Raw genomic sequence first — 111507 nt, forward strand, 5'->3', positions numbered from 1 at the left:
TTAATCTTTGTGGGTATTTTATTCTAGGTTCGATTTTCTAATGACTGATCATCTTTAGGAATTTTGCATATAGAGATTTAGATAAATCTATGAGGATGAACAATATCAATTAGGTTTATTGGAACTAAGATTAAGAAGAGTAGAAAAAGTAGTGAGGATGACCAATATCAAGCTAGTCCTATTTGGTTGACATGATTCTTCTACGCTTAATGGTTTTTTATGTGTTTAATTGTATGTCTAACCAATAGAATATAATTATCATGTAGAGATATAAGAGTTGATGCCTGAACACGGATTAATTCATACCTTAAAAAGAACAACCTTTAACATTGGCATGGTAATTGGATTGTAATTGGCTCTAAGAAAAGTAAATAGCATTGTTATTGGTGGATTCATAACCTTAGGCTTTCTTGTGTCCTATGTTTATTTTAATTAATTATCTTTTCTTTTTCTTGTTAATTATAGTTTTAATCAATTATTCGATTCAATCTATTCTTTGTTTGTTTAATTAAGTCTAGTGTGATTATCGACCTTGTATTTGCATATATTACTACAATTGATTAGTACGCTTGCGAATTTAATTTAGTTTAAATTAATCTATTATTTAGGTTAGTTTAAATACACATCACATTACTCTTATGCAAAGTTCTACAACGATTTCTCTAGTTCCAAAAGTAGTCCATCTAGGGTTTTGGGCACACCTCTGCCTTCATATGAAGAGTTGTGTGACCTTAGCAACACAGAACTCATACTAGCCTTACTGTGAGGAAGCAGAACCCAGTTAGAAGTGAAAACCTCACATACACCCAACCACAGTGCTCCAAGGTTACACTGCCAAATGGATGCACTGTATGCCCCTTATGAAGGCTTGGGGGACCCAACCATGTTGTGTGAGAAAACCATTAGTAGGGATGAGCTGTATATGTTGTTGACCAGACACTCTCCAAAAAATCATGCTAGCTAACACAAAATCCCACACACACCTCATCCTCACTAACGCATGAACCACTCATCTCTTTGTGAATTAGAGAGAAGTGCAAATGGTTTTCATGAGTTGAATACATAGAGAGATTTTCTAGAGAGAAACCACAAAAAGAGAAGATATAAACCATCTTCCTCACCCTCTCCTTCTCTTCTCGTCCCTCCCTAAGGTGGGCAAGTCTTGTACTGGTCTCTCAAGCTTGCTCATCCATCACCATACTCTCTTAGTCGATGAGGTGTCAAGAGTTAAAAGATCTCTTCCTTGAGGTCTTCTCAATGAGCTTATCGAGGTGGATAGAAACAATTTTTCTCGAATAATGGTAAAGAGGCAAAATTTGTAGACAAATTTTGCAAACCAAATGATGTGTCACAAATAAGAAATAAACACATGTATCAATGTTGAAGTAATAATTCAATCATCAACTTCCATATGATTTAGTTTACAAAATTTTGTCTATAAATTTAATCTCCCTAACATTACTCATCTTTCGCCAAGTAGAAGGAAGGAGATTCTCATAAGCCATAGAGTGAAAAAGGGTGAGAATTATTTATGAGTCAAAGAAGTAAAGAATAGTTTATGGCTAAGGCTTGCTAGAATTCTTGAAGGAGAATTCTAGAGCTCCAAAAGTTTTGAAAGAGTGAAGAAGGTTTCTCGAAACCTTGTTCAAATGTGAAATTTCCTCTGGTGAAGTTTTAATTCTGCAAGGGAAGATGTACAGAATTTTGGTTCAGGGTCTTTGTATTACCACTTTCCACCACAAATTTCCAATGGGATTGTTCTCCTTGGTGACTAAGTTTTGATTTGGAAGCTCCTTGGGTGATGATGTTTTGACTTTGTGTGGAGTTTATCAAGATGACTCAAATTGTGCACAATTGTGGCGATTTTGACAACCATGGGTTTGGATGACTGATTGCCATGGGATTCCGACAACTGTTGCATATGGTTTTCTAATTGGGATTTTTTTTTTGTTTTTATGGCTTTGTGTTAGGGTTTGTATGGGCCGGGGCTTATGCCTTTTGTTTGGGTCTTTAGGGGAGGGATTTGTGTATATTTTAGTTTTTTGGATAAACTTTGCTTTACCCAAAAAAAAAAAAATCAAAGTAGTGTTTCCTTTGCTTTCATAGAGCGCCCAAATGATGACACATACTTAATATGCACTAAGACACGACTCCCAATGTATGGAACTCGAGAATTTGAAACGTTTTCATCGACTGACCGCGATGTCAGATTCGAAGTGTGTGACAAAAATATTATACTCCCTATTAAGCCCTGAACCCGGGATCGATAGAAAAATTTTAAACCGAATATGAAACGTGAGTTAAAAACTAAATAAATAAAAGGAAATTGAAACCAGTTGGAAAATAAATTTCTTCTTATAAAATAACTTATGATTCATAAACAAATCAAGAACTCTTTACAATTCTAAAGTAAAAAAAGATGAATAAACATTCTATTCTCACATCTAATCCAATCTCATCTTGCCTACCCTTTTGAATGTCTAGTTCGTAAACCTACATAACAATAGAGGGATGAGCTTCAACAGCTCAATAGGAACATAACCTTGCCACAGCAACTTGACAATACTAAATCAAGTGCCATGAAATCATATATCAAAATATCAAATCATTATTGATAACAATCCATGAATACAATGCAACCTCTTCGGCTACCCCCGTTAAATTATATAATAAAACACGCAGACCTATACGTCCCATATCATGCATTTTACCATTGTAGTGGTGGTTCGAATGTTCTATTATAGAAACTAACCCTCATACAATATCCCAAATTCATAAACCCCTTTTGCTAGTCATCTTATCTAATTCAATGATCTCCAACCCAAATCACCCACATCGACAATGTATCCCACCGATATCCTATTCTAATGATCTTTTCCAACTACCCTCATTTCCTGAATTCCAATCTCAACACTGAGGTTCTAACCACATCTCACAACGTGAGTGATGCACAAATAATGTCATTTCATCTTTCGCATGTATCACAGTATATTCTCAAGAATAGCATTCCAACAATAATTCCATAACCAATAACAAGTAAACACTTAACTGATGCAATTAGCCAATTAATATCCAACCACATTAATCAACCAAAAAGATCAAGAATATTTTAACACTTCACGAAATTTAATAAAATAAATTTCCGTAAAGGTCTACCTTATTTCCCCTACATGGATTCCAAAGCTAAACTGAAGATGCACGTCACTACCATAATAACGAAGCTCCATGTACTTGAGCAAGCTTCTTGATCACTCCTAACGCCATGCATTTCTTTCACTCTCCTTTCTTTCCTAATTTCTCTCTATTTATACATAGATATTATATAATATATTATACAAACCAACGTACTCTACATGGAAACTACATGCAATGAACAAGATATAAAGATTTGGAGGAATTGTATGAATAAAAGTGAAAGGTGGGGTGATATTATGTAGAAAGTTGTCAAGTATAGCAGGAGGTGTCCAATATCATTGGATTGTAAGGTATGAGAGATTGACACTTGTTAGGGTAGTAGAGTTGACTGCCAAGTGGATAAATCGGTGTCACTTTAAAGAGGATGAATGGTACACACGGAGCAACCTCAAGCTCCAATGTAATGACTATGCAAATAAGATTGGAATGAATGATTGGATGGTGTTATCTTTAACTTGCCAAAGACATTTGTTGCACTTGTGTCCACCTAATATGAAAGCCACCAAGATAGGATATGTATGCCTATATCAACTATTCTAAATTTGACAACAATGGTAAGGTAAAATATGGGGCCGGGTAATCTCACTAGAATTAATGCATGTAAATTTAAAAAATATACATTGGAAATACTATATGAAACAAAATAACTATCTTAATACCAAATAAATAAAGTACATAATATATATAGGGAATTGTTATTAGCAATCCAAAAATCTCATTCTACACTCCAAACTTTCTATATTAGGAAAGAAAAATACACTTATGAGAAGTGTAGAATGAGATTTTTAGAGTGCCAATAACACTTCCCATATATATATATATATTATATTCTAAAATATGGGTTCTCACACTACCTTTCTTCAATGGAATGCCTTTTAGAGAGGATAGTTAGGGCAATTGTGGGAATGTGATTTTTGGCCATACAGCTTCAAATGAGTGGCTTGGAGTTTATCATAGCTCTCGGACTTAGTCACTCGGGTTGAGGTTAATATCCTCGGAATGATAGGCTGGGTTCATTCCCGTTGAGAATGATTGACTTGTTCCTTAAGAAAAGGAAACCTAATTGGAACTCAATTACGAATGTATTCAGTATATCTTGGAAATCCATGTATACACTGGATTTGGCTTGCACCACAAGTAATCACAATCCTAAAAGGCCTAAGAAGAAATAAACTACTTCCAAAATTCCCTCTTGGATTCTCCCGGGTTTACAAGGACTCCTATCCTTATTGACATGATCGTCAGAGAGTTCTTGACCAGTACAACATCGGTGCCTAGGTTCTTTTGCGGTCTCTCTATTTTGTAGGTTTTCAACAATTGTTAAACTATGCAAGGAGGTGCAAAATTTTGATTTCAACAATGAGCGCCAATAAACCATAAGTACCAATCTGGAAGCACAAGTATGACATCTTATTCACATGCATGGATAAGGATGGGTTTCTTAGTTAGTACGTAATAATATTTTAACACATGTTTTATTGTTCTAAAAAATAATGAATATGTTATTTAATTTTTCTTCTAAGTGTCATTTTTTGATCGGGCCAAATCAGAAACTGAGCATATAAAGTACTCACTAGTGAATACCCAAACACACTCATAATTTTTTAAAGCAATAAAACTAGTGTTAAAATATCATTTAACAAAATCAAAAGATGAGTACTCACTAATGAGTACCCAAGCATTATCCTTTCCAAAAATACACTACTGCAATTGGGTTGAAATCTACTTTTCTATAATATTATTTACTCATATTTCTTCAAGAACAAATACAAGAGCATATAAAGTAAAGCTAAACTAAAACTTGATTAAATTTGATCAAATTTTGATAATGCTACTCTAAGTTTTCACTAACAATGAATATTTGATTACGTTTTTTTTTTAATAAATGATATTATCTACATTAAAGGTACTGGGAGTGGGTTAAACTTCACAATGAACTAAAAATAATGTGATTGAAATTCGCATTTGACAAAAATTGGACCTAAAACCTCTTAACAAAATGGCAAAATAGAGAAAATTTAACTAGAATCATTTTTTTCTTTTGAGAGTTTTAATAAACTAAATTCGACTCATTGAGGGCAATGTCAGGTGTAAGTACTTAGTTACCTTTTCCTCACAGGTTTGCAAAATCAAACAAGGAGGAACATGAGAAGTTCATTTTGGATACATTTCGCAATGTTCAAGTGAACATCCCTCTCCTTCAAAGTAGGGCCCAAAAAAAAATTAAATAGTAAAAAATCTAAACCTTGAAAGTAGGGCCCAAAAAAGAAAAAAAGTTTATAGATAGATATGCAAATTATGCATGGGAATTACTTACTATAGTCAAATTATCCACCTCATCTGCACGTTATGAACAGATAGTGGCATATACTTTGAATGGTAAAGATGACAAATGTGCAAAGACTTCGTGTTTAATTTGCTGTAAATTGGAAATTTACTTCGAATGGACATTTGAACTACTACTCTCAAATAACACCAAAAAGGTTTTTTATTTTTATCTCCTATATATGGAAGTTTATTAGTCATAAATCTCAAAATAATTAAGGGGGTGTATTCAATTGGGATTTTGTTCGATTTTAATTCTTTTAATGAATATAGAGGTATTCAATCAGGATTTTAAGTGATTCTCTGAAATTCAAGGTGTACTCAATTAGAATTTTAAGATAGTTTATTAAAATCCTTAGAAATCCGGGTGTATTCAATTAGGATTTTAAAGAAGTTTGTAGCATTCCAGGTGTATTCAATTAGAAATTGATTTTAAAGAATTTGATAAAGTTGAGGAATTAGAGGGAATTGGAGAGATTTCGTAGTGTATTTTAAGCATCCACAAATTTCATCTCTTCCTATAAGATTTCGAGGGAATTGAATCAAAATGTTATATGAAATCTCTACAAATCAATTAAGGGGGATGTATTCAATTGGGAATTTGAGAGATTTAATGGATTTATAAATCCATGAATTTTTACAAAGTTTAACTGATTTGTGGAGATTCTATGTAAAATTTTGATTTAAATTACACTACAAAATCTCTCCAATTCCCTATAATTCCTCAACTTTTCCAAACTCTCTAAATTCTAATTCTAATTAAATACACCTGGAATGTTTTAAATTTCTTTAAAATTCTAATTGAATACACCTTGATTTCTAAAGATTTTAATAAATTATCTTAAAATCCTGATTAAATACACATTGAATTTCAGAGAATCACTTAAAATCCTGATTAAATAAAAGTATTATAAATAAAGTGCCTAACCGTATATAATGGAACAACAACCACTTAATCCTCTGTAGAATTGTAAAAGAGATTAAGAAGCAGACAAAAATGATTAGGGATTGTCGGATTGATCGAAAGGGTATTAGCCCTTGAAGTTTGGTCAGAAAAATACATTTAATTAAAACAAACAAAACTTGGACTAATTTGCTTGTAAGTTGTATTATTATTGTTGATGAGTTGTCATGGTATTATTCTTTGGATAGTTTTATACTATGTTTGAATGAGGGAAATAAATTTGAAATTTGAATAAAAATATAAATTTATAAATTAACATGTATCAATTCATTTGTTTGGATTCATAAACATAGAAATTTAGAATTTCCGCGTGGAAAAGAAACTTGAAATTTGGGATTTCAAATTTCCAAATTTAAATTCCATGTAAATAGGTGTCATTTTCCAATTTCTATGATTGAGAGTTTAAAAATAACAAATTATGTATCCAATTTCATTGTTCTTTTTAGGTTAACCAAACAAGAAAATTTACAAATTCTAAAAAATAAAATCTCATTATTTCAATTTCCGTCATTCTAAAATTCCTTAGTAATCTTAAATTTATTTATCCAAACATAATGTTAGAGAAGAAATGAGTAAGAGCAGCATATATCCAAGCTTTAAATGATATGTATAATAAGGCAAGGACTAAGAACTCATGAAGAACAAACCAAATGCTTCCCTATAAATGGGTTACATCAAGGTTCATTTTAAATCCTTACCTTTTTGCATTAGCGATGGATGAGTTAACGGACATATTCAATATGATATTCCTTAGTGTATGCTTTCCGTAAATGATATAGTGTTGATAGATGAAACTCAGGAAGGAGTAAATGCGAAGCTTAACCCTTGGAGAGAAGTGTTGGAATCTAAAGGTTTTCACCTAAATCAGTCAAAGGCAAAGTATATGGAGTGCAAGTTTAGTGCGAACGAAGGCTCAAACGAGTTAGGGGTGAGGATTAAAGATCAGGAAGTACTAAAGAGTGACCGCTTTCGCTATCTAGGATTCATACAACTGACCCTACTTAGGGGCAAAAGACTTTTTTGTTGTTGTTGTTGTTGTATGAGTTGTCATTTTGTCAAAAGGTACAAAATTACTATTTTGCCCTCCTTTTGTCAATAATGTGTATCAAAAGTGAGGGCAAAATAGGAAAAAAAAGTTGTCAAGGAGAGTTTTCTTAATAATAGTATAGATAATATTCTCTTTTTTTCAAAGGGTGGGAAGAGTTGGACTTATATCTCTTTTATCATTAAAAACACAAATGTCACTATACTAATAGCTAATTGATATGTTACACAAATGTTCATATTTTTTTTTCCTTATGAATAATGATATTCATTCTTAATATACTCTAAATTCGTCTAGTTAGTGGTGAATCAAATGAAGGGAAGGGGGGCACGTGCCCCCTTTCAATATTTGTAAGTAATTTGACAAAATTACCACCAAAACCTGAACAACAACATCTCTTCAGTAACTCTATCATTCGATCCTTGTCCAAGATCACCAAGACACAAATTTCATAGTTGGTTATGGCTACTCATGGCACTGTTTTTGGAAAAAGTTTAAAATTAATCATTTTTAGTTAAAATAATAAAAGGCTCTTTAACTCTTCCTCCTCTCGGCTCTATACATATTTGACTTATAGATACAAATAAAAAAGCATTAAAGGGAGGGACGTACGCTAAAAATACAACGCTTAAATGCTCAACGAAATGCCTCACCAAAAAAAAAAAATTGAAATTTGTTTTTGGTGCTACGCACATTACTGTTGGAATGCAATGAGTATAGAGTCTTGCATCTGTTGTGACCCCGTGAACTAACTTTCTAACTTGACCCCTCCGTTTAATCTACTTGCACTCCAAAACAATTGATGGATGTGGTTTTTTTAAATCTAAGGTTCAAGCACTCTCTTAATGTAACTTAGAATAGTAAAAAATTATAATAAAAAAATTATTCTTCTAAAGTTATTCCCATTTCACCAATTAGCTTTGTTCACTTTTATCTTCAACAAACTTCGAATATCTAATTTAAGGGATCGAAAATAGTTTTTGGTCTAATATTGTTCCTTTTAATATTCTCATTTCTTCTTAGTACTAATTCTCACCACAAGTTTAAAACTCAAATTCTAAATAAGAAGGGATGTTATTTGAACACACAAAACAACATGTTTTGCTGATAAACTGACACACCCTGACTGGAGTCGAGGTGTGCTAGCCTGTCACGTGATAGTGACGTAGCCAAGAGTGCAAAATAAGTAATTAAAATGCGGACAAATTAAAACCAACTAAAACTTATTTAAGCTAGAGATAAGTAAGCATGCGGAAGTGGTCAAACCCAAAATACAAACATCCTGAGCATAAGTAATATAAAGTTGCAAACGAATTGAACAGGTACTAAATACACAACCATAGAGAAAATATCCCTACATTATTTGATGGAGTGTCAGAACCACTGATTAGTCCTCATGTGCCACAAAAGGGAACAACTATCTAGAACCCGGAGGGGCAAAAAACAGAAGGGTGAGTGGGCAGAAACAAAACTTTAGAAAACACATTTATCTTTTCTAAAAATAATAAACCCTCTCTGTAAAACCTGTATAGTTTTCAAAAAATAATACTACGTTGGTGCAAAAATGAATGCATGAGTGCATTGTAAATAGAAGCATGCCATACCACAATATCTCAGTGATAATAAATGTAAGCCAAGTGTGAAATCAATCTAAACTAGCATGCCAGTCGGAGTCACCTAATGTGACCTGTACGACTAGACCTATTGCTCATCAATCTATGCTTACACACGAGTCGGAGTCAACTAGTGTGACCTGTACGACAAAGTTGGGTGTAAATATGTACGTTATAGTGCTACGATCATGTGATGGCTAGCTATAAATCGCGGGTCACCTACGAGTCAGAATTGCATAATGTAGTATGTACAACAAGGCTGGCACCAAACTTGGATCCAAGGCGAGCGTGCGGTGCGAGAGGTGAACATTACATGAAGGACTGTGCCTTGGCCCGGGGCTGGAGCACTAACACCGGGGTGCAGCAATGATGAGCTCTAAATGAATATATGCATGCTCAATCAATACAATCATTTCAATCACATAATAACTCACCTGAACTTACATGTGCCTCTGTAAGATCATTTAGCATAAACACAATTCATAACAATGCAACATTTATTAATATAACATTTTCTAGACATGGCATGAAATGCAATATTCACTTTAAAACATTTTTGGAAACCATAAAGTGTGTGTGTGTGTGTGTGTGTGTATAACAAATGCTCACTCACTGATATGTCGAAGGATCGTAGCCCCTAGCCTCACTTGTCTGCGCTCGTCCTCAGGGTAAGTCTCCCCTATATGTGAAACAACTATTTTTAGTTAATTAAATAGCACATACACAAGAATCTAGGAATAACTTCTCATAGTTTGCTCAAACAGAAGGTTTAAATATACGAAAATGTTCTACTCGAAGTCACAGACCCGCACGTAAAAACCACTCACCGGCTGGAGGCCGGACACGCCCTCACGTGTCGTCCAACCCACCGCCATATGCTCGGCCATGTGCAAGCATGTGCACTGCATGCGCGATGGAAACCCTAACGGATGTTAGGAATATTCCGTTAGAATCGACGTCTTCTTTGGAATATTTCGTCAACTTTGACGGACTATACCTTGTCTTCTTTGGTGAGCTTTGCTGTTTGCCGTCTGGTTCGCCGGAGACTGGAAATTTTCGCCAGATTTTGGGAAATTTTTCAAATCTTAATATCTAGCTCATTTCTCAACCAAAATTCATGAAATTTATATGGATTTGAAGCTCTTAAGGAGTATAACAAGTTCGTACCTCTTAAGCATCCAAAATCAAATGGAAAATGGCCTGAGAATCCCATGAAAGTTATGGCCAAAACTGGAACTTTTCAAACTCGCGTGATCCGACGTTCACTCCTTCCCAAGCTTAGTCTAAGGTCCCTATGAAGTTGAGTAGATGTTCCCTCACGTCCTAAAACCTTGTAATCTCGCCAAGATCATGACGATACCAACTCCACCAAGTTGGAGCTTCCGAGTTGGAGAGTTAAAACTTGTCCGTTCGATGATCGAATGGTATGACTGTGTTCGTGAGGTCGAGAGGAGTGTGATGGTGGTGATTTCCAACTTGATCTATGAAGATTTGGTGTACGTTCAAAGGTGTAGGTGTCTCGGGTGCAAGAAGGAAGAATAAGGTGCGAGAAGGAGAAAGAGAGAGTACCTGATTGGGCAAAGGAGAGAGATATAATCTGATTGGACTAGGGAAAATAGGAACTAAAATAATTGGTGAATAAGGATAGGTACGTCACGATGACGCACTCGTGACGTCGAGGCCAGTTTAATTAAGACAGCGAGAAAATAATTTAAAAATTGCATATATATATATATATCCACGTCACTTAGTTGACCAGACATAATAGCCACTTTACACACTCATGGAGAAATTATATACAAAATAGGGACATGTCGTCACATAAACTCTCTAATACATGTGCATCCCATTATTGTTTATTTGGAGAGTTAAAATCTAATTAAAATTGTCCCCTACAGTTTGTCCTCAAACTGCAAATACTTTAGGTAAAGAACACATAAAATTTAACAACAATTGGCATCTGCATTATTCTAATCTAATGTATTAGTTGTAGACTTGTAGGAAGTTCATTTTCTTATTGCTTCTCTTTTTCTTTAAAAAAAATAAAAAAAAAATGGTTAGCCAAAAATAAAAATGCAATTTCCATTTATGTTTTGACCCACCCCCTCAAGAAATCGGAAATTGACAACAGTGGCGTGTCGTGGCAGTTGAATTTCCAAAGCCCAGAAATCCAAACACACATCTTCTTCTCTCAGACTCCGATATACATCAAACCAAACAGCAGAATGTGACACAAACACGAGATAAAAAAAAAAAAAAAAACCCACGCAAGCAGAAGCGGCAGAAGCAAACGGCGAACATCCATACCTAACGGTCCTCGCGTTGAACCCAAGCACCGCCTTACCCCAATCCTCTCGTTTTCCTTGCAACTAAACAGACAACAATTCCTCACTCATCGATCACGGCGTCGTCGCTATGCAGTTCGCTCGATTCGATTCGTTCTGGGCGTTGGAGACGATTTTCGGTGTGATCCGCCGGACCAGGATTGGTTAATCGCGGGATTGGTTTTGTGTATTCGGGGTTTGGTTGGAAATGAGCACACAGAGGCAGCAGGTGGCCGTCCGGGACCTCGTTGAGGAAGCCAAGAAGCGGATTGTCTTTCTCGCCATTTGCGTCGTTGGCTTGTCGTACCTTATGTCCTGTAAGCTCTTCTTCTTTGGGGTTACTTTTTTCTTTTGTTGGGGATTTTCAAATTTTGGTATTTGGCTTTTGATTTAATTTCATTTCTGATCAAATTTGGATTGATTTGTATTGTTGAATTGCTGTCGGTGTGATGATTACTGTGTGAATGTGCATTGCAAGGAATCTAATTTCTTGCTCCTCCTTTTAATTTTGTGGGAAATGTTATGAGTACAAAAAGAAACTTCAATTCGAATAAGAAAGTGATCGCCTTTTCCTTGTTCCATTTCTTGAGCTAATTAGTTAATTCTATTCATCTCCCAGTATTACCCATTTAATGATTTATCCTGTTTTTTCGGTTGGAGGTTACATTATCGGTACCGGAAATCTTCGGTTCTGGTTCATTATAGTTGTAGATTGCATGCTTTAGCTTCATATTGTCCGACTGTTTAAGGGCATGCTTTGAAATTTTGATTACTTGTGTTAGAAGCCAGCATTTTGATTACTTGAGGTGTGGCTTATTGTTATTTTAATTTCAGTGACAAGCTCCTCTGTCTGGGTGAACTTGCCTGCTGCTGCCTCGTTGATTGTCATCGTTCGTTATTTGTCACTAGATTATGACATGCGAAGAAAAGCTGCAGCATACAACAGCAAGCCTCCCTCGGCAAATACTACTTCTCAAAACAAACCTATTCAGTGGCCTAAAACTAGTCAAAAGTCTGAGTGGAGAAGGAAAGTTAATTCTCCTGTTGTCGAAGAAGCTATTGATCACTTCACCCGGCATCTAGTTTCTGAGTTTGTGACCGATCTCTGGTATTCTCGTCTAACACCGGATAGACAAGGTCCAGAAGAAATGGCGTGCATTGTGAATGGTGTTCTTGGGGAAATTTCAGCACGCATGAGGAATATAAATCTAATTGATCTTCTCACAAGGTTCTTTTTATTAACCATGTACAACGGGGTGCTATATAAGACTAACTAAATGGTTACTGAAGATCTAATGTTTATATGATGGTGCAGGGATCTTATTAATCTCATATGCTCTCACTTGGAGCTTTTCCGCGTAGCTCAAGCAAAGGTTCAAAAGCAACATTCGGGATTCCTTACAGTTGAAAAACGAGATATGGAAATAAGACTCATCTTGGCTGCTGAAAACAAATTGCACCCTGCTTTATTTTCTGCAGAAGCTGAGCACAAGGTTATTTTATTTTATTATTTTTATTTTTATTTTCTTTCTCTCTGATACTTTGCTTTGTCAATCTGTAAATTTGACCTGAAGGACTGAGGTATGGTCGTGTATAATCTGCTTTCTCAATTGTGATGACCATGTTTTCTTTACTATTCATCTGCAGGTTTTGCAGCATCTGATGGATGGCCTCATTTCTTTCTCGCTCAGGCCTGAAGATCTGCAATGTGCTCTATTCCGTTATATTATCAGAGAACTACTTGCTTGTGCAGTAATGCGACCTGTCCTAAACTTGGCTAGTCCCAGGTATTCATTGGTTTCGTTTGAGTTATTTTTATTTACAAACTGCTGTCATTAACTCTCAACTTTTTGGTGATAGGTTTATTAATGAAAGAATTGAATTGTTGGTCATTAAAATGACCGAGGCTAAAGGTGTTACTGTGGAACAAGAGGCATCTCGATCCAAACAAGAGGGGCCCTCAAAAATATCATCTGATCACTTTTCTAGGTTCTTAGATCCTTCTGTTACTGGTGTTGAACTTGTGCAACTCAAAAATGGCCAGTCCAGAACTGCTACGGAGACACCTGCAACAGAAAATGTAAATGGATCAAAAGATCCATTGCTCTCGGTTGATACTCAATCTTCCCGTTCGTGGAGCACATTGCGAATGAACTCCCTCACTAGCAATGAAAGAGTTATAGAACATAACCAATCAGAGGAGAATGGGGAGATATGTTAGATCTGATGTCTCGCAGAAAGACTGAAGCCCTTGCTCCTGAAAATTTTGAAAACATGTGGGCAAAAGGGAGAAATTTCAGAAAGAAGGAAGGTGAAATAATTGAGCATTCTTCTGGTGGGAAGTCAGTTACAGTAGATCATTTTATAGAAAAATCTAGGCCCAAAGATAAGGAAAATGTTTCGAAGTTCAATCTTTCTGACAGAGGCACTTGTCAAAACAATTTCCGCCCTGGAGATCAAAACATACCGAATCGCTATCGAGGTTCTTCATATCAGGATGATGATGAAGACGACCACATGCGGTTGGACGAGTTTGATGCAGGAAGCAGTACTTCTTATACTTCTGAAGGTGAAGAAACAGACAGTGTTACAGGTCTTGATTCTCCTGGAACTAAAGTTTGGGATGGTAGAAGTAATAGAAATATGGCAATGTCTCACATTCATCACCCACTTGAAAATTCTGGACGCCATATCAGGAAACGGACTGTTAAAGGGAATCTTCACCTTAACAGATTGTCTAAAACCCAGTCTTTCCACAAAAGATCTAGACCAAGCAACAAGAAAGTGCCGGTTTGGCAAGAGGTAGAGAGAACAAGCTTCTTGTCTGGAGATGGACAGGACATACTTAATTCTCCAAATCGAGATGCAAATATTGACTCTAGCGATGATTCTGACATTGAAAGTTTGGGTAGAATTAACAGTGGGGCAGCCACTTCTTCATCTGCAACTTTACCTTTCGCGGATGGTCATAGCCTGAATTTTAATTCCCTGAAAAATTCTACAGTAGTGGATTCTTTTTTCAAGTTGAATTGTGAGGTACTTACTTAAATCTTAATACTTTGGCTTGTCTGCAGGCTGAATGTTGATAAATAAAACATAAAAATAAAAAATTTAACCCGTTTTTGGTTGCAGGTATTGGGTGCAAATATTGTGAAGAGTGACTCAAAAACATTTGCCGTTTACTCCATAGCTGTTACGGATGTAAATAATAATAGTTGGTCAATCAAAAGAAGGTGCTAAGATTTTTCTCTAATTTTTTTATAATGTTAGAAGAAGATAATGTATACTTCTCCCTTGTATCTTTGCCTTGGTAACTCATCATTATTGTGTTTCTCCCTACAGGTTTCGTCATTTTGAGGAGCTACATCGGCGTCTAAAAGAGTTTCCCGAGTACAACCTACACTTGCCACCAAAGCATTTTCTTTCAACTGGTTTGGATTTAGCTGTCATTCAAGAACGATGTAAATCACTTGACCAGTATGTAAAGGTTAACAGCTCAATCCCACTCTTCTTGCTCATTATTGCTTTTCATAAATTATTTGAATGTTAATTAAAATTTGGATATCCAACCCTACTCTAATTAAGATTCTCTCTGGCCCCTCTATATTCCTATTTTGTTGTCAATGTTCTTTTGGTGCTTGGCCCCGAACTTCTAGGTCACCTTTGGCTGATTAAAACGCATTCAGCTGTACGTTGAGTGGATTGAGAACGTGCACATATACGTGAGTATTTAGTGATTGGAACATTAATTTGGGTTCTGGATGGTAGGATCAACATAGAAGCTTTTGGGGAAGTATAATTCCCAGAAGTTTTGGAATTTCAAAAGACATTTAAATTCCAATTTCAAAGTTAACATTCCATTTCCAGAATTTTGGAAAATTCTTTAGGATCATGATATTTTTTTTTTTTTTTTTTTTTTCTGGGAGTGTTGGAATGTATGAAAACTCTATGGAAAATTCGTGGAATTGTTGTAAGTTGAAACCACTTTGACAAAGACATTAAACAATTCTCAACAGTACTAAAACAAAATTATTACAAAATGGAAAAAAAACAACTCAATTATAACAAAAAATACGACTCATAATTGTAGACTAGAGAAAGTGATGTAATTCACGCAAGATAGTGAGAGAAAGGACTGGTAAGTAGCCAAAACATTAATTCATCCTAATTACTGGAAAAAAAAGCCATTAGAAGAATAGAAACTCAAACACAGGCAGGCACAAAGTTGAGAAATTGAGAATTGGACGAGATAGAAAGAATCCCTGCACTTCTCAGTAATTAAAATCAGGGATGATCGGGTGTATAAAAGTTGTTAAAACATGCACATGAAATTAAGACATGTAGAGTAAACATGTTACACATGAAGAATGTTTGAAGTACTCAGATCGAGGGTGTTTGGAATTCAGATTTTGAGTTTCATTTTGGAATTTTAAGACTGATTGCGGATGGAATCAAAACGTTCAATCCGGCTTGGAGCTTTAAACATGACCGTTAAATATGAGAGTTTAAGGCAACTAAATTATGTGGAATAATTCCACTCTATTTAACAATTTTTGCTCTGGATAAAAATATTCATGCCTTAAGCTTTTAATTGCTCATAAACTCTCATCTGTTGTTTTCAGAAACTTATGCAGCTTCCAAGAGTTTCAGGATCCATTGAAGTTTGGGACTTTCTAAGTGTTGACTCCCAGGTTCAGTAATCTCTTACTGATTTTGATAACAGGTGAGGCAGTTGATCTTTGAAAAGTTATGAGAAAAGCTTACCCTGTTTTATCTTTCAAATGCAGACTTATCTATTTACAAATTCCTTTTCTATAATCGAAACACTGTCAGGTAAATCAGTTACATGCATAATTTTGAATTCATTAGTCTTGTTTCCTCATTCTTTTTGACTCTGATATTCCTTATTCATTTGGGAATTTTCTAGTTGACCTAGATGAGAAGCCATCTGAAAAAGCAAAAAGGTTTCAAATTTTGGTGGGCCGGTGACTGATCTGTATTCCTTGAAGAGGGAACAGGGTACTGGAGTTAAGGGTTCTGCTTTACAACTGAAGAACAACGCTGTGGCAGATGGGTTAAGAGTGAACACAAAAGTTTCTGATTCTCAGGTAAAAAGTCCCAGTAAAGAATTTGGAAAGTCACTCATTAATTCTGGCACCGATTCAAATGCTAGAGCAAAAAAAGATTTATCTTCTGTCACAAACTTGGGTAAGACCATAAAAGGAAGAGAGGAACAAGAATCTGAATTGTTTCTTGATGCTGATAGAGACCCTACACTTCCTACAGAGGTAAAACTTTAAGTGCTATTTGTTTTATTATGTTTTCCTTTACTCCCATATGTAGCTGTACTTTTAGAATAATTCTACTGAGTCATGATAAGATGTGTCTTTTTGGATGTAGTGGGTACCTCCAAATTTAAGTGCTCCCATATTAGATTTGGTAGATGTCATTTTTCAGCTCCAAGATGGTGGATGGATCAGGTATTTTGTGTATATGGTTTCAGAATCATGCCCTCTTGTCTTATTATGGTATTAATTGGACAAGTTGAATGGTAATATCATTTCTATCTTATGAAATGATAGGCGGAAAGCTTTTTGGGTGGCCAAACAAATACTACAGCTAGGGATGGGTGATGCCTTCGATGACTGGTTAATAGAGAAAATACAGCTTCTGCGCAAGGGATTGGTGGTTGCTTCTGGGATCAAGCGTGTTGAGCAGGTACTTTTTGATGCCATTTGCTTCGCAGGTGTCAATGAGTATCGAAAGCTCACATCAGAGTTCTATTAAATTCACTCTAATTTCTTCATCTTGTATGTTTGATAGATTGAGTCTTTGAAATTTGGTGCTTTGGATGGTTTACAATATTTTTGCATATTATGACTTTATTCAGTTTGCAGTTATTCTCATGGTGACCGTTAAAATTTTTTTCTTAGGACCTACATAGTTCAAAGGGAAAGCAATTGGTGACAGCATTTGTTGCATGGCCAACTTTGCATAATTTGTCACTTGCTTTAGGAGTGAGATAAGATTTGCTGAATATACGATGCTAACTGATTATTTAGGCTCACATGAAATCTCGAGGGTTCTATCAATAACATTCTTGCTTTTTATATTCAGTTAAAGAAAGAGAGGGGAAAGATATTGAGGAAGGGAAAAATAAAGAGGAGAGGTGAGGTGAGAAAGATGAATAAGAAAACAAGCATAGTACATAAAACTAAAAGTGGAAAATTATTTAAAACTATTTTGAGTTTTATTTTACAAACCACTGTATATGTATTTACACCTTTCTTCCTCATTCACCTTGTCTTTGTTTTTCCTTTTTCTTCTATGTTTTTTTTTTTAAATTTAAAAGTGTTACTAAAAGGACCCGTAACAAGCTGATTTTTAATTATTTATGATTCAATAAGGGCCCATGTGATAAGTTTGTGTTTTCAGTTTTTAGTTATTTTTAAGTTAATGAGATAGAGGGCAAAATATATGGGACAAAAGAGGGAGGTGAGGTATGAGAGTTGTGAAGAAGAAATGAGGGAAAATACATGAAACTAAAGCCGTAACGTCAAATGGTTTTTGCTTATGATTTTATAGAATGATCCATATCCATTTTTCCTAATCCCCTCCTCACATTGTCATCTTTTATTATTATTATTATTATTCTTGATTTTTCTTTATCTCTCTAACCGAAAATAAAATCCCAAAACCAGAATATTACCATGTGCGATATTTCTTCATGCATCTTCAGGATTTGGGTTGATGTACTTTAGTGTTCCTTTCTCTATAGGTTAAAGGCTAATGCATCTTTATTGCGTTCTCTTTAAGGCTTATTACTAGTGGTAATCTAAATTGTCCCTACTATCAAGAGTAGCAAGGGAAAAAATGAAACAACCTAACTGATGCAGGAGCCAAGTCCAAAGAATATAAGTAACCCCATCCAGGTATCAAGCATCACATGATTGAGTCTCTATAGTTTTCGTGTAGTTAATGCAATTTTTGTTTGGTGAACGGAAACTATAGTAATGCAATTTAACCTTGTATTTTAAGTCTAGGAGCCTTATCCTCATTGTCTTTGGATCTTTTTCTGTCACCTGTTCCATGTCAAGTTTTTACTTTTAGAATCTTTCAACTGTTAGTTTGTCTTTTGATGTTGCATATATGTACGAGCCCTATAAAAAGGGTACCTTGTGCACTTTATAGTAGTGAACAGTAGAAGACGTTAAAAGTTCTTGTGAGTCCAAGACACCTTTGGTGCAAGGCTGTAGTTTGTCCACCTTCTGTCCTGGACTGGTTCCAAGAACCCATGATGCGATGTCTGAGATCGCAGCAAGTCAGATCTCTTCTTTTCTTCTATTGCTTACTCTTTGCCCTGAGCTTTTGAAAGTGTTTGCAGCTTCAGTTAGTTCTTGTTTTGATGATAATTTTTAATATGGAGGACTTCGATGCTGGTGTTAATTCACTGTTAACTTGATTTTAACAGATACTGTGGCCTGATGGAATATTTATAACCAAGCATCCAAAGCGAAAACCACCACCACCTACCAACTTATCGCAAAATTCACCTCAGGGTCAGAAGCCTTCTGCAATTTCATCACCTAGACTTGACGAGCAGCAGCAACAGGAGGCAGATCGACGCGCAAAGTTTGTATATGAACTAATGATTGGTATTGTTTTGTTCTGAAAACCCTCTAATTATTTTCTGCACTTGCCCTTAGTATATTACATCTCGTGTCTCATAAAGGAAATGTGGGTGGCGTAGTATAATTTTCTGGTTATAAATGTAGATCATGCACCTGCCGCTATTGTCGGTCTTGTTGGTAGTAAGGAATATGACAAATGTGCCAAGGATCTCTATTACTTTCTCCAGGTAATTATTGTTTTAAACAAAGCAAACAACGCTGGCGTGTTCTTTCCAACCTTTCTGTCATGTTTGGATTCATTTAGACAGTTTTAACACTTCTTTTTCCTTGCATAGTCATCTGTTTGTTTGAAGCAACTGGGTTTTGACATTCTGGAGCTGCTGCTTCTGTCGACATTTCCGGAGATGGATTATGTTTTTAAGCAGTTGCATGAAGAAAAACATCGATTTGGCGAGTTTAGAGCACAATAGTCGGTCCTAATATTAGAAGGTAAATTTTCTGAGGATGATACACAGGAACATGATTGTGTTGCCTGCTTTGGCTTTTTTGTAACCGATATTCATTTGTATTGGCGTCAAGGGTATCAAGTCATTCTTTACCTGAATTTTGTAAAGTAGCATTTTAGCTAGAAACTTGAGGAAACTCAATGTAAAGCTTGAGATTAGTGCATATATACAACACACCTTATTCAGAGAAACTACTCATTTGCTCTATGTCCCTTGACTTTAACCCAATTGGATAATGGTTCCTCAGCTAAAAATTTGTAACCATTGGTTCCTTAACTCATTAAAAAGTGCAGTTATGGTCATTTTCGTTTTTTTTTTTGTTAAAATTTTCGTCAAAATGATTCACAGGCAGCACACGTGAGGTTGAAATATGGAAAAATGAGAAATGTAGTAATGGTCACTCAACTTTAACCAAATTAGAGAAATGATTCATCAACTTTAATCCAATTGGAGCAATGATCTCTCAATTTTAATACAATTGTAGTAATTATTCTTTTAACATGACTCATTCCAACGGAATTCTAATGAAGTTGACAAAACTGATCATAGCAATTTTGATGAGTTAAGAGGCCAAAGGTCATGAATTTTAATTGAGAGATTATGACTTCAATTAAGTTAAGGAATCATTTCTATAATTTTCTCACATGAAATTTATTTACGAATAAATCAACGATTAACCACTAACAAGGGCGAAGCACCACTTCGGTTCTTGTATTTTGCAATTTTGACGAGATAGTTTGCTCGATGTTGCAATATAAAAACAATGCACTAATTTTTCAAAATTCGAATAATGAGTTAATTTGTCAATTTTCAACGAACATATAAAATTGGTAAAAAGATGCTTTAATCATTTCCACAGGCCCAAAGGTGGCAATTAAGATGCTTAATCATCATTTACATGTTGGAGAAAATGTGGTTTACCAATGGTCAGACAGACTAATACTTGTCAGAACAATTCTTTTTCTTAGATTTTACAAAAACTAGAAGCTCGTTTAGATGTACTTTTAAAATGACTAAAAACGCTTTTGATGAAAACATTTTTAAAACCAATATTTAGTAAAGATGCAAGTGAATTCTAAAAAAGCACTTAAAGTACTTCTTGGAAAAAACACATAATTCATACTTCTTGCAAAAAGCACTTCAAGAACTTTTGGAATCCAAAAACATTTTCTCTAAAAACACTTTCAGTTATTTTAAGATCACATCCAAACAAACCCTAAAATACCGATAAAACTCAAAAGCACTTGCATAAATTCTCGTACAACTTGAAAGACAAATCACACTACAGTCCCCAAACAACCTATTGGTTTAGGATGTTGATCTTCCTAGCAAGTGCAAGGACATGCAGTTTAACCATGAGCATCCGCATCCTGAAAAAAGATAAGAATAATGGAGAGAGGGGGGAAGGGGGGTGGGCGTGTGTTTACAGTTCAAGACGCTGGTTGAGACTCAACCCTAGTCTAGTACTAAGTGATTCTGAAAAAAATGATTATCAAAAAATGCTGGAAGCTTTTTTATGTTTGGTAAACATTCAGCTTCAACTTTTTTTCACAGTTTCGGGTGAAAAAAAGCCAAAAACACAAAGCTGCAAAACCCAACTTTGAAAAACAGGTTTTTTTGCACATCTGTTTTACATAAAAGTTTATCAAACACTATAATATTGCATATTTTTTTTTTCAAAAGCACTTTAAAAAAAAAAAAATTTACTGAATACTCTGCTGCTTTATTTCACAACTACGTATTCTCACAGCACAGAAGCAGTTTTTTTTTTTCAAAGCATAGCAATACCAAACCAGCCCTAACTAAAACCCTTCGATGGAATTCTAATAGAAACATTAGACAAACTACATATGGAAAAAGATGGGCCCAAAACCTACATTACATCAGCCTATTATCCTGTCAACACAATTTCCCAATCTCAATAGCATTTCAGGCTCACTAGACGACTGGAAACAAAAGACCAGCACAATGTTGCTCAAACGTATACCAAAAAGCACCAAAACGCAAACGCAAAAAACAAAAAGACACCGCACAACATCAAAACATTAGACAACTCTGAAAGGCAAGTGACATTAGTCTCATCCATTCTTGTCCAACGCGGAAAGAAAGATCAAAACTAAAGCAATAAAAGTTACAACATCCATCAAAAACAATAACAGCATTCATATAGAACTTATCCAGAGTCGTAATCGCTTTCTAAAGCTGTAGTTGAGTATCCCAAATCGCAATCAAAACGAGCACTGGGAAGGCTTAAGCAGTTGCAGCTGCTCCCTTCTTCCTTGGTGCAGCTTCGGTACCTGTTCAAAACAAAATACCCAATACAAATATCGATATAAGCACAAAACTCAAACCAAGGAACCAAATAGAGAACAAAAAACAGTGACAACCTAAAAATCCCACAAAATGATCTGATTAATACCTTCTCTGAAGCCGCTCTTGAATCTGCGTGGCACATTGCGAAGATACCTCATCCTTCCAGTTCCAGTGGTCTTCCTTCGGATCGCCTTTTCACTCCAGTTGTCTATTTTGAAACATACAAAAACCATAGCAATTAAACCCTAAAACAAATAATCCTAAACAAACACCTGTCTGCTGAACTGACCATCAAAATCAATAATTCATTTTCTGGGTAATCATGTATCTTAGCAAAAATGCAAACTATAACTTCAAATCATCGACCCAGATTCATGGGAAGACCAACAGAGATCCATACATACATACATACATACATATATATATATAAATGTATACGTATAAAGAGAGAGAGAGAGAATGGTGGGAATACATACACTTCCTCTTGCGGGCAGCAGGAAAGGCACAAGCAGAGCACCTACTCTTCTGAAGATGGAAGCTGCGACGGCCACACCTGACGCAGAGGGTGTGGGTCTTGTTCCTCCTCTTACCGAAACTCCCTGTTCCCTTCCCCTGTTTTCGAATTACGCATACAGATAAACAAACGCAATCAGTTCACTACAAGATCTACCATAACCGAGTACAACGGAATACACAGGGACAATGAGAGAGAGATAGAGAGGTACCATGGCTGTGCGCAGAGAGAGAAACCCTAGCTCGTGCGATGGAGGTCTTCAGGCTAAAGATGCGAGCGGCGGGATGAGGAAGCTTTATATGTGGTGTGAAAGATGACGAGGGTTTTAGGGTAGTCGATGGCGTGCTCAGCCTGGGCCGCTGTGTGCCTCTAGCCTGAGGCCCGTTTGTGTGGTTTCGGCTATTTTGGGCTTTGCTTTCCCTTGGACACCCAAAATTAGGGGTGGACGCTTGAAAATGAAAACTGAAATCGAAAGATGAATCAAATAGGATCGCTTTGAATGGTTTGGTTTTCATGATTTTGAAATATTTTTGGTTTCAAAACTAAATTGCAGTCTTAAAAAAAAACAACTTGGTTTCGGTTTTGAACATTTGGAGCTGAACCAGAATCGAAGCGCACCGCAAAAATTAACAAAAAATTACAAGTAATCGTGTTATGTCATAGTGTCTAATCTCTTTTGGGGTAAATTTGCAACAGTTAGATGTAAATGTATGGTCTGTATGGTTAAATATTAGTCTCCAGATTAATTGAATTGTCTATTTTAAGTAACACCATTTTGATGCATTAATAGTAACATATATAGTTGTTGCCTTCCCAGGTCCTTATCATATAGAGTTGTGTTTAGGTTCTGGATTTCTAGCAAGCACATATAAATAATTATATAGAGAGGTTGATATATTCCTTTCAGTAGGGTAATGAATTTTTTTTTCAATTGGGCTTGTATTAATGGCATAGAGCATTTAGCAAGTTTGCAAATGGTTTGAAACCGAAATCAAAACCGTTCTAATGATCTAATTTGGTTGTCATAGAAATCAAAACCATAAGATGACTCAAATGGCACAGATATATCTAATGATCTAGTTTCTGTGACAATCCTTCTCCCAGCAAGGATCTAAAATATGGCACTAAACATATTTGATAAAATAAATTATGGCTGTTTGTTAAGAGTATTTATCTTTGTTCCCAAATCCTAAGGTCGATACTCTCCGAATAAACCCTGAAAGGTCGGCGCGGTTTAGTTTAAATCAAGTTCGGACCAAATATATAACCAAACAGATTAGCATTCAATGATTTGGTTTGACTTCGACCAATATTACCATTGAAACCGAACCAAACCAAACCATAGTTAATTGGTTTGGTTCGGGTTGTTTAAGCCTATTCCCCACACATCAATATAAAAATGTCCAATATTTCAAGAGTTGAATTTTCTAAACCTCTATAAATCTCACACATTCCAATTCGATTAAAATATTAAGTTTTTGGAACATAAAATGTCATTTTGTGAACAAGGACTAAATTTCAATTAAAATAAATCTCATGTTAGCAAATTTTATTATTACAATCTCACATAAGCCTAAAATACAAAACAAATCTCCTAATTGTTAATAGTCATTACAACTTATAATATGTTAACACTTCTAATATATGTATGGTTAGACATCCAAATAACCTATAATATGTTGACATGTGTAAAATAATTAAAATTAAAAAATAGTTGATTTGGTTTAGTATAGTCGGTTTTAAAAGGATCAAAACCGAACCAAACCAACATAAAATCAGTTATGTTCTGTTTTTAAATTCCTTAACTTTTTTCTTAGTCAAAATCTAACCAAACCAACCAAAACGGTTTGAATTGACCGGTTTGGACAGTTCAGTAGGTTTGATGCACACCCCTACTAAACATATACAATCGCATGCTTTTGGGACTTAGCAACCATATTTTGTGTCATTCCAAAGTCACAATCTTGTGCGTTTAGCTTCTAAAGAAGGACAACACCATTTACCATTTCCTCTGCAAACTGCAACAGATTTTGAAGTGTGGGGGTGGAAAGGTTTTGGTTTTAAAGCATGGCAACCATGAGAAAATGACCTGAGTCTGCATAATTCCAAATGACATCTTATCTTCATATCACCACATCATGATACCAACTTGCAAAGGGGACCATGCACCACCTCATGCTTATATAATTGGAACAAGGATTACTCCAAATTGTGGTGCTAATTGGTTGTTAAGGGGCACCGAATCCCGGATTAATTTGCTAATTAGAACTAATCGATTATTGATCTAGGAGAAATGTTAGGATCAGTTGTGCATGTGCGCATGAGTTGATCTTAATCTTTCATACTTGTGTACCACAAAATATGAATGGCCATGAGTTGCATGTGTGCACGTGCGACTGATCCTAACACTCCTCTATATAGAAAGACTTTGTGCAAAAATATAAATCAAAGAATTTTAGTGAATAAACAGGTGAATCTGAACCACTTGAATTGCAAATTAGCAATCAAATGTAAAAGTGTTTTGGGAGCAATGTTATATATGTTATGAGTGTGGGACAAACCTCTGTGATGATGAACAAAGACCACGTAGGTAAAAAAGAAATCTCCTAAATTTGTGTAACAAACAAAGAATAATTAAATAACAGTTTTAACTTTAGGCTTTAGGCTTTAGCTTTGCATCTTAATCAATGCCACTAGACTTTGCATCTTAATCAATGCCACTGCACTTTATACAACAAGGAGTTAAAACCAACAAAAATCAAGACCTCCATTCCGGTAAATCCCACTTTTTGTTATCTTTTGAATTAACCTATTTTTCCATCACCAAATAAAATGCCAAACTTGAATTTTTCAATCTCTAAGAAAGCAAGACCTTCTCATCTCTCATCTTATATCTTCATTTAGTCAATAGTTTTAGTCTTTTAGAGAGAGAAAGAGAGAGAGAGAGAGAGAGAGAGAGATGAGGGCAAATGAGATTAGAGTTTTGTCTTTCTTTGTAGATTTGAGAGAGTGAGGCAAAAGAGAGGAATAAGCATTTATGTACCTCAGTAGAGCCAGAAATGGTGCTACAGAAAACCATTGACAGAAGCAAAAAATTCTTTCAAAAAACTCTAGCAAACCTCAAGTCCTTCTTCTTTAGAGGGTACAAGAAACTGCCCAAAACCATTTCCTTCAATCCCTTCCACTGTGGGAGAGACCTCAAATATCAGCAAACAGATCACTTCTATCCCGATTTTTATGAGGAGTGGGAGTCCACTCTAGATAAGGTGGCGAAGATAGATAGTGCGGCGAAAGAACCAACAAAGGAAGAAGATCAATGTAGTCCTAAGAAGATTAAACAAGAAGGGGGGTTAAAGCAGAAAAAGCAGGCTGGGAGTTCTCATCTACGAAAAGGAGACGCTAGGGCATCTTCGCAGAACGCAAATGCAAAAAGCTATACTTTAGCAAGGAGGATGAAGGAATTTGAAATGGTGGATTCAAGTGATATGGAACAAGTGCTGGATGTAGAAGAGGCGTTTCACTACTACTTCTGTCTCAAAAGTCCAGCCTACCTTGATATCGTGGACAAGTTCTTCTTGGATATGTACACAGACTTCTCCATTCCACCAACGTCTATCAGCGTGAATAATTCAAAGTAGAAACTGGGATCAAAGAGACTTGGCTCGATTAGGTTGTAGACAAATCTGTTGTGAGTTTTTCCATTGTGCAAATAGATCTATTGTTCATTCCCACATTATGTTTCCATTTCCGCTTTGTGATTACTGTGTGTATTCGGTTTTGGTTTTCACTTTTTTAGCCTTCCAACACTTTTTTAAATCCAATATTGTTTGTTTGATGAATTCTTATCAATGAAAACCTGCATTAATAAGATTTACTGCAGAACAATATGAATTACGACTTAGTTAATCTGTTTCAGGTATTAAACAAACTTTTTACATAATTCAGAACAATTTCTGGAGCCTGAACAAGTATCCATGCTTCATAACTCCTATCATACCACTTTTGAACAATTGAGCCAGATCTGACCCATTGGTGTTATCAACACTTGGAGGTCTAAGAGCTTTATCATTGCCATGGCAAAGTCACAACAAAACAAGTAGGCATCAAAAGCCATGCTCTAACCCAGTTCCAAGTTTTTTCCCTAATCGTTAACTGTTGATCAGCATAGAGGATTCCTTTGCCTTGCATAAGATTCCAGTAGCTGATCTAGGTCCCTCACTGTCCATTGCCAATTATGCCTCCTCGAATGAGGATCGCTGTAGGTCTTTATGGAACCGAAATGGTGTTTTTCGTGATGACACAAAGTCACAAGAATGAGGTTTTTATGCTGAAGCAGGTGTTGAGTGACTGTAGTTGCATCTTGATCTCATAAGGTGAAGGAACTCAACATCCAAAGATGGGTCAGGCTTATGAGTACCACTGAAGTTGCAGATATGGTTTTCAAAGAATTTGCAGTGGATCACTCCAATGCTGTGATTGTGAGCACTTGAAAACAAATAGATGAAACAAAGACTTGATATCTCATACTTAGAGATGCAGCTATTCCTTTCAAAAACAAAGAAGGGAAACGACCACACTATGACAAGAAAATACCATTTCCTAAGCAGACGTACGTCTTACAAAGCAAAGAAAATTTAGCTAAGGCAAATATATGAAAACATAAAACCGAGCCACCGAAACAGTCATAACCAATACAGAAGAGCACAAGAAGGATGAATACGAAGAGGCTAACAGTTTCTATTTCATCAAATGCCCTTGCTGCAAAGGATGCAATCGTCTGCCGTAAGTTATCTTCTGGAGAAGGAAGTTCATAAGTTGCAAGTTCACAGAAAGAAAGGGTGATGTCTCTCTTTCCAGTACAAATGATAGAAGGGGCCACCAGTCTGAAATTCACGAACTCAGTAAACTACATTTAACCCATTTCTCTGTGGTTATTAAGGTTGAAAGTAGAAGGGGTAGTCTTCTACTTTCAGCAAGCGGAAGTGTTCCAGCGATAATACGGGTTACTCAGAATGAAACGTATAGTCTATAAAAGTAGGGACTGCCTACATAGGGGTTACTTGGAATTGAACGTATAGTCTATGAAAGTAGAGACTACCTACATATAGTGATAAGACTCCCATTAATCCAAGCTATTACTAATTAGTAGGGATTTGTCAAATCATATTATGATAACATCATAGTTCTAATTGATATTGATTTCTTGTCTAACCACATAATGTCTCTTGATTAGTTGCACAGAATAAGGACTCTAAATCTTAATTAACACGAGACTCTATAATTTCCTCAACACCAATTAACTCGTTGACCAAGTTAATTAATTGACAAGAAATCAATAAATCATATTCATTGGCACTCACATGCTTACATTCTCCCACTTAAGTATCAAAGAACATAGTACCCATTTTAATTAGGAAAGGTGAGCACTGAGTCTTATAAGATTTGCAACTGTGCCCTTAAACTTGTCATTGTTAAGATAAATGTTGAACTATAGAAAATGAAGCATTTGCACTCTATAATCACAAATACTTAATTTGCAAGCACCATGTTGTAGACAATATTTCAATGTATTTCAAGTTGATGAAACCACCCATCAACTTGTTTCAAGAAACTTATCCTCATGAAAATTCATGGCTCATAGATTTTTGTCAATTAAAAAACTGATACAAATTTTGTCTCGTATCAAAACTTATGAACAAAGGGTTACTTTCAATTATTTACCACTAACACTTTAATTTAATAATACATAAGCAATTTCAAACTCTCACTGATTAAAAGTGATAAAACTACATAAACAGTGTTGGGGGACTTTTAGGTCGAGGTGGGCTTTGAGAACGTCATCATGTCTCCCTTGGTGCGGGTTCGCAACAAGTCCCGAGATATCTCGAAAGAGAGAGCTTTTCTTAGAAGATACCCCGGTAACATCAACGGCTCGAAAAGAGCATAAAGATCAAGATAATGACTTGCTCAAGTGAAGCATGGTGTGGAAGCTAGAAGATTATCAATTTACATGAGAGAGAAGGTTGGCATGGTTGCATGGCATTCTTAGCTGCATGTTTTGGGCTTTCCTAAGGTGATAGCAAGGCTTCTAATGGTTGAGAGGTTTGATAGAAGGCTATGGAAATTGCTAAAGTTGTATGAATGGTTATGCTTGAGGCTTAGAGTATGCTCTTGGACAAAATGGAACTTTATGGGCTTCTTCCTGGGTGATTTTATTTTACTGCGTTTTCTCCATTTCTCTTTTTGTGTTACTCTGAAATCCCCTCCTATAATAGCTTGTCCCTCTCCTTATGTAGGTGAAGGGTTCTTTTTCTAGATTTCAAGGGAATATCCCTTTATGGCTTGGTCTTCCCTCCCTTTCTCCCTAGTTATCCTATTATTTCCCTTTTGGGATAAACTAAACGCACTGTTGAGACCTGCATATTGTTTATTCCTAAGATGCGGCTTTCATAAGCACTAAAACTAGTAGCGCATTTCACGGCTTTTGCTCACTGGCTGTCTGTGCAGCCTGGGAAGGGAAAGTCAGCATTAAATGCCTGACTTGCTAGGCTTAACATGCATTTAATGCAAGAATCTAGTTTAATCCTAACTACGGGGGTTAGCTTGCTAGGGAAAGGGATAAACTAGGTTAGTTCTCTCTCAATGATGCCTGCGTGGAATACAAAGGGTATGAGCTTGGATCTTTAGGCTCCCAAGCAACCCAAAGTCTTCCATGACCCCGATTTCACATAGGCCCACTAACCTTCCATAACCATCCACACCACAATCCACTTGGTAAGCCCCGATTATGTGACTTGGCTTTAGCATGATTTGTGGATAAGGAAGCATGGCATGATGAATAGGCATGAGCATGGCGTGAACATCCGGCTTAATCACCACAGCATGGCATGCTTGTAAATATATTATTTGTCTATCATGTGCCTTGGCATGTGCTTAAGCTTGAATGTAGGCTTTGCATGACAATTGGGCCTTAAGACTTGATTGGATTGGTGTGTGACATTTATGGGCCACAACATTAGCCCCCTTGATTATTTGGGCTATGAGATACTTTGAGTGGGCTAAATAATCAACCCCAGGCCCAAGGGATTTTCTTTTTGAACTTGGGCTTCCTAATGGGACTCTTCCTCTTCCAGTGTGACAGCTTATCACTCCATGTCGTTATGCTCCCTCGTTTCCCGTGCACGTCCAATCATACAAAGAAACTCTAGGCATTCCCCCGCCTCCACTTAGTAACCATTACAAATTGCTCTTCTCCATAGAATGTATTTAATTTGTCTTTGCTCTGCCTCTCTTCCTTTAATTCTTATTCCTTCTTCAAATTTTCATAACTGCTTTTTTTTTTCTCCAAATTCTTCTCTGCTTTCTACGCTGGTTTATGTCCTCTCGTTCATATTCCTTCGAGTTATGTGACAAGGTTTTATCCAGGTAAGGAAATTCTTCCCTTGAACCCCTTTCAGATTTTTCTTCTCATTTTTGTCTTCTACATTTGCCATGTGATGAAATTAGGCGTACATCTTTCCTCTTTTGATTGTGTATTTCAAAGATTCTGGGGTTTCACCATGGACGCGCAAGGGTTGTTGATCTTTCCTTCGGGAAATCGAACTCCACTTCTTGGGTAACCTTACTGCTTCAAGATAATGTGTGTTTTCCATTTGTGATCTCTCTCTTGCTTTCCATGTATGTTGTGCGATTGTCATTTAGCCTTGCTTTTTTGCATGTTGGTGCACGCTTGAGCGGGATTGACTGACCAATTGCATTAATCAGCTTGGTCATGATTAGCTTGACTGCATGTATAACTTGTATTTTGCTTGGGTGCACTATGGAACATTTTCCCTGACTAGATCTTTTAGGACTTTGATAGTATGGCATGTGTAGGGAAAGATGCATGTGCTTTGCATGATACCATGTAGGGAAAATAGTGCCATATTAAAGTCCTAGAATTTTGCATTAAGGGCTTTGAATTTATGCACGTACCCTTTTGCTTTCTCAAGGCACATTTGTTTTATTTTCCGAGGTAGATTCGTTATCGTGTTTCGCCTTGTATACTTGCACGTTTCCTCTTGCATGCTGCACTGCCTTGTGATATCTATGGTTTAATGCTTGTTTTCCATATGTGCATTATGGTTGCGAAGTCACCAAAGTGCCTAACTGCGGTTGATGGGTCCTTCACTACTGATGTCACATCCCGGCCCGAGACGGATCACTTCCCGGGCCCGCTCCACCACCTAGCACGATATTGTCCGCTTTGGGCTTACCATTCCCTCACGGTTTTGTTTTTGGGAACTCACGAGCAACTTCCCAGTGGGTCACCCATCATGGGATTGCTCTAGCCCCTTCTCGCTTAACTTCGGAGTTCCGATAGAACCCGAAGCCAGTGAGCTCCCAAAAGGCCTCGTGCTAGGTAGGGATGTGAATATGCATTTAAGGATCACTCCCCTGGGCAATGTGGGATGTCACAATCCACCCCCCTTAGGGGCCCGACGTCCTCGTCAGCACACACGCGACCAGGGTTAGGCTCTGATACCAATTGTCACATCCCGGCCCGAGACGGATCACTTACCGGGCCCGCTCCACCACCTAGCACGATATTGTCCGCTTTGGGCTTACCATTCCCTCACGGTTTTGTTTTTGGGAACTCACGAGCAACTTCCCAGTGGGTCACCCATCATGGGATTGCTCTCGCGCGCTACTCACTTAACTTCGGAGTTCCCATGGAACCCGAAGCCGGTGAGCTCCCAAAAGGCCTTGTGCTAGGTAGAGATGGGAATATACATTTAAGGATCACTCCCCTGGGTGATGTGGGATGTCACAATCCACCCCCCTTAGGGGCCCGACGTCCTCGTCGGCACATCACGGCCAGGGTTAGGCTCTGATACCAAATTGTCACATCCCAGCCCGGGGGGGGACCACTTCCCGGGCCCGACTCCACCACTGTAGCACGATATTGTTCGTTTTGGGCTTACCATTCCCTCACGGTTTTGTTTTTGGGAACTCACGAGCAACTTCCCAATGGGTCACTCATCATGGGATTGCTCTAGCCCCTTCTCGCTTAACTTCGGAGTTCCGATAGAACCCGAAGCCAGTGAGCTCCCAAAAGGCCTCGTGCTAGGTAGGGATGTGAATATACATTTAAGGATCACTCCCCTGGGCGATGTGGGATGTCACAACTGAGAACTGACTTCGACGAGGCAAGCCACCGCTTCCTCTTGGTTATTGATAAGCTTATATTTATATATATTTTATATCAAATTCACTTGTCTTTTCTTAGTTAGTTCCTTATATTTTTGAGTAATTTACTTTGTTTTTGTGTTTTGTAGGATTTGTCAAGTAAAGAAAAAAAAATAACACAAGTGGAATTTTAAGTAATAAATTCGTCAAAATTGCCTGTGTATGTCAGCTGACTTTGGAAGCAAGTTGCGGGCAGCTCAGAATGAATTAGAGAATGACCCTTATATGCTTGGAAAGCTACGGATGTCTATTTTCTGGAGCATTTCGCGGATTGTTAATATCATATGCTACAATTGACATATATTATTGTTAATAAGGAAAATTAATAGGACATTTGTGTGCTACTTTGTGGTGTGCATTTAATCCTATCAGTTATTAAATCAAAGCTTTCAATGGGGAAAAGCCTTCCTTATATTCGATTTCTCCTATTGATCCCAGACTTATTTCTCGGTGATGCATTGAGAGTGGGTTGTTTCCCGCTATGTCGATCCACTTTGAGTTCTCTTGTGGTGAGGCCACTGGTTGGGTAGATTGGGTGGATATCGAGCTTAGCTTTGCAAACCAGTGCACAACCTTAATAAGGGCCAAGGTTTTGGACGCTGCCTTCATGACCAAGAAGCAGGTTGTTCGTCTCGAGCCTGAATTTCTTCGCCATGTGGTTAGGCAATGGAGTACAGAGACCCATACTTTTGTTTATGCTTGGGGAGAATTTACCCCCACTCTAGAAGATGTTGCCATTATTATGCATGTTCCAATTGCAAGTAACGTGGATCCCTTCCGTTACATCATTCCTTCTACAAACACCAACATTTTTAATGTTTTGAAGAAGGGTGTTCATACCTCTCCAAGCAAGGTTTTTCACTTCAATGAATGGATCAAACACTTTTGGCAAAACAAACAAGAGTCGAATTGTAGGTTTAAGGCCATGTTGTGCTTGTGGCTAGGCCGCTTTGTCTTCTATAATAGCAAGGATACCTTCTGTTGTCAAGTGATTCATTGGGCCATGGCAATCGTATGCAGCCAAGTTGTTATGTTGGCTTCATTGTTTCTCGGGCTCCTTTACCACAAACTGGACCAGCTTCACACTCAAAAAGAGTAGGTCACGAGTAGTGCCCCGTTGAAAAGTTTTCTCTGCGCTAACTTCTTGCAAATTTTCTTGTAGAAGCGCATCAAAGATTTGAAGATAACTATTTACCCCTCTGGTGCAATGAAGAATTGTCATGCTATTGACTCATCATCTTATTTACCTGAAAAACTTCTTCTAGCTTGTCGCTGGTTTGGGAAAATTCCAGCAAAGAAGCATGACTTCCTAGAGCATCTAGATGACTTGAACAGGTTTTTATTTGTCTATACATGTCACTCATTGAAGGTTTTTCCTTCGTGATGTTCTTTACTGATGTTGCATGTGATGACGATCCAAGTGTGACGTTGATTCCTCTATCCGAGAATCTGGATTTTTCTTTGTTTACTGAAAATCGTTGATTGTGTTGGCTCATTCTGTTCCTTTCCAAGGGAACATAGTGAGGAAATGAGTGCAGTTTACTCTTATTTCTGGGTGCGACGACAACTAGGTTTTGACCAAGGTATGCCAATGTCTTTCCCCGCTGAAGTTGAGACCTCTTTCAATAATCTATTTAGGAATTCTGTATACGCGTCTCCAGAATGTTTTCGCCCTTTTTTTAGTATATTACCAACCAGACTAGGTAGGTGGCATCTCTAAAAGCTATGCTGCTTATTGGTTGAAGTGTTTCTCTGTTATCGCCAAGTTTCATGGCGACAAGCAGCCGCAGTTGTCTCCCAACGTTGTCAGCCATTCCAGGCTAGTGTTAGAGCCTATAACTGTTGCTTCCGGTTTGAAACGCCAATGCCCTACTACAATAGAGGAAAGCAATGTTTTGGGTGACTCTTCCTGGAGCACTAAGAAGAGTAGGTCATCCGATGTTGGCAAAAGAAAGTCTACAGGTCAAGGGAAGAAATCGACTTCGGGTATATTTCTTGGCTTGACTTCTTTTGCTAATCTTCATCTTGCATGTTTTTCCTAAGTGCTTTATATGTTATGCCTCAGATGATGCAGTAAAACACTTTAGGCCTCGCGTGGTAAAGGACAGTCTTCCCAACAGTAAGCTTGACGCTTCCCTTACTTTAAAGAAATCGAAGAGCAAAAGTTCCTCCAGAAAACCAAAGCTTGGTAAGGAGTTATATTCCCTTGTTTCTTGCTTTCATTGCTTTGTGGTTGTGTGTTGATTATAAATTTTGTTATAGTCAAAACTTTTGCCAAGGAAGTAGCCCCTGCTGGCCCTACACGTATAACCAGGAGTGCTCGAGCGTCTACCTCTTTCGACACTCTCAAGCTTCATGAGTTCCTTGATAATACTAAGGCACGCAAGGAAGAGTGGAGCGTCGGCGAAACTGAAGACGATGAGGCAGCTGGAGAAGGTTTGGCTGCCAAAGAAAGTAATAATACAACTGTTGAGTCCGACCCTAGGAGTAGGGAACATCCTCAGGCTTCCCTACAGAAGAACGAAAACAGCAGCAGAAAACTAAGCAGCAAGGATGACAGCAAAGCAGCAGAAGATACAAAGGTATGCCTCCCTATTCTCCGTTGATGCTTGCCCTTGCATGAATTTTCTATTGTCTTTTTTCCTTTTAAGCCTTTGAATATTTTGCTTAAGCTTGTATGTGCTTGTAGAAAGTAACTAAACTTCTTATAGCATGTTTGCTTCGTGTTTTTGCATGTGCATGTATAAGCATGTTGATCTGTTTGAAGTCTACCTTGGATACCTCATGTGAGCCTTGCTACTTTGCATCTTTACTTGTTGATATGTTTCCTTACTTGTGCGTGTTTTCTTTGATTTCCTTGTAGGTGAAAAATGGTGTTGCAGAAGCTACAGAAGATGTTTAAACCCCCAATTGCGTTCTTCTCGAGCCTACAGTTTTTCCTGAATAGGTTCTTTCCCCTGAGGATCAGACTTCGGTTAAAGAATGGGCATCGTGGCATAAAGCCTTCAAGAAGCTCAAGCATAGTATTCCCAATTAAGCCAGGGTATTAAGTTCGATTGAGGAATTGATTCCTTTCAGTGAGGTTTTCTCTTCCCTAATCGACTTTAGACTGAATGTTCGTTCTGGACTAGCTGAGGTGTTGGGCAAGTTCTTTGAGTGTGATGGCGATGCAAATGTGAGCTTGGTAGGCTTATCTCCCTTTATGCGTGGGATGATCTTCGAAGAACTCGAGCTCCTGCTTTATTTATGGAGCACACTTCCCTATTAGAACTCACCAAGCACATATTGTTATGTTAGCGAGATATAATCAGCAATATAGCTGCTTTGGGTGTGCTAGTAGGTTCTCTAGTCGAGAAGCTGGGAGAGTGACGTGATACCATGTTTGGTCTTCAGCTTGAAAAGGAGAAGAGTGTCTTGGACCAATTCATCAAAGTTAACAAGTCAGTAAGTCCATGAGATTTGCATCCTCATCTCTTCATCTTTCAGCTTGAGGCCATGCTGTATCATAGCTCTGCAACTTGGAGTATTTGCACCAATAAGACTTCTCCATGTTCCTGGACGATTCCCAAATAGCTTCTGATGGCTTAGAATCGTAGATTTATGAATGGTAATCATCATCATCTCCAGAGCAAATGATGACAACAGCCATTTTCTTCCCTCAGTGTTTCTGCAGAGTGTCAATGTCTATGGCTTACGTCTTGCATAGAAGCTCTAGCGCTCCTTCACGGATTTTTGCATGGAGAATTTTTTGCAAAGTTTGGCATACAATAGAAGGATGTCCCATATACTGATGGTAGCGATAATATTTGGGATCCTTTCTGTCTTCCCTGAAAGAGGGTTTATACGGCCAAGGCAGCTTGGTGGCCCCATCTGCGAGCATGGTATCAAGGATGGCTTGGAAATCCTCATTGTTGCATACTAGTGCTGGATAGGTTTTCCTATCGCTCTCCGTTTCTTTCCTTTTTTGCGAGTTGTAGTCAGATCTGTCATCCACGGCTAAGGCATGATGAGCTTCCTTCTTGTCAGTTTTCCAGGATCTTCTCGTAGAAAGCTTGACTGACAAGCTAGTCTTCTCAATGCCTTCAAGAACCTCGAGAACTAGCTAATACCGTTGTTCTCCAAGTACACCCTGTAATCAGCTACAATGTTGCTGATGTAGATCTCCACAAGAGCTTCCTCGTTCTTCTCGTCATAGCAGTCAAGGGCGAAGTCTCGGAAACGTTTGACAAAAGTCACTGGATCTTCCCTTTGCTTTTGGCGTGTATTGTTGAGCTGAGTTGTTGTGACCTTTTCCTCAAGCTGAAAGTATTTTTTACAAAACTTGCCTACTAACTCTTCCTGGGTCTAGATGGAACCTGGTGCGAGGATGGTGCACCAAGTATAGGCACAATCAATTAGGCTTTTCGAGAACTCCCTGAGACGTAGGTTGCAGTTGCCAACATGAGGACCAAAAGCGTCAATGAAACAGTTTATATGTTCCTTAGAGCTACCTTTCTCCCCGTCAAAGAGAATAAGGTTAGGAGTCTCGTATCTTTTAGGATATGGCATATGGAGAACGCTATTTGGATATGGTGGCTCAGGAACGTATTTCCAGTCATTCGAGCTCCTGTGCAACTCATTTTCAAGCATGGTTATGATGTCTTCTTGAGTGACAAAAAGGTGGTGCTTTCTCATGACCCTTGCCTGCAGCAATAGTTGACTCATCCTGAGAAACATTTTCCCTGGGTATGCAATCTTTGTCACTAGCTTTCTCACTTGGCCTCGGGATTAGTTTTTCAACTCTTTTACGGACACGACAATTTCTTTTTAGGCTTCACCCAATGCATGAATGGTTGCAATGATGTCATGTATGTTGTATTCATCCAGGTTCTCCTAGCTCTCCTAGTGTTAGCCTTCATGTTGAGACTCGTCAAGTCAGGAAGCAGCCTCACCTGCGTTTGAGGCATTGCCGCTCCTGGCAGTGTTTTTTCTGGACCTGGGAGCCACTGAATAAAGATTCCGACCTATCCCTAGCAGAGTCGCCAATTTATGTTAGGGGCCTTTTAAGTTAAGGTGGACTTGGGCTTTGAGAACGTCCTCTTGTTTCCCTTGGTGCTGGTTCGCAACAAGTCGTGGGATATCTCGAAAGAGATAGCTTGTCTGAGGAAATATCTCGGTAACATCAATGGCTCGAAAATAGCATGAAAGATCAAGATAATGACTTTCACAAGTGAAGTGTGGTGTGGAAGCTAGAAGATTATCAATTTACATGAGAAAGAAGGTTGGCATGGTTGCATGGCATTCTTAGCTGCATGTTTTAGGCTTTCCTAGGGTGATAGTGTTGGAAATGTGCCCTAAAACCAATCATATGATGATACTTTACGGACATTTCAAACTAATGTAGATCATTTCAAACTAATGTAGTTTAAATGTAAAGGGCAAAGATTATTGTTTGAGCCGTCTAATATAAATGTTATATGCTTAAACGATAAGTCCAAGGAATATGTGATTGGAAGAATGCGATCTAAAGAAGTTAGATTCATGAGACCATTCTTTCGTTGACACATCCTAAACGTTCCTGATCATAGGATTGTCAATTGGGCATTGACAGTCCGTTAAGATCAGTACGTGCTATGTCTTCTCTCAGGGAGAGTGACTAGTCTCGAGTCATTGGTGTGTGTGACATCAAGACAAGTACGTAGGTGCTCAATAGAGAATGAGTTCACTGAACACGATCAACGAAGAGTTCTCATATTCATGTCACATGAGAACTCATGGTTGGGATAATGCAAATTAGTCTTTTGACCTGAGGCATCACAGTTGTCTTATGGTTAGGTCCTTAATCTTTGATTATGTCAACGTCACTCTATCAGGGTGTCCACGGCATCGTTGGGGTTAAGCCACTTAGCCATGGAGGCAAGTGAATGCGCAACAAGGGATCTCTAACCTTCAAACTGTTTGAGGGAGAATACTCTATGATATGATTTAGAATCTCTGGCCAGAGTATGAATGAGATGTTGGAATGCGTTCCAGATCACATTCAAGGTAATCATATAAGTACAAGATTCACATTGGATAGTAGACATGAATAAACTATCAAACCAAACAATGTGGTCAAGAATATTGTATTAGAGAAAGACCGTATTGCATTTGTAATCCTAAACTGAATAGGTTCTCCACCTCTTCTGATTAGCTTGGGTAACCATGATATGCTGCTAGGTGTCACTCATGGTTTGTGGAAGCCCTAAAAGTGTATTATCACTAACGGGAGAATTGAAAGTAAGTTTCAATTCACAATCGATTTGAAAGAGTTTGAATCGCCCACTGCCTCGCTAAAAGGAACCTAATGGATCGTACACCGTGTAAGGTAGAGTTTGAAGATTCAACGGAGATGAGTAAGAATAATTAAATGGTTTAATTATTTATGGCAAGGATTAATTAATATGTTAATTAATCAAACGAATAAGTTCGTTAAAAACCTCGGGTTAGTTTTGGGCCGTAAGGCCCAATGGGATTTGAATGTCAAGCCCATTAACTCAAGTTGTATGACAACTTGAATAAAATAAAGGCCTTGAAAGCCCAATAAACCTATAGGCTAGCCATGTGTAAAAGAATAGGGCTTTTGGTCCATTAGGTCACTTATTTTGAAGGGACTATATAAAGGACTTTATAGCCTAAAATTTACTAAAGGGTTATTTTTGGGGGAAAGGATGAGAACACAAGCTCTCCTTTCTCTCTAAAATTTCGGCCAATCTAGAGGGGAATAGCTAGCAATCTTACTTCCTCTAGGTCACTCATTTCTTCTACAATATACCTTGGTGTGGAGACTTAGAGGTTCTCAATTTTGGGAACTTGGAGAAACCTTTTCATCCATCCAAATCCATGGATCCAAGATGCAAGGAATGAAGGCCCTCTCTTTGGGTGATTAGCCTTTGCTTATGCAAAGAGGAATCTACAAAGGTATTGATTTCTCAACTCACTTTGTTTTGAGTTGAGTCTTGGTTCACCTATCTACTAGGCTTTGAATTTCATGGGTAAATGTTTTGTTTTAAGTGCATACAAGCATGATTCCGCCTTTAATTGTTAATTGCATGCTATTGATGTTGCTTAAATGAACATGTTTTTCACAAATTTTCCTTCAGATAGCAATGCTTCAAATGGTTGAGATGTTTGATAGAAGGCTATGGAAATTGTTATGGCTGCATGAATGGTAATGCTTAAGGATTAAAGTATGCACCTAGACTAAATGGAACTATCTGGGCTTCTTCTTGGGTGGTTCTATCTTACTGCGTTTTCTCCATTTCTTTCTCTGTGTTACTCTGAAATCCCACTGTAATGGCTTTTCCCCCTCATTCTCTCCGTGTTACTCTGAAATCCCCCTGTAATGGCTTCTCCCCCTCCTAACGCAGGTGAAGGGTTATTTCCAAGATTTCAAAGGAATATCCCTTTGTGGCATGATCTTCCCTCCATTTCTCTCTAGCTATCATATTATTCCCGTTTTGGTGTAAACTAGATGCACTGTTGGGACCTGCATATTGTTTTTTCCCAAGACGCGGCTTTCCCGGGTTGATTTCCACAGGTGCTAAAACTGGTAACGCGCTTCACAACTTTTGCAACAACTCAGTAAACTAAGACACATGTTGATGAATACAAAGAGCTTCCTTTTAGTTAAAACCATGAATACGACTCTCACACTTCTTCTACTATATATAAACATGATTAGATTTCCAACTTTTCTTCTCTAACAACTCAAATCTATCCATGCTTCATAACTCATATCATACCACTTTTGAACAATTGAGCCGGATTTGACCCATTGGTTTTATCAACACTTGGAGTTCTAAGAACTTCATCATTGCCATGGCAAAGTCACAATAAAACAAGTAGGCATCAAAAGCATATACTCTAACCCAATTCCATGTTTTTTCCTTAACCGTCAGTTGCTGATCAGCATAGAGGATTTCTTTGCCTTGCATAAGATTCCGATAGTACAGGGTGCGTAAAGCTGATCTAGGTCCCTCATTGTCCATTACTAATCATGCTTCCTCGAATGAGGATCGCTGTAGATCTTTGTGGAATTGAAATGGTGCTCTTCGTGATGACACAATGCCATAAAAATGAGGGTTTTATGCTGAAGCAGATGTTGAGTGACTATAGTTGCATCTTGATCTCATGAGGTGAAGGAATTCAACATCCAAAGATGGGTCAGGCTTACAAGTACCACTGAAGTTGTAGTTGCATCTTGATCTCATGAGGTGAAGGAATTTCACATAGGCCCAATAACCTTCCATAACCATCCACACCACATTCCACTTGGCAAGCCCCCATTATGTGACTTAGGCTTAACATGATTTGTCGCTAAGGAAGCATGGCATGATGAATAGGCATGAGCATGGCATGAACATCCGGCAATCACCACGGCATTGCATGCTTGTAAATATATTCTTCATCGATCCCATGCCTTGGCATGTTCTTCGGCTTAAATGTAGGCTTTGCATGACAATTAGGCCTTGAGACTTGATTGGATTGGTGTGTGACATTATTGCGCCCCAATAGACAAACTATTACTCCCACTGATTAAAAATAGTAAAAAACTCATAAACGCACATACCTCTTAAACACTCCCACTGATCAAGCATTAGTAAAAGGATTTATAATTACAAAACTTGAGGATTCAACATCAACTACTAATTTTTCTGACTTCATCTCTATGCCAAATGTTGCAAATAAGTGCGTGACTGAAAAGCTAAACAAAAAATCATATGGTCAATTTTATTCTTCTAAAATTTGGCAGAGACATACACTTTAACTAGATGTTTTCTGATTGCAGCAAAAGCATATAATTCCATAATCATCTTTGGACATAATCCAATTATATTAGTTTTTCACAGTTAAAACATAAAATACAAGCTCAAAGTATATAGTTGAACTTCAACACTTTTAAGCAGATGAAGTATATACAATCTTGTCAATTCATGTTTAACTGTACATTAATTTATAGTTGAACTGATTATGAAAACACTTTTGAACAGATTAGTTATCCATCAATAACATATAAATCATAAATTCAGTTTCTTGAACAATAAGAAAAAATTAATAAGCAAACACATTTGAGCAGAATATAAATTGTTAATAAGGGGTTGTTAGTTGCTTGCAGCCTTCACAACCTTGCAGGGTTTTAAAATAGAATAAAGTGGCGGGTAAAAAGAAGGCAAAATGACAAGAATACCCTCATGACTTCAAAGTTTGCTAAATGTTTGTTAGAAAAATGGCATAACACCTTTTATCCATAGGTAGTTAAACAATAAATCGAAGTGCCATGAGCATTCTCCCTTACACCCAAGGTCTCAAGTTCGAATTTCTTTCACCCTCAATATCGCTTTTTATGGAAAATGCAAAGCCCCATGACCTCATTAGAATCAAAGTCAACAAGAACAATAACAACAAAAAGCCTTATCCCACTAAGTGGGGTTGGCTATATAAATCCTAAAACATCACTGTGCTCGGTTTTGCTTCAAGTATTCCGTTAGCTCCAAGTACTCATGTCTTTTCTTAAAGTCTCTTTCCAAATCCTCCTAGGTCTTCTTCTACCCATTTTGCTCTGAGCCTCTGTCTCATAATCACACTTTCTAACCGGAGCATCTATAAGTCTTCGTTTCACATGTCCAAACCATCTAAATCAATTTTCTCTTATCTTATATTTAATTGCGGTCACTCCTACCTTACCTAGATATCATGTTCTTAATCATGTCCCTTCTCATGTGCCCACACATTTAACAAAGCATTCACATCTCTGCTATATACATTTTTGCACGCGTTGATGCTTGACTGGCCAACATTATGTGGCTACAGCATTGCTAGCCTTATTGTCATCCTACAAAATTTTCCCTTTAGCTTTAGTGCCATTTGTCGATCGCATAACACTCCCAATGCACTCTTTCACTTCATCTATCCAACTTGTATTTTATGGGTGAGATCTCCCTACAATTCTCCCTTCTTTTGCAATAAAGATCCAATAGAAGGTTTTGGTTTTAAAGCATTGCAACTGTGAGAAAGTGACTTGAGTCTTGATATTTCCAAATGCCATCTTATCTTCATATCACCACAACATGATACCAACTTGCAAAGGGGACCATGCACCACCTCATTTGAATTCTTAAGGGGCACCTACTCCCGGATTAACTTGCTAAAATGTTAGGATCAGTTAAGCATGAGTTAATCTTATCACTGATACTTGCCATCCAAATTGTAATACTTCCTACTCTCCAATCCTCAATCTTATCTCATTGGGACTCCTATTCCCAATGCACTTGTACTTCATATACACTGTCTTTGACCAACCTAAGCAAAGACATTCAGTTTCCAACACTTCCGACCAAAGATTAAGCTTCACATTTACTCTCATGCATTTCATCTATCAGGACTATATAATCTGCGAAAAAAACATACACTTGAGGATATCAATCATATCATTTTAAATATGTCCCGTTAACTCATCAATTACCAACGCATCGTGAATGTGATATTGTATGCATCGTGCACCAATGCAGTTCCTCTTTAATGGATATCCATCTTCCTATGGAATTACATAAAAACAAAAAATGTGCAGAAATCTTTTATGCATAAAAATCTGCCGAAGAAGACAGGTACAACGACTAAACAGTCTCCAACAACTAAAAAATGTAATGAAATTACAGCACAATCCAGAACTTTACAGAAGCATGCTCATGTGGCATGTAAATGGGAATCCATGCAATGGCTGGTAAATAAAAAGATATCGAATTGCTGTAAAAATGGTATATATTTAAAGGAAAATTGGACGGTAAATCCAAGGAAAACTCCAAGTCCCCTGAGGGCTGGTAGAGTTTATCAAAGATTACATGAAGAATTAACCAATCCATAATGCTATTTCGAACACCCTTTTGCAATCATACTTTGTTGAGCAGCAGCACGTGTTCTAACTATAGTCTGCAGTTCCGCACGAAATCAGTAACCCGAAGAGGATACTAAGACATTGTGTTCCTTTAAACGCTTCTGGAAATGAGCTAAACGATTTTGTAATTGCAGGATGCCTGCAGCCTTCTGAGATAGAATGGCATTCAGTCTAGAAACATAATCGTCCAGCTGATTCCCAGGTTGATCTGCTTCTACCAAGAGATTCATCTCCTGCAAATGCATTACACAAGTCAAAACATCATACGTGCAGACAAAATAAGGTCTTCCAAAGCATATCCACATGGTTGGAAAAACTAACAAAATGTTGTGCATCAGGTTCTGTGGAAGCGTAAACACAAAAACACGACATAAGATGGCATTTAAAAACTCTAGAAACCTCATCCAAGTTGTAGGCTCTTGCATGCTAAAACATGACCCAGCGAATTTTATTCAATCGCAACCACATACCTCTTTCACAATATTCATAGTGTCCTCAACTTGTTTCCGGTGAGCACTTACAAGATCTTCCTCCTCCTGGAAAATGCAACATAGGCTTGCACATTAACTCTAGGTTATGTAGTGGTTAATCCTATCTGTAGAAATTATAGGTTGTCTCACAAATATTTCTGGTGCCTGTTACACCACACCATCAAATTATTGCTCATCTCACAAATTTATCCACCACACAATTTCTAAAATATTTCTACTAAGTCTTTGTACTCAAGTCTCTTGTTGTTACCTGTAACAGGGCATTCAAATCGTCATCTGAGTTTGAGTTCCTTGAATGAAACTTTGGCAGTTCTGATTTTGTCTGACCATTGGGCTTACGTACTTTGTCCTCTGTAGCTGATACATTGTACTGCTCTAGCTTCCCATTTCTCTTCCATGATGTTTTGGCCTCATAATAAGACTCTTCTGATGCATCAAATTCCTCCTTTTCAATTTGTTCAGTCCATGTATCATTTGTGTCAACTTCGTAGGCAGAAGCAGTGGGCAAAGCTGAAGATAGAGGTATATTTGTTGATTCCTTGAGGTTTAGTGTTGAAGGTAACATATCCTTCTTAGGGTTGTTCCCTTTCGAAAGGCTTTTGACCCTAGAATGTGATTTTAATAGCAAGAAACATTAGCAGGTGAACAAACAAGCAACATATATACCAGAAAGTTTACTGGTACAAGAATGCATCTCACCTGTCAGCGTATCTTAAAGTATTGAGAGTATGTTCACAGGATCCTGAGCTTGGTGATATGCACGATATCATCACAGTACGGGAGTCACCAACAAATGAATCCCTAAGAACTTCCGTTAGTTTACTTCCTCGGAAAGGAATATGACCCTGGTCATTGTCAAGAGCTCTAATGCATTCCTTTAATGCCAGTAAGCTCTTATTAATCTCAGCCCCTTCCATTCTGCATTGATTTTTTCAAAACAGCAACTTTAGCTAGAAGTCCACAATTATCGAGAAAAGAACATCTACATCTTATGTGTGACTTATTGATAATGATACTAAATAATAATAAAAATAAAATTGAAAATCTTAGATGTGACTTGAGCTATGGTCCTTTTCAATGTTTTCATCCACTGATGTGAATCGTGACAAACTAAAAATCTCTACTACCCCATAATCATAGAAAAATAGGTGATTTCAGATACTTGTCTAATATATTAAACGGTGACTTCTAGTGCTGTATGCTACCATGTGACATGCATAAAAGCAATATTTTGGTTTTCGTTTGGGATAAAATAGATTGAAGATGGAATGGAGTATACCTTGTCTGTTTATCATTATCTGTAGTATCTGCACCCCGTTCACTTCCAGCAAGATCTATAAAGGACAGCTTTCCAACAAGACGAGGAGGTTTCTTTTCATTGCCATCAACTGACCTCTTTATAGCAAGCTGAAGTATTGCATGTGAACGAGATGATTCTTCATTTGCACCAGTTGTACCAGTACTTCTTGTGGCACTTCCTCTCTCAATGAGCTCCTTAATGGTCTCCACATCTGACACTCTATATTCTTGCAAACCCACGATACAAACCTGTTGTTTACCATCTTCTCTCATGCAAAGCTTTCTGTAGAATTCAAATTGTAAGTTTCAAGTTTCAAGATGTCATAAACCTCTAAATACTAACTAAAGAAGAAGGCTAGAATGGCTTACTTTCGATCACTGAGGAGATCAAAAAGTTTCCCCCCATATATTTCGAAGAAGCTCACAAACAGCTGAAATCCCTGGCTCCGATAAGTATGGTGCATCAACCTCAAGATGTCTCGGGATGCCTTAAGAGGCAATGGTTTCATCGTATAAGTTTTTCCACTCCCTGATTGGGCAACCAAAAGGTAAGCACATGTTTACCATACTAATAACATATATCAAAACAAGAGTGAAAAGTTATAAAATGGAATTAATTGACCCTTTCTCTAATGCTACAGATATTCGGTCAATTCACTCTTGACAGTTTGAGGTGTGTGTGTGTGCGCACTTTACAGTCTTTACTTAGAGAGAGAGAGAGAGAGAGAGAGAGAGAGAGAGAGAGAGAGAGAGAGAGAGGGAGAGAGAGAATTGCATAGTTTTTAAGCATGTGAGTTTGTTTGGGTCTGTAATGACTAATGATGAAAGGAAAAGAATACACAGTGGTGTTAGAAATTTACACCATTCCACAGTTAACATAGGATAATATGCTCAAAGTAGGATCTATCAGCAGGTGTCCTCACGAATGATTCATTGTTTATCAAAATAAAACCATGATTTGGGAGGGCTACTAACCAGTTTGTCCATATGCAAAACAGGTCGCCTTTGTGCGTTGGAAAATTATTGGAACTATGGGCTCCACAGTCTCATGATAAACCTAAAAGTACAGGATAAAAACCGTATGATAAGCCTAAAACATATTGAGAGCCATGTTTAGTTTATAATCTTATTGATTAGAATCCAATCATTCTAGATTTTTACGTTTTTGTAATTTTTGTTTTATGAGATCCATTTAATAGCACTATACATACTTCATCATTGGACACTTCCTCATTCAACACTGCATCAAACACGAATTCATGCTTTTCCATGTATTCTGTTAGGTCAACCTGCAGAACATCAAAAGCTAAGTCAGAGATATAAAGGCATGGGTACAGGTAGAATGATGAGCTAAGTATCAGGTTCACAATGGAGAAAGGGAATGTAAGAAACATCCTAAAAGATTATAGTGAAATGCATAACAAGACATACAAATAAAACACAAATCTTAAATATTTCCACACTACAACCACAAGTAGCAACAAGTTTGTGTACTTAGCAATATTTTTCTAACTCTCTTCTAAGCTTGACGCATTTGGAGTTTATTCAAGCTCGTTCATTCTAACTTTAAGCAATGCAGAATTTTCATCATTATGCGTATACAATTACTTCATCATTCTCTTGGGCACAAAAAGAGACACCTTCATTCCAGCAAGCTTAAGTGGCATTTACCTTGAGCTTTGTCTCATGAACTGTGACAGAGTTTGAGAGTGTATCTATGATATCTTCCTCATTCTTAGCTAACTCCTTTTTATTAAGTGGTCTCTTGCGTACCTGCATTCATGCCATCACAAAACAAATTTTAGAAATAAAATAAAAGACAAATATAACAGGCCTGGTGCTGCATGAAGTTCAAATAATTTCTTCTTAACCAATGAGGGCACTTCATATGTACGGGAATTACAACTTGTGAATCGGCAAATGCCTGGTGGTTTTATGGGTATTGCAATATGGATAGTGCTATTCACGCACCCATTTTTACCTCCCACACATGGCCGGAAGTTGAGAGGGGTGTGTGAGAAGTAAAAATGGGTGTGTGGATAGCACTACACTTGCAATATTTCAGGTAAAAAGTATAAATCACAAGCACTAATTATGATGATATGACTGGACATACCACAACTTTGATCTTTGCTACAGAACTAGCTTTCTCTTTGTCTGCAGCAAAACTTTTCTGGAGGTTGTTTTCTGGTACCCGAGCCCTTTCTATTTGTTTGTTATTTGAAATGTAGGGTTCAGAATCATCAAAGCTTCTTCCCCGTGAAGGATAATATAGAGAAGCACCATCGTACAACCCAGAGACTGGCAGCTGTACATGAGATACATAAGAACTTAGAAGGACCATACATCAAAAGTCATTTTTTATTAAATACAAAAAAAATGAAAGAAAAACGAAGAAAAACAAAACATCTATTATCAACAAAACAAAAATGAAACTGAACCTCATGTAAACATTAGTTGTTGGAAATGTAGACAAATTCTAATTCATCAAAAGAAAAAAGGAATGTACATACAAAGAAAAAAAAATTTCTTCCATTAACTCGCAGTCACATTACTGTGAATCCAAGTTTAAGATTTCCGAAGCAATAGGAGAAGTAAATGAAACAATTCATCACAAAGTTTATAATGGGAAGTTTTCATGAAAATAATTACAACATCAAGATGCAATAGCAATATAATGCATGGGCACAGACACATTACCAAATACGGATCATAAAACCCGAACGGAAAAAATCTTTATTGAAATTCAGAAATGGAAAGTAACCCACATCAGGAATGAGCTCAGTATCAAAGGAATGCAGATCCAAGAGTCCAGGACTGAATTCATTGGGCGACTCCTCGTCGCTCTTCCTCCGGGAATTGAAGGGAGGTGTCGACGGAGCCTCCGCATAAAACTCATTGTACCCTCTCTGCGCATTCCGGTACACTCTAGAAGGCGGTCCTCCTCCACCTCCACCATAGAAACCATAGTCCTGCTTTCAATTCAACCAAAGAGCAAAACAATCAAATAGCTTAGATACAAAATTATACCATCAGATCTACAAAGATCAAGGCTTCAACATTTTAGTCAAAATCCCATCTGGGTCCGATCAGAATGTACCCAAAAAAGTTCAAAAAAAAAAAAAAAATTCAAGGGAAAAAACAATAAATGCTGATTACATGTACCCAAATTTCAGATTTGGTACATGTTTTGATTAAATTCGGATAGGTTTGATTGGGAAAGCAAAAAAATACCTGAGGAGGAGGACCAGATGAGTTGGAAGAAGACTGAAGGTGTTGAAGACCAGCAGACTGAAGCCACCTCCCATTGGACGAAGTCTCCAAGAAGTTATCAGAGTATTGCCGCTGGTGGTGCACCCCCGCCGCACCAGATCTTTGCCCTTGCCTCCCAACTCCGTTCATCTCTCTCTCACTCCGACCCGATCCAAATCTCAATCGGACCCTCCAATCAAAAACCCAGATCGGAACCTCAACCTCTCTCTCTCTCTCTCTCTCTCTCTCTCTCTTCAAGCACACAAAAAAATCTCGATCATTTATTACTGCAAGGGAGGCTCCTTTTTCACAGCTCGAAGCTTCTCGCCGAATAGTTTTCCAATTTTTTTTAATTTTTATTTTTTTAAAGTAAAAAATCTGGTGTGCTAAATAAGCTGAACTTTAGCGGACCTCCAGTAAACCCCAAGATATAGGAGGAGGAGGAGAAATGCCTCGAATTTTTGAAAAAAAACAGTGCGGCACGTGCGGCTGAAGATTTACACGTGACACGGGATTTTGGCTCGGGTGGGACCCGGCATTCTGCATTCGAATGCCTCGGGCCTGTTATCACGTGGTGGGGCCGACTTGTTTTGTTGCGCGCTTGACGATCCTCATTCAAATTCTGTGACTCGCGGTGCCACGTGGCGAGGAATTGCCGGGGTTTTGGCTAGTGGGTCATCCGACGGCCGAATTTGAATAGTACGGATATCAAACCGGCGGTAAATGCTTGTATGGCGTTGGATTTTGGGACCCGCTTGGGCTGTTCGGCGCGATTATTCCCTTCTCGAACTTTTACTTTCGGCTTTTGGGTTTGGACTCTTCAAAGCTCTTGTTTTATATAAATTGGTTCAAGTCCGGCCCAAAAAATCAAGAGTACAGGTGGATTTTTTAATTTAACGGAGATTTTTCACAAAATAAGTAAAATGATTGATAGTGGATAATTTGAGGGATTTCTTCTACCAATTTTAAATATCAAGAATCAAAATGAGAAGTTATGGCAATTTCAGATATTATTTTAACTAAAAATACTTAAGAAGTTCTACTATAAATATTGGCATTTAAAATTGTCAAGCGGGTCGAATCGAGTTGAAAAAAATTGTTTTGGTTTTGGCTAATTTGGTTTGCGATTTTCTCACTTAAAATATCAAATTGAATACATTATTTTATTAGTTTTTGCATGTGTCTCTTTGTTATTGAACATCCTAACAACCATCTTCATTATGAGAAGCCTTCTCTCATCTTTTCTCTCCTCTTGTTTCTCCATTCTATCTATATTCACGACTTTCTCTTTTCTCTTTGCGTCTTCTACTCTTATCATTTTCCTCTCTTCCAATATTCTAAAAATCGGCTTTAGCAGCGTTTAAGCTCTAGGCGGTTGATTACTGCCGCGATTAACCCCTAATCGATCACAAAATCGAAAAAGTATAAAAGGCGACCGTCTGGGCAAGACTAAGAGCTGGTTTGGTATTACTGTGCTTTGAAAAAAAATTGTTTCTGCTATGCTGTGAGCATAAGCAGTTGTGAAATAAAGCAGCAGAGTGTTCGGTAACTTTTATGTAAAACAAATGTGAAAAAAGCCGGTTTTTCAAAGCTGGGTTTTGCAGCTTCTTGTTTTTGGCTTTTTTAACCCAAAACTGTGAAAAAAAAAGCTAAAGCTGAATGTTTACCAAACATAAAAATAGCTCCCAACTTTTTTCAAAATCACATCAGTATCAAACCAGACCTAAGTGGGACCATGTGAGGATGGGCTAGATGGGCTTATATGAAGAACTATGCTAAAACATGAGAAAAAAATTTGTTGCAGAATCGGCTGTGCAAATCACAAAGAAGAAGATACTGTTTAATCTTTACCCAGACAAGATGGCGTCGTTTTTTAAAGTTGCAAGTGGTTTTGACAACATAATTATCCCATTTTTTTCTCATTAAAATGACACCACCATCTTCTCTTTTCATGATATTTCATTTTTATTATTCCTTTTTTCTTTTATCTTATCCGGAAAGGGATCATTTCTGAATCCCTTCCTTCTGATCCACCAAATCATAGAATCTGTGCCGTTGAAATTTGATCCAACGGCTACAATATAGGGGTCCACTTTAAAAGTTATAATAACTTTAGCCGTTGGATCAAATTTTAACGGTACAGATTCTCTGATTTGGTGGATCAGGAGGAAGGGATCCGGAGAGGATCCCTTTCCGTTTAACCCATCATCTTCTGACATTTTTTTGGTTTTGGTAGTATTTTATTTTGTTTCTTTTTAAGACCCCACCATATTGTATATCCCACAAATATCAATAAAGCCTTCCTAAAGTAATACTCTATAATAGAATAACTTTATTATAATTATAAAAAAATTCAGGTCCCACCAATTATGTAGTAAAATAAACTCCATATTATTATAATTTATGAAGTTTTCTTGATTTTATCTTAAGGAAACATGCATCTACATAGTTATAATTATAAATCAGTACAAAAATAAGTAAGAAATAAAATACATGGTGCCTAAGGAATCCTATTTAGGAAACGCAACACTCGTTAAGGATAAATAAGTTAATAAATAATATATTTTAACTATACATTTATTCAATAATAACCTACCTAAAGTTATAAAACTGGTTTCGTCCTAACTATGTAACTTCATAGAGGTTTTACTATATTTACATAAAACTCTCACATTACATTTATATTCTTCTATTAAAAAATAACGTATCATACAATGCTTATATATATTATAGTCAATTTAATTAAAGTAGAATAAAACGCCTAGACCCTGTCTAGGCCTTTTTTTGCCGCTCAATTACCGCCTAGCGACTTTTAGAACATTGATTTCTTCCTATCTTTTCTCTCTCTGAATCTTCCCCTTGGAACAATATTACTGAACCAACTGGTTATATCATCAAGTTCTATTTTCTGTATGAGGGTGAAAAGAAAATCAGACTGTTCCCCTTTGACAATGATCATTGGTTTAGTGACATCTTGGTCAGTTTAGGGTTATTACTTGAAGACGCCATGCAAAAAGTGTCATGAAAATGGGAAGAATGTTTGAAATCAGTACGAAAAGAAAGTTGGAGCCCTTTTTTAACAGCAAATAGTTTGAAAGTTTTTGTTAAAGTAAAAGGAAAAGATTCGAGGATTTATATGCGTCATTTCGAAAAATCAATCTAGCCGTCAAATCCAGACTGACTCATTTTGAGATCCTTAAATCTTACGGTTGGAACTAATGAAGATATGGAGAAAAATTTCTCGTTCTTCGTGTACACACCACGAATGTAGAGTCTTATCATTGCAAGCTTTCTGGCACAATATTCAAGATTGCACATCGGATCACATATGCATAAAAAATGTACGTACTTCATCTTACTCCTAAAGGCATGGTCTTTGGGTAATAACCCATCCTCAAGGAGAATAGATTGGCTCTCAGATGGATAGTTATGGGCAATTATGGAATCATGATTTTCCAGAGCTGGAGGAAGGCTAACCACAATACAGTTACCTTAGAAGTCAGATCATGGACTCACCAGCTCTGTGCAGAGCTGTATTAGACAGTGTGGCGGTGACACCATCACCCTATTCTGAGGCAACAGGCAGAGTGATAGCAACGCTACTGGATGACCATACTTGTTCTACAAGACACTTGATTTGATCCAGATATGGACATAATCAGACCTTTTAAGTCTTAGAGTTCCTACAATTTAGGAACTCGTGTACACCACAAGCAGTCACAACTTCTAAGAAGGTGTAATATCTAGTTTTAGATATCCTCTAGGATTCTCTTGGCTTAGAACGAGGATTTTATCCTGAAAATGTCTCTCTCCCACAGTATAAATACACCCATCTAGGGGTTATCTCTGGTAACACAATCTAAATGCTTGAATTCTCTTGCCCATTGCTTGAGTCTAAAATCATTCACTAATTTGATCGTCGAAGAGCCTTTAGCTGCACCCCCCTGTGGATCTAAGGCTTGCTTACAATTGTTTATCGTTTTGCGGGTCTCTCAAGTTTGTGCATAACCACCATTCATGATGGTGCGCGAATTTGGTTCCAACAACTTTGTATGTGTGCAGTGTGTGTAATAAGTGTGTGTGTGTATAAGTACAATGTGTGTGAATATTTAATTAGGTCACATAGTTTGTTCATTCAATCATTGTGAATTTTTATTGTACTAAGCATGTCAAGTTGCTAATGGATTTGCTATATTTGTGTATTTCATAAATTTAGATCGTTGGAGAGAGCACTTGGGCCTTTGGCTTTTTGAGGTATATTCGTTTACAATCATTTTATAACCTTATTATTGAATTTTTAATGTATGCTTGGATTTTAAGATGCACCTTTTTTTTTTGGATTTTCTCTTTTGTAAACAAAGAATTGGGCCTCAAGTTTTGGTGCATTCTTTTTTTTTTTTTTTCTTTTGGTGTATTTTGGTGCATTATCTAATTTTTGTGATGTTAGCTATGTAAAAGTAAATTCAATCTAAATGCAAGCTAAAATACTTATTCAGCCATATTGGTTAACCTTGATATTTGGTTTTAATTTATGTTGAATTATCTATGTTCGCCTGTGTATTTTTGCAATTGGTTGAACTAAGATGTGCATTTTCTTGATTAATGTAATTGAAAATGCATTACGGAATCAGAACCTGCAGTAGCGCGCAGACAAGTTTTCTAATTAACTGACTATAATTGCAATTTGTGTGAAAATATCTAACAAGGTGTTGACCCTAAAAACTTCTTAGCCTACGTGGCGTGCATGCCAAGTAGCTAATGAGCTAACTACGTCCTTTGATTGAATGTGATTGTGCCAACTAGACGACCGAGCTCAGTTGGTGAGTGCATGAATGTGGTGGTGAGGTCGAACACACTGCTGACTTCTGTAGCTCACGACTGCGGGCGAGGAAGGAACTTGTCTTGGCCTCTGGGTTCTAGAGCATAAAGACAAGGTTGTAGTTTCTTCAAAGTTCACGAATTGTTGGTATCAGGCTTAGCTGCTTCAATTATATTTGTGCAAGTAAAAGTGCGCTGATCGGTACCAGACTATATGGACATAAATACTTAAAAGTACAAACTGTAAGGTGTGTTTGATGGAGTTAGGGAGGTCAGTGTTTACTCAAATATGAAAGGGTTTTGCATAGAGCGAGAATTTGCACAGGCATATTTATGTCTTGAGTTGAAGGGCCTTTGAATGTTGAAAACATTTTCTATTTGTAGGAGTGATTTTCACCTGGTGCCGAGGTAGAGTCCTACTCAGACAAAATCTCCTTGGCATATCTTGATCCAATAACGAATTACCTTCTCATTTGGATTGGAGTTGATCACTCCTACCAGGCTTAGGACTCTGAATCTAGTCATCTTTTGGTATACAATTCACTCATTGTTTTAACCAGACCCTTAGAATATTACGAATCTTCCTATGCCATCCTGATCTTTGAAGACTCTTGATTGAATCAGGATTTAACCGAATCCGTCCTTAATTTTCAAGTGTCCATCATTAATTCAAACTCAACTAACTACTTTGGACTGAGCTTCTTATCCAAACAAGTCTGTCTATGGACTGAGCTTATAATCTTACCGAGCCCAAATCCATTAATTTGAGCCCAAACACAAGGCAAAGCGGAAAAGGGCAAAAGGGATTTTATTATTTGGGAGACAAACCTTATAATTAATTCGGAATCACACACAACCGAACAAGGGGAGACAGACACCATGCAAGATACCTTCAATCTTGGCATATGGAACCGAAGTTTCTACATTTTCACAAGCCACCGAACTAACACGCGAGTCAGCGGTCAATCACCAACCAACCAACCAAAACTTCCCCCATACCATCCCAGAAAAATCCACCACCCACACCGAAGCTTCAAGAACTCATCGGCCCCACCCCCACCTCCTTCCACAATCCCCCCATCATCTTCCCTCCAGATTTCTCTAAATTTGCACAATCCCCGCCTCCCAAAACCAACCAAATCTCCAGGTCTTCAATCTCCTCGCGGCATTTAGTTTCGTTCAGGCATTTTCAGAAACACCTCGATGGCGGCAGAGGACGGCGCGGTCACAATCTACAACAGCAGCGCAATCACCGACGCCAACAACAAGAAGAACCCATATTCGATCAAGGTCGGCCTCGCCCAGATGCTCCGCGGCGGCGCCATTGTTGAGGTCAACACCCCCGAGCAAGCAAGGCTCGCCGAAGACGCCGGCGCTTGCTCCGTCATCGTCTCCGACCCGCCCCGCAACCGAGGCATTTCGCGCATGTCCGACCCCTGTCTCATCAAGGACATCAAACGTGCCGTTTCGATCCCCGTCGTGGCCCGATCACGGATCGGGCATTTCGTCGAGGCCCAGATCCTCGAATCAATCGGCGTCGACTACATCGACGAGAGCGAGTATCTAGCGATGGCGGACGAGGAACATTTCATAAACAAGCACAATTTCCAGACCCCTTTCATCTGCGGAGCTCAAACGCTCGGCGACGCGTTGAGGAGAGTGAGAGAAGGCGCGGCGATCATACGAATCCAAGGCGATCTAACCGGGTCCGGCAACGTCGCCATGACTGTAAAAAACGTCAGATCGGTGATGGGTCAGATTAGGCTGCTCAACAACATGGACGACGACGAAGTCTTTGCGTTTTCGAAGACGATTCAAGCACCGTACGACCTGGTTGCGCAATCCAAGCAAATGGGTCGGCTGCCGGTGGTGCTGTTCGCCTCCGGTGGCATCGTGACGCCGGCCGACGTGGCGTTGATGATGCAATTGGGTTGCGACGGAGTGTTTATCGGGTCGGATGTATTCAATTGCTCGGATCCGTATAAGCGGGTGATCGACATTGTTCAGGCGGTTAGGAACTACAATGATCCGCATGTGCTGGTGGAGGTGAGTTCCGGGTTGTCGGATCTGATGGCGGGTTTGGGTTTCGGTGAGGACAGGATCGAACAGTTTGGCAGCGGCCACGGAGGTGTTTGATCAGGCGACTTAATCATGTAACGTAGCTCTAAACTCTTTCTTTGTTTGGTGTTAAAGCATAGAGGAATGTTATTATACATGGATATCTGTGGCTCTCTGTTGTGACTAGTCACTTGTGTCCATTTTTTCATGTTGTATTGAGGCCAATTTTGTGAAAATGCAGGTAGGATTGAGAATAATAATTTCGTTTGTTCGACTCTGTCGAGATGTTTAGGAATAATGCTCTACTTAATTTGAGGTATTAATGAGAATAATTTTGTTCATCGAGACGAGTTGTATTTTGTTTTGTAATTTCGATTGAGTGTTGATTCGTTTATTAGAGATTGAATTGTCGGAGAAGATATTGAATCGAGAGTATTTGGTGGCATGGTCGACATGTTTGCAGAAACTTTTCTTTTCGTGATTTCAACGAGCGATATATGCATATGTGTCAAATTGAATAGTGCGAGTAAGGAAGTATTGCTTGTTACGTGTAAGGAGCCAAGAATGAATGTCACAGCAGCTTTAGGAGGCTTGAGTGAGAATAACAGAATGTGGAACAATGAGATTGATGCATGATTGATTGTTATGGTGATTTTATTTTTCGGGGATTCTAGGGATGGTTGAGAATGCGAGTTCATCAGTATGTACTTAGTCGTGCGCATGAATAGATTAATGAAATTTTCGATGGCTTTTTCTATTATCCAGCGAAACCACGGTCAAGGGCATGGGCTTGACAGAATCAATGGGAAAAGAAAACCCTATTGAGCTCGACCCTAGTTAGTTAAAGAATAGGTCTTTCTGCCCATTGCCAACTGATTTCGGATTTTGGATTTTAGGTCAGATTGTTGAGGCTGTGTCTAGCATTGCAACAAAGTAAAACTACTGTATTGTCAGCTACTAGCATGGGAAATGCTAATGGCAGGGGACACAAGTGAATGGCTGAACCTGAAGAATTCTACCCATTTAAATCTGTTGTCTTTCCTGTTTCTCAGCATGTGGGTCTCCTTTCCTAGGCTATACATAAATGGAGGGTGCATTTTACTTCGCCCTAGGTTGCCTTCTACCGCTACTATAAGGTCATTTAATCATTTCTTGCCCGAGAATCTCTTTTCCTTTGATCTTTTTTCTCGTTCGAGAATCTCTTTTCCTCGCTCTATTGCGAAGATTAACCAGCACCAAGTCAAGAAACATGTATTTTTCTGAACGGAATTGATGCAGGCAGGTCAATGGAATCATCCAGTAGGGTAAGATAGGGCATTCACCGCTAGATCGGTTGCAGCATTGCTATATAGGATTAGGAACCGCAGAAGAATCTCATAAGCAGAAAAAATGGCCGCAATCACCAGAAATCTGGTCGCATTTGCAACAGCCAGAGCACTCAGTATCCTTCCTCTCTTACACTTCCGGAAGGATTCCACAATGTCATTGTATTTCGGCAACGGAGTGAGCCTGCAATCTGGTTTTCACAACTCCTGCCAGCCCAGTGACTAAATCGGAATAACGGAGTTGTAGCTATAAAAAGTGTGTTACTGTGGAAAGGGTATATAGAGGACACATCCCTTTTTACTTTCCACACACACCCTTCACCCTTTTTAGCTTCAAACCAAACTAAATTGTTCTTCAATTGGCTCGGTTTGGTTTGATTGAAAACTCTTATCAAACAAAACTATACCGAACCAAATCAGTTTTATTTCGCAGTTTTGATTTTCATTTTGAAGAGAGAACTACTTGTGTTGTCAGGTAGTAGCATGGGATGGGAAAATGCTAATGGCAGGGGACACTAGTGAATGGCTTGAACCTCGAGTTTTTTCTGCCCATTTAAATCTCCTTTGGTTAAGTGCAGAGGCGGGCCGACAGTTATAGTTTTTCACAACTGTGTTCGAGTCAAGTCACTTGAAAATAAATAAAAGCCCAGTCGTCTTATTAAGCCACACGAGAGAGACCCTTTTTAATTAAAAAAAAAAAAAAGAGTATTCTCTTTTCTCCTACCAAGATCTGCACCCAATCCCAATTCCAAATCCACCTTCTTCCTAGTATAGGCACCTCAGAGCAATCTCATAAGCAGCAAAAACTGCCCCATTCACCAGAAAGGCTCTAGAAACCGCAGTTCCTAGTCCACGCCAGAGCACGCCATAGCCATCCTCTCTAACACTCTTCTGAAAGCAATCAACAATGCCGGAATATCTGGGCGGGTACTGAGACAGAACCTGAGCCTGCAATCTCGTTTTCACAACGTCTAGGGGATAACAACAAATCCAGCTGGCTACTCCCGCAAGCCCTCCTGCCACCAGCATTGTTTGCAAGCTCTCTTCGCCGGTCCTCTGCAGCCGGGTGAAGCTTCTCTCTCATGTACTCATAAGTCCAGAAGTAGAAACCGAACGACGGTGCATCCCTCAGGACAGTAATAGAAAGTCCTCTATATATTCCCCTTACGCCTTCTGCTCTCATAATGCCTTTGGCAACATCTATAGGGCCTTTGGGGGATTGCAGCTGATGAGGTTTCGATTTTGCATCGTTTGGAGTTGAAGCCGGATTTTTACGAGTTCTACAGGGCTGAGTATTAGGCTCTGTATAGCACCTGTGCCAACTCCCCCTAAATAAACACCTTTGTATGAAGGAGGGTCTTTGGCTGAAACGGAAGGATCGCAGGTTCGAGAGAGGATAGAGTATACCTGGAAAACTATGGCATTCTGCAATGAACAAATCATTTGTCAGCATTGATCAATTATTTTGAATGGATGGTTTATGCTTAATTTGGTCACAATTATTATATGTTGCTTTCGATGCAAGCAAAAACTTGTCTGACCAGCTAGCTATATCTCGAGAGTCGTACAAATCTATCGTCACTAGGATGTTTAACTGGTAGACCTTCATCCTTGTATTTTTTACCACGAATCTATCAGTTAAAAACTCTGAAATATAGAATACCTAGAGATAGTTGAAAATCCGCTCTTAAATTGATGTGAAACGTTGAAAGTTATAATTACAGAAACTTGCATTCACAAAGCATGCACAAAATTTGATCTACATTGTTAATCTTACATAGAAATTCTGTTTTGTCTAGGGTTTATGTATGGTCAATGGTTTGAGCATGAGATCATGTAATAGTAATTTTGAAGCACCAACATCATATGTTTCGAGAGATTCTTATAATTTTCGGTTGTGCCAAAATCACATAATAAAATAGACACATGCAAAATGATATATAACGGCCCACAAGACAGATTATCCAGCATTCAAGCAAAAACAATATCAATTTGTGAGTCGATAAGTTTGGTGGATATTATGGCCCATTGCTAGGTAGTGACTTGTAAAGAGAAACAAAACGCAAGTCCCATCATTTCGAAGACGTCTGAAATGCAAATACTATTAACAAAATAAAAAATGACAAAACCTACCATCGCCACCCCACAAAAAAGGCTTAGTCTCTGTTACAAACACGTAATCGCACTAGTGATTTGAGTCATCACTCATAACACTAACAGTCTCTAATGACCAAACCACCAGATTTGTTTTGTTTTCTACTTCTATTATATATTTGGTAACCTCACACCATTCACCACGTCTCTTTTTATAAGAAAATTCTAATTCTCTCTTTTATTTACGTATGAACTTACGAGTCTGTCTTCAATACTACAAATGTTTTAATTGTTGGATTCAATTTTCATAAATATTAGATCTTTTATCTTCAATCTTAATTATTTATTTTATCTATCACTCGATATTATATAACCCTTTGTAATATAGGATCTAATTAGTGTGTGACATCTACATGGAAGTTTATTAAACATTTGTCACCTTAGTATTCCAATTTCCAAGAAATGGTAACACCAAAGGCATTAACTACCCTCACAACCATCTTGTGATCAACATAAACAAACAAAATCAATCAATTTACAACTAAAAGAAAGCAAAATAATATGAGATAATTTTTGTTAGATAAAAAGGAGGAGGAGGAGGAGAAGAACCTGGAAGGTAACGGCTGCCAGGGGAGCAGTCATGCCTCTGTAAAGGGCAACGGGGCCTTCAGCAGAGACAACATTGCGAAGGATGCTGAAGGCCGATGCCGAATGCGAATTCTGTTGCAAGATCCGGAGAGTGTCGAGCGGATAACCAGAAACTACACCAGCCATCCCTCCAACCCCTCCTGCCACAAATTCTTTTCCCCAACTGCTCGCAAGAAACTCGGGCCAGAAATCCATTTTCCCATTCACCAAACACCCCAAATTCCTATTTCCACCGCCTTATCCTCCTCTCTGATCGAAACCCAATTCTTGTTTCCCCTTTTCAGAGTAACCCAAATCAAAATTTCGCCTCAAATTGTAGGATCTGTGTTAAAAGTTCAAATCTTTATCTCTCTCTCCCTCCCTCTGTGTGTTGGATTCTCTGCTTTTCTCTCAAAATTCGGATTCAGCTGGAAAACCCAATTCAGATACAAAAATATATACAATTCTGGAAAGGGTTGTGGGAATTTCCTTTCTGGGTTCTCTGTTTTCTATCAAAATCTCCTGAAAACGATGCAGAAACAACAAAATCAACAAAAAAGGAAAAAGTTATCTTTCTTTTCACTTCAGTCTTTTTTCCTCAATTGCTGCAGAGGCTGTTTACGGATTCCTTCCACACCGTAGAATCCAAATTCTTCTGTTTTCTCACCAATTTCCTCTCTCTCTCTGTCTCTCTCTCTCTCTGTCTCTCTCAACTAGGGACCGAAACAGAAGCCACTGGTTTCTAATTTGTGGGGAGTGTGCCTAAAAGGCTTAGCGCGAAGGCACGGCCAATATTTTCTTTTCAGAGAAGCAATCAGCGAATGCCAAGTGGACCACTAGCAGGCTCACACCTGGCAGCTGAGGATGTCCCAGTGCTTTCATCCTAGTGTACGTTAGTCTGGGATTGTGAACTTGTGAATCACATCCCAATCCAACTAATTTTCAGTGGTTGGCCGATCCAAGCAACAAAATGACGAAACCTGAATGCCTCTGGCTGCTGGCGAAAGAATTACATGACACAAGATACACCGTCATCGTGAGCTTCTCGTTCAAATAATGGACTTATGTAAATTTCTTTTTACGTACTATTGTATTATTAGTAGGAAACATTATGATGATAGTATATAAGTGCTCATGTAAGGCCATTTCTAACTAAGGGTTAGAGGCAACTTTTAGCCCCAATTTGAGCAAAACTTGTCTCCAGTCAAGGGCCAAAGAAATTAGTGCTAAGTTTAGCTAAAGGCAGGTTATACATAGTGAGCCCTCAAGCTCCTCGACGAACCGTAATATGATTATCCTAAGCTAAGATAGAAAGATTTAGCAGTATATGGTTGGAGATGAAAAAATTTAATCCTATATTATACTTTAAAATATTAATTTTTAAAGGTTAAAACATAAATAAGACTCACTTGTGTTGCAGGGTATATATTACGTACTATTATTATAATATTTTCAGAAAACTATATACTTGTTTTACAGTGAGGAGATACACTTTTCAAAAACGAAACTTCAGTTTCAGACTCATTTACACTTGTTTTTCGCCCCTCTAGGATTTTAATGGCAACTGTTTTATGACGACGAGGATTGCTGGTAAAAAAGCTGTCATGTAGGAGACTTCTCCTTTCGGTATAAACGTCGTTACTATTATTTTACTACAATTTACTTATGCTCTGAACATCACTTGTGTAAAATGGGTCGATCTCGCTCACATACGCACTTTAGTATTAGTTACTTTAGGCTTAAATTAGTAGCACTTTCCATATCACCGTCACTTTATAACTTTGTCACCTTCCGAATGTCAAGAAGCACAACTCGTTTTGAATGTCTAAATGAATATAAAGAGCCGAAATGTGTCAATTTGGTATCTAAATTACGTGTCGTAATTCATTTTGTGGGGTAGCTATAATTATCATGTGAAAAGTTGCAGGGATTGCACAAGTGGGTTGGTACAAGGTTTGGCCTTTTGTGCCCCCAATTTATAAACGTGCGATTGATTGTTTGTTGGGCAGAGTGACATCACTTTCGACATTGCTATGGAGGAATTTGGAATTATACGCTCAAATCAATCAATTTGCTTGTTTGAGATTGATGTATTATTTTTTTAAACTGCTTTTTATTGAATGGGCATAACTCTAGTTCTCTCCCAGAAGAGTTCTTCTCTCCAAAGTGAGAGTCTTTCTCCTTGATTCTGTGAGATCTTCAGTTTTAAACACTTTTGGTGGCACCGGCCCTAGCTTCGGCTGAGGTCGGTTGCTGGGTCCTCTTCTCCCTCTTATCTGTCTACTCTCCCTACATTTACAGTTGGTTCTCCAAATTTTAAATTTGGCCTATCGAATTCCCCAAACTCCGTGGGTTTCCTCTTCCTGGTCTTTATTTGCTTCAATTTTCAGCCATGTTCTCTATGGAGTTCATGTGTAGAGTTCCAATGCTCTCACTGGCTTGGGTGTTTCCAACACCATCACGTTCTACTTGATGTCCGTCATTTCCGGCAGTGTTGCTCGGGAATTTTTCTGAGGTTCACATAGGTGGTTGGCCTCTTTCATTTGAGTGTCGATTACCTCTTGCTTATGGATGTGCCCAGGAGGCGTTTGAGAAGAAGATGATCGATGGTGGTCAGAGAATCGGCTGGCTTGAAGCTCCTCGGATCGACTGTGGAGAAAGTGGTGGATGTTTCTCAAATGTTCTTTCATTTTTGGGCCTTTGGGCTTTTTTATGTTTATGTTGCTTTGTTTTGTTTTTTGTTTTTTTTGTTTTTAGGTCCTTTTTTGTTGTTTATAGGTGTTGTTGGGTCTCTGTTCGGTTGTAAGTTTGTGTACTGTGTGTTTATGTGAAATAAATTCTCTTCCTTGACCCAAAAAAAAAAAAAAAAAACTGCTTTTTATTGTGTTTTGAGAATAAACAAATATGAAATAGAATAGTTAAATGTTGGTAATTTATAATTATAAAAGTACTTTTAAATTAGTGTCAATATTCGTTAAATTTTCATGTAAAAGTACCTTAGTTGTTTTTTAATTAAAAAAGACATGAAAAAGAGTGACCACTGGTCGCAACCAATCCTCATACAATCAAAGAAATAAGTTTTGTGCGCAACATTAGGGAAGGTTCTATCCCACACATGAAGGTCATTAATTTATAGCCAATACTAGTAATAGCATCCGTCAAGAAGTTTACTTCTATATAAACGTGCACTCAAGAGACGAAATCAAAAGAGGCTGCTAAACCTTTAATATCTCCAATAATAAACCTTAAACGCCAAGGAACATTGCAGACCCTAAGATTGAATCAATCACAAGCTTAGAGTCTCCTGCACACAGATTTTCTCGAAGCCTCTACTTCTTGCCATCCAAAGTGCATCTCTAAAAGCCAGACTTCCATCAATAGATATTGAATCTCCCCCAAAATATCTAGCACCAGCAGCAATTAGGTCTCCATCCTCATTCCTGATTATGAAGCCAGTTCATGCTTTAGAGTTTACCACAGATCCATCAAAGTTTATTTTTAAAAGAAGCCCCAACTTGGGGGGATTCCATCTAATTTAATGAGTCTTTTACCCATATTCATAGAAAGCATAACAACTATATTGGGAACTGCTTTAACACTTTGGAACACTACTTGAGTCCTTTCGTTCCAACTAAATTTTTTAACCTTGTGAGGAACATTAACTTTCACGTTCTATTTAGCACCTCAGTTTTGAAATTATTTCATGTTACATTACTTTGAATACATATCACAGATTTGATAGTTCATCGACCATTGACATTTATGCCCCAACAAATATAATCATTTCTATCAGAATAGGTTCGAATCTCGTGGATGACGAATTCGATACCAAATTCGATTGCCAATTGTGTGTCATAACCAAACTCCCCCTCCTCTTAGTGTAAAAATATCGATGTATTAAAAAAAAACATTGGTAAAGGAATACTGCAAACTTTATTAGCAATATCTATACTGACATAATTAAGCAAAAGAGATTTATTCCAGCAATTAGTGAAGAACAAAAATGACAAACTTTCAGGTTCCAATCTATACTTGTTGACCCTAAAAATTATAAAGCCTACGCGGCGCGCAGGCCGAGCAACTAATAAGCTAACTAAGTCATTCGGTTGAATGCGGGGCGTGCCAACTCGTCGGCCAAGCTCAGCCGAGGAGTAAAATTTGTTGATGTTACGTTGAGCGCGTTGCTGACTTCTTTACCTTGCTACTGCGACCAAGGAAGGAACACTCTCGATCTTCAGGTTCTAGAGCCTGAAGATAAGGCTGCTAGTTCTGCGAAGTTCACAAATCGTTGGCGCCTGATTCGGTCACCGTGATTATATTCATAAAAGTATAAGCACGTCGAATTGACACCAAATTATACGGACACAAATATTCAAAGGTGATGTATGTCTTAATGGTGAATGTGGTTCGGCCGTCAGAATGTCGAACTATGAAACTCACTTGTGAGTATCCAATCATAAAATCACTCGGCGTCCAGTACGCCGAATGTCGTAGCTAGTAACACCTTACTTTGCCGAAAAGGCTAATAAGATGACCTCTACCAACAAGGATCGAAAACCCTTCTTGGCCGAGACTTGGATAGGTAACTAGTCGACCTCGACATAGTGCTGTTTATCCAAACTGAAGGTGCTCCTCGGTTGGCTGATTCTACAGCAATAGTGTTGTTTATCCAAACTGAAGGTGTTCACCGATTGCCTCCACAGTGCTGTTTATCCAAACTGAAGGTATGTTGGTGAGAAAAAGAAAATGAAAATCTCAAGCTGTTTAAGAGGTTTTGCGCAGCGCAATTGTGTGTAGAATTGAAGGTCCTCAATTGTTGCATGATTTCTTGTATTTATAGCACCAACTCCTTCTTGAGATCGAATTAAACTCCTATCTGGATTGGGAGTTCTTGTTTTGTTCCAACTTTGCTTCGAACAACTCCTATCTGAATTAGGACTTTGAACTCACCCCCTTTCGGGGCTTTATTCATTGTTTGGTCGAGAATCCTAATTGCACCAGGACTTCCTCGACCTTCTTTGCTTATCTGAACTACTCATTCTTACGATAGGACTTGACCATCCTTGCTAAATGGCCCGGAATCATCAGGCAGCCCATAGTATTTTGACATGGCTTTGGGCCGAGCACAAACCTACACTCGGCCCAACAATATTATTTTGGGCCCAAACAATACTACTTAATTGATCTTCCTGTATGAGACAGAAAAGTGAAAAGGAAAATCCAATTATGGGTCCAGAACAGGATGTTGTGACCATTTCCCACAAAAAATGGACCAGCATGTTGTAAGATATTCGAGAGCTAATCTTGAAATCTCATTGATATCTTAGAGAATAACAAATCAAAACAAACAAGGTAACACTGCAAACAACTCAGAAAAGCTTAAGATTGGACAACTCAATTTATTTAGACTGGGTCATAATGTTACACACTGAAGTTCACTCGAGCATCTCATGCACATTAGATGCTCGACCATCACATGAATTGAAAGACGTTAACACAACAAAGTTCATAATTACGGCTCAAGAACAATATATTGTATCCCGGATTTCTTGAGCCCATAACCTCCGAATGACCCTTTTCTTGAGCTAAAAGGATCCACCCAAAACACAAATCATCATCCACCTAAAACATAAACCTAAACATTCCTCCAATTATTTTCCTATTTCATATACCCAGTAAGATCCTGAATAATAATACCACCAAAGCTACCAACTTCAGCATTCAAACATAATCAAACAATTAATCATACCTCGTCGTACACGTTCTTGTCGACCTTGGGTGCCTTCAAGGGATTTGCTTTTCCACCTGAAAAATAAAGCACAATTTCATACTTCTGTGTTCGAAAAGCTTAACAAATTTCTAGGGTTTTTATCGTAAAGGACATACCTTGCTTGGAAGACATGGCTGGGATCTAGGGCAAAAGGCTTGCTCGGTTGGTATTTGAGAGCGACGACAAATCCATGAGAGTCAAGACAACCTTATTTGCAATAACAAGCAGCCCGCACTTGTTCATGAATCGTTCACCAATCAACACTATATATTGGATATTGCACGTGGTCCTCAAGTGCGTGAATCAACCCCTGTTTTTGATCTGGCATGAGTCAATCCTTTTGGTCATCTATCTCAAATTTACTATTTTACAATCTGAGGTTTTCTTTCTATTGTTTGCTCATTAGACCAACAAAATCATGCACGACTCATTAATCCGATATGTTATAAACATATTTAGTTGAAAGATAGCCATACCTTCCATTGTTGATCCATCTTTTTAAACACAAGTTGCTCATTCAATTGCTTGGGTTTGTAAGTGGTAAATTGTTCTGGTAGATAGTTTAGCTTATTGAATTAATACATCTTGGTAGGGACGAAGCTAGAGATTTGTATGAATGGAGACATCCTCAAACAACAAATTTACAATTATAAAGCTAAAATATTTACTAAACAAAACACTTATATATTAATCCATAAAGTTTGTCATACAAAACACTTAGAATCATTGTTGACAAAGTCAGCCATATTGATATTAAGAGAAATGCTAAAGAGACTTTCTCAAAGTGGGACTCTCCATTGACTCTCTGTTACCTCATGTTTTTGGCACAATATTTAATAATGTTGGTACAGGAATTGTGCTAAAAACATTAGGTGGTGAAGAGTCTATGGAGATGTCAACTTTTAGAAGAGTCTCCTTAGCATTTCCCTTGATACCAATTAACATATAGGGTTGGTCATTGGGATGCAAAATTATAAATTTTTTTTGCACCAAAAAAAATAAAAATAGAAATAAAATAAAGAGTAGGGGCATCCGTCCTCTCTAGGCCTATAGTGGCTCCGTCCATGCTTCTTGGATACCACTTACGCTAAGTTTAGATGAAGGAAATAAACTTAGAATTTGGACAAAAGTCAGCCAATTCTCTTGTTTAAATTCATGAACATAAAAATTTACAATTTCCGCATGGAAAAAAATTTTATGATTTGGACCTCCAATTTTCAGGTTTAAATTCCATGTAAATATGTGTTATTTCCAAATTTCTTTGAGTAAGAATTTAAAAATAACAAATTCAGTATTCAAATTCTATTGTTCTTTTAGGTTAACTAAACAAAAAAAATTCACAAATTATAGAAAATAAAGTTTCGCCATTTTAAATTTTTTTCATAATCTTAAATTTCTTTATTCAAACCGAGTGATAGACTTCTAAAATAGAAACTAATTGGGCCACCCCACACTATTCTAATACATTGAAACAAATTATGTTGAAGTCCAAATGGATATTGGGTTGCTAAAAGTAGGCCCAAATATAGTTTGGACTCAAGAATTGAGGAATCCTAACCTGAAAATCCAGTAAGCTTAAAATAGCTGCATCCCATCATTGAGCAACCAATCCCACCTTAATAATGAAATCGCACTAATGTTTCTAGGACAAGGAGTCATGTCAATCTTCAGTTTCATGTTCTTTATCTTACTTTTTTTACACTAAAAGTTAATTCTGGTACTATTCACTTTATCCTTTATTTTGTCCTTATCGTTAAAACTCAAAATTTTCAAACTATTTTCATTAGTTTTCTTTTACAACTTTCAATGTATATATTGTGCAGAGGAGAAGGGAAAACTGGGTTAAGCAAATCTATGGTACAACCAAAATTGAAAGGATGTTCGTCATGCACTTGGTTCAAAAATAAAAAAAATTAGAACTTGTTTGGTAACTATTTTATTTTTTTTAATTTAACTTTTCACTTTTTAGAAAGCATAAAATTTGCTTGGAAACTAAAGGCTAAATTCTGAGTCTAGCGTTCAGTTTTTTATTTTCAATTTTCTTTTTCTTGAAAAATTAAAAACTCCTTTAATAACAATTTTAATGTTTTCAAAAAAAATGAAACAAGAAAACAAAATGGCTATCAATAAATGGCTATACTTTTTTTAAAAAAAAATTCCATGCTTTTGTTGTTATAAAGCGATGTGAAGATGTCTTTGTTTGTTTTTCGTTGACAACAGAGAACAAAGCTTTGAAACAAAACACCTACTTTAAAATTTCGTGAAGTCAAGCGACTTCAACTATATGGTGCTTAAAACATCGAAAAATGAATGAGGAGCATTATATGGTGCTTAAAATTTAAACTGTGTTTGATGACTCCAGTACACAGTGTGTGTATATAAATCCTACGTAGGGGTGGGCAAACAAACCTAAAGTCCAACCAAACCAAATGTTTGGAGTGCTAAATGTCTCATTCTACATTCTTTACAAATGTATTTTTTTCTAATTATAAAAAGTTTAAAGTGTCAAATGAGATTTTTGGAGTGTTAATAACAATTCTCATATATATATATATAATGATGTTAATTAAGCGCTTGATAGCCACCAGCCAATGTTCGAAATCTTATAACAACATATGTTAACAATTACTATGATCTGTGGAGGCGTTTTGAGGATGGTTGTAGGAAACTGTGGAGTAATTTACGCTTGTCAACTGAGGCATTTCATCAAGCACTTGATAAGCACAATAGAGTCACACACAAGAAGAGAGAAAACAAAGACTAGTATGATAGAAGAAAATTAGAGAAATAGTAGAAGGAGGAAGAAATTATAATTTAGTTTGTTCCAACTGTTTATAGAGATCAAATACAATAAACACAAGATTTTAAAATTGTTGAGATCATGAGCGACCAATAATCCCGTATTGACTCTGACACTGCATTTGATAACCATTTCTCGTTTTTTTGCTTCTAGTTTTCGTTGATTTGAAAACTTATTTGTTAACTACTTACAGATTTCAACTTTCAAACTGAAAAGACGTTAGTTCTCGGTTTTCCTTCGAATCAGCATGCACTTAAGGTAAGTTAACCTTCTTTTTTCGTTAAACGAGTAAAGTTAACTGATCCAGCTATCATGTGTTCTACCAAAATGATTGTGCATCGTTTAAGCTTTTTGTAACCCTGAAGTCGTGTGTGCCTACATGTTTAGGGTTTAACCCTAACTTGCCATTATTCAAAACCAAAGTTCTCACACTTTTTTGGTTTTTTGGCTAATGCTAGAGTGACTAAAATTTTAAATCAAATAATCTGTCACCAATAAGAAATAAGCATGTTAATTAATGCTTAAATAATAATCTAATCATCAACAACCACATCATTTAATTTAGAAATTTTAATCTCTCTAATATTAATTTTTTCGAACTAAACATTCAAAAGAACTACTGGCTTGGCCTTCCTTTTTTATTAACTTTTTTTTTTGGCCGGAAAGGTTCACTTTTGCTTTTCTAAACAACTTTCTTGACGAAGACCAACCAATGCAAGCAAAAAGTCATGTTTTCTTGTCAAATATTTTGCATGAATGTTAATTATTTACGTAAGTCAAATTAATTCTTAATCAATCATCCATATTGATATCTTGATATTATAATATGTTATATAATCCTCCTAAGCTATATAATATTTGAATTGCATAATGTACAAATAACAAGAGTTAAGACTCTAGTGGCTCCTACTAGGTCTACTTCGTTGTTTCTAGTGGTTTTGCTAATGGTGTTGAGTACAAAATTTATGTTGGTATGGACTCTAGTTGGTTTTTTGTTAGTTTTTCTTTGGAGTCAGCACTGCTCGTTGTCAAAGAATATCCTCATATTCCATATATTACAGTTTGTGTCCGTAAAATTTTTCAAGTGCCAAATCGCGAAATGTTTGACTTTTTCACTTGGAATGGGGTTCACTTGGTTTTGGAGTCTCATCTCAATCTTCTGAGTTGGGTGTGGATGAATTCAAAACTTGGGATGTTTTTCTTTTCTTTATTCTCAGGCATGTCTCGCCCTCATATCCACCAATACAGTGGCAACTAGTTTAGCCAAATTAGCGTTTTATGTTTTGTTGAAATCTCTTTAAATTGGAGATCCCTTAGATTTTATTTAGAATATCCTTGTTAATGTTTGTATCAATTTTTTAATATTATAATAAAACCGCTATTATTTCGTCTAAAAATATAAAGAGCTAAGACTCAGAGCATAGAAAATAAGAAATCTAACAAATAAGCCTTTTTGTGTGGTTAGTTCAAGTGATGAGAGAAGACGGATTAGGATTAGGATACGTCAAAGTCGAATTCCTCCAATGTAATTTAAAAATACAAAATTTAACAGTTTAATATTAACATGAGCGGTAGGAAAAAAATTTCAAAACTGACGGTCCAAATGTCATGTAATGGTAATGCTATCGGTTCATGCGTAATATCAGCGAAAATTATTAGGACGACACCAAAACAATTTCTAGAGAAAATAAAGTACTAAATGGTTATTCACTATGCCATATAAGAAGTTGAGATCCTCTTCGAATCTCTATGTCTTGAGTAGTTAAATTTAGAAATTCAAACATCTCATTTTAAATTATGCGGTCTTCATTGGGAATTGTTATTAACACTCCAAAAATTTTATTCTACACTCCAAACTTTATATTAGGAAAGTAAAATACAGTTATGAGGAGTGTATAATAAGATTTTTAGAGTACCAATAACAATTCCCTCTTCATTAACCCATTCTATTAGCCCAACCTCACAAAAAATAAAATCTTTGAACGGTCCAAATCTCTATCTTGAACGGTTCAGATTTCTAAATATCACTACTCTAAACATAGAGATCCGAAGAGTATCTGAACTGTAAAATAAGCATGATATAATCATGCCAGCAAAGCATAATTGATGTTGCACACAGCTGGGTCGTAGTAAGCTTAGCTACTTTTCCACCGGATGACAAATAGACCTGGCCTGGTTCAGTTCACTCGCTTTTGCTCGTTTCACGCAACACGCTGGTAGTGACATGTGGATGTATAATACATGATGAATACTTACAGTTAATCAGCTGGCTTAAAGCGGACGCAGACTAATACACTTAATTTATGCCTTTACGATATATTACTTAATCACTTAGGTTTCGTTGGTTGATGAGGATTTTTCTAGTCAAATTAGTGTTTGATGCATGCCCCTACAAATATAAAGCCTATAGCATCATATTTTGACCATTGTTCTAGAGTTTTGAGAGTTCTCTCGTCTATTATAATAGATATTGTACATGAATTTCAATTATTGTCTTTAGAATTTAAAAGCTTGTGAATTCGATTGTTCTGTTTTTTGCTCGTTAGTAAGGTACGTAAATCGACATGACAGATTACATGCACTATCAAAGTTTCATATTCGTGTGTTAGTAACTCTTTTAATCTATTATTCGTTTATTGATTAGTAAGTCGGTTATGCAGTTCAAATATTTTTTTTCTTTGGCTGCTTTGCATTATTGCAGTGATAGCAATTAACGTCTGGTTATCCAACTAAGGGTAAATTTCACTCTCTCACACAAGTCCTGCAGTAGAAGACTGAAAAACCAGTAAACTTGAGTCTTGAGGTTCAAGCAATCTATGGTTCTTTATTTCCCTTTATTTGTGCCAGCCAGCTGATATATACTTGAAAGGCTCCATGTAGGCCCGTTAAGATAGGGACAACTATTTTTGGGTTGCTTTCATTTGTTATTATTATTTTGAACAATCGATATTATATACATTTAGAGCAGTTTCACCGGGGAATCTTTAGGCCGGCACCCAGCCATATTATTGACCCGGTACCTAGCCAATCCACTCCAGTCGAGCAGATAAGCTGGCACCCAACCCAAGCTGGTATCTAGGCCTGCTTAGAATGTGCTGAGCCCACGCCAAGCGATACCGCCATGCCTCCCTGAGCTGAATTCGAAGCTCTCTGCTTTCCTTCCACCACCACCCCAACTCGAGCTTCCATATCCAAAACCCTCCCTCTCTATCGTTATCTCTTTCCGCCCCTAGAAAGCTTCAATCTTTCCCTTGTCTTTGAATTCGGGTTGGGCTGAACTTGGCTGTTTTGGTGGTTTGAAGAGAAGAAAAAAAAGAAGGGAAGAAAAAGTGGTGAAACGACGCTTGACCGCACAGTGGGAAAATCAGGGAAGAAAAAGAAGAAGGGAGTCCGGAGAGACCCTTTTGAGAAAAGTGGGAAGCAGAAGAAGAAAGGATCATGTTAGAAATTAAAAATCAAATTATTATTTTATAATAAAAATTAATAATATTTTAATAAAATTGATTAGGCTATTTTTAGGGGTGGAGATGCATTTGACCTATTATTGTTCATTGGGGTCTATCATTGTTCACTGAGTGGATTAAATGGGCTGGGTGCTGTGCATTTTTTTACTAGGGGGGGCGCATTCCTCTAAAGGGTGGGGAAAGTGGACTAAGCCTCACATTAAGTTATCCATAATAATATAGTTCAAATTTGCCTTTAGTGATAATTAAACCTAACACTTCTCACTTACAAGTAGAGAGAAATACAACTAGACCGTTGTACCAAGTGACATTATTATTATCATTATTATTGCATTGTCTTCCAATCTCATAAATTTAGGAACATTTAACCTAATCTTGTTCATGCCTTATCTGTCTCCCTTCCTACATATCTGGTCCCTTCACTCAAAACCACAAACAATTTCAACAAATAACAATATTTATATGCATTATTTTGATGAATATTTTTATTAGGATTTGAGAATTTGAGCCGTCAAAATTTCAATTCAAAGCAAACCCTTAAATGAAGTAAACTTATATTGTTCAATTCATAAGATTTGAACGTAAAATTTCTTCTGTACAAGATTTTGATTATTTGAATGTCACTGTAAAATCAATTCCAATTATTGATGATTTTAAACAATAATGCGATAGTGCATTTATGAAAACTCACATGATAATCTGATAATGGTAGGCATTTGATCAGAAAAATTAATTACTTTGGCGATTTTTCGGTGGCTAAATTAAAAACCATTAATACTACAAAAATCCATGAAAATCTTTTGAACCGAAGAATTTCGGAGACCAAATCCACAACAATAAAACCGCCTATATTCTCGACGGTTTGGTTTCCCGCGACCTAAACAAATAGGCCTGCAACCTGTACAAACTTTTCTTCCCAAATTACCCCTCTTCGGTTCGTTGTCGATACGAAGGCAATCCAGATAATTTTCGGTTTTTCGGTAGCGACAATCGTAAATGCAGCGCGCTAATTTTTCGCGGCAGGCCACGTGGCAAAAACCCACGACCTTTCAGTATTTCCCAGAGCTTAATCTGCCTAGGACATATAGCTTCTTCATTGACCCTTCGTCTCTATCTGTCGAGCTTCTTCCCAGAAAAAAAAAATATATGCATACACATATATATAAAAATATATATATATGTGTGTGTGTGTATAACAGCTCCGAATTCTTGATCTTCGAGCTCTGTTCTTCGTGGTGATCCCAATTCCAAGGCATTGCTGTGACCAATTTGCCCAACATTCTGAACCCCAGATTGGTCTTTCCTTCCGGGTTTTCTTGAATCCGATCCTTGGCGTGGACCGGTGAGTCGAAATGTTTTAATCCCTCAGTCATTCTTTACCTTGTTGTTGTTACATTCTCAGTCATTGTGAATTTGCAGAGTCCTCAGGGAACGAGATGTTGAGGGGGTTCCGAAAGCCGAGATTCGTCACCAAATGGTTCGTTGCAAAAAACCCAAGTCGCTTTTCAGTTTTTTATTTCTTTATTTTTTCTGTTCATTGATTGTTACTTTTTTTTTCCTTTCTAATTTGGGTGTTTTCTGATGCAGCAAATCGGATATAAAGATGACGAAGATGCGCCTCGAGGCGATAAAGAAGAAGAGGAACGCAGTGCAGAAGTTTTTGAAGAACGATATGGCTGATCTTTTGAGCGGTGGCCTTGGCATCAATGCTTATGGCAGGGTATGTATGTTTCTGCTTAATTAATCTTGTTCTTGGTTTTTGTTTTTGATTAATTAATTAAACATATTTAACGTTAATCTTGTTTATAGTTTTCTCAAGTTTGGTTGATTTTATGGTCTGCCGTGGCCTGAGAAATAGGCTTGTTTCCATGCCCTGCCTTATGACTTTTTCCTTTGCCTTTTTGGTGCATCATTTTCGGCGATGGCTGCATGTTATTGTTGCTTCCATTGAACACACAAATCCCACTTGCACAGAGATTATCTCACGGCTTCTGAAACTTGATACACAAGCTAGAACAACTGGTTGTGGCCCGGTTTTTCGTTACGCCATGGCTTCTTGTTCCTCACATGCTGGTCATCCATTTCATGCCCTCTTTTTACTCATAAATCATTCATTTGAAAGATTTGTTTAGCTTTGTCTCTATTAGTTTGCTTCCAAATGATTAATTGTGATTCTTCCTAATTACCAAGTTAACTAGGTAACTAAGTAGGTTTGCTCTATGTTTTCTTTACCTAGTTTACCCAATTACCAAGTTACCAATTCTGTTGACAAAAACGAGTTACATGGGCAAATGTCAAACATTTTTTACATTAGGCGTAGATGAAATACTTGATTTTGGATGACATTTTCTTCTGCACTGGCGTTTTGGCAAAAACGTCCACGAAAATTTATCTTAGTAGGCCTTGGAGATGTTAATCTTCATCCCCAACCACACTAACAAAAACCTGCTCACAATGTGATGATTGTTGACTGCCTTGCATTTATATTGAATGAAGATTACTCGCATATTGCATCGTTGCAGATGGTCCTTGATTTACATATATGCTTGCGGCAGTAGTTCATTCAGATAGCCTCAATTATTATATCTTGTTCAATGCTCTTAACGCTTCATAATCGGTAACAGGCTGAGGGGCTTCTAGTTGAGCAAAATATGTCCGCCTGTTACGAATCAACTGAAAACTTTCTTGGATGCATCTCGAGTCATCTGTCTCTCATGCAAAGTCAGAGGTATATGTCGCTTCCAGAATAATATGTCCTTAAGTTTTTTAGACTTTTTCTCCTTAGCCTTCATTTGTTCTACAGTGAGTGCCCTGAGGAATGCAAGGAAGCTGTTCCATCTTTGATGTACGCTGCAGCACGATTTTCTGATTTGCCAGAACTGCGTGACCTCCGAACTCTGTTTAGTGAAAAATATGGAAATTCTCTCGAACCCTTTCTGAATAAAGAGGTGATAATTCAAAACTTGCTCTTTAAGTTCTTAGTTATCGAATAATCAGACGATGCATACTTATTCTATAGGTTTGTCTCTCGTCTGACCCAATTTTCATTTGTGCTCAGTTTGTGGAGCGGTTGAAATCAAAGCCTCCAACGAAGGAGATGAAGATCCAGTTAATGCATGACATAGCACGGGAATTCTCAATTGAATGGGATTCAAAGGCCTTGGAACAGAAACTGTATACTCCGCCTGCACCTGACCAAGTAAGTCTATATATATATTGTTATAAATTACTTATGCTTGAAGGAATCATATGGAAATCTGAGGATGTGGCACATATTATGAACCTTTTGGGGATCGAGGAAGGCTGAGTTATGTGTGTCACAATACAAGTCGTCTCAAATCATTATCCCAAATCTGCTTAGATGCCAAACATTTCCCTCCATTTTTTCCCACATTGTGTTATTGTAATGCTTCGTATTGTCTCTTCTCGTTGATAGTAACAGTATGACCTATTTTGCAGGGTCAGCGCAGGTATGGGTCTCCAGTTAAAAGCAATGACGATATGCACAAATCATATCAAGGGCAGGACAATGCTTTCCCGAAGAGAAGAAACCAGGATGCCGGGGACAAATTAAGCCACACAACGGCTTCTACTACATCAGTAGGAAGTGAAATCGACTTGAAACCTCAGGCAAGCAAGGGTGACTCTTATGACAGATACAAGCTGCAGAGCAGCAGTGAAGATGAAACCATAACAGACGCATCCCAATCTGCCCCAAGTATTCTTCAAGCTCAGTAGGAAGCACATCCGCGGATGAAGCAGATAACAACAAGATGCCCTTCCACTCCAAATTTATTCCACCGCCTTACTACAAACCAAGACCTGGAAAAAAGGAAAGCAGTCACGTTGAAAAGGAAACAGATCAGCCTAGCGACGTTTCAGTTAGCGAAGATAACACAAAACCAAGATCAGTAAGGAGGAGAAACTTGAAACCACCACCAGGTCGCGAGAATCTTGACAGGAACGATAAAACTAGACATGGAGATGATAGTGATCCAAGGGATGAAGAGGAGAGGATAATGGACGGGCTTCTGTTGCATTACAGCAAGAAACAGTCACCCTATGAATCAAGCCAGAAGAAGGGAGATGCAGACGATGATGATGGCAGTGAATCCACATGGAAGAGAAGCAGAAGGTGTCAGCGAGAAGCACCGTCAGCCAGAGCATCATCTCTGCCACCAGAGCCAACAAGTACAACTGAGGCACCGAGAAAGCATGGCCGGGCATTGTCCTTGGAACCGGATGCGCATGTGCACCCAAAGCTACCGGAGTACGATGAACTGGCAGCTCGAATTGCCGCTCTTAGGGGAATATAGAAGAAAGAAAGCATTTGAAATTTAAGTGTGTCTATATGTAAAGATTGAGTTGGTGTCGTATCCCCTACCTCCTAAATCCTAATAGGAAAATATTATTAGAGTTGATAAACATCCATTAATCATTAGTTTACTGGTCCTATATCAATGTAAAAATCCCCAAAGTTGCACGGTTGAACTTTTGGGTTCACAATCTAACAATACTTTAGATATAAATTCCGATCATATATTTTTACGTTTGGGAGATATCATTATTGCCGAACCCCATGCTTATATTACATTTGCGAGTGAAAGAGTAATTGAACAAACATTGAATAAGACAGTACACGAGGATTCGAAAGTGGCTGAATATTTATTCCATAAGGGCTTATTCGATCCGATCGTACCACGTAATTCTTAAAGGGTGTGAGATTTTTCGGCTATATGCTTTCTTTCCCTTGTATGCAGTCAAATTAGAATTTGAAACGATTTTAATATACTTTAAAATTCGGGTATGGTCCATTTAAGATTTTGAAAGAGTATTAAAATTTTTAAAATCGAGGCCAGTTAGTAGTACGACCTGGTGATATTCCTCGTCATTTGTAAGCGAGAGGTCTTTCGTTCGAATCTCGTGGATGGGGAATTCGATACCAAATTAGGTTGCTCGTTGTATGATTTAACCAAACTACCATTTCCTCTAGTGTAAAAATATCAATATACTGAAAAAAAACAAAAAATTAAAATCCAGGATAGAAATTCATGGAACAAGTTCATATAAATCTATATAAATCTGCCAAAGTTCATAAAAAATTGGAGTCCGTTAAAATTCTCCAAAATCTATCACTTAAAAAAAATCCATTAGATTCTAGCATGCACAAATCACATAAGGTTAGGCTACACCTTAATAATACGAATTTCATATAAGATGTAATTATTGCAAAGATCAATTAAATCTCTATATTCAAGATCTAACCGTCATTTTTCAAGAAAAAAATTATAAGTTGTAACATTTTTTTTAAGCATTCAACCATACACTCGAGATTATGTGTTTGATTCCGTTCTCCAACATTTTTTACAATGAAAAATATTTAAAACAAATTAATGGTCTTTTTTTACACAGAAAATTATGAGTCTATTTTTCTCCTCGTAGAGATTAGTTTGCTTATGAATTTTCCAGATGGGTTAAGCACTAATTCAGTTTTCTTTCTCGTAAACCAAAAACGGGGCGTTTAGCGCCTAAAATTCGAAATCTTTTCAGGGATACACCGCAATTAGGGTTAGGGTTTGGTTTCTCGGCAAGATTGGTGTCGATGGAAGAAGGTCCGATGGAGATGACGGGGCAAATGAAGCGCAGAGATTCAGAGGAGGAAGAGCAGGTGATGAGTGAAGTGCACTTGGGCTGCCCACCTGGTTTCTGTGGCCCCCACATCTCCCACTTCACCTTCTCCATCCCACCTGGTACTGAATGTAACCTCCATAGCCTCTCCTCTGTTTCATTTTATTTATTTAGGTTTTTATTCAATGGAAAAAAAATGCAAGCTTTAACTAGGCCTCTAACACAGTCAATTACTCATAGGATTTGAACATGCTTCCCCAAATCAATTGATTAGCTTGGATGAGGATGGTGATCTTGTTCTTCCAAGACGCAGCAGTAAGTTTTCAGTTTTCACCTGTGCTTGTTAGTACCAAAGTTTTAAATCGCGTCATGTTGGAGGTACTGCTATAGCCTATACAATATCCGTTATGTAGCGGCGATGCGCGCTAACTTACCCATTAACCAAAATGTGTCATGCATTTGATGGCGTCGTTGATTTTTTTTGTATTTACCCATTAACCAAAACCAGTAATTCTATCGAAAAATGCCGCATTTCATTCTTCAAGTTCGTTTTGTTTTGTTTTCTTTACAAAATTTACATGAAAAATGTGCAGAATTATCAACTTCAAGTTGCAGTGTGAGCATCCAGCATAATATCACATCGTCAATTCCGAGTGTCGGCTTGCAGGTAAATTTTGTTTGTTGTTGTTGCTGCTGTTGGTTTTGAACTTTCATTTTAAGCTTGGTTTGTTTGCTAAGTGTTCATATCGAATCTCATTTCCCCCCTCAGGTGTGGAGGGCAGAACTTGTGTTATCTGATTTTTTGCTGCATAAGATGTTTACATCATCTGAACTCGATGGAGTTGTCTGTTTAGAACTTGGTGCTGGTACAGGTACATTAATAATATATTTCTTAATGTTCACTATTATACTGTATCTGTCAGTCAGTGACTCATAAACACTCATTTCAGATTAAGTCAACTTGTATTCGTGAGTTCTTAGAGATTCTAGATACTTCAAATTGTGGATGGCTGAACTGAATCGTAGGAGTCATGCTAAAAACATAGTTTGCCGGAGGAAAACGCTTTAATTTAGATTTATGTTCATGATTATTTCTCAATATACCACTAAAACATATACAATTTTGTGGAGTCATTCATTACTCATTCAAGATTTCAGTGACTTTAATTTGAGACTTCACTATCTATTGGATGACAGGAATTTGAATTGATTTTTTAATCAGGGTTGGTTGGTGTATTACTTGCACGTGTTGCGAAGACAGTGTTTATAACAGGTACAAGAACCTTGTACATACTGAATTTCGTTTGCCATGTCCTTTCGTCCCTTGAAAGTTTAATTTTTTTTTTTTTTTTTTTTCCCATTGTAGTTTTGGTACAAGTCTCTGAAACAATTTCTTTTAAAGCGGGTGCTTGATCGGTTCAGTGTATATTACTAGGATTTGATGATTGCTATGAATAGTTAGGTCGGATATACTTTATTTGTGTCATCCCATTCAAATTGATAGTGATATAAGGTTGTCCTCTGTGTCAGACCGTGGGAATGAAGTCCTTGACAACTGTGCCAAGAATGTCGACCTTAATTCTGAAATGTTTAGTCAACAAGCTTCTGTTCATGTACGTGAACTTGATTGGATGAATCCATGGCCCCCAAGAATAGCCGTAAAAGAATCCTCCCTGGGTGAAAGGTGAAAATTATGTATCTACTTTGATTGTTTGTTGCAACTAGTTGAATTTTGAAAGATACTAAAACACATTGATTTCGGATAGTGTCTTGTACGCTGCTAATGTACTTGCTTTTCTGGTATTCTCTCGTTCACGTAGCTTAACAACTTACACTATTTGTTCTATCCTAACATCATTTATCGGGAAACACAAATCAAATTCTAATGATGTTACCTAGGTATTCTTGGACCTTTTCAGAAGTTGAAGCTGCCCAGGAAGCTTCTGTGCTTGTAGCTGCAGATGTAATCTACAGCGATGACCTGACAGATGCATTTTTCAGCACTTTAGAGAGATTAATGCCTCTGGGATCAAAAAAGGTACAAGCCAACATGTTAGAATTGTAAAAAATAGCGAGCATAACTGCTGGGCAGAGTTTTGAGTACTTGCCTTTTTTATTTTTTTAAATAGTAATTGCCTTTAATATACCAAAAGTTTAAGATTTGAAGCAACCGTTATATCGAGTGAGCTTGATCATGAAAAGAATAGGTGTCAATCAGAATAATAACTACATTCCCATATTGATTTTTGACAATTCCTCGTCTGTTTCATATTCTTTAAAGTCCATCATTTAACAATAACCGGGGGTTTCTTTCTATATCAGGTGTTATACTTGGCGTTGGAAAAGCGTTACAATTTCAGTCTTGACGATCTCGCCATTGTGGCAAATGGTTACTTGCATTTCCGAAGCTTTTTGCAGTTAGAGGGGGGTAAGCATTGTTCATGTATCAAGATGCACCGATATCATGATCCGTGAGCGTGTTCTATCGTTTATTTGTTCATCCTTTTGGCTTATAGTTAGTTTGGATTTTCAATAGATGGTGCAGATTGCGAAGGCCTCGAATGTGGTTCAGTGCCTTGCTTTGTGGGCAAATGCATAGACATTACACAGGTTCCTCAGTATGTGAAAGAGTATGATCGAGGAAATGATGTTGAGCTTTGGCAAATCAAGTGTAACAAAAGAAAACCGATGTAAAGTGTAAACCGTGTAAAACCTTTTCGATAAATGGGGAGTTTGATACTTGTGTGACTTAGTCGAATCCCCAACTGCCAACCCCTAATATTATTGTTTAGGGAACGCAGTAGCGATATATTGAAAAATCAAGAAGGATTACATTCTTCTGAAATTTGGTCCATAGATTTGCAAAGAACTCTATCATCACCTCTTGCCCTCATTTCTTTTTTCTTTCTGAAAGTTGTCAAAACCATCGCCGCCAATAAAATGGTTGCAGTTCAGTTTATCATCATGCATGCTTGATTTTACCTTTGACTTGAAGGAACCCTTGCTTCTCGGTTTGATATAGGACTGGTAGGTAGATTTTTTTGTACCCAACTACAATGGTTGGAGTTAAATTTAAATCTTTAACACTTAAAATTTAGGTTTTAATTCATAAATATATATTTTTTTTCATATTTCTGGCTTAAAATATTAGACTAAAATTATTAAAGAATGATTTTAGCCTCAAAAGTTATTGTGTCTTACGTTTATGATTTATCACAAAAAAATGTTAAGGAGGTTATTCTAAAGTGAATTTTTTATGAATTTTTCATCATCTCATAGTTTAATGTTAATATGCATGCTACATAAAATTATACTAAAAATATAAGATGGCAAAATTTTTATAAAAAGCTTCATTTTAAAAAAGTCTACTTAACATTTTTTTTGTGATAAATCGTAATTTTAAGTTTGATTCTTCTGACCCATCATTTACGATTTGTTGACTTAGCCGCTAATTTCCAAAACTCATCCCCAAAAGACCAAACTCCAAAATCCCAAACGCATCTTTCCTTGTTTGTCCCTTCTTCTTCCCATCCTTTCTCCCTCTCTCTCTATCCCCACCAAATCCCCTTGTAATTACCAAAATAATACAATTCTTTAAAAAAAAAAAAAGTACAAATACAAATAAAACCGTGTGAAAAGTAACACCGTTTCCGTTGTCACTTGTCATCGAGCTAGATACACACGTCATTATACAGGAATATAATTTTTTTCTTCTTTTTTTCTTTTTATTTCTAATTCTTCTATTCGAACAGTCACGGTTAAACGACGTTAACATCTTTTATTAATTTTATATAAAAAAGAAAGATAAAATAGAAAATATGAAAAGAAAGAAAAGAAGGGGATGAAAAACGAAAAAGAGAGAATCCTGGTTTCATTGTACAGGTGGAAATAAAAATAAATTTCATGTATTTATATAATTAACATATATCATGCAGTAGTTGCTAGAACATTAAAAAATCTGACGTTGTCGTAAGAGCCGAATCCTGCAGCCGTGAAGTGTGGCGTTTTGCCCCTTTCTTTTCCTCACGGAAGTAGACGCTGACTCAAAAGTAACACCTCCAACCTCCTTCAACTCTCTCTCTCTCTCTCTCTCTCTCTCTCTCTCTAAACTCCCAATCAGCATCTTCTTCGATCTTCCTTGCCCGTTTCCCGAATCTCAGCTGAATAGCCAGACATGGGCTGCACCCAGTCCAAGATCGAGAACGAAGAAGCGGTCTCCCGCTGCAAAGATCGCAAGCTCTTCATGAAACAAGCCGTCTCCTTTCGTAACGCCTTCGCCGCCGCCCACTCCTCCTACGCCATCTACTTGAAGAACACCGGCGCCGCCTTAAGCGACTACGCCCAGGGCGAGGTGCTCGGTCCATACCCCCAGCCCAATTTGCCCTCCTCCGCCACCCTCGGCCCCCCCGCCCCGCCTCCTTTTGTCGATAATCTTCCTCCACCTCCGCCGCTTCCTAGCTTCTCCGGCTCCCCTCTACAGCGCGCCGCCAGCATGCCCGAGATCAAACCCGAACCGAAGCCCCTGCCCAAGTCCAAGACCAAGCCCAAGCCCATCATCGAGGAGGACGAGGACGATGAGGTGATTGAGAGCGAGAGCTTGAGGCGGAGGAGCAGGAGCAGCCGGGGTAAAAGAGGGGTTGTGGAGAAAGATCACAATTCGGATGGTCCACCGCCAGTTTCATCTCCGGCGCCGCCGGTTTCGGTGGAGAGCCGGATGGTGCCGCCGTTGCCACAGCATCAGGACAGCCCTTTTGACTACTTTTTCTCAGTGGATAATATGCCGGCGTCGACGTTGGCAGACGCCGAAGAGATTGAGCGAAAGGTGTACGACGAAAGGCCGCCAACGAGAGTAGAGAGTATTGAAGAAGAGGAGGAGTTGGACGAAAGTCCGAAGAGAGTGGAAAAGGATGAAGAGGAAGAGGTGGAGAGGAGTTCGAAAGTCGAGGAGGTGGTAATGGAGCCGCCGCCTGCGGTGGCGGAGGTGGTGCCCGGGGGGTCCACTGGAAATAGCCCGAAGAAGCCGAAGGCGGCGGGATCAAAGGGGACTGTGAATTTGGTGCAGATATTTGGGGAGCTTGATGACCATTTTCTCAAGGCTTCGGAGAGTGCCCATGATGTTTCCAAGATGTTGGAGGCCACGCGGCTCCACTATCACTCCAATTTTGCTGATAATCGAGGTAATCTTATGATTCTGTTGTCGGGTATTGTTATGTTCGTTGGAGTAATCTTATGATGTTTTCAGACCGAAAAAGAGTAATTCTGATGTTTGCTGGCAATTACTGTGATTACAATTGCAGGGCATATTGATCACTCTGCTAGACTGATGCGTGTTATTACATGGAATCGGTCTTTTCGAGGATTGACGAATGTGGATGAGGGCAAGGATGACTTCGACTTGGAAGAGCACGAAACTCACGCTACCATCTTGGATAAATTGTTGGCGTGGGAGAAAAAGCTATACGATGAAGTCAAGGTACTAAAAAACTCCCATCATTTTCCTTTTTGTTTCTTTCACTCATATCAGTATACTGGTTTACATGCTACCTTGTTCCACACAACTTTGTGAATCTGTCCCTGTTGTCGTTTGCTTCGGTTGTGTTGTGGTCCCTTAAACTTTAGTAATGCTCTTCACTGATGTCAATCATTGATTACATGTGTGCTGAAATCGTTTGTGGGATTGGTTGGTGGATAGGCAGGTGAGCTTATGAAATTTGAGTACCAAAAGAAGGTTGCCTCGCTGAACAGGGTGAAGAAACGGGGTACTAACTCCGAAGCATTGGAGAAGGCAAAAGCAGCTGTAAGTCATCTGCATACAAGATACATTGTCGACATGCAGTCCATGGATTCAACAGTAGCAGAGATAAACTCATTACGAGACGAACAGTTGTACCCAAAACTTGTTCAGCTTGTTGAGGGGTGAGTTTTTCTTGAAGACTCCATTTATTTATGAGCAGTTTCTTTGTTTCAGCTTTCTTACTTTTTGACGAGTTCCTGCTTTTCGACATCTTAATTTATTTATTGCATTTGATGATAGATTAGAGAACAATAGTCAACTTGTGCATATTTTTTGGGTTGATTAGGGATTTGATAAGTGGTTAATATGAGGAGAGGAGGAGGAGGAGAGGGGGTGGGGGGGGGGGGGGGGAGGAATAATGAGTTGTAGGTAGATGTTGCAAATAATGAATCATAGCTACATATATTCTCCCGAAAAAGTTCAGTAGTTACTGGATAAGTTTTTCAGAATATAGGGTGCTCAGAATTATCTTTTGAAAGAGCAATGAAGAAAAGAAAAGAACGTTAGAGTTTTGTATCCGCACTGGAATATTTGACTAGCTATGTGTGTTATGTAGAACTAGGGATCTGGACACTGATCAATTGGAATTGATTCATATTTTTTATGCTGGAAAGCATTCAACATAAGCTTTCCTTTCCTCACAACTTACGAGTGGATGGTGCTCCAAGAGATTCTTTTATTTTGTTTTGGTTAATTACCACCAAACTGACCTTATGGGAGTTTAGATCTTTAGTGCTTGAACAGTTATACTGCTTCATCTTCAAACATAAAATTTCAAACCACTAATAAATGACTCTTGGACTGCAGGATGGCAAGTATGTGGGAAACAATGCGAGCTCACCATAAGAGCCAATCGAATATTGCAACAGAACTCAGGTTGTTGGACCTCTCCCAATGTCCCAAGCACACAAGTGAGCATCACCATGAGCGCACGATACAGCTGTTTGGTGTTGTGCAAGTGTGGCACGCTGAGTTTGTGAAGCTTGTGAGTCAACAAAAGGAGTACATAAAGGCCCTCAACAGTTGGTTAAAACTTAATCTCATCCCCATTGAGAGCAGCTTGAAGGAGAAGGTTTCTTCCCCGCCAAGAATTCAACGGCCCCCTATTCAGGGACTCCTCCTTGCATGGCATGATAATCTTGAGAAACTTCCAGACGATGTTGCAAGAACTGCTATACACAACTTTGCTGCTGCAATCAATACTATTATGATTCACCAAGAGGAAGAAATTAAAATGAAGGAGAAGTGTGATGACACCCGGAAAGAACTTTCCCGCAAGATGAGACAGTTCCAAGAATGGTACGATAAAAATAAGCACAAGACCATTCCGGACGAAGGAGATACAGATAGGCCAGAAGGCCACACTCGAAGCGATGTGCTTGCAGAAAAGCAGTTTGCTGTGGAGATGGTGAAGAAGAGGTTAGAGGATGAGGAGGAAACATATGAACGGCTAGGCCTTCAGGTGAGAGAGAAGTCGGTAGTAAGTCTTAAAACTCGCTTGCCAGAACTCTTTAGGGCGTTGTCGGAGTTCGCCTATTCTTGTTCAGAAATGTACAGAGGCTTGAGGTCCTGATCATCCCATAATCCAAGTGAGAGCTCAGCAAGAGAATAGGTTTGTTTAAATGGATTTTTCCTGCTTTTAAGTATATTTGTATCTATTACCAACTTATAAGTTTGTGCAATTTTCTTATGGGACAAAGCCCTCAAAATCATATACATAAAGTTGTTTCAATACGTACTGAGAATTGTCTCTTGGTTTTGGCCATGGGGGGGATTATGTTTATATTTCTTGACTGGTATAGACTTTCTTTGGAATGCTGACGAAGCGTTTCGGACAATGATGTAATATTGAGTCTCAACTTGGTATCGTCGTTCTTTCACATGACATTGTATTATTGATTTGAGACGTCATAACGTTGAAGTTATTATTCATCTAAGTCATTGTCCAACTATAACCTTCCAAGTTGGTGTCAGGTAACCAGTTTTGCATTAAAGAAATTTATGAGACATGGACACTTCTAGGAAGAATGTGGTTGTGTTTCTATGATACCCTTAAACTTGGTACTTTTTCTTTAAAGAATGTGGTTCCTAATAAAGGTGACACAATCTTTTCCACCTAAATTCCTTTTCCTCATGATACAAGCAATTTAACTACTTTAATTTACACTATAGAAGAGGAGAATTTAAACTCGAGACGCAATGGGTTGAAGAAGGAGACTAACCACCAGAATAAATTACATCACGTGCACCCACACACCAATATTCCAAAAATACCCATAACTGTAATGTCATTAGGGGCTGTTCTTGTCTTATGTGGCAGATTGGTTTTTTGTTAATTTTGTTACGGAGGGTTGGAATTGTAAAGTTCTTTTACTAATATCACCAATGGTTTAGATTTGTAGCTTAGATTTAAACGAGTAACTTGCCATTTAGTACTACGGTCTAGCGGTATTCCTCTTTACTTATAAGTAAGAGGTCTTACGTTGATTCTCGTTAAAAGCAAATTTAAACCACATTATTGCTAGCTCATTGTAAGGCTAAAACCACCTCTTTCCCCTTAGTGTAGATAATATCGTTTATTCAAAAAAAAAAAAAAAAAAACGAGTCACTTGTAAAGATAGCATATATATTTCATTAGGGATTGTTATTAGCACTATAAAAATCTCATTTTACATCCCGAATAAATTCACTTGTGAGGAGTGTAGAATAAGATTTTGAAGTGCTAATAAGAGTTTGCTTTTATTAAAGGCAGTGTTTTAGAATTATGGAAGATGTACTCTTTATATATACCTTTCTTCCTTCCAAGGAAAGAATCCAGTGGTCTTAAACTGCAAAAGACAGCCAAACAGACCAGGTTGGCAAATACCTTTAGATTATCCTACTTAATAGCTTAGAACCTTTTAAAATAGTTAAGTGAGCTAGATAACCCCTTGTAGGAAAAAGATGTATAGATGGTTGGAAACCACACACAAGCTGATGAAAAAGAATGAGGACTGCCTTTACAGTTAGTCTACAGATGAGCTGATCCATCCAACCTAAGTTTTTTTTTTTGTAATGGCTACACTCTGCTTCATATGCTTTCGATGAACATCGGCGACATACGAATATGATTGTCAAGGCAACATTGATGTTCTGCAGAACGTATACGAATCTTATGTACAGATGTATCTTTCAATCAGTAACATGTTTGATTTCCTGGGGGCAATTTGTTAAGACTTCGACTTTGCACTTTGAAGAAAACGACGATCTTCGAGCCACAGGCAAAATGAGATTGCTCAAAAAATGTCGTCAAGTCATCCCAAGCAGCAAAATCCCATTCTTCTTCTGTCTCGTGTTTCGCTGTTTAGATTCGCTCTGGCAGGCTTTGCGGGAGCAGCTCTTGCTAGTCTCTTTGCTGCATAGGTGGAAAGGAAAAGAACTGTCTAAGCGTTGTCCGAATTTCAAAAACTAAGCTAGAATGCGAAACTGTAAATGAAATTTTCCGAATGTCAAAAAGCCGTGATCCTGAGTCATTTCGAGTAATACAACCCTACACGAACAAGCAGCTCACGTCTCATATGATATGAGCCTTGGGATCAACCTGCTATCCTAGTTCCTAGGCACTTGATATAACAGAAACATATCTTTCTTCCGGATAATAAACCTAAATTTTACCTATTTCATGGAAAAGCTCGTTAATGTTCTGCGCGGTTTTGGCTGATGTTTCCAAGAAAAACATCCCATTCTCTTGAGCAAATTGCTCCCCTTCCTGCAAAGAAAAATCAGACAGTGACCTGTGATCTGTTTACAACTTTTGATTGAACAAACAGCGAAACATTTAATGTGCATTCCTAAAACAGTCATGCAGAAGGAAAGCGAAAGAGAACGGGAAATTGTGGAGAAGCTGTTGGAAGTACCTCACTCTCGACCTCTCTTTTTGCCTCCAAATCGCACTTATTTGCAACCAATGCCATCACCAAGTTCAAATTCCCTAGAGAATGTGATAAATAATAGATCATCTTTCAAGAACAGCTCGAGATCATTCTAAAACAAGCACACAATACTGATAACGAATCATTTTCGAAGTGCAACCAAAAAAAAGGTCCCAAAACAGACTTACTACTTTAATATCTAACGTAGGATACACAGAGATGTACGCAATACAAGAGCTAAACCAGGTTGTTTCAGAATGTACTAGCTAGCCAGAGAAAAGCAATCAAAATTTTGACAGCAGAGGGCACGCGAAAGAGAGGTATCGAGGCCTGCCACAGATTTAATAATACAAGCAACACAGTTTTAGACCATGGAAGGTGACAAATAGCCCGAAAGATTCGGATGAGAATGGGAACTAAATAGGAGGTTCTGAAAAGCAAGGTTTGTTCCACCCTTTCTGCATAGGGCAACACATACGGAAACAGTATGCAACGGAACATTACTAGTCTAGTAAGTAATGTATATCACATATCTGATGAAATATTTGCAAAATATACAGAATTTTGGATTTAACTAAAGCATATTAGGAAGATTATATAATTATCATTATCTTAAGACAAGAGAAGAGGTAAATCATTCTTAATAATTCGACTATTCGGTTTTTACTTTTGGACACAGAGTATAGGACAGGAAAAACATGATACGAACACTGGTTTACCTTGCCTCTGCAATTCTTGAACCCATTTTTTGGCTCGAGTAAATGTCTCCTGGGGACAACGCAAAATACTAATCAGAGAACCATAGATATTCACAAGCTAATCACAGAGAGACGAGAGAGAGAGGAGAGAGAGAGAGACAGAGAGAGAGCTGCATGCATTCAGTCTTCTAAAATGTGCAACTTTTGGTATCTTGTAAGTGGAAATTAATTCCTAGCTAAGTACCGTGCTTGAGATGTCATACACGACTACAGCCGATGCTGCACCACGATAGTACATAGGAGCCAAGCTATGGTATCGTTCTTGTCCTGCGGTGTCCCATATATCAAACTTCACAGTGGCTTCACTTAAAGACAGTATTTGAGTGAAAAAAGCTGCTCCTATCGTTGGTTCCTGCATCACAGATAAGCACCAAGGTCCTCCCTGTGAAACACATAAATTGGGAGAAGGAAAGATTATGTCGAAAATACAAGAGGTCAACAAAAACCTGGTTATCGAAGAACTGGCCTTTGACAAATCTTAACACCAAGCTGGTTTTCCCAGTTCCCATGTCCCCTAGAAGCACCTGAAACAGAAACATTTAAGAAATTTAGAAATAAGCCGTGTCTTTGTGAGATGATTCCACTAATATTGTTTGCACTACATGTAAATACAACTACAAAGAATGAATTAACATTTTTCTACTTCGTTCGGTGCTAATAATGTGATTACAAATGCAGATAAAAAATCCGATCCTAAAACTAAAAGACGGTCTAGAGTAACAAAATGGCACACCTAGAAATGCTACTCTGCTGGAAATCCTGACAGAGCCAACATAGCTAAATGTTTAGCTAGTAAATGAACCACCGCAAGCGTTCGAACAAGGAAGCTTTATCATTTTTATGGCAGTCTCCATAGTTTTATTGTATCAACTAGGAAATCGAAGCCGTAGAATACAGAATACCTGATATCCCATTACATCAGACCTTACAATTTACATCAAACTTAGGTGGGCTTGAATCTTTCCAGTATGCAGTTGAAGAAAGTGTGTACACATATATATATATATATATATATATATAATTTTGTATTCTGGGTAATATATAAATATATATAATTTTGTATTCTGGGTAATATATAAATTTAGATTCTTGAGCTAAGCAATTGCAAATAGAACCCTTTCAGATTCTCATGAAAATCTCTGCACACATTAGTCTTTTGTAATGATAGATTGTAGCTGTAGGGAACAACAGATGCAAAAGAATATAGAAAAAAATACAGAAGTAAAAGAATTGGAAATAAAAGAGAGGGTAAGACATACCCACCAGTTTGGCTTGTATGATCTTGTTGCCAGGCCTCGCCATTGGAGCACTACCTTGATCAAAATTGTATCGGCCTTTGAGGGGGGGAGAGAGAGAGAAAAGCTGTTGCAATAAAAGTGACAAGAAATTTTGTGTGGATTTGCCAAGAAAATTAATAGATGAAGAAACTACAAAGTGGACAAAGAAGAGAGAGCACTCAGACAATCTCTACAAGTAGTAGACTGGTTGTTGTATTGAGTATTGACTGGTAGTTTTATTGCACCTTGCACTTCGCCAATCTCAAATCTCATTCAATGAGAAGCAGCATTCCTTCTAGTTGACCAAAAAAAAAAAAAAAAAAAAGGGTGGCGCCGGTTAGTTTATCCGAGTCCATCGAATTCAGAGAGTCTCCTTGTTGCCATAGCTGGTTTGATGATGTTATATGACTCAGTTTTATTGATCAAAACCCCAGACTCTGACACAACCACAACCTTCATTTTGCATATCTTCCAACATTTAATATTTGATAGTAATATACTAATCTAACGTTTTTTTCATTAGGTTGTTATTTTGGCATATGTAATATTTGAAAAACAAATATGTTTTTATGTTTTGACATCATATTTATGTGATAATGTGGTATGTAGATACTAATTTAGCATTATATTTTTAATTTGATTATTTATTGATTTAAAATATATTTTTTTAACGGATAACTGATCGGATTATATTACATGTTAATATTCACAAGTAAATTATGGGTTAAGCCATATTACTTGTTTATTTTAACGAGTGTTATAAGACACAACTTGTTAAGATATCGAATATGCCACAAAAATGACACGAACACAAAAAATACGACATGAATCCTTTATGTAAAGAGATCCCCATTTTTTTAGTTGTGGGATCGACTCCACATCGAACTTCAACTATTCGAATCATCTATTATATGTCACGATTAATAGATTATCATTGCAAAAATTCAATTCAATTTGAAACAATTTGTCTATTTAATTATCACGATGAAATTTTATTGTTTCTTATAAAACAAAACATTTCCTAATTTATTGGAACTCAATTAGATGTCTTAAATCATTCCAATTTGACTAATATCTTACAAGATGATTTATGAGATGCAATTTGAAAAAAAAATCGGTTTGAATCATTGAAGTTTGATTTGAAATGAGCCCCACAATTAATTCCCATTAAATAGAAGGTAAATTACATTTCACCCTCTTAAGTTTGCGTCCAATTACAACTTCATACATCTTTAAAATATTTCAATAATATATATTTATTATTATTTTATTTTAATATGAAAGAACCGTTAGTCAATTCGTTAACTTCACTGTTAATTAGTAACGCGGCAAATCTGAAACTTACTTTTTGCGCTGGCATGGAAGGCACATAAGCCAAAAAAACCAAAAACTTAAAACTCCAACAAAAAAAAATAAATCGTTTAAGAGAAAAGTAATTTAAACATTTTATTAAAAACTGTGGGCCCCACCCCTTACCAACTCCATCCCCATTCTTCTTCCCCACTCCATCCGTCTCCTCCCTCACCCATTTTCCTTCCCTCACCGCCAGAACCACAGCCATTCCCCCACCACCTTCTTCTCCGGCCGAATTCGGCAATCTTTGATTTTGATAAATGTAATTTATCCAAAAACATAGAAAGAGACATCTCCATCCAAGAAAATCAACAAGCAAACTAAAACCCCAAACATTAAAGGCAAACAAAAAACCCAGAGGCCCTCGTTCTCTCTAAAAGCCCCATTTTTTCTGCACATTTTTGGGTAAAAACTGTAAAACCAAACATGGAATGGACACAATAAGCAGCATTTCTTGAATTCCAATTCACAATTCAAATTTCTAGCCATATATTCAACGACCCCAAGTAGAGGGATTTTACCAGAGAAAGCAAGAACACTAAGATGGGTGAATCGGCCTGCCTGAAGAGATCGTTCTCCGACCCTTCGGAGTGTTCCACTGAAGTCAAAGAGGTCAGTCGTCCTTCTGCAAAATTTCCCATTTCTTTGACTCTTTAAGCTTTTCGATTCATGGGTTTTTCTTGTTTTCTCGAAATCTATAATGGGTTTTGATCCGCTTGATTTCTTTTCGTCGCACTGGGTTTTGGTCCCGTCTTCTCTCCTTTTCCCGCTGCACCTGCAGCCAAGACACATTACCGAGGAGACCAGATCTGAACCTTTGAATGGCTGATCAATCAATCCGGATTTGATGTAAATCGGGTAGCCCCACAGGACCCGTTTTGCTCGACGACTGATCCACCACATGCGCTGAGCTCGCCATAATCCTCGACCTCTATCTCTGTAATGAACGGTGTGGTGAGAGGCTCGTGGAGGTCGATGTGGGTGTCTTCCGCCAGTGCTCGCGGCCATGGGAGTGGCGGATTAAGGGGCTGGAGAATCTGGGTTGGAGAGAAGGATCTAAGTTTTAAAATAAAATTATTTTTAACGTTAGTTTTTAATTGAGATTTTTTATAATTTCTTTTAATTTAATTCACGTGGCACATATGCGTGGAATCTGCGATGTTCACGTAGGCAGTTAACGAAGACGTTAACAGTTTTTTTAACGGATGTATAAATTAAAATAAATAACAACTAAATGATATGATTGTAATATTTTAAAAATATTATATAAAATTATAATTATATTTAAACTTAAGAAGGTAAAATATAATTTAATCCAAAAACAAATTGAAGATATCTTCTTTTAAGGCCTCCGGACACGACTGCCAAGTTCATCTCACCTAACGGATTGTGGAGCTTAAGTCGTAAGGATCCGAGTTTGTGTCCGTGGGTGGGCTTTTGGGGAAAGCTTGCAACAAGGCCCTGGCCATTGTGTTGGTGGGAAAGGGATCTTTTACAAGTAAGAGGTATTATTTTTAATTTTCATTAAAGATAAATTTAAATTATATTATTACTATTTTATTGTGAATTTAGCCACTTTTTCACTATTTTAATAAAGATAACACGTTTGCTCAAAAAAAAAAAAAAATTCCAATCTTCAGAGATGCTCTAACAAACATAAAATGAAAGGGACGGTTGAGAAATAACTAGGAAGCACCAACTCTACCCCACCTGAGTTTCCCAAACATTCAAACGAAAAGCCTCAAAAGAGCAACCAAACAAACAAACGGTACAAACCCCACAACTCATCTTCCACTTCACGCTCCCCACCACCACCCCCATGCCCATGGCCACCCCCCGCTCAGAACCACCACCACCACCCCAACCATGCACCCCATTACTCGCGGACCAAAACTACGTCGTTCTATCACCACCATCTTGTTCTCACTCCCAACGACGGCGCACAACTATCCTAGCCACTACTCTCATACTTACACTCCTAGCCGCCACCTTCTCCGCCTTCGTTCTCTGGCCGTCCGACCCCTCCCTGAAGATCGTACGGCTTCGGCTTAACAAGGTTCAAGTCCACACGCGGCCACGAGTGACCATCGACGTGTCCATGTCGGTGACGATTAAGGTCCAGAACGTTGACGTTTACGCGATGGACTACGAGGCGCTGGAGGTGGCGGTTGGGTACAGAGGGAGGAGGCTGGGGCAAGCGACGTTCCAGCAGGGTTACGTGCGGGCGCTTGGCTCGTCGTACTTGGACGCGGAGGTGGAGTTTAATGAGGTCGGGGTGTTTTCCGACGTGGTGCTTCTGCTTGAGGACTTGGCTAAGGGAACGGTGCCGTTTGACACCGTCACGGAGGTCCAAGGGCGGCTCGGCTTCTTGTTTTTTCAGTTCCCCTTGCAGGTACGTATGTTAGGTAACGTTAATTAATTAATTTGTGGATTAAGATTTAATCAATTCATGGTTAAGGAAAGAGAGAAGGGCTTGAAGTGATGTTTTGGTTTGCCACAATTGACAGGCAAGAGTTTCGTGTGAAGTTATGGTGAATACAGTAAATCAGACAATTTTTCGTCATAATTGCTATGAGGTGAGCATGCAAATTGATTAATCTTATATAGAGGAGAAATATTTGTGTGTTAATACTTTTGAAGCTGCGCGAAACCGTTACAAGGGTTTATGTACAAAGGACAGGCAAACCCTTATGGGTTGTATCCGAATATATGGAAAGAGATGTTTTTGTGTCAGCAACAGAAGCCCAAGCTCACAGAATTGTTGATCTTGTAGCGACTGGATAAAAAAGAAAAAATAACAAAAATTTCAGACGAATTGGTGATTTGAGATTTTATCTTCTTACCGGATTTAATATTCTATTCATTAATCTGATTTAAGATTCTATTCATTAATCTATTAATATAGAAATAAAATAATTCATAATCATACGGTTAATTTGAACATTTTTTTTAGGCGAAGTTCTTTTGTTACTAATTTACGCTAATTTTATCACATCAATCAATAAATATACACCTGTTATAAAATGAATGAATTGATAAATCAAGTATAGGTAATATTATAATCAGAAGGAAAAAGTTCTCGATAGTTTGCTCAGGTTTGCAACAATTTGGATTAGTGTTAAATCATAAAATGTGTGTTTTTGTGTGTGTGTACATCTTCTAATCTTCAATATTTATTTATTCCCGCAGTGATGAATCGCAAATATGCATTTGCAATCAATGGGTCAGTGTATATATGTTGAATGTACATATGTATAGCTTTAGCTAGAGTTATAATTTTGTGTGTAAAATAAATCTCTATTGCAATTCAAAAGTATAAACCCTTTTTGTTTGCTTCGATTCGTTGGCTACGGACTAACTTGGATTGGTTGACAAATTTTCTGTCTGAAATTCCACTCCAACCACTTAGGAAGAAGAAGATTTCTCCATTTTTACGTCATGCATAATTCTATGAAAATTTGTGGTTGAATTCTTTTGATAAGCAAAGGTAGAGATACCCTAGGTTAAATTGAATTGCATTTCAAAACCTAACTTAAACTCGACACCTTCTCTTTGAGATATGAACTCTCTTACCATTAAAAACATGGTTAGTGATCTTTTTAGCACACACGATTTATTTTTTTTTAAGAAATGATATTATCTACAAAGGCGGAGGGAGAGCTTAGCTTCACAATGGGCTAGCAATAATATAGTTCAAATTCACCTTTAATGAGAATCAAACTTAAAAACTCTCACTTATAAGTGAAGATGAATATCACTACTTTTTTTAGCCTTCTACGCTTTGGAGTGAAAAGAAATCTATCTAACAACCTTCGACAAGATTTCGTAACGGTTATTGGGCGAAGCAACCTACACTGGTGCACAACAAACATGAAAGTCCCAATAGAAGTGCAACTCGTGCCAATTTGGCAAATTTGAAGGTCAACTCAACTCTAACTCATCCTTTGTTTTTTATTTATTTATTTATTTGTTTTTAAGAACTCAAACTCATCCTGTACAATTTCTGTTTGGATTTCATCGACTTGTAAAAAATGTGAATCCAACCCAACCAAAGGCGAGCTGGGGTTAATTATCTGGGTCGTAAAGTACGCATGATCTACTCTATTAGAATAACAAGTAAATTATACTATCAAACTACAAACTTAATGTTGTTATTCAAAAACATTACAGACGTGTGTGTGTGTGTGTGTGTGTGTGTGTGTGTGTGTGTGTGTGTGTATGAACAACCACTTAATACAAATAATGTTACTTCTAGAGTCTAAAGCATCTATAAGCATAATAAAGGCCAAAATTTTACAAATACAATATATATCAGAATTCAAATTACAAATCAGGATGGGTTTAGGTGCCCAAGACCTCAACCTAATTCAACTTAAAAATGATGTAGTTGAGGTCGAGTTAACTAAGATAATGTTTTATCTAATTTCAAGTTTGAACTCGCTTGATCAGTTTAAAAGTAGAATTAAGTTTGGACATGTATCGATTGATCCATCCTATTGCACTTCTATCTCAATATACAAAAGAAGTTGGGTGTCGATTGGGCTGGACCTTCTATTTACCCTTGGTTCTTGGCCAGTGGCTAATCTATTATTCCACTTCAGTACAAAAGGAGCAAATGCAAATGCATGTTTCAATACTCTGAGCAAAGAGGTGCCCTTTTATGTGCCAACACAATAAATACTCGTTCACTACTTCTACTTCTACTTCTACTAATTAATTTTCAGTCCAACCATTTCCAACCGAAATGATTAAATATGGTCATGTCCAGAATTATAACTGTGTAAAATATTATTTTTAAATGAACTGTGTTAAGCACTACTCAGATACCATCTCTAATAGAATAAGCTAAATACCCTCAATAATTTATTAGTTTTAAGTTTATATTTTAAATTTATTAGTTAATTTGATTAAACTATATTTGGATGTTTTCAAATCTAGCCGTTCAATTTGAATTAATTATTGCAACTTAAGAGTTGGGCTCGAAAAAAGGGGCTAAGATGGGAGCTATATTTGGCCAGCCTAATATCCCTGTGGCCAAATAATGGTCTGATGAACTGAACTATAGCCCAACATTCAGTAATGAGTTTTTAAACAAATCAGACCATATTTTGGCTTTTGAACCTTTGGCCGGACACGGCCGCCTAATGGATGCAGGCAAAAAAAACATGATAAATACAAAGCCTCAGACTCAGGGTGTGTTCCCCCTCCACCATAAATAGCACCAGATATCATCATGCGCTTAAACCCTTCTATAAAAAGACCAAGACACCACCAGCTTTAGTTTCAGTTCTTTCTCTCTCTCTCTCTCTCTCTCTCTCTCTCTCTCTCTCTCTCGATGGACCTTCACATTTGGTGCAACTAAGTGATTTCAAACATCCAAACCGTTGCCAAAATTGGGTCTGGGAGCATGGTGTCCCTTAACGAGCTGTCACTTAGTGCAGATCAAACCAAGATTAACATGCCAATTAATATTAGGTGGAGAGTTTTGTGGAAAAGAATAAAGAAGGAGAAGAAAAGGACGTTGCAGCTGTTTGATTGCTCGACTAGCACTCAGGTCGTGCATGTTCCTTACGATCCTTATACGTATTCCAAGAATTTCGATCAGGGTTCGGCGGCTTGGGCAGATCCAGACGTTCTTTCGAGGTCTTTTTCTGCTAGGTTTGCTGTTCCTTGTCAAGTTTTCCATCAGCCTGCTCAGAGCGTTGGCTGATGGAAAATTACAAATTGTGGTTTGGTGTTTGATTTCTTCTAGTTCGGTTCAGCTGGCCTTGCTTCTCTCTCTCTCTCTCTCTCTCAAGTTTTTCCTTCTAATTACTGTATTAGCTTTGGAGTTAAGAAATATATGAAATATGTAGTTATTTTGTTGTTACATCTTACTAAGATTTTCTAGTTTCGTGGTGTCACACACTAGTGCAACAAATCTTCGCGTAAATTTACTCGTCAATGTCGAGCATATCCGAGCTTGATAATTTTTAGCACACATTTAGGCATGATGTTATGATATTTTACTGGGATTGCTTAATCTCGAGAATGTAGTACATTTTCTCTTCACGGTTTATTTATTATTAAGTGAGACTTCATTAAAAGAGGAACACGAGAAGTTGAAGCAATCCATTAAATCAAACTTATTTAAGTTCTTCTTCGCATCGTATAATTCATCAAATCAAACTTGCTAAACTTTAGTTACCCCTTAAAAAGCATGATATACATGCTGTTAATTAATTGGGAATAATATATTTAATCTTCCAGTTTGAATTATTGATGCTCTTGCTTCTAGTACTTTCTTTGTGTTTTTTATTCACGCACCAGTTCCACTTTTCATACCTCTCTAATTAATTTATGCTTTTTAGTTTTTTTTCAATTTATTTAATCCAACAATCGAAATTAAAATAATATGTAAAAAAATAAAAAATAAAAAATAAAAAATGAATATCACGCCCCTCTCATTTCATGAATACTCTGGTTAATTAACCGTCAGGTTTTCAATTAAAAATATAAAAATAAAAATTTAACTGTTAAAAAATCCGGAACACCCCGAGTACGCGAGCACCAAGAATTTTGCGATTGCAAACCTGCTGCTGCTTTTTTGGACTGCTGAGTGCTGACAGAAATACTTTTCACTAGGGAACCAACAAAAGTATTAAATGCCTTCTTACTTTGTGCGGCACCCACCAACATCTGATACATGTAGTTCAAAAAGTAGATAGATATACATATAATATAAACATGCATGTATTTGTTAGAATGATTTATATACAAGGGTTTTATTTTTACTTGATGTTCCGATTAAATAATACATTGTAAAAATTTATTTACATATTAATATATTATTGAACTGAAATGTTAATGTGCGAGTAAATTAATTTCATGTAAGTTTCTCTTTACAGCTGAATTTGACAATGTGGTCACTGTTGAATTGAAAAAAAATGAGTTTCTTCTCTCAAAATTGTTCAAACCAAAAGTACAAGTAGGGAATCCAAGGCATTGATTGCCACAACCACATCTATGCAATTTGGCACATCTGTCATTCTAAAGATTTCGGAATAGTTTCAATTTTACGTATCATTAGATTTAATTATCATAATTGTTAAATCTTTTATTTTTAATTTTATCACTTTTACGTACAATTTAAAAAAAATGGAATTATTGATAAAAACAAAATTAAGGCTTCAAACGGTTAGGCTTGAATAGACAACATAATTTAGAGAAGTTAGCTAGGATGTTCTGCATTAATTGGAAATCATGGTTTCTGAAGTAGCATAGACCAAAACGCTGCCGCCATCACATCCTCAAAACAAGCTAAACTACGAACTGAAAAAGTAGACACCAGATTCAAGTCTCTTTCACGAACCCCTGTAAATATATACAAAGTACCTCATGGATAGAGAGTGAGGTTAAGGGATATGTAAAATACTCTTACTGTAGCGAATGCCGCATAACACTTGGCCTCGATGGGAATCCAACATGCCGGTTGGGGGAGGGGACGTAAGGGAGGGAAGTTGATCTAATATCCAATTTCTGGTCAGAGCCTGCAGATCCGAGCACATGATGGGGAGGAGGGAGGAAAGAAAAGTAAAAGGCAGAAAGCAATAAAAATAGGAGAAAACTTCGAATAAGGGGCATGAAGCCAAATATAAGACAAGCTCAGGGATAGGTGATTTCAACAGTTAAACTACATAGTGGGATAGCCCTAAGACCAATGATTACAATTTATTTTTACAAGAAGAACATCCTTATTGTGGAAAAGCTTAAATTACTAAGAAATGAATTAATAATGTGAATCAAGTTAACACTTTCTTTCACTTACAATTCGATCCTACGAGTGGAGAGACATATTAAATGTCCAATTCGATCCTACGAGTGGAGAGACATATTAAATGTCAAAACTGGTGCAGCATCATCTTGCTAGAAGTAATAAAACCATGTAACGTAGATGTTTTGAATCCAAAACTTGAGTTCGACTTTCATGCTTGGTATCATCAAATGATACAACTTTTAATTTCGATAGGTTAAAATCCTCTAATCAGGTATTACAATGTAGACCATCGACTACCTATATTATTTAATGAAACAGAGTATAAGAAGGAAAAATCCCAAACAATTAAAGCATTAGACAATTTGGCCGGCAGTGTACATAAAAGAAAAACCTCATAATGTCAAACCTCTTTTGATCTCTTCTGTTTTCACTTTCTTGCAACTTTTTTCGGTTGTATGGTTGCCAGTGAGTAGCTGAAAGAGTACGTGTAGATGAACAAGGGAATACAATGCACTCACTCGTATCATTTACAACATCCGTGCTTTATTGGGAATAGTGCACGGCGTAGACTAGACATGAATGGTCCAAAAAGTTTGTTGAGGAGTTGATGCATTGGTCCCCAACAGTCAACACATTTAATGTTTTATCTATAAAACACTACAAGGAAAATTCTATTATGTTCTCAAGTCTTCTATATTTTGGAATTTTTGGCCGAAAAATATTGGTCATTGTATTTGTAAATTTTTAGTTAAAATGATTATTGAGATTTGTATAACTTATTATTTTAATTCTTAGGATTTGAAATTAATAGAAGTGGTCTCTTAATTTGTCGATCATCAATCATTTTAATCATTTAATAAAAAATTATATTAAATAATGAACAAAATAACAAAAAGACCCTTAATTTAATAAACAATTGACCAAATGATTTGACAAAAATTGAGGGTGTTTTTTTGTCATTTTAACCTTATTTAATGATTTTTTATGGAATGACCAAAATGATTGATGGTAGGCAAACTCATAGACTACTTCTATTGAATTCAGATTTCAAGAACCAAAGTGGAGGTGAGGAGTTATGCAAATTTTCGGGATCATTTTGACTAAAAAAACCTATCTATAACCAAGAACTTAACAGCTAAAGATTTTGAAGTATAAAATACCTCGGATGCATACTAAAAAAAATCTCACAAAGGGAAAAAAGACACATTCAAGGTTTTGGAAACTAGGCACCATGAACCAAAATGATTCTCATCTGAAAGGCGTGAAGAAGGGAGTAGGATTCTCTTTCCTCTTTTTTTCTCTCCCCTTTTCTCTCCTATTTGAACTGCCACGTCAACATTTTATATTACTTTTTTATAGAAGGAGAAAGATAAAATAAAGGGGCTTTTCGATCTAGGTCCAAAAACAAAGGTAGTTTTTTAACTAAGTCCAGTTATTCAATTACATATTTTTATACCAATTGTGCCCTTTTAGGTAAAAATAGTTAAATTCTTTAATTTTTGTATCATTTATTCAGTTTTTAATTTTGAATATTTAAATACTAACTAAAATATTATCTAGTAACCACCTAATGTTGTTTACCTACAAAACCGATATAATTTAGTAACTACCTATTGTATAGGAAGAAAAATGCTTTATACCTACAAAATAGATATAATCTACCAACAAAATAAAAATAAACTACCTATTGTATAGGAAGAAAAATGCTGAACCTCCATGGCAGAACATTAGAATAGAAATATGATATAATATACCTCTATTAAAGGAACAAATACTAAACAAAAAAAAAAGGAACAAATACTAAGTTTCAGTTTACCATTATGATACGCAAAAAATATAATAGAGCAAATATAAATGCATGATACTGTATTATTGCTTGCAATGATACTATATTGCCGAACGAATATGTAAAAAAATTGTTAAAGCTATGTAAAAACTGAAATTGTCATGAAAGAATTTGGAGGGAGGAACACAAAATATCACCCATGAAATATGATAGAAGAAAGAGGATGATTGATTCCAAGATCTAACAAAGGAAATTGTTTAGAAGAAGGAAAAAAAAGGAGGGATGAAACGGACTGGGGGTTGAGATTTTATTGCTATATATCCTACAATTAAGGGATTAGTTAAATCACAAATAATCATATAATTAAGAAATTTTGAATATTTACTACAATTTATAAGTCTAAGGGATAAATATGGTACAAATTATAAATAAGCTTTCGTGGAATATCAATTATTGGACCTATTTCAATGCAATGGACTAATTATAGTAATGACTCGCAAAATTGGATATATATCAAATTATCCCTAAAATAAAGTATGTGAGAGGAGGGGAATGAATGAGATGGAAAGAAGAGGAGAGAGAATTTTAGTTTGCGAAGAAGAAGAAGACGGTAAAATACCAGGAGGATCTTGAGGATCCTAGGGATCCTCAAATTGTGTCCATTCATCGTATATCGTGTGGTCAGTTTTTGTCAGGTACTATTTATATTTAATTTAAAATAAAAATATTTAAAATAATTTTTAATCACACAATGAACGAACACGATTTAAAGATCTTAAAATCCTCATTCGGTAAAATAAATGCTGGAAAGCATATATATATTGATACAGTTCCAACCAATTTACCAGACGACGTATCAATTATTCACCAAATCCGACCAACTGTATTAAATTCATCTTCACATGGATGTCGACTCTTCTTTCTGTTCTCAACGGTTTGCCGTGACTGACTTGACAATATGTGCAGCGTAATGCCATAAATAGTGGGTATGAAGGGTATGAAGTTAGGAACTGACAGACAATGTTTTGAAAAGGTTAAAAAATTGTTAAGATGTAAACCAATAATATATTTTTATGTTCCAACACTTCGCTCTCATTGAATCAATAGGCTGATATATGTCAAATTTTGAATGCTAACAACTTCTTGGAATCTATAGTTGTAACTGTAGGGAACTAATGTTGTAACCATCGTGAAAGGAATGCAATTATTGACAAATTAACTAATTTAAGGTTTCTCTCATCTTCTTTTATTTGGCATACAAATTCTCTTCTTCAGGTTTTTTTTTTTTTTTTTTTCGCAATTAGATTTCTTAGACATGCAGGTTTATTTCTCCTTCTTGATGTGCTATTTTCTTTTTTACCTAATCTTTTTGGATATTCCTTTTTGTTTTGCTGCTTTTCTTGCAGGTCTGACCTTTTAGGTTCTATTTTACTGGAGTTTGGTCCTATGCCCCCCTTCCCCTCCCCCTCCTGTATTTTCATTTTCGAGAAGGATAAGGTTTATGTTCCTCTCTTTTTCTTATGTTATCTTTTTAGAGAAGGATAAGGTTAATGTCCCTCTCCCCACCCCCCCCCTTCTCTCTCTCTCTCCAAACCGCAAAACTCCTTTTTTTCTTGTTTTTAATTTTCTTATTTTATGAAGATAAGATTTATGTCCTTCCTGTTTTTAATTTTCTTATTTTATGAAGGTAAGATTTATGTCCTTCCTGATTAGGTGGAACTTTTTATTTTTATTTTTTATATATCAATAAAATTTTCTTGTGCCACTGAGATTCTTCAAAAAAAAAACAAAAAAAAAAAAAGTCAAAAACCGGAGAAAATAGAATCAAATTTAATCAATTGTTTAAGAAAATAAAGTGATAAAAATTTGGGACGCAAGCCACAATTTTGATAATTGTGATAGAAAGACACGAAATCTGAGTTTTGTAACACTTTGCCCTTTAATTATCGTAGTGCCGATCTAAAAGTTGCCATATTTTCTAAAAGCATTTCTTCAGGCTTGTTTGTGACATCCCACATCGCTCAGGGAAGTGAGCCTTAAATGTATATTTCCATCTCTACCTAGCACGAGACCTTTTGGGAGCTCACTGGCTTCGGGTTCCGTAGGAACTCCGAAGTTAAGCGAGAAGGGGGCTAGAGCAATCCCATGATGGGTGACCCACTGGGAAGTTGCTCGTGAGTTCCCAAAAACAAAACCGTGAAGGAATGGTAAGCCCAAAGCGAACAATATCGTGCTACGGTGGTGCCCCAGGGCTGAGAAGTGATCCGCCCCGAGACGGGATGTAACATTGTTACCGACGCTCATATTCTGTGTAGTGCGTCTTTATTTTGTGGTGTGACAATATGCCACATGGCTTACAAATCACATTTCACATGTTTAGGAAGAAGCTCTTTCCATATAACACTAAGTGAATGGATGCTAATGTTTTGTATGAATTGTGAGAAAACAGCATGTTACAACTTACAAGGCCATCTCAATTCCAGCATGGATTTTATTTTATTATTTTATTTTATTTTATTTTATTTTTTATGGTTCTGTAGGGATAGTAATGAAGGTACACAAATATGACGCCAACAATTTGCAAATGACACTTGAGTTAGAACCGGAAACAAAATTGTTTCTTGCAATCCAAGGCTAAACCAAAGAGAGGCCACAAATTACAACCACTGCATAAACACTAAAATCTATGAATATACCACGAATGGCTTGGTAAACCACCAAACCCCTCTCCAAAAGCTTAACTGCTTCTACCCAATTGTGTCCATCCTGAGGCCCTGCCGCTCTTTCTTCCTCTACCTCCTCTCGTTTCACAAGCCACAACCGCGCAAAAACAATTGTTACGTCAGTCAGCAGTATAATGTACAGAGGCCTCGAGGCCACAACGCTCTCCGAATTAACCAAGTTCATCCCAAACAATGCGTAATCAGCAAAAGACAACACTACCAAGAATGCTATTATGAGAGAACAGACAACTCGTGTGCTCTCGGATTCTACTATGCAGGAGTTTAATCTTTTCGAAGAGAAAAACCTTGCCCTCGTATGCCGCCTGCTTGCAGGTTCTGTATCGGTTGATGCCTTTTGAACTACTGATGTGCCTAATTGTGTTTGAATTTTGGCGGTGGTGCCACCAGCACCTTGCGGTTCCATAGTGCTTGTAGTTGTTGTGTCACATTTGAAGGATGAAGGTCCATCTAATTGGCTTCCAGTTTCAACATTGTTTTTCCTTGAAACGTCTTCATTACTAGCTTCATGTGCTTTTTGCAATGGGGAACCCGCACGATTGTCAACCTTACCCTCAGTACCAGCTGCAAAACCAGGGAAATTGATAAGAATACATACCACCTAGCTAGTAATAACATTTTTGTTCAGCACTAATCCCACGTCGGTTGGGATAATGTGCATTAGACAGTGTGTCAGCAAGGTGTTTAGTTTTCTGTGTCGTTTGAGCGATCTATCTAACCCAAAATCAGACATCTAAAACACACAAACTTTTATCGGAACCAAGAGAGGGACAATGTGCCACCAATTGTAAAAATGTAAACTTTTGGGTTTGAATTGGCACTTCCTTGATTGTGATATGATACAGTGAAAACGCAATTAGCTTATGTATTTTCTACCCCTAATGTGCTTTAAAAAAAAATTGCTTTTGCTGTGATGTAAGAATAAACTCATTTTTGTTACTTTACGTTTTCAGTTTTTTTTCATCCAAAACTATGAAAATAAACTGTTCTCAACTTTTTTTTATACTCACTTTTTATAAAAGCACCTTAGAACCAAACCAGTACCAAGTCCATGTAAATCAATATATGCTAGCACAAACTAAATAATAAATAAATAAAAGACTATTTGAATCATGCAAAAAATTCAATTAATTTTATACATTAACAAAAGCTGAAGAGATTTTTAGGTGCTAATCATTCTTATTATCTAATTAGTCATTAATCATGGTTTGAAAAAAAATTAGTCATTAATCATGTGATGTGATGAAAGAGATATACAATCGGTGATTAAATCTGTTGTCAAAAAATAACATGAACCCTACATATGATGATATCTATAATCAAATTAACAGAAATAATCAAACAACTAAAGTAGTGGTGTCATAAATTAAACATCTTTTTTAATCTTTTTGAGATGGAATTCATATACCGTTGTGACGGTGGGATTGTGGTGGTACTGAAGGTGACGGTGGTGGTGACGGAGGAGGAAGAGATTGAATCCGACCGGTGATCAGAGCCATACGATCCGACCCTCTCTCTACAATTCTTCTTCTTCTTTCTTCTCTGCTGGCGCTGTCCATTGTCTTCGCCTTTGATGATTGATTCTTTGCTTCTGAGTTTATAACTGTTTTGTGTCGGTCAGGGATTTCTGTTAGAGAGAGACCCCTATAATTACAGGGCAAACCTCTGCGATGTCGTTTAGTTGATCAACGGAAAAATAATGATAAACCATCAGCTTCGATCTGAAAGAACAAAATCATTAATTGTCTTTATTGGTCGACACGCCTATTTGGGCTGGGCTGGGGTAGAGTTGGGCTAATAAGAAATTTAAGAGCGATGTCCGAAGAAATAGAGACCAAGGTTGGACTTAAAACGTGTTTATTATTAGGGTTTAAGTATAGGACTCGTCATTTAGGGAAGTCAAATTTCTAACCTTTTGTATAAGTGGAGGATATCATTAGATGATAGTATTAAATGGCGACACAACCGTTAAACGTGAGTTGTTGGAAAATTAATTTATTATTATATTCGTTTTCTGTAGAAAGGATATGTATGATGGAGTAAGGACTGTTGTAAGAACTCATGGAGGACAAACCGAAAGCTTTCCCATAACTGTAGGGTTACATCAACACTCATCTTTAAGTCTTACCTTTTTACATTGGTAATGGATGAGTTAACGGACATATCCAAGATGATATTCCTTGGTGTATGCTTTTCGCAGGACAATATAGTGTTGATAGATGAAACTCAGGAGGAAGTAACTGAAAAACTTAACCCTTGGCATGAAATATTGGAATCTAAAAGACTTCGCCTAAGTAGTTCAAAGACAGAGTATATGGAGTGCAAGTTCAATGTGAACAGAGGTACAAATGAGTTAAGGGTGAGGATTGGAGATCAAGAAGTACCAAAGAGCAAACGTTTTCGCTACCTTAGATCTATCTTGCAAAACAACGGATAATTGGATGGAGACCTCAATCATAGAATACAAGTTGGGTGGATAAAGTGGAGGAGTGCATCGAGTGTGTTGTGCAATCTTTGTATGCCATTAAAGCTCAAGGGAAAATTTTACAAGACGACAATAAGGCCACCTATGCTTTATGGCACGAAATGTTGGGCGGGGAAGTATCAACACGCACAAAAAAAAAGTATAGCGAAGATGAGAATGCTTTGTTGGATGTGTGGGCACACAAGAAAGGACAAGATTAGGAATGAGGACATCCGAGGTAAATTGAAGTAGTCGAAATTGAAGATAAGATGAGAGAGAATCAGTTAAGCTGGTTTGGACATGTGAAACGAAGACCTACAGATGCTTCGGTTAGAAGATGTAATTACGAGACAGAGGCTTAAGGCCAAAGGGGTAGGGGAAGACCTAGGAAGACTTGGAAAGTGACTCTAAGAAAAGACTTGAACTACTTTGACATGCCGACCTCGATATCCTTCAAACACCAGGGTAGGCACGTGTTGGCCGACACCTGAAGGTGATGAGGCCATACTAACATGCATGAGAGCTATGAAGAAAGAACGAACATAAATAAAACTAGTAAATTTAACAATAATGAATATGCAATTGTGGAATGTGTTCAAAGCATACATCTAATCTAGAACATTGTAGAAGGAATAATAAAAAAATGTAAGAGCAGAGGGATGGGTCCTACACCGAGAGGACTCGAAGATACCGATGCGGGAGTACCTTAACGTTGGGATTGTACGCCTCAAATCTGTTATGAGGGGGGAGCAAAACAAAACATGAGTGGACCAAGTTTATAAATAAGTAATACTAAAACAGTTATTCTTTAACGTACTAACCCCCAGTTTAGAAAACTCATATAGCATAATAAGTAATAGGTTTTCCTAAAACCCTAGTATGCCATAAAACCTTTGTAAAACATATATCATATGTAGTGTGCTTAGTAGTAGTATCATTCATCCGAATGCCCTTCATCACCCGCTCAAAGATATATATAAATCTTCATTTGCCCGAAGGCCTTTCATCGCTCAACCGAAGCCATATATAAGTATCATTCACCCGTTGGCCCTTCATCACCTGACCAAGCCATATATAAGTATCATTCGCTTGTAGGCCCTTCATCACCCAGTTGAAGCCATATATAAGTATCATTCGCACATAGGCCCTTCATCACCTGACCGAAGCCATATACAAGTATCATTCGCCCGTAGGTCCTTCATCACCTGGCCGAAGCCATATATAAGTGTCATTCCATTAGGTAAGCACATAAAATCATAAACATAATCTTTCCAAAGTGTATCTCATGAGAGCTTAATAGCTCAAACATCATATCATAAATCATATTCATAAATATCTCAGTAACGTAGAACTTAATAAAGCATGATATTTCATAAAGCGCGTATATCCAATAACTCAATACACGTTTCATAAAACGTAGTCATAAAATCATGTTTTTCATGTATGCATTTCCAGTAATAAAATCATGCATTTTGGAAAGGGTCCACTCACAAATACTCCGCCGTCAAAGAGCCATGTAACTAGAGAAGGCAGATACGCCACAAACAAATGCACCTAAGCACATAAAGGGACCGCTTAATAAAACTATACTATAACGATTGAATTTGAGAAAACGAACATTGTAAACAGATACCCCTATGTGTCGCCACGTGCCACCGCACGCGTCGAATTGAGTCGCCTGAAAGTTGGTCGGAAAAGTTGCCGGCACCACCGTGGATAGCGGCGGAGCATAGTACCTTTGGCGGAGGTGCGTGTGCTCCATGCACTGGCTCATGGCAATGCCCACGCACCGACTCAAGCTATCATGCCTCGATCTCGACATACTTTTATGATCGACACGTGATGTCACCAATTACATGTATATCTAACATACCCCACCTTCGGGATATGTGCGAAGCATAACTCATGATCCAACTGCGTAGTAATTTTTCGTACACTTTATGGCTGCATCTAACCTCGTTGTTAGACTGCCTACATACCCTAAACAGGGATCAAGCCATTCGTAGTTCATTTTTCACTACACTCGAACATTCATCTCATATCTCACTACGTCTCATTATAATACCATAATTCAAGCATGTAGCACCTCAAGGAACATTCAACAAAGCATAATAATATTCTCTAGTCATCTTACCATTCACCCACACATATGCATTCCAACACCATCCAATAATCACACCAATCAATAACACATACAATACACCGTAATGCAGGGCTAGAGCGACACAGTTTGGACGAAGCCTACATCTCTGAAGCTAAAATCGAATCCAAGGAACCAACAAATCAAATGATGTGATTTTGGACCACTTAACAAAATCCATCAACATCGAGTTCCAGACCACTCAACGGAACCAAGATACCAAATGGGATTCCAGACTGCTCAATGGAATCCAAACCAGGATACAATTTTGGACCATTCAACAAAATCGTGGAGTAGAAAGGATTCCAGACCTCTTAATGGAATCTGAGTGGATACAATTTCAGATCACTCAACGGAATCGCGGAGTACAATGCATATCGAACCACTCAATGAAATCTAAGTTGGACATGATTTCGGACCACTCAACGGAATCACGGATCACAAGGGATTCTAGACCTCTCAACGGACCTATAAATACATGATGCCACAACACTCAAAAACCACCACCCTCTACCACAAATTCACACCACACCATGCACCACACCTCAAGAGCCTAAATTCACACCAATCCCCATTGTGGGCAGCAAGGAAGGAAGGAGGAGCCACGTGGAGTGTTTCTAGGTGTATTCTATCTTTGTTTTTAATGTTTACGTTTAATTATCTTTGTTTTGCGAACATGTGGAACTAATTTCTTTTTAGTTAGAGGTGAATTCGAAGCCATGATTATATGTTTTATATGAATTGATTACGTCCAGTTATTGTTTTTTAAGGCATGAATGTGATTTGCTTATCTAAGTTATTAAAACTTGTTTATGTATGTGGGTTGGGGGTCGACACTTAATTTGCATGCATGAATTTGATGCTAGAGTATAAGGGGGTTTCACGTAATAGTTATTCACTTATATTCGCAAGTAGTGGAGGTTGCTAGTCACAATCGCGTTAAGTAAATCCTTGGTACGAGTCTCATGCATTTCATAGTGATAAATGTCTTGTCAATGCTTATAATTTTCATAGAACTTAATGACTTTTGATATGTTTCTTTATTATGCGTTTCATATAGGGAACTTGAGAAAGATAATTTGGTTTAGATGCGTCTTCCATCTAATTCAATGAAAAGGAAAATCTGATGGTTAGTTGTGCGATGCTACTAACTTGGGGCATTGTCATTCATAGTCTAAAGGAAAAATAAATGGAAATTGGTTCATATGCATATATCATGTGTGGAGAAGGACCCTCTAACTAGCCTTTCACCCATTTAATTCACCTAATTTCGTTTTTTTACAAAGTGTTTTCTACAAAGTTTTGTTTTAAGTTTTGAATTCGTCAAAAACAATCCCCCTTTCATTTAGTCTTGTTATTTGAGTCAAAATCTGTTTTCTTTTTGTCTTTTGAGTCAAGTTAAGTCTTATTTTCGTCAAAATCACTTGCTAGGTCTAGAATTGAGTCTTTTTGAGTGTTTGTTGCTAGTTTTAAGTGTTTTAAGTTAGGTTTGAGTCTATAGAGTCTTGTTTAGTGTTTTTGAGTCTTATTTTTGTTGATTAGCATCCCTAGTTAATCTCCAGTCTAGAACGATCCCTACTTGCATATATACTACAATTGTCACAAATAGGATTTAATTTGTGTGTCAAGTTAATTTTCACATTAAGGTTCTCGCTGGAAAACTGAGAAAGTGTCCCTAAGTAGTTTCTTTGTAGTTTCGATGTCCAAAACATGTACAAAGGAGTTAGTCTTCAACCTAAGATGAGGGAAGGACGATGAAAAAGGTTTAGAACCTTACCCTCCGTCGTGACTCGTCGAGGGAGACGGTGAATAGTGCCTTGGTCACTGTTGGAGTGCAACGGCCCTAACCTGGCCTGAGATTTCAACTGGGAAGGTTTTAAGGTAGTGGTGGTTAGCGACGGTGCCGCCAAAATGGTGAGTGGTGGTGGTTTCAGGTGAGGTTCTCCTTTTCTCGGTGCTTGCCGTGAAAGAAGGGAGAGAAATGAGAGTGAGTTGAGAGAAAGTGAAGAGAGAAGAGAGAGATCCTAGAGATAAGTCACGGGGAGAAGGAAGAGAAAGAGAGAGAGAAAGAGAGGGAAAGTGGGCTGGGGATAAAACCAAAGGGGTGGGCCCCCATTGGGCACACCAATTAAGACCAAAAGCAAACATGACAAAAATTCAAAAAAAAAAAAAAAAAAAAACCAACTAAAGTGAAATTACAAAATTGCCCTTCTGTTTCAAAAAATCCAAGACGGGTCGTTACATACTTGGACCTAATAGAAGAACCGACACAAAACCGGGTGTAATAGCATTCTAGAATTTATATAACCAACCCCTCTTAGTAGAATAAGAATTTGTTATTGTATTAGTTTTCTTGTGAGCCTAGCCCTAGCATTGGGTTTTCTTGCTCGTTAAACATTAAAGTTGACTTTAATTTTCTTTTATAATTTATGCAGCCGTCTAACTAATTTATAGTATTAATTTGTTTTCAGTTAATTAGTATAATTCATAGTTTATATTTTGTTTGTTCGTCGCGTATATTCAACTTGAGTTCCATTATACATATTGGGTGCATGAACAGAGCCCTTGATTTAAAACAAAGAGAAAAAACTTATTTGATCTTTGGGGTTGGCATGGACAGGGCCTTTTAGAAAGAGAGTTGCCCCTCCCCAGCAAGAAGCATGTTGTGGAACCAAACCAATGTACATTTTTGGGTCGATATATATATATCTTTCAATGAGGCTGCTGAATCATTTGGTTCAAGTGTTTAAAAAAAAAATGTTTTCAAGATGGAAAAACCAAAAGTGAAAAAAATAAAGATAAATGTCACTCAGTATTACGGTTTGATGATAATCTTCTTTACTTAGGAGTGAGAGGTCTTAGGTTCGAATATCTTGGATGACGAATTCGATATTAAATTAGGTTGCCTACTGTGTAACTTAGTCGAACTCTCCCTTTTCTTAATGTAAAAATATATCGATTTACTATAAAAAAAAATAAAAAGTGGATAGCACACTTCGGAAAAATAAATATTACTATTGCGCAGGATATATTACATTTATTTGTAATATATAAAAAAAAAAAAAAACCAAATGAAAACGTTTATAGATAAGCAAGACTTTTTTTTTTTTTTGGTTAAAATAGATGAGTAAGATTAACTGAATCGACTTATAAAGTAAGTTAATTAACTCAATTTATACCATTCAATCCAAAACTCCAATCAATGACGTTAATGTCTCACTTTAATTCATTAGTGTGTGACTGTAATCTCACCAGACATTATAATTCGGTGTTACTATTTCACCTAAGTACTTATAACATGCTGTTGACACAAAAACAGAAAATCTTTATAACGCACGTGATTCTTGTTACTCACACCTATTTGATTTTATGAAGTAATGAATACCGTACTTAATATATATATATATATATATATATATATATATATTTATTTATTTATTTGCAATGTTACAATCGCATTAAAAAAATAATTAAGGTTTTTATCACAAATAATTCCTAAGATTGATCAAACTCCTCATTTTGATCTTTTATTTTCAAAATCAATCAATATCGTCTCTCAAATTCACTACCCATATCAATTTGGTCATTTCGTTAAGATTCTATCACCTATTATGTTAGTTTGTATATAGGACCCACAAATCCAATAAATGGTGACACGTGGATTACACAAATTAAGGGGTTTTATCGCAAATGATCCATGACATTGATTCAACTTCTCATTTTGGTCCCTGAATTTTAAAAATCGATAAATTTGGTCCCTAACTTTTACTATTGCACATCAATTTAGTTCTTCCATTAAAATTTCATCAATATTTTACGTTTGTGTTCTGATGTGATCCCACTAATGCAATCATATGGCTCCACGTGGATTAACTATAAGAAACTATTTTTTTTAAGAGTTAACCAACAAACAAGTATTTCGTGTTGACATTTTTCTCACATCCCACAACCCCAATTGGAAAAATATTCAATCTAAATTCGATAAAATCAAATCCAAATTCAATTCAAATTGGATAGGATTACCAACTAGAGAGAATGAGGAATGAGTTCAGGAGGCCAAAGTACTTTAGTTAGGGATGGTTTGGGATGGGATTCCAAACTGAAAATTTCAGAGACTGAAATTTGTAGACCAATCCCAAACCAAAATTTCAATATTCCTAATTTTCTGGAATCCCAAAATATTTTCTATATTTTGGGATGGTTTGGTATTCCCAAATTTCATACAAATTGAAATAGCAATCATTCATATCAAGTTAAATTAACATGCAACCAAAATAAAATAAGTAACAAACCCAAAAGCAAAAAAATAAGTTACAAACCTAATATATTCGAAAACTAACAATACAATTTTTTGATTTCGTGTTGAAGAAATAGACACATTTGTAGGAGGTTCGTACCGCCAAATGTGGCGATAAAGGGTTATGGTTACTACCTTAGACCACACCAATTATATTGCTACTAGTAGTTAACAACAATTCAAATGTATAATAATACATATATAAATATATATTATTTATTTTCGGTTCAGTATGGGGATTACTGAAAGATTGAGTTGACAATATCGACTCTTGTACCGAAATTTCAGGATCGGTTCGGTATTTCATCTTGAAAATTTTGGGAATTTTAGTTAGGGACTTTTTTGGTTTGGGATCGGGATTTTTTTGGTTTAGTTCGGGATTTCGGGAATTTTTTCCGACCCAAACTTTAGTGGTGTCATGATGTTTTTCTTTTCTTTTAGACTGACAATGACTTTTTTTCTTTTAGTTTCTTATTTTTGTCACATCTCAATCCAGACCCTCACCACATTCCGGGCTCGACTTTACCGTAGCACGATATTGTCCACTTTGGGCCCCAACCATGCTCTCACGATTTTGTTTCTGGGAACTCACACAAGAACTTCCCAGTGGGTCACCCATCCTAGGATAGCTTTCTCGCGAACTCGCTTAACTTCGGAGTTCCTACGGAACTCGAAGCCAGTGAGCTCCAAAATGCCTCGTGCTAAATTAGAGATGAGAATATACATATAAAGCTTACATGATCCATTCCCTGGATGATGTGGGATGTAACAATTTTACTTTTAGTTTTAAATCTTAAAAAATTCGTTTCTTATAGTTAATTCATGTGAGATTAAATTGACGTGTGGTATTGAAGTCAGGGACCAAATCTATCATTTTTTTTTTTGAAACTTATGGATCAAAATGAGGAGTTGGATCAATGTTAGGAACCATTTGCTATAAAATCCTTATTTTGTGTAATTCACGTGTCACCATTTCATTGGATTTGTAGGTCCTATATACAAACTAATAGAATAGTTGACGGAATCTTAACAGA

General features: G+C 37.4%; 11 protein-coding genes across 14 annotated transcripts; 6 read left to right on the forward strand and 5 right to left on the reverse strand.

Moving 5' to 3' along the window:
• The first annotated feature begins 11210 nt into the window (after window positions 1-11210).
• LOC103937776 lies at window positions 11211-19794 on the forward strand. The gene is given in 17 exon segments (XM_009347730.3): window positions 11211-11783; window positions 12301-12694; window positions 12782-12959; window positions 13114-13253; window positions 13327-13661; window positions 13664-14502; window positions 14599-14699; window positions 14809-14953; window positions 16089-16157; window positions 16254-16299; window positions 16394-16419; window positions 16422-16754; window positions 16867-16946; window positions 17049-17184; window positions 18938-19121; window positions 19242-19324; window positions 19433-19794. Coding segments are annotated over 17 exon segments (3333 nt in total). The 5' UTR covers window positions 11211-11674; the 3' UTR covers window positions 19568-19794.
• Window positions 19795-21638: 1844 nt separating this feature from the next.
• On the reverse strand, window positions 21639-22799 carry LOC103937775 (60S ribosomal protein L37-3). The gene is made up of 4 exons (XM_009347729.3): window positions 22642-22799; window positions 22393-22528; window positions 22023-22124; window positions 21639-21900 (listed from the first exon to the last, which is right to left on the reverse strand). The coding sequence occupies exons 1-4, from the start codon at window positions 22642-22644 to the stop codon at window positions 21854-21856; spliced, it is 288 nt and encodes a 95-aa protein (XP_009346004.1). The 5' UTR covers window positions 22645-22799; the 3' UTR covers window positions 21639-21853.
• Window positions 22800-42284: 19485 nt separating this feature from the next.
• On the reverse strand, window positions 42285-48023 carry LOC103937774 (kinesin-like protein KIN-13B). 2 transcript variants are annotated; one of them, XM_048584056.1, is made up of 12 exons: window positions 47595-48023; window positions 47129-47335; window positions 46477-46668; window positions 46032-46133; window positions 45572-45649; window positions 45336-45417; window positions 44730-44889; window positions 44341-44643; window positions 43761-43979; window positions 43312-43666; window positions 43041-43106; window positions 42285-42803 (listed from the first exon to the last, which is right to left on the reverse strand). In XM_048584056.1, the coding sequence occupies exons 1-12, from the start codon at window positions 47760-47762 to the stop codon at window positions 42624-42626; spliced, it is 2112 nt and encodes a 703-aa protein (XP_048440013.1). In that variant the 5' UTR covers window positions 47763-48023; the 3' UTR covers window positions 42285-42623. The 2 variants fall into 2 exon arrangements, with proteins under 2 accessions (XP_048440013.1, XP_009346003.1); XM_009347728.3 differs by having other exon boundaries at window positions 47129-47332; window positions 47595-48022.
• Window positions 48024-53283: 5260 nt separating this feature from the next.
• LOC103937773 (pyridoxal 5'-phosphate synthase-like subunit PDX1.2) lies at window positions 53284-54831 on the forward strand. The gene has a single exon (XM_009347727.3). It carries the CDS (start codon window positions 53634-53636, stop codon window positions 54564-54566), a length of 933 nt encoding a protein of 310 aa, XP_009346002.1. The 5' UTR covers window positions 53284-53633; the 3' UTR covers window positions 54567-54831.
• A 1610-nt stretch (window positions 54832-56441) lies between these two features.
• LOC103937772 (mitochondrial arginine transporter BAC2) lies at window positions 56442-59504 on the reverse strand. Its single transcript, XM_009347726.3, is given in 4 exon segments — window positions 56442-56873; window positions 56875-57035; window positions 57038-57238; window positions 58517-59504. Coding segments are annotated over 4 exon segments (891 nt in total). The 5' UTR covers window positions 58751-59504; the 3' UTR covers window positions 56442-56578.
• Window positions 59505-71464: 11960 nt separating this feature from the next.
• LOC103937771 lies at window positions 71465-75126 on the forward strand. Its single transcript, XM_009347724.3, is given in 8 exon segments — window positions 71465-71910; window positions 71988-72045; window positions 72156-72288; window positions 73193-73296; window positions 73372-73516; window positions 73627-73767; window positions 74028-74303; window positions 74306-75126. Coding segments are annotated over 7 exon segments (1419 nt in total). The 5' UTR covers window positions 71465-71910; window positions 71988-72004; the 3' UTR covers window positions 74885-75126.
• Window positions 75127-76041: 915 nt separating this feature from the next.
• On the forward strand, window positions 76042-79073 carry LOC125477025 (methyltransferase-like protein 22). Its single transcript, XM_048583770.1, has 9 exons — window positions 76042-76318; window positions 76437-76511; window positions 76790-76863; window positions 76966-77068; window positions 77419-77469; window positions 77727-77880; window positions 78096-78234; window positions 78519-78624; window positions 78733-79073. The coding sequence occupies exons 1-9, from the start codon at window positions 76171-76173 to the stop codon at window positions 78888-78890; spliced, it is 1008 nt and encodes a 335-aa protein (XP_048439727.1). The 5' UTR covers window positions 76042-76170; the 3' UTR covers window positions 78891-79073.
• A 1070-nt stretch (window positions 79074-80143) lies between these two features.
• LOC125477050 (protein ROLLING AND ERECT LEAF 2) lies at window positions 80144-83724 on the forward strand. The gene is made up of 4 exons (XM_048583812.1): window positions 80144-81373; window positions 81494-81669; window positions 81889-82112; window positions 82798-83724. Exons 1-4 carry the CDS (start codon window positions 80371-80373, stop codon window positions 83561-83563), a joined length of 2169 nt encoding a protein of 722 aa, XP_048439769.1. The 5' UTR covers window positions 80144-80370; the 3' UTR covers window positions 83564-83724.
• A 1180-nt stretch (window positions 83725-84904) lies between these two features.
• On the reverse strand, window positions 84905-90496 carry LOC125477052 (ras-related protein Rab5-like). Of its 2 annotated transcripts, none has more exons than XM_048583816.1 (8): window positions 89811-90496; window positions 87919-88231; window positions 87106-87183; window positions 86844-87011; window positions 86621-86669; window positions 85887-85960; window positions 85645-85738; window positions 84905-85384 (listed from the first exon to the last, which is right to left on the reverse strand). In XM_048583816.1, exons 3-8 carry the CDS (start codon window positions 87166-87168, stop codon window positions 85284-85286), a joined length of 549 nt encoding a protein of 182 aa, XP_048439773.1. In that variant the 5' UTR covers window positions 87169-87183; window positions 87919-88231; window positions 89811-90496; the 3' UTR covers window positions 84905-85283. The 2 variants fall into 2 exon arrangements, with proteins under 2 accessions (XP_048439773.1, XP_048439772.1); XM_048583815.1 differs by having other exon boundaries at window positions 87923-88231; window positions 89811-90495.
• Window positions 90497-90827: 331 nt separating this feature from the next.
• Window positions 90828-92626, forward strand: LOC125477051. Of its 2 annotated transcripts, XM_048583814.1 has the most exons (3): window positions 90828-91681; window positions 91797-91865; window positions 92479-92626. In XM_048583814.1, the coding sequence occupies exons 1-3, from the start codon at window positions 91109-91111 to the stop codon at window positions 92479-92481; spliced, it is 645 nt and encodes a 214-aa protein (XP_048439771.1). In that variant the 5' UTR covers window positions 90828-91108; the 3' UTR covers window positions 92482-92626. The 2 variants fall into 2 exon arrangements, with proteins under 2 accessions (XP_048439771.1, XP_048439770.1); XM_048583813.1 differs by lacking the exon at window positions 92479-92626 and having other exon boundaries at window positions 90839-91681; window positions 91797-92022.
• Window positions 92627-101396: 8770 nt separating this feature from the next.
• Window positions 101397-103268, reverse strand: LOC125477028. The gene is made up of 2 exons (XM_048583773.1): window positions 102981-103268; window positions 101397-102136 (listed from the first exon to the last, which is right to left on the reverse strand). Exons 1-2 carry the CDS (start codon window positions 103129-103131, stop codon window positions 101466-101468), a joined length of 822 nt encoding a protein of 273 aa, XP_048439730.1. The 5' UTR covers window positions 103132-103268; the 3' UTR covers window positions 101397-101465.
• Window positions 103269-111507: the final 8239 nt, after the last annotated feature.

This window comes from the organism of the source record quoted next, unplaced genomic scaffold (genome assembly GCF_019419815.1).
Source record: "Pyrus x bretschneideri cultivar Hongxiangsu unplaced genomic scaffold, Pyrus_bretschneideri_v1 Contig20, whole genome shotgun sequence".
NCBI classification, from domain to species: domain Eukaryota; kingdom Viridiplantae; phylum Streptophyta; class Magnoliopsida; order Rosales; family Rosaceae; genus Pyrus; species Pyrus x bretschneideri.

What these genes read in the sequence shown, in the direction of transcription:
- LOC125477050 (XM_048583812.1), top strand. Translation starts at nt 80,371, where the DNA reads ATGGGCTGCACCCAGTCCAAGATCGAGAACGAAGAAGCGGTCTCCCGC. An exon ending in AGCTATACGATGAAGTCAAG is followed by an intron (nt 81,670 to 81,888) that starts GTACTAAAAAAC and finishes GTTGGTGGATAG; the next exon opens with GCAGGTGAGCTTATGAAATT. An exon ending in CTTGTTCAGCTTGTTGAGGG is followed by an intron (nt 82,113 to 82,797) that starts GTGAGTTTTTCT and finishes CTTGGACTGCAG; the next exon opens with GATGGCAAGTATGTGGGAAA.
- LOC125477028 (XM_048583773.1), bottom strand. Translation starts at nt 103,131, where the DNA reads ATGGACAGCGCCAGCAGAGAAGAAAGAAGAAGAAGAATTGTAGAGAGA. An exon ending in ACAATCCCACCGTCACAACG is followed by an intron (nt 102,137 to 102,980) that starts GTATATGAATTC and finishes CTGGTTTTGCAG; the next exon opens with CTGGTACTGAGGGTAAGGTT.
- LOC103937775 (XM_009347729.3), bottom strand. An exon ending in TGCTGCCCGCAAGAGGAAGT is followed by an intron (nt 22,125 to 22,392) that starts GTATGTATTCCC and finishes GTTTCAAAATAG; the next exon opens with ACAACTGGAGTGAAAAGGCG. An exon ending in CAAGAGCGGCTTCAGAGAAG is followed by an intron (nt 21,901 to 22,022) that starts GTATTAATCAGA and finishes TGTTTTGAACAG; the next exon opens with GTACCGAAGCTGCACCAAGG.
- LOC125477052 (XM_048583815.1), bottom strand. Translation starts at nt 87,961, where the DNA reads ATGGCGAGGCCTGGCAACAAGATCATACAAGCCAAACTG. An exon ending in GCCAGTTCTTCGATAACCAG is followed by an intron (nt 87,012 to 87,105) that starts GTTTTTGTTGAC and finishes TCTGTGATGCAG; the next exon opens with GAACCAACGATAGGAGCAGC. An exon ending in TCAAGAATTGCAGAGGCAAG is followed by an intron (nt 85,961 to 86,620) that starts GTAAACCAGTGT and finishes CACATTCTCTAG; the next exon opens with GGAATTTGAACTTGGTGATG.
- LOC125477051 (XM_048583813.1), top strand. Translation starts at nt 91,109, where the DNA reads ATGCCCATGGCCACCCCCCGCTCAGAACCACCACCACCACCCCAACCA. An exon ending in TTTTTCAGTTCCCCTTGCAG is followed by an intron (nt 91,682 to 91,796) that starts GTACGTATGTTA and finishes CACAATTGACAG; the next exon opens with GCAAGAGTTTCGTGTGAAGT.
- LOC103937774 (XM_048584056.1), bottom strand. Translation starts at nt 47,762, where the DNA reads ATGAACGGAGTTGGGAGGCAAGGGCAAAGATCTGGTGCGGCGGGGGTG. An exon ending in GATAATGATAAACAGACAAG is followed by an intron (nt 43,980 to 44,340) that starts GTATACTCCATT and finishes AAATCAATGCAG; the next exon opens with AATGGAAGGGGCTGAGATTA. An exon ending in ACTTTAAGATACGCTGACAG is followed by an intron (nt 43,667 to 43,760) that starts GTGAGATGCATT and finishes ATCACATTCTAG; the next exon opens with GGTCAAAAGCCTTTCGAAAG.
- LOC103937773 (XM_009347727.3), top strand. Translation starts at nt 53,634, where the DNA reads ATGGCGGCAGAGGACGGCGCGGTCACAATCTACAACAGCAGCGCAATC.
- LOC125477025 (XM_048583770.1), top strand. Translation starts at nt 76,171, where the DNA reads ATGGAAGAAGGTCCGATGGAGATGACGGGGCAAATGAAGCGCAGAGAT. An exon ending in TTCCGAGTGTCGGCTTGCAG is followed by an intron (nt 76,864 to 76,965) that starts GTAAATTTTGTT and finishes TTCCCCCCTCAG; the next exon opens with GTGTGGAGGGCAGAACTTGT. An exon ending in TGCCTCTGGGATCAAAAAAG is followed by an intron (nt 78,235 to 78,518) that starts GTACAAGCCAAC and finishes TTTCTATATCAG; the next exon opens with GTGTTATACTTGGCGTTGGA.